This window comes from Neovison vison, chromosome 2, assembly GCF_020171115.1.
Source record: "Neovison vison isolate M4711 chromosome 2, ASM_NN_V1, whole genome shotgun sequence".
NCBI lineage: Eukaryota > Metazoa > Chordata > Mammalia > Carnivora > Mustelidae > Neogale > Neogale vison.
In genome coordinates this window covers 239,056,783-239,196,468 of record NC_058092.1, presented here as the reverse complement: position 1 = coordinate 239,196,468, position 139,686 = coordinate 239,056,783, and the positions used below count along the sequence as shown (strand labels likewise).

General features: G+C 58.6%; 3 protein-coding genes across 4 annotated transcripts; 2 read left to right on the top strand and 1 right to left on the bottom strand.

Moving 5' to 3' along the window:
- Nucleotides 1-51,163: 51,163 nt before the first annotated feature.
- BNIP3 (BCL2 interacting protein 3) lies at nucleotides 51,164-62,141 on the top strand. The gene is made up of 6 exons (XM_044240759.1): nucleotides 51,164-51,299; nucleotides 57,600-57,747; nucleotides 58,225-58,309; nucleotides 59,406-59,512; nucleotides 59,584-59,733; nucleotides 61,222-62,141. The coding sequence occupies exons 1-6, from the start codon at nucleotides 51,254-51,256 to the stop codon at nucleotides 61,265-61,267; spliced, it is 582 nt and encodes a 193-aa protein (XP_044096694.1). The 5' UTR covers nucleotides 51,164-51,253; the 3' UTR covers nucleotides 61,268-62,141.
- A 7,467-nt stretch (nucleotides 62,142-69,608) lies between these two features.
- Nucleotides 69,609-115,903, bottom strand: PPP2R2D (protein phosphatase 2 regulatory subunit Bdelta). Of its 2 annotated transcripts, XM_044240757.1 has the most exons (10): nucleotides 115,883-115,903; nucleotides 115,686-115,778; nucleotides 88,053-88,150; nucleotides 84,233-84,398; nucleotides 83,703-83,815; nucleotides 80,436-80,613; nucleotides 77,456-77,620; nucleotides 75,231-75,400; nucleotides 75,068-75,159; nucleotides 69,609-70,407 (listed from the first exon to the last, which is right to left on the bottom strand). In XM_044240757.1, exons 1-10 carry the CDS (start codon nucleotides 115,887-115,889, stop codon nucleotides 70,128-70,130), a joined length of 1,362 nt encoding a protein of 453 aa, XP_044096692.1. In that variant the 5' UTR covers nucleotides 115,890-115,903; the 3' UTR covers nucleotides 69,609-70,127. The 2 variants fall into 2 exon arrangements, with proteins under 2 accessions (XP_044096692.1, XP_044096693.1); XM_044240758.1 differs by lacking the exons at nucleotides 88,053-88,150; nucleotides 115,883-115,903 and having other exon boundaries at nucleotides 115,686-115,762.
- Nucleotides 115,904-116,451: 548 nt separating this feature from the next.
- Nucleotides 116,452-118,677, top strand: LOC122899306. The gene is made up of 2 exons (XM_044236854.1): nucleotides 116,452-117,193; nucleotides 117,594-118,677. The coding sequence occupies exons 1-2, from the start codon at nucleotides 116,452-116,454 to the stop codon at nucleotides 117,797-117,799; spliced, it is 948 nt and encodes a 315-aa protein (XP_044092789.1). The 3' UTR covers nucleotides 117,800-118,677.
- Nucleotides 118,678-139,686: the final 21,009 nt, after the last annotated feature.

Here is a 139,686-nt window from a genome sequence, read left to right as displayed (position 1 = left end):
AAACCAGTAACATCCAGTCTGACCATGAGAACGTGGGCATTGTAGGTTTGCACTTGCTCTTGCACTGGTCCTCCCTGCATGACTGTGAGCCGCAGCCACGGCCAAGTCGTCCTGGCGAGTGCTGGCACGTGCCTCCCACAACAGTGAGAACACTCGCCGGCCTCTCCTGAGCTCTTCCAGCCACTGACCCGTTCCAGTCACCACAGCCCCGCCGGCTAAGTGCCACGCCGTCTGTCCGGCACAGGAGAGGAAACCGAGGCCCGCAGAGGCTGGGTAGCCGGTCCGCGGCCACACAGCGGACAGGTGCTGGGCTGACACGGGGACCAGAGACCAGGCCCAAGCCCCACCCGTGCAGAAGGGCCCACGATGGTGCCCGAGACGATGCTAACGCTCGTGGGGCCTGTTCCAGCCCCGCCCCCGTGTCGCAGGGCGGCCGAGGCACTCTGGGCGGGGCACGGCCATGAGCTCAGCAAAGTGACGCCCAGAAAGGCGCCCAAGGAAACGGCAGAACGATGGTGTTTCCCACTGTTACACACGCGCCTGCACCGCACAGCTTCAGATGCGGCTCGCTTCGGACGAACAGCAGCTGGCAGCGTGCTTGGTTCCGCACAGAGACGGCCGGCACCACGGGCGGCCCGTGTCGCCCAGCACACCGGGCGCCGGCGGAACCCGGCTCGTCGAGACCCACCACGCAGGAGGACGTGAACAACAGACGAGGTTTTTCTAAAGGGCGGTGCGCGTGCGGGCACCTGGCTGCCCCGGCGGCGGAGTGGGAGACTCTGGATCCCGAGGTTGTAAGTTCAAGTCCCATGATGGGTGTAAGGATTACTTAAAAATAAAATCTTAATAAATAAATGAATAAGTAGTACAAAGCCAGTTTGTATAATGCGATCACATTGCTATGTCAAAAAGTAAGTGTGTGCATTAAAGAGAGAAAGCAGAGGGAGCCAGGAAGGAAATCCTTGCACATGTGGCCAAAGACTTCTCACAAGGATCCAAGACCACTCGACGGAGGAAGGCCAGTCTCTTCAACAAACGGCGCTGGGAACTGGACGTCCCGACGCAAGGGGCAACGAGAGGTGATGCCACACGTGGAAGGTAAGTGGATCCAGATCCAGGATCCGACGCGAGACCCAGGACAACAAAGCTCCGCCAAGACAACACGGGTCAAAGCGTCGTGGCTCTGGACTCGGCGACGATTTCTTGGCTACGACGCCAAAGGCACAATAAGAAACGGTGGAACTGGGCTTCGTGAAAATCTGAGGATTTGGTGCATCAAGAGACACTATCCCGGAGTAAAAGGGCAACCCACAGAGTGGGAGAAAATATTGGCAAATGTGGCATCTGATGAGGGGTCAGTCCCCAGAACGCAGAGAGCAGGCCACGACTCAGCCACGAGGAGACAGACGACCCGTCAGGAAGGAGCAAAGGGCTCGCACAGAGAAGGCGCACGGACGGCCGAGAAGCTCCTGGAAAGACGCTCCACGCGCTCATCACGAGGGAAAGGCAGATCACAGCCCCGCAACGCCCCGCACGCTCCCTGGGATGGTTGCGTCAGAAAGAACGAACGAGAGAAAACACCAAGTGTCGGCGATGCGGGAGATGGGCGGCGTCCACGGCTGGGGGGAAACGGCGCGGCTGCCGTGGGAAGCAGCGCAGGGGGTCCTGCAGCGGTGAACGCGGGGTCCCGGCAGAACCGCTGCTTCCACGCGGAACCCCATGTTCACAGCGGCGCTTGCCACAGAGCCACAGCCCGGGAGCCGCCCACGTGCCGCTGATGGGTGAGCGGACAAGCCCTCCCGGCGGTGGGACCCTGTTTGGCCTCAAAAAGGAAGGCAGCTCCGACGGGCGGCAGCGGGGCTTCCCGGGGACCATGCCGAGTGCGGTCCCGCAGACACAAATGTCCTGTGGTTCGGCTCACAGGATGCCCTCAGGTCAAGGTCACTGAGACAGAAGCTGGAAGATGGGCGCCAGGGCAGGGGAGGGCCGTGGGGGCTGGGTGTTCAATGGGGACAGAGTTCCAGGTTCCGAGAAGACGAGAGCGACGGGGTGGACGGCGGGGCCGGGGCAGGGTGCTGAGCCTGCACGCAGCACCACGGAGATGGACGGCAAGTTTTGTGTCATGCGTGTTTTAACACAACGCAAAGGTGAATGAACGTGTGTGTGTGTGTCTCACTGAAAAACTGGAACATGTACAGCAAAGTACGAAGCGGCAGTGTCCCCAGGGGATGCGATCTCCAGGTCTTGACTTCTGGCTTCTTGTCTTCCTGTGCACACACTTTTAAAAACACTGAATATGTGTTTATTCTTAGAATAAAAACAACTACTTTCATCTTCCAACTTATGCACATGCACAGACCTACCGACAGGCCTTTCACCGCTGTGACCAGCATGTCCCCCGCAGACCGTCCTCGCACAGAACCCCGCGGGAGACGGTGTCCCTTCCAAAGCCCCCAGAGGGCGGGGGAGGGGACGGGGGCGCGGAGAGCGGGGACGGGGGCGCGGAGAGCGGTGCCGACTCACAGGACTCCAGGAGCAGCTCATCCGGTAGCACCTGCTTCCTGATGACGGCGGTCGTGTGTGCGCGTGTAGGGAGTTCACAGAACGAAAGCGGGCGCGCCCAAGAGAACAGCCGCCCTCCTGGGCCCCCCGAGGAGCTGGTCTGACTCGGCCTCCGGAGCCGCCCCGTCGTCTCCCACCCCAGCTCCGAAGGTCTCAGAAACCGAGGCTGAGCATCCAGGATGGGCCACCCTGCCCACGGCGCAGAGGAGCTGTCTGGCGAGGGCTTTCTGGGGGCACCTGGGGCATCTCCACTCTCTTCTCTGTGGAAGGGTCACCGCCACACGCCATCTCACCAGGTCCCCGGAGGGCCTGGGTCTGACCTCCGCCCCCGGCCTCAGCTTCCACCCTCCTTCCCAGGCTGCTGGTCTGCGGCCCGCCGGAGAGCTTGCTGTGTCCGGCCTCCCCCATGAGCCCTCTGCTGCCCCACGTGACCATTTCCCGCAGCCGCTGCTCACGGCCAGCCCAGCCTCGGGGGCACCCGACGTGCATCTGTGCCAGTGGCTGCGGGCGTGCACCTAGCAGGGCAGGGCCAGCGGGTGGGCACGGGCATCCGGGACTGACCCTCACGAACCCCTGTCCCCCGCGGTGGGACGCTGGCCCGCGTGACGGCTGAGGGGGCCTGCTGTAGGCCTCGTTGCTTCCCCAGGTCCCCGGGAGGTGACTTGGCTTTTCTACAGCGACTGCAGTTCTCGTGTCTGTGCCCGTGATCCGCGGCCCCTCCTGTACCCTCGTCCCTGCCCTTACTTGTCCCTGCTTGCCGCGGAGGAGGCCATCCTGTAGTCTGGATAGTAACCCTTTGTCGGTAAAGTCTTGTTTGGTCTCATTCAACGTTAACCTCGCCTTCCGTCCCGCGGAAACACGGAACTCAACCGATCCAACCGTCCTGCCCTGTTTGGGACCGCTTGTTTCTTGCTCAAGAAATGCTTCCCTGACCCATGAATCGTCCTCTGAGGTTCATTTTCAGCGGATTTTCTCACGCTCGAGACCAAGTGTTTGTGTCGTCCTTCTCAAGGGTCCCGTCCCTCCCCGGGGGCTCGCCCGCCCGCTGGCTGCTATCCGGGGACTCTACCCTTGGGCTCCGACGCCTGCGCAGCATCATTCTGGGGTCTCATCGCCTCGGGACGCCCCATAGGCTCGTCTGCTCTGCCCTGGGGCTTCTCGAACCTGCTCTGTATTCTCCTGTGTTAGCTTGTCCAGACCAACGGAAACCCGGTCTGGATCCTGATGGGAATGAGGCGAACTTACAGAGGGACTGGGAGGGAGCGGACATCGCCTTGATGCTGAGTCTTGACATGAACTAGTGTAGTTCTCCATGTTTTCAAGGTTTCAATGAAGTTGGATCATTTTCTCCAAAAGGGTCTACACAATGTCTGGTCTGTCTCCTCCTGGTCCTCATCCCGTGCCCCCGGCACGCAGGTGTGTCGACGGGTGCGTCGCAGTCGCTGCCCCTTCCTCACCGTCATGGGCAGAAACTGGCTGCGCAGGAACATGACTGAGTTTAAGATTTTATTTTATTTTATTTGTAAAGATTTTATGTATTTATTTGACAGGCAGAGATCACAAGCAGGCAGAGAGGCAGCAGAGAGAGAGAGAGGAGGAAGCAGGCTCCCTGCTGAGCAGAGAGCCCGATGCGGGACTCGATCCCAGGACCCTGAGATCATGACCTGAGCCGAAGGCAGAGGCTTAACCCACTCAGCCCCCCAGGTGCCCCTCAGATTTTATTTTTAAGTGATCTCTGCACCCAGCGTGAGACTTGAACTCACGACTCTGAGACCCAGAGTCACCGACGGAGCCGTCAGGCGCCTCGTTACCGATGTTCTATGTTGACCTGCTGCGGGCAACGTCCAGAAACCTCTTCCGAGCTCTGAGCGTCGGCTTCTTCCACCTCCAGACACGGGAAGTCCTCCTCCCCAATCTCTAAGCTTTCAAAGTCTGTCCCGCGCCCCCGCAGGGCAGGACTCCAGGGCAGGGGCGAGGCCATGGTAACCAGCATCTCCCCGTTCGCTCTGTCTTGAAGGGAAACGGCCCACAGCCTGCCACGAAGCATCTCGCGTGCTGCGGACTCCGACGGCTTGTTTCTCAGATTAAAACCCACCCAGGGTCGCCAGCCTAGGTCCATCTCACCGTTGCTCCTGGCGGGGGGGTCCGGTCTGTAAGAATGTCCCCCGGGGCGTCTTCAAGGCCACCTTGCCGGCAATTCCGTTTGCTTCGGAAACTGCAGCTCCATCTGCCCTGACACAAACAGCTTTGGACAAAATGTCAACGTCTCAGCTCCCCTCTGGTTCTCCCGGGGATCTGCCGCCCCGTGGTGAGCCTGGCCGGAGGACGGGCCCCAGGGATCCCGGCTCCCACTCTCTGCTCCACGCTCGCTCCTCTCCGAGGGGGCAGGCGGCTGTGCTGCGCGGGCTGAGGTCAGACACCGGAGGGACTGTCCTCCAGGCCCCAGGACAGGGCCCTGCAGAGCCCCGGGCAGGGACAGACACAGCAGAGCTGCGGCCGCCGTGGACACCAGGACAGCCTGGCCTTCGAACGTGGCTACAGGCACCGCCTGAGACACTGTCCTGTCTTTCCTCGAGAACGCATGAGCCTTGGAGAGGTTGGGTCCCTCCCGACCCGGACAAGGAAAGAGTCCCACCTTCGTCCTCAGGGTGGCGGCCCGGCTCCGGGCAGAGTCTGGCAATCCCTGCTTCCCCAGAGGCAGACGGACCCTTCAGTGCTGGAGACAAACGTCTCCTGGCGGGTGCAGCTCGGATGCCATCCAAGGGACCATGCCGCATGTGCTTTCCTGGGAACCTGGAGACTGTCCCCGCACCACATAGCCTTCCAGAGGAAAGCCCCTGCCACCTGCCGCCGAATCGCGGGGCGGGAAACCAGATCCCTAGGTCGCCGGCGCGCACAGCCAGTCAGAAGCAGGCAGGAGAGGGCTGCCCTCCAGAAGCAAGGAGAGCGGGCCGTTCCCACCCCCTGCACCCGCCAGGGAACCTCTCCTGCCCACCAGTGCGTGGGGAGCCTGGGGACACGCACCGGAGAACGGAACATGGAGGGCCACGCGTGCCCGAGCCCCTGCACCTCTGGGCTGGGAGGATGCGATGAGACCCAAAGCCAAACCTTTCCTGAGATCAGCTGCGATGTTCCGGCGAGCCCGGGGGCCCCACTCACACGCCCGCGTCGGAGCGCATGCGGCCGGAGCACAGGACGGGACGCACGCAGAGCGCATCCTGTCCCCAGGCGCCCAGGAAGGGGTGCGCGCACAGCGCCGGCCGGCCTCCTGCCCCGACCCCACCTGTGCCCACACACCTGTGCGCGCTCTGCAGGGACGTGACCCGCCTGCTGCCTCCTTCTAGAGCCCGTAAGCCCCAGCCGCAGATGCCAGCTGCTTGCCCCGGCTGTTGTCCCCTTGGGAGCCACGCAGAGCCTTCTCCCACGGGAGGCAGCCCTGCCCCTGTCCTGACGCCCTGCCCGCAGGGATCAGGGGTCTCCAGGGACGGGCCGCCCTGAGTCACCCGCGTCCGGCCCTCCATCAGTGGTGGGCCCGTGCGGCACACGGCCCCGGGGGCAGGTGAGCGACTCTCCCGCTTCGCAGGGAGCGCCCACCCCCCACTCCGCGCTCCTCTGGGTGGGTTGTCCTGAGCCCTCCCCCCGCTGTCGCCCGGTGTGCAGCGTGAACACGGGCCCATTGTGCTCAGGGCTAATGAGCGTGTTTAATCCAAAGCCCCAGCGAAGAATACCATCATTCATGCCGCGGGGCGTCGCGCGCCCTCGTCCCTGGGACTGTGGACAACGCCCCGTTCACGAGTCATCAACACAGGACACAGCTGCCCTTGTTCAGCTGCCAGGGCCCAGCCTGAGGCCCAGCAGGCCGGCTGAGGAAGAGGAGGAGGTGACCAGCCGTCAGGCAGAGGATCTGGGCAGTACCCCGTGCATGTCTCAGTTGGGACGGCTGACCGCCAGCTCACGGAGCCCGAGCACCTCTCTGAGCACCTGTGTCCTTGTCTCATCAGCCCCGACGCGAGCCAGCGAGGCGGTGCCCGGTGCCCGCTGTCCTGCCGCACGTCCCGCTGTCCATTCCTGCTCCGGCACGGCTCCGATGACCCTCTGGGCCTGGTGGAGCCGAGCCCACCCCGTGCCCGCACCGCCGGGGAGACTAAACACCGAGCCGAGCGGCTGGGCCCAGAACCAGCCGTCCAGGCGGGGTGTGCGGCGGGAAGCGGGCACCGAGGGCCATGTCCACGTCACAGTTCTCAGCCTCAGGCCGTGTGGCGCTGGCGAAGCCCCCAGGAGCCACACGCCCATCCTGCATGCGTGCACACATGCAGCCGGGACTCCGAAGCCGGATTTCGAATTTCGTTTGGGTCTTGATCCGTGGCTTTCAAAAGGGGAGCTCCCGTGACCCCAGCCGCTCCCAGGAACCACGGACTCCAAAGGGGCCTTCCACAGTGTGAGGTCTGGTTCTGGGGGCCCTTCGGGAGGTGGCGAGGACACTAGGCCTTTGAGTTTCCCACGGTTCCTCTGTAAGGAGTGGCGAGGAGGAAGTGTCCAGTGTGGCGGAGGGGCTGGACGTGCACGAGGTGGGCGGGGCGTGGGATGAGAGCCTCCCGCAGGTGCCGCGCCCTGGGCTCCCTCGGCCTCACCCTCCTCCTTGGAGAAGCCCAGGCTCAGACGGACGATGGGAGTCCCGCCGCCCCAGGAGCGAGGAGGCCAGACTGGACCCAGATTTCCGGCTCTCCAGCCAGACTTTGGAAGACCGGCCGCGGCGGACCACCAGCAGGCCGGCCGCGACCCGGGGGACAAGGCCGGCAGCCGAGAGAACACACGGCCGCACCGTGCGCCCGTGCCGTGCAGGGAGCGGCCCCACAGACCGGCGGGAGACTGTCCCAGCGGGCCTGCAGGGGAGGGGTGAGCGGACTGCGAGCCCCAAGGGGAGAGGCCCAGTGACCGGGTCCCTGCAGCCCCGGGGTTGGTCTGACCGCGCGGTGGGCCGTCCACCCCGATGGAGAATGAGGCCACAGCTCGTTAGCGTCCCGCTGACCAGGCTCCACGGTCAGACAGAACTGAAGACGGAAAAGTAGGGCAGTGAAGGGAGAGGGAGCGTTAATTAAAACCACAGCGTGGCTCCGAGAAGCCTGCGTGGCGCCCCCGGCTCAGACCCCACGAGCCCCTTCACGGGCACCCGCGCCTCGGGCTCCCCTCCGTCATCCCTCTGGCCTGGCTGTCATCGTGGCCTCCAGGTTTTTGGCAAAACCTGCTTTGCTTTAATTTCCTCCCAAATGCTGGCAAAAGAAAGAGGCTGAATTTTAATCGATTCATGCCATTTCCCAAGCCAGTGTCTCCGAGGAAACACCTGTGTCCGCCGCGCTCGACTCTCGCCGTCGGTGAGCCGCCCCCACTGAGGAAGGAATTTGCTGTCGGCTCCCGGTCGGGAGTCCGGCCTCCAGAACAGCGGCTCTGGTTCCTGCAGAAGTAAAACCGGCAACACGGACCCCCGCAGTCCTGGAGGATCCACCCCAAGGAGCGCCCAGAACACCCTCGGTCCACCCCCGGGGGCCAGCCTGCCCTCCTCGCGCCAGCGCAGCGGTCAGAACCTTCCGCGGCCCGCGCCCTCCGCAGCAGGAGAAAGGCCTCAGGACCAGGCCCTCCGCTTCCAGGGGCAGCTGCCCCGTCCACGGGAACGGTCTTTTGGGTGCCCTCTGTGGGGCTGCCCCTTAGTTCTGTTCTGACTTCAGCTCACCGAAGTCAGCGCCTCAGGCTGGGACCTGGATCCCGGGGACCCCGTGGTCCCTGAGACCATGGATGACACCGGCCTCACGCGCTGGGATTAGCAACTATTCCGTGGCGTGGATTCCTCACTCCACATCCTCTTCCAAGTTCACAGAGTGAAGCGTCCTGGGGCACCCTTGGTCATTCCAAAAGCGGACTTGGAACCACAACAATGTGGCCTCAGGCTTTGAGTCTTGCCTGTGGCCAGATCTGCCTGCACAGAAGCCAACAGCTCCAGACCTTCTCCAGTTCTCCACGGGGACAAGGAGGAATTTCAGAACTTAACCGGACAGTGGTTGGTGAGGTCAGTCAGAACTGACTCACCCTCCACTCGAAACAGCAAAATGGCGAGATGAGGAATCCCAGGGCCTCCCACACTGAGACAGAAGGGGTTACCGAAGAACCGAAGCAGTGTCCTAAGACGGTGGCCGCCGGCTGCACTTGAACTCTGCTCCTCTGGGGGTGAGGGAGGCAGGACAGAAGCCGGTGCTCGCGGCCGCGCGGGGTCTGCTGGTCACCCACCCATGCCTGAGCCCTCAGGGCACCCACAATGCACCCCCACCCCCAGAGGCTGTAGAGGCGGCTGCCTTGATCAGAGCGGGGAGCCCCTGTCCCGGGGAGTGGTGACCACAGACGGGTCCTTGCACAGCAGATGACCCAAGCGTCACCAAGGACGGCCGGCCGAGCTGGTTCTGGGGCGGCTCCCAGCAGGTGCCCCCCGCTGCCTGGCAGGTGCAGACACGACCTTCTCTGGAAAGACCCCGCAGAATCCCCAGAAGCACGTGCTCAAGGACCGCGGTAAACATCCACTGCCGAGCCAGGAAAGCAGGAAGCAAGGCCCGGGAGCGCGAGCGGAGTGAGGTAGGAGCCCCTCAGCCTCCGGCCCTCGGCATCGACAACACGGGTTACAGGAGAGCGAGTCTTTCTGTTTTCTACACAGACTGCGTTTTCAGAGCAGTTTCAGGTTCACAGCAAAACAGCAGGAAGCAGCAGCCCGCGCACCCCTGCACGGTCTCCTCCCATTTTATTGAAGGAAATGGGCCAAGAGCTTGACGGCAGCTTCAGGGAGTAGGAAACTGAGAGACGAGATGCCCAACCTGAGCAAAAACAGAGAATTTTGTAAAAACAGATACAATGGCTGCGGTCCGACAGCCGAGGGGCACGTCCGGTGGCAGAGCCGGCGGGACAGAGACGCGGCAGACGGGAAGACAACGCCGAAGAAACCACCCAGAACTGAGCACAGAGAGACAAAAAAGAGCACAGAGGGGGTAAGAAAAATGAGCGAGAACGAGATGCTGTCGCAGAGGAACAATGAAGGCGAACAGACCTTCAGCAGCAGCATCTGAGGATGCGATGACCGCGACTCACCCGCAACCGATGAGAGACCGCTACGCCAAGACCAGGCCGGCCGAAGCTACACCCAAACGGCAACACTTGAGGACAAAAGCGGCCAAGATCAGAGAAAGTGGAATCGGCCCCAAGAACAGGCAGGAGAGGCACGTCGACGTCTCTGCGGGGCGCGGGGGGCCCGAGGACCGTGGACTAACGCACGAAACACGCTTTTAAAATCCTGCCAAGTAAGAATTCCACACGTTCACCCTCATTCCTGAAAACAGTAAGTGTCCAGACATAGAAACGGGGACGCGGAGAGTAGGAGGCGAGCTCTGGCCAAGCTCTCCGGGGTGTGCCTGAGGCGGAGGGTGTCCCGAAGGCCAGGACGGACGGACAACGCAGACGTGCTCGGCCCGTGGGGAGCTAAAACGTCCGCGCCGAACGCAGCTTCTAGCGGCTTTATGAAGTAAACAGGGTAGAAACAGAAGCCAACAGCCAGACATGAAATTCGGAGCCGGGATAAGCTGTTCCTTTTTCTGAACCGAGGGGAGGACCTGGACAGGGGTTCGCCTCCAAGGACTTTACTTTTTCCTGCGACTTTTATAATAATCATGAAATGATAGAAAACATAATGCATGACATTTAGATAGAAGAGGGGAAACCCCTTAATCCAGGCAAAAGGAGCCAAGAAAGGAGAAAAACGGGTGCAACGAACAGAATAAACCCCAAATAAGAGATTCCAACCCACACGAATACTCAGTGAAACCCGTGAGCAGAAACGGAGAAGTGCATTGCTCCGGTGGAAGCAAAACGGCCTCGATGATGACCTTTGAGCCTCCCCAGAGTCCCTCAACACAAAGTGCAGCTGCCAGCACAGCCACCGAGAACCAACTAAACACGCCGACACAGCGCGCCCTCCTGTCCGCGGACTGCGGTGTGAACCAACGGCCCGGCACGTCGGGGCTTAGAACAGGGGTTCATTTTGTTCAAGGCCGGGTGGACCGGGAATTTGGTGCAGGCTCCGCTGAGAGGGTCCCCGCTGACCCCGAGGTGCCGGGCGCTGCCGCGGAGCTGGGGCTCCCCCTCAGGACGGCTGGCGCAGCCACGTCTACACAGGCGCTCGGGCGTCCTCTGGCCACACGGCCGGTGGTTGTGTCCCCAGAGGGCATCCCCGGCAGCCCGCTCTCTGAGACGCCTCCAGGAGGCTACGGGGCCTCCCAACAGCCAGCCAGGCGCCTCCAGCACCAGCCTGAGAAGAGGAGGGAGGTGGGCTCCGCCTCGCCGTGGGGGAGAGCGGGGGACTGCGGACGCCGCCCCCGATGCCCTCGTGGAGTGAGAAACCTCGCACAGTCAGCGAGGGGCTTGGATCGGCCCCACCACACTGAGAGCCCAGAGCTCCCCCAGCTTCTCCCTTGGCAAGAGGGTCCCCACGGAGGGGGAGGCTTGGCCAGACAGCTTGATCTTCTCAGAGGATAAGCGCTCATGCGATTTTTTGTGGAGAACGTAGAGAAAACGAAAGGAACTCTACCACACGCCAAGCTAAATGATGAGTAACAAAACGGGGGAAACATATGGAACTTATGTCACAGGTAAAGGACGAATATCCCCAAAGTGCAGGAAACTTCCAAAACTGAGGCATCTGGGGGCTCCGTCGGTGAAGCGTCTGCCTTCGGCTCAGGTCATGACCTCAGGGTCCTGGAATCGAGTCCCGTATCAGGCTCCCAGCTTAGCGGACGGAGAGCTTGCTTCTCCCTCTCCCTCTGCCGCTCCCTCCCTTGTGCATTCACGAGCGAGCTCTCTCTCTCAAATAAATAAATAAAATCTTTAAAAAAAAAAAAAAGGAACTTTCAAAAGCTAAGAAGAAAGCCAAGCAACCCGAGTGAAATGGAAAAAAATGGGCAAACTGTATAAACTACTCACATAAAAAGAAATGCAAATATCCTTTGAATCCATGAAAAGACACTCGACTTCCCCATGTTAAGAAAATCCAAATTAAAACTGCACCGAAATTGCCATCTCTCCCCTTTCTGGCAGCCCCTCCAGCGGGTGGGGGGAAGCGTGGCGCGCCCGGGCTGCGGGCAGAGGCACGCAGGGCCGCCCCGCTGCAGGGGGGCCTGGCGGTCTCCGGCGCGTCACAGAGTCGCGGTTCCTTCTCGTCGGGGACTCCCGCTGCTAATAACGGAGCCAACGGCGTGCGGAGACACACGAGACGAGGCGTGCGCGAGGCTGTTTCAGAGTAAAACGGCTTCCGACAGCGAGACTGGAAACGACTCCCATGTCCGTGCACAGAGGACGAGCTGCCGAGGGCGAGGTCCACCACGTGCGGCCGCCGACGGGGACGGCCCCGGCAGCCAGGAGGGAGCGCGGCGCTGAAGGAGGAAAGTGGGGCGGGTCGCGGGAGGCTGCGTTTTGCCCAAGATGGGAGACGGCATATGGAAAGACGCGTGCATTTGCTTGAATTATGTTTAAACGGAAACATGAACTAAAAAAAGACGTAGAAAATATTGCCACCAGCGGAGAGAGAAGAGGGTTTAAACACAAGGATGAAGCTGTTCTTCCCGGAACACACTGAGTTACGTACGCTCCTGGATGTTCTAACCCAGAACCGCAACGGGAAGTCCGAGGGAAACAGAGCCAACCCTAAGGAGAGAGTCATAAAAAGCAGCCCTAGTCCGTTAGATCTTAAAGACAAGAGAGATGCAAAGGAACTGTGCCCTCTGTTTCACTGACCGCGTTGGCGTCATTATCTTGAAACCACCATGTCTGCCGTAGACGAAAGCGAGAAACGTAACACCAGTGTCACCAGGGGCCGCGAATTTCCATCCAGGAGAAAAGAGAAACGTAAAACCAGAGACACCCCCCCCGACACTCAGCTTGGTGGGGCATTCCCGCTGAAAAGACCTGGGGCCCCTGAGGGACGGGGCAGATTCCAGGCCTGCTCAGGCCCTGGGCAAGGCGGGCATCTCAAACCAGAACACGAAGCAGCGACCCCAGACCACCGGGCTCCGGTCAAGGAGATATGAGGGGAGACCCAGGTCCACAGGGCCAGCAGGGGTCTTGACAAGACCGGGAACAGTAACCCAAACGAAAACACAGATGCATTAGACTTCATCAAAATGCAAAACTTCCATCAAAAAGTGCAGTTTGGGGACGGAGTAGGCCAGCAGGGCGCGGGGTACACAGAGCTGGTCCGTACGGCTCCGCCGGAGGAGAGGGACGGGAACGCACGCTTGACGGCGGAGGACGTGCTGACACCCAGCGACCGCGCAGACGAGCGTCGAGGGAGACAGAAGCCCGAGCCACGGGAGACGCGCCGCACGCGCCCGGCCGGCCACGGTCCGGACGGTCAGATGGAGGGACGGCCGGGGTCCCCGGAGTTTCGCACCCCTGTGCGGCCCTTTGGGGAAAAGTGTGTCCGTGTCTTGTGGACAACACCACAGCTACCCCGTGAGGCCCCACACCGCTCCCAGGAATTTCCTCACAAGACAAGACACGTCTGCAAAAAGGGTCGTAAAAAACCGCCCGTGGTGGGAAACCGCGTAGGCTGTGCTACAGGAAGCATTTCCCCCAAACGCCCTTGCGCCGAGCTACGCAAATGATTTCCCGACACCCAGGAGTCTGCGCAAAGCCACACGCTGTGGTCGATGGACACAGACCGCAGAGTCACTAGCACTGAAAAGAGGGATGCGGCAGGTCCCAGCGCCACCTCGCGCACCTGCCTGCCCGCCCAGCCCGCTGCGGGGCAAGGACGCGGGGCTCGCGGGGCCCAGACGGGGAAGGGGGCAGCCGCCCTCCGCGCACGCGCACCCGGTGTCCGGCCGGCTGCAAGGAGGGGCTCGCGGGCCTGCACAGCGCCCCGACCCTGAGCCCAAGCCGGGGGGCCCGGGCGACTAAGAGAAAGCCAGGGGCGCTCTGAAGTGACCAACTCACTAACAGAGGCCAGCGCGTCACGAAGGCCCCATGGGGTCCGAGAGGGCGTCAGCCTTCCAAACACAGAGCTTCGGGGAGGAAAAGAGGTCAAAAGAGAAGCTCTTTGTCAAGCAGAGAAGGAGAAACAGAGAGAAAAGCAGAAACGTGGGGTCTTCCAAAGAGCCCCTCCTGAAGACAAACAGCTGGAACGTCCGGCAGGGAGAAGGGGGCTCACCGGGCCCCACTGGGACGCACCCAGCACGACTCCCGGATTTCTAAACTGAAGATAAAGTCCTCAAGGCCTGGGCCTGGGGGGCTCCGTCAGGGAAGCGTCTGCCTTCAGCCCAGGTCATGGTCCGGGGTCCTGGGGTCGAGCCCCGGGTCCTGCTCCCTGCTCAGTGGGGAGCCTGCTTCTCCCGCTGCCCGCCAGCCGCTCCCTCCTGCTTGTCCGCTCTCGATCGCTCTCTCACAAAAAAATAAAACCTTAGATTAAAAAACGCTCAAGGCCTGCGGACAAAACGATGAGTTACCTTCCAGAGTCCAAAGAACCAGGCTAGTCAAGACTTCTAAAACCCACGCCAGAGCAAGGAAACAATGGAGAAACATCAAATACATATACATCATGTGAACACATATATATATTTATACAGTTATTGATATATGTGTCCGTGAGAGAAACCATGAACTGAAGATTCAGAAACAACCAAGTCTGGCACATCCACGGATCCAGGAATAAGTGTTTAATAATAATGAGTCAAACCACGGTGTGACGCCACCTCCCACCCAGACGCGCAGTGAGGAGGGGCCGCCGAGGCCTGCGCGGGGCTTCCCGGGAGAAGCACACACAGTTACCGCCGGCCCCGCGGTCCCGCTTCTCGGTGCGCGCCAGGGAGAACCGCACGCGGCGTCTCAAAGAAATGTCCGAACGCTCGGGTCCCGGCAGCATCGCTCACACCACGCGCGGCAGGGAGGCGACCCAGGCGTCCGCGGCCGGGTGCGCGGAGAAGCCCAGGAGGGAAGTCCCGACACCGGCAACCGTGTAGACGGACCAGGAAGACGTCACGCGGACTCAAGTAAGACAGTCACAGAGGGACAAATCCCGTCTGACCCACTCACGAGCGGTCCCTGGAGGAGTCACACCCATGGGCAGAACAGGCGCATCAGGGCCGGGGGCGGGGACAGAGCTCAGGGTCGCAAGGGGACAGAGCTCTCGAGCCGGGCGGTGGAGAGTTCTAAGTGAGGGCTATGCGCTTACCACCCCGAATGCACTTAAATGCCGTTAAAACGGTCCCTTTTACGACCCACGACCTGATCTCCATCTCCCGCACACGCTGATGGGTCCCTCGGCTCTGAGGACCAAGCCGCTTTAGCAGCCCAGCCTTGGAGCGAGCGTCCACAGCCGCAGCAGACGGTCCAGCCTGCTCCCAGACCCCAGGCCCCCAAGGCCCCTCGCTGACTTCCTCCAGGCCCCCGGGGCTGGCCTGCTCCTCCCCTTGGACAGCTGTCTTCTGGGCAGCCTCCCCAGACCCCCAGCCAGGGGAGACACCAGGTCGGGGGCTCTTGAAGAACTGGGAGGCATCTTGGTGGCGCTGGTCACAGCAGGAACTGCACACGCGCTTTCACACTGGCCCCAGGCCTGTCTTTCTGAGCACTGACCACTCCTGGAGGGCAAGACCGTGTCCGTTGTTGCTCACTGCCCACCCCGAGTGAGGGCCACAGTGCCTGGCCCAGAAGAGGCAACTCATAAACGCTGGACAGGAAGGAAAGTCTGATGGCCTCAAGCCACTGGTTGGGGCCAGGAGGGGACCGCGCTGACCGATACAGAGGGTCCAAGTGGTCCCCAGGCCCAGCATCGAGGCTGCAGCTCCCTCCCACGAGCACCTTCCTGTGGCCCCAACCAGACCTCTGCTGTCCCGCCCTCTCCCAAGAGGTGCCCCATCATGAGGACAGGGAAGGTGGGCAGATGGGGCAAGGGGAAGGCTTGGCTCTCACCACTCGAAGGGAAAGAAATTCAGCTTGACTTTACCTCCTGGTTTTCATACTTGCCCTATTCCATTCCTCTTCCTGGATCTTCACTCAGATGTCACGGAAAACCTGCCTGCAGAGCAAGAGCCTGGGGCAGGTGTGCGGGAGACCTCCCTGCTCGCAGGAACAGCCCTGCCCTCCTCTCTCTGGGGGGCCGGGGAGGGGGGCAATCGAGAACATCTGCCTTCCTCTGGCCCCTCCTCCCTGTCCGTGCTGAAGACCCCAGAGTCCAGAGGACCTGAGGCCTCCGGGTGCTCCCAGAAAGACGTGCGTGGGGCCAACAGAACGCAGCCCCGTTCTCCTCCCGGAACTGTCCGCATTGCCGAGGAGCCCAGCCCAGAGAAGCTGGGATCACGCATGGCAAACCAGGAAGAAAGAAAGAAAGAAAAGGAACGGCAAACCAGCAGAACCCGCATTTATAATACAAGAAAATTCAATATACCAGGCTTTGTACTAGAGCACAAACGCAAAAGAAAATTCCAGAAGCCTCCGGCACGTTGATCGTCGGAGGCACGGACGCAGGCACACTAAGAAATAAAGGACCATGAAGATTCCCAGAGAGGAAGGGTCTGGAGGACCTGCAGAGTGAGGCCGGCCGGGCCCGTCTTTGCTAATAATTTCCGATATTGTAACGATCAGTGTAAGTTACAGTGGCGGAGGAGCCGTCCGAGCAGGGGAGACAGACCGGGCGCTCCGCCAGGGCGTGAGGGGGGCGGCGAGCCCAGGGCCGGGCATCAGTGCCCCATCCTCGGCCGGGGATGCGTTTGCCCTTCGCACTCAAGGTTCCTGAGGGTCTGCGCTCACTTCCCCGGGCAGGGCGTGGGCCGAGGGGACCGAGGACACAGCCTGGCCACGCAGGGCAGGGAAGAGGGCGAGCCACACCAGGACCCCAAAACGCGGTCTGAGCCTCTGCAGGGCCGATCCGACCTGGAAAGCCCGCCCATCGGCAGCAAGCCCGTGAACCGTGCGCAGCAGGGGCAGCTGGAGCGCATCAGCCCATCTCCCCGCCCCAGCCCGCGATGGGCGCATGCTTCTCGGACGGAGCCCCTGTGCCATTGCCCCCTCTGCCTCCAGCGGGGCGGGTACAGATGCAGCGGGCGCTGCGGGGCTCCAGTTTCCCGGGAACACGTCCTCGCTGGTCTGCCTGACCCACAGACACTAAAGCCCTAAAATAACGTACATGTGTTAGGAAAGTTCATTAGGGGGGTGCCTGGGTGGCTCAGTGGGTTAAGCCTCTGCCTTCGGCTCAGGTCATGATCTCAGGGTCCTGGGACCGAGTCCTGCATTGGGCTCTCTGCTCAGCAGGGAGCCTGCTTCCCCCTCTCTCTCTGCTGCCTCTCTGCTTACCTGTGATCTCTCTCTGTCAAATAAATAAATAAATAAAAATCTTTAAAAAAAAAAAAAGGAAAGAAAGTTCATTAGGGGCTGTTCAGGAAGGCCAAGGATTAAAACCAACCCCAAACTCTAATTATAAGGAAGCAATTAAGGAGACAGCTGAATACTATGCAGACACGATAAATCATTTCTAAACTGATTTTTAAAAATACTCATGAATATGACCTATAAAATGATTATAGTGTGATCCAAATTGTGTGTGTGTGTGAGTGTGTTGGGGGGGGTGTTTTCTGTCCACGGCCCGTCAGGAGGAGTCTGGATGTCTAGACGCGGGGAGCAGAAGAGCCCCCGTCTCAGTCAGCTCGGGCCGCCCTGGTATAGGCCGCCAGCCGGGCTGCTGAGACTACGGGAATGATTCTTCATGGCTCTGGTGGCTGGAAGTCAGGGTCAGGGTGCCTGGGGGGTGGGGTTCTGGAGGGAGCTGCTTTCCAACTGTGTGCTCCCACGGCAGAGACAGAAAGAGCGAGCCTCTGCGGTCTCCTCTGGGAAGGGCACTGGTCCCACCAAGGCGACCCCACCCTCGTGACCGCATGCGACCCTCATCACCCCCCAGAGGGGTCCTCACGCCATCACACGGGGGGCAGGGCTCCAACACGTGACTATGCGGAAGAGCGAGTCCATGCGAAGGCACCTAACCCAGCGCCATGCCCGGAGGGGATCCTCCCGGCACAGGACCTCTGAGGGATGCTGGTGCTAGGAGGTGAGGCTCACGGCTGCTTCCTCAAGTGCACAGACACGGAGCTGACCCGAGAAGCCTCTCCAGGGCAGGAAAGCTGAGCGGGCTCGACCCTTCCCTGAGGCCAGCCACAGCAAGGACCGTCTAGCAGGAAGTGCTGGCACACGGCTCGGGGTGATGACTTCACACTGGGCCACGGCACAGCACTGTGACCGGTGACCGCAGTCCAGGCCGAGCCCCAGTGGGAAGGGCCTGGGTCTCAGCCTCACTGGGGACACGGCAGGTATGGAGATGGGGTGTTCGGACCCAGTGGGAGGGCAGGGCAGAGCTGAGGACGCATCCTGGTCACAGGGGAGGGCTCTTATGAGCCAGGACTAAGAGATCTTAATTTGGGACAAGACCCTTGCCCATTCTGGGTCTTGGGTTCCTCATTTCTAGACGAAGTTTTACGATATTGTCATTTCATCCTTTGTAGAGTCCTTGAGGATGTAGTCCTGGCTTGGTCCTCCCCCACCCCCGCTGATGATGGCACCTCCACCACCTGCCTCAACATGGGTCCCGGGCCTCCTGCAGCCCATCCCTCCTCTTCAAGTCATGCTCACGGCCCTGAACACAGGAAGAGAAATCAGAACTATGCCTGGCGTGAGCACGGTGAGTTTTTATCACCACTACTTCCTCTTTTTCAACATTTTTAGTGCTGTGCCCTTGGTCACAACCTCATGGATCGTGCAGCATCAGGAACTCAGAGCAAGGGGACTACAGGCCCAGGCCTGGACTTCACTGATCACGATGCCACCAACTGTTCCCAGGAAAGGCGGACCCTGTGGGCTCCCGGGGCAGCAGGCATACGGCAGCGGAGAGCTCAGGAACATGCCTGTGGCCCCGGGCACCTAACTGACCTGGAGGCCACCAGCCCTCCACCCTGCCCTCGGGACCCAGTTCTCAGCAGCCACGGTCACTACTGACAATAAAGGCCATAGTCGCACCTGTGCAAGTCTTCTCGGTACAAATGAATTTCCGCAGCAAGCGCAGGGACGCATCAGATTGCCGCAAAGCCCTACTCAGAACTGGAGTCATAAGTTCCCTCAGCCTCCAGCTGAAAGGCACCATTACAAAAGTTCCTTCTTTCCAACCATACTCCTTTTGGGAGAAGTTAGGTGTGTCCAGGGAAGGAGTAAGGTGCTGGGCTGCTTATTCCCTTCCCCATGGATGGGGAAGACCCCAACCCAATTGGGGCTGCCGGTGGTACTGTTCTTGACAGCCACAGAGCAGCCCCCCCGCCTGGGTGCGGGAGCCAGGGTGGACGGGGCTGGGCCGGGGTCCTTGATCCTGAAAGCACATATATCCATGTTGTGCTGGCCTATCCTGGAAGCACAGCTAAAGGGAACATAACACTCCTTAGTACTGAAGTGACAAGGGAGGAAACAGGTCTGTGTCATTGATGTCGGGGTAAAAAACTGCAGGCAGTTGCCAGAGTAAGTCTTAATTCCTAAGCACAAATCAGCCTTCAGAAAGGCAGTGAAGGGGCTTGCAGGGTCCCATACCCCCCTCCTTCTAATCCCAAACCCTGGCAGACAGGACGCTTGCTGCCTTCTCCCCTCCGCCCAGGCTCTCCCAGCACCCCCCGGCTCCCTGCCTGGTTTGTGGCTCCCAAGGCAGAGAGGACGCTGCTGTCCCCGCTGCTCTGCCGGCCATCGCCCGTCCTTGTATTGCAGACGACATGCCGTAGAGAACCTTTACGGCATTCCTCACGGCAGCAAGAGGACAGGCTCCTCTGACAATCCTGCTTGTCCCAAGGGACAAGGTCAAAGGGATAGACCGGAGGTGTTTTCTAGGAAAACTCTCCAGGCCCTGCCTCCCTCTGACTCCTGACCCCCATCACCCTCCATTCTGCGGCCTTGGATGCTGGGAGCCTCGGGAAGCTATGCCGACACCCCCGGAAACAGGAACAGCTGAAATTAAACACCAGACACCGAGGGGGGAGGGGGCGCAGCTCAGTCGGCGACGCGGAAACGCCCAAGTCGCTGGGACCCCTGACCGCCAGCACCTGCGCGCCCACCCAGGGCCGGCGTCCCCGTGACCACAGAGGCCCGTGCGCCTGCCGCCGCTCCCCGGAGTTCCGGGGTCGTGCGCGACGGACACAAGTGGCCGATGGCCTGCGAGGGTTGCCCGGAGAGGCAGAGAGGACCCCCCGCCGCAAGCAGGGGCGGCCTGGCCGCGGGACCCGGTCGGCGGAACGTCACTCTGCCGCGCCCGCCCCCCACCCCCGCCGCCTCCGGACTCCACCCCGGGCCACCCCCGGGCCGCGGGCGGGACGAGAGGGCGCTGCCACCCGCCACCCGCCACCCCACCGCGCAGGGCGCCCGGGCCCGGGACGCACGGTGCCAGGCGCGGGCGCAGCGCGGAGGCCCGGCTCGGCGGCGCGCGGGGACCGGGGGCGGCCGGCGGCTGCTCACCGAGGCTCCCCGCGGGCGGCGCGCTCCGGGCGGCGTCCGACGGCCCCGCTCGGCCCCTGCAGAGGCGCTGCAGCGGGCGGGGGGCGCGCGTCACCGCGGGCGGGCGCCCCGCACCCGGCCCTCCCCCGACGCTCCCCGCCGCCGGGCGCGGCCCCGCGACACCCGAACCCCACCTCTTGTCCTCCTCTGCCCACGTCTCTCCGGGCGGGAGCGGGTCGCGGTGCGCGGAAGCGGGCGGCGCTGCGGCTGAAGGTACCCGCGGCTGCTGCGCAGAGCGCGGGGCGGGGGAGGCGGCGGCTCCGGCGCTGACCGCCACCCGCCCGGCGCCGCGGGGCAGGCGCTCCCCCCACCGCGCGCGGGTGCCGGAGCCGCCGCACGTGCGTGTCCTCACCGTGGACCCCGCGGCCGAACCGGGCCTTCCGCCGCGCGGGGAGAGGGGACAGCTCCTCGGAGCGCTGCGGGGCGCGGTCCCACCCGCGCGCGGCTCCAGACCCACAATTCCACCGCGTGCCCGGCTCTGGCGCGGGGCTGCTGGCCTCGGGGCCCGGCCCGCCACTTGTGCGCGCTCCGGGGCTGGGCCCTCACTGTGAAGGGCCCCTCTTAGGGTCGCTGGAGGGGTTCACTGAGCTCATAAATGTGGCCGCCGGGTCGTTTCCTGTGAAAACGTAGGCACGGGGTTCAAGAGCCCTCAGGGAGGACATTCCTTCTCCCGCACCCAGACTCACAAACCCGCAGATCCCAAAGTTCTGTGCTTGGAGAGCGTGGAGGATTCCTGGTGCTGGGGAGAGGGGCCTGGCCTTTGATCCCTTCTTCCTGAACGCAGGCGCTGTGGCCGCAGGAAAGCCAGAACCATGCCTTGGTGGTTAGCTGAGCACACGTTTGATAGCACAGGATTCGGGGATGAAGGCTGTTCTCCCACCGGACACCCCGCAGCACCTTGAAATGATGCAGTCCAACGTGCTCCGCCCTCTGGGTGACAGAGTAAGACTTGGGGGTCCCACAAGGTCAGCGCCTTGTTGCAGGCCTTTGGTTCCTTGGTCAGAGGCAGAGGCGGTGGGGGAGAGGGGCTGGTGTGAAAGAGGAGAGAGCAGTCCGTCAGTCTCCAGACCACACCCGTGATGGAAACCTGGCGCACTGCATAGAAAACCACCCCCAGGTGAGCCTTTCCTGCAATGAGGTCCGATGGAATCAACCTGCGGCCCGAGGGCGGGGGACCCTGGGGCGTGCGGCATGGCTCTGGGTAGGTCCTAGCGGCCGACAGCCGGGGCAACAGGCCCCGCAGTGGGTTAGGGTGATGGGGGTCGTTAGGCTGGTGTGGACCCCGACATGCTGCCATCGGCACGTCTTCCACGAACTTTTGTGCAGACTAGGGGCAGCGGCTGGCTGACATCCGCGGAACATGTCTTCTCCACCCGGCTCTCAGCAGGGACACGCGCTGAGCGTGCGAGCGGAGCGTGGATCCGGTCACATGCGAGCCCACTCGGCAGGGTCATCCGTGCACCCGCTCCTTCCCAGACCTCCGTAGCCCTGAGCCTCTGCAGCTGTTCTTCCGGGGCCGGGTCTTCGGTGTCGCCCTCTTTCCGAGGAGAGCGGATAACCAAACGTGCTGCTCGCAGATGCCCACTGGTGGGCTTCCCTCCCCGCCCCCTCCCCCCGCCCCTGTTGGGGCGGTCCTCCTCGTCCAGCCGGGCGGTCATGGCAGGACCACGTGCGCACCAGGCTCTGTCCTCGGTCGTCGGCCGGCAGCTTTTAGGGCGCTTCCCGTAACACTAATGATGCCGGTGAGGGAAGGGGCCTTCCGAGGCCCGGCTCTCTGCTCAGGCAACTTATTCTCATGTTTCAGATGTGCTGAGACGACGCTCGTCTCGGGCCGCTGAGGCCGCCGTAACAAAGCCCTGCCGACCGGGGGGCTGGGACAGCGGACGCTTATTCTCAGTCTGGACGCTGGAAGTCCAAGATCGAGGTGCTGGCAGGGCTGGTTTCCAGGGAGGCCTCTGTCCTGATTAGTGTTGTCCAGACCCAGGGTACGAGGGGTCCCCTAAAGGTCCGAGTGTTTGCCTTGTCCCAGCACACAGGCCGGGACGTGCGGCTGCAGGTCCCCTTCAGCCCAGGAGGAAATGCCAAGCCTCCCAGGCTAGCGCAGAATTCTTCCCCAGGGACACCCAGCCTCTCCTTGGCTGCAAGGATTTGGGGTCTGGGAACTGATTCGGGTCTGACCTCAGTGCGAAGGCTGCTGCTTCCGGGACAGTGACTCCGGTCTGGTTCTGCTCACTAAGTGTAGTTTGTCATTTCAGTCAAACGGGACAACGGCCCGGGGGGCGTCCCAAATCTGAAGGCTGAGGGAGACAGACGAGTCAGTGGGGACTTCTCATGCGCACCCCAGCCACTCGCCTGGCTGCTTCCCCCGGAATGGCCCGAAGGCTCGCCCCTCCCCGGGGCACTAAGGCAGGCATGGGCGGGACAGGTGTCTGAGCCTGGGGAAGCGTCGTGCTGGCTCCTTCCTGTGCGGCCGCGGCGAAGGGACCGCCAGGAAGTGAGCAGTCTTGGATGAGGGAACAGCATGGGCGAAGTCACTACGATTACAGCTTCTCTGTACATTTGAATGTTTCTCAAAACCAAAGTTCGAAATGTACATGAAGGTTATATAAAGCCTAACAACGCTCTGACGTAACATTGTACCAGTTCGGTGTCTGTTGCAGGAAATGAAAAACAAAACAAAACAGAAGAACACTGCAAACATAGGTGCAGAGCTACCAGGCCAAAAACCTAAGTAAAAGCGGAAACTCTGCTAAGGTTGGAAAAACCTTCGCCAACAGAGATCTCGGGTTCTGGGTGAAGTGGAGTAAGCCATCCCCTCCCACCGCGCCCCCCACCCCGCCCCGGGCCATTTCTGTTCAAACGCAGCTGTGAGGCCTGAACCCAAAGCACGCAGTGGCTATTTAAGGGTTCAGGAAGGTGAATGGTAGCGGGGAGATTGGGGGAAAGAACTAGAATTTAGAGCATCACCAAACTGGTGGTGAGTTTCTCTTATTTCCCAGCATGGATTAAATCCATCCCCAAACATGGACCTGGGCATGGGTGCGAAGAGAGATTATTCCAGGAGACGCCTTCTGGTCTCCACTCAAGGAGTAGGAAAGGGCTCCCCGAAGCCCAGTGAGGAGGGGCACGTCCTCCTTCTCACTTTTTCCTTTCTTTCTTCTCATGCCTTGGCCCCACGTAACCCAGTGGTGGCGACAGCAGCAACAGAGACTACAGAAGCCTAGCGCTATAGGAGGGAACGTCTCCTGCTCTCACTCAGGGACTCTGCTCCCCCAAAAGCTGAGCAAATCATTGTTGCTTCGTGTCCTCGTCCGCCTCCCATGTGGCCTAGGGTACAGGTGCAGTCATCAGGAGTATGGAACACGGCCCCTGAGGGGCTGTGCTGGTTGAGCGTCTGCCTTCGGCTCTGGTCCTGTTCCCAGGGTCCTGGGATCAAGCCCCGCATCGGGCTTCCTGCTCAGCAGGGAGTCTGCTTCTCCTTCCCCCTCTGGGTGCGTGCGCACACTTTCTCTCTCTCTCTCAAATAAATAAGTCAAAATCTTAAAAAAATAAAAAAGGAGGAACGTAAAAAAGCTTTCTGGGAAAATGCTCAAAAAGAGAAGCTCCAGGAAGCTGGAAAGTATCGGCGAGACTGCAGAAAGGGGGTAACTAAGAAAAGTGACTTGAGAAAGTTGTGTGTGATCTCTGGCATCACCCGTGGGCTGCGTCTGGCCCTCATCAGCCGCCACCGACTGTAGGAGAGCACAGTGGCCACTGCCCCAGTCCCAGGGGGTGGAGCACCCGGGGGACAGACTCGAAGAGCGCCTTGCAGGTCGGACGGAGGTCAGCACGAACTCCAGTGAGTCACACGCCCAATACAATGACGTAGATCAACATTCTCCTTAACTTAGAAAGTCCCAGGGTCAGGGCGCCTGGGTGGATCAGTCGGTTAAGCCCCTGCCTTCAGCTCAGGTCCTGATCCGGGGCTCCTGGGATTGAGCCCCACATCGGGCTCCTTGCTTGGCGGGGAGCCTGCTTCTCTCTCCGCCTCTGCCTGCCTCTCTGCCTGCTTGTGTGCTCTCGTTCTCGCTGACAGATAAATAAATAAATAAAATCTTAAAAAAAACCCAAAAAGGTCCCCGGGTCTCGGAACATAGTGTTCCCTGTGTGCAGGATACAATCCAAACTCACCCAGCAAAGAAAGGACCACGACGGCCTCAGCTGGCATGTGCAGAGGAAACAGTCAGCAGTGCGGAAACAACAGGCACTGGGTCCTCTGACACGACCAGCTGTTACAGAGAGGCTTCCACCAGTAAGCGCAAACACTCCTGAGAAAATGGAAAGCCAAGAAATATAAAATGTGGGGGCATCTGGGGGTCTCCGTCAGTTAAGCGTCTGCCTCACGACCGCTGGGGTCACGGCATCCAGCCGAGTCCGGGCCCTGTGCTCAGAGCGCGTCGGCTAGAGGTCCCCCTCCCTCTCCCTTCCCTTTCTGTCCCTCTCCACCCCCGTCTACAATAAATAAATAAAATCTTAAAAAAAAATAGAAAGTATAAAGAAAAGTCAAATGGAGTTACTGCAAATAAAAAAAGACAACAACGAAAATAAAAACCTCATGCGAGCGACTCAACAGTGGAGTGAAGACGCCGGAGGAAGGCGGCCGCGAACCTGGGTCAGGTCACGGGAAATGACTCATCCTGCGTTACAGAGAGGAAAAGAAGATAGGAAAACGGAGAGAGACTCGGGGGCCTGGGCCGCGATAAAAAGGCTCACATTCGTATTACCACACTGGAAAAAGAAGAAAGTGTGGTTAAGAAAAAAATATTTGAGGGGCACCTGGGTGGTTTAGACAGTTAAGCAGCTGCTGTCGGCTCAGGTCATGACCCCAGCGTCCTGGGATCGGGCCCCGCATCGGGCTCCCTGCTCAGTGGGAACCTGCTTCTCCCTCTCCCGCTCCCCCTGCTTGTGTTCCGCACCTCGCTGTTTCTCTCTCTGTCAAATAAATAAACAAAATCTTCTTTAAAAAAGATGAAAATATAAATAAATAAAAATAAAAGAAATATAAAGAGAAATAGAAAAACACATAACCATAGTGGAAGGGAATAAAATTAATGTCTCAATAATTATTAGAATAAATAGAAATTTAAGCCATAAGTATATAAAAACTTTGAACAACCTCATTAACAAACTTGATCTAACAGAGATATACATAAGACTGTGTTCAAAAACACACTATATATATATACATTTTTTTAAAAGATTTTATTTATTTATTTGACAGACAGAGATCACAAGTTGGCAGAGAGGCAGGCAAAGGGGGAAGCAGTTTCCTTGCTGAGCAGAGAGCCTGATGTGGGGCTCGATCTCAGGACCCTGAGATCATGACCTGAGCCCCGCAGGTGCCCCAAACACACAATATTTTTAAGCCCAAGTAGTTCTGGGCAAGTCTCAAAAATTTTCAAGAATTAAAGTCATACAGAGCATATTCTCTGACCATGCCATTAAGTGGAAAATAACAAAGATAACTGGAAAATAGCCACGTGTTTGGAAATTAATAAACACACTTCTGAATAACTCATTTTGGCCAAAGGATAAGCCACGGTAAAAAAATCAGAAAATTATTTTAGATAAGCAAAGGTGAGATGCTAAATATAAAATTTGTGCGACTCAAGAATACGCAGTGTTCTCCTGCCTGGGCGGGTACCGTAGCGGGAGACGGCAGGGAGGAAGGAGCCAAGCATATACCACCAGAATCTAGAAAAATGACAAACCCAAACCAAATGAATAAAAAGAGAAACTAATAAATAGAGAGCAGAGCATGACAGCATGGGGAGACAAATGACAAAGAGGAAAAATTAAGCCAAAACGGGTTCTCTGAAAATAGCCATAAAATTCACAAGCATCTGACAAATTTATGAAAATCCTTCGGATACTAAAATAATAAGAATATGTAAATAAATTCTGTGCCAATAAATTTGAAGTTTGAAATGAAATGTACAACCTCCTAGAAATGTAGCAATATTAACTCAGAAAAATGTGATTTAAAAAAATTCCCCCAAATACAACTCGAAGTGCAGATGGCTTCATTGGCAGTTTTAACCAAATGTGAAAGGATCAAAAGATAAAATCTGACACAAATCCCTTTAGATGATAGAAAAATGGGTGAAAATCCCCAGCTTCATGAAAATAGTAAAACTCCTTAAGAACAGTATGAGAAAAAAGGAGTCGTTGGTCAATCTTACATTAGTAATCGCGCAATAAATAAATGTGAGGGGAAAATGAATGCAGGGAAAACAAGCAGAAAAAATCTGACACTGATTCATACTGTTTTAAAGAAATCTAAGCATATTTGGAGTTGAGAGGTACTTCTCAAATCCAGTAACAGGTATCTGTAAAAAAAGGAAAACAAAACTACAACAAAGATCATCTTGGGATAGGTCGTCACGATTGACAGCAATGTCCGGAAGAACCAGAAATAAGACACACATGCCCACAGTCATGTTTTCTAGGCTACATTGTACTTGGGGTCCTTGTTGTAATGCAACAACACAACCAAAACGAATATAGATTAAAAAAGGAAAAAAAAAAAGGATAAGAAAGAAAAAGCTATTATTATTTGCAGATGGTGTCATTGAACACGTAAGAAATCTAAAAGTCTTCACAGATAAGAATTAAATTAAATTAAATTGGCTAAATTAAAATCTATCCACAAAAATCATTTAGAAGGTAAAATTTTACAAGTGAAGAAGGAACTATTTACACTGGCATAAAAATTGCAAGATCTTTATGGATACGATTATGAAAAATGTATTGAGAGCCTTTAAAGAAAACGTAAATAATGTAGAGTTATTCTATGTTCTTTGCCTGGAAAATGGAACTGGAGCAAGGAAGTCAGTTCTCCTCAAAGTGAGCGAAAAGTGTAATACAGTCCTAATAAGAATCCCAGCGGTGTGTGTACTCATTATTTATCACTACATGATAAATGACCCCAAAACTTAGAGGAGAACAATACACCTTTATTTATCTCACAATATTTGTGTTCAGGAACCTGGGCACGGACTTCGGCCCTCCTTTGCGGGTTTTCTCAGCGGGGTCACGATCGCGGTGTTGGATGGCTGCTGGCTGTGCTTTTGTCTCGGGCTGCTAGAACCACAGCCTCATCTCCCACGTCCTTGCCAAAAAGTCTCCAGCAGACGGCCCAGTACAGCGGTCGGCTTCACCAGGGCCAGCTCACGAGACGAGTGCGCGAGACAGAGGTCACGGTCTCGTGTGGCCTCACCTCCGGAGCAGCACCCCCAGCGTCTGTTCACAAGACACAAGCCACCAGGTCCCTCCAGCCCACGTTTCCACAGGCACGCCCACGAACCTCTGCATTAGATGGAAATGTGAGAAATGCTAGAAATGAAAAATACATCAAGGATTAACTATTTTGTGAGATTGTCAACAGACTGAAGAAGAAAAGACGGATACAGTTGAAGACGTACCAGCAGAGATCATCTGCGCTGCGACACAAAGAAAATCATTAAAGGGAAAGTCGTACCCAGAAATCTGAGGAAAATACCGAACTGCAACGCGTGCAATGTGTACAGCTGGTGGCCCAGAAGGGGAAGAGAAGGCGAACGGGGCAGAATAAGTGTTTGAGGAGGTAATGGCGGAGGGTTGCCCCTCAGCTGCCCTCAACAGACGTTAACGACCGATCCAGGAAGCCCGGAGAACTCCGAGGAGGATAAATACAGAATAGCACGCCTAGGCACGTCCTGATCAAACTAAAAATCAAAGATAAAGAACAGCTCCCGAAAGCAACCCAGAGGGAAGTAGAGACACCATATACAATAGAACAAAACAAGAACAACGCCTAAATTTCATCAGAAGCAATGCAAGACCGAAAAAATGGAGCAACGGCTTTAAAATGCTGGGGGACGATCCTGTTACCTTAGAATTCCATATGCAACAAAAATAGCCTTCCCCGAGTTGATGGAAGAGGCATTTTCAGACAGAAGAGGGCTGCAGGAATGTGTCCCCTGCAGACCCACCCCACGCACACGCTAAGAGAGGTTCTGTAGGAAGGAGACATGATGACATCAGACAGAATCTTCATTCGTAGGAAGGAGTAACACCAGAGACGGCAAAGAGTTTAAGTATATAAAGGATCTTTAGACACTGAACATGCACCATACAGTATGACCTCTTCTTAAAGACCACTGACTGTTTCAAACAAGAAGGTCCTAGAAGGTTTATGTCACTTACACGAGTAAAACATGGGACATGGTAGCATGCACATGAGGGCCTAGAAATGAACGGACAGAATTCTAAGCTTCTTGCCGTTTCCCTTGTTAAATGACACGCTGTTTTTGATCATTTAAAGGGGTGTCCTGGTGTCTAGATCAGCTTCTGATGTCTGCTCCTACCTCCAGAGCAGGTAGGAAAGAAAAGAAGAGGAACAAAGAACCACGGGCGAGTGAGATCAGTGAAACCCAGTGCAGAGATGGCTGGGCCCAAACACAGCAGTAGTCAAATAAACGTAAGGGCACGAATACGCCAACTGGAGGAGAGTGTTAGAGACAGGCACGGAGTGAGATCACGTGACACGCTATTTACGAGAAGAAGACAGGTCAGGAGTAAAAGGAGAAACTGCCTGTCTGGAGTCTGGCATGTCTACGCTCACGTCAGACAGAGCCGACTTCAAGATAAAGAGCGTTGCCAGAGATTAAAAATGGGTACTTTGGAATGATAAAAAGGCCAATTAATCACGAAGACATCACAGTCCTAAATGTATATACGTCTAAGGGCACATCTACCAACTACGTGAAGCAAACGTCACAGCTGACAGACACACTTTTTCTCCTGTTTCTGACTTAACCTAAAGTTACTTTCTCAAGGACCTTCGGAAGGACGGATGGACGGATGGACGGATGGACGGATGGACGGATGGAGGAGGGATGGGCGGGGAGATGAGTAAATGAAGCTACACTCAATTGCATATTCAGTTTCTTACAAACGCATCCAATGTTTCCGGATTAGGTTTCTTGAAAAGATGCACACGTTCTGGAAGTCAGGTAACCAGAAGCATCCACAGAGCTAACAACTTACAACCAACCACCTGAGCGGGCTCAGGAGCCCAGACCTGCGGTCGTGACCTTGCCCCCACCAGCATCCTCTCCGAGGGCACTACTGAGGGACACATTCCCCAGGTCCTGATCGGCAATTGCGGCCCAGGTGGCTTGACGGGTCCGGCCATCAGCTCAGGAGCCTGTGGCCGAGGTCGCAAGCCCAGCTCTGCTGTTTCCTCCCGGCCACCAGGACACTCACCCCGTGGTGCCCGGATTCCTCATCCGTGAACCGGAGGCCGACCGTCTACCCACAAGGACAGGTGCGCCCACACCCGCCTGCTGTCCTGTTGTCACCGTCAATACTGATCCTCTTTGGCATAAAAACCAACACTTGATTAAACGGACGCCAACCCCCCTTCTAGCTTCTGTTATGGAAGGAAAGCGCGTGCTGCCCCATCCTCACTGGGGTGGGGTCTTTGGGAGGTCGCTGGGGTGGATGCGGTCCGTGACGGGATCAGTGGCCCACAGGCTTCCCCAGAGAGCCACTCCCTGTCTCTCTCCCCCTCCGAGAGACTCGGTGGGAAGTTAGGCCTCTGCAGAGGAAAGGGGGCCCCCAGGACCTGACTCCCAGCCTCCAGGCCGTGGGATCAGTTGTTGAGGCCGCCGGGTCTGTGGTGATTTGTTACAGGGGACTGAGCTGAGGGAGATCCCACTCTTTCCTGGTTGTGCCCGGGCGTGGGCCTTCGCTCCGTTCCGTCAGCAAACACTGCGGCGTGGCCCCATGTGTGCACACGTCTGCCCAGGAGACACGCCCCGGCCCCGAGCCTCCAGTCCCCTCGCTCACCCCACAGACCCTGCTCACGCCCCTACAGCTCCACGGGGTCTGGACTGCCCCCAGGCCCGCCCTGTGGCACTTTGCACACGCCTGTACACGGGGCACGCACGTCACACGTCACACGCTACGGCGACCGTGGCCTGCTCTTCCCTCTCCGCGACGCCCTCGAGACCCACCCTGAGACCATAGCTGTCACCCGGGACTGGGGTCCCCCTGGGGGGTGTCGAGCGGAGAGACGCCACCAAGCCAGAGAACAGGAAAAGGAAGGGTTTTCCCCGCAACAAGGAAGGAGAGCACCGGGGCGCCCTCCCGAGGCGACAACCACACCGCGGGGGCGGGGGTGTGAGCCGAGGGGCAGCGAGTCCCCAGGGCCTTGCGCGGACGGCACTCAGCGTGGAAGCGGGCAGAAGGCGTCCGAAGGTGACCGAGCGCAGGGCCGCGTCACAAGGCCCGCCCGGGATGGGGCCGGTGGTCTGGCTCCGGCGGGTCCCGGACCTGAGGGCTCACAGGGTCTGGATGCTGCACGGCTGGTCCAGGATCCGTCTTCCCTTCGGAACCAGCCCTGGGGGTCGTGCCCGAGCCACTGTCCCTCGTGTGACGAGGTTCTCTCCTGCCTCACGTGGCTGCTTGTCCTTCTCTGCTCCTGCGGGACGGCCGGGGGCCTGAAATGAGTTTTCTTATGTCCCGAAAGCTACATCTGTCTGTCTGTCCCCGGGAACCCTCGTCTGTCTGCATACACAGCCCCCCAGGGCTTGTTTTCCTCTCCAGCCTTCGTCCTCCGGACCCACACGTCGGCTGCCAGGTGCCTCAGAAGGACTGGAAACCAGCAGGGCAGGTGAAGGGACAGGCAGGCCACAAACACGCACACCCATGTCCCCCAGACAAAGGGCAGAGTCTGTCAGGGAGTGTCCCTAGGGTCAGCTGGGGACCCCACGGCAGCACGGGCACGGCAGGCTCCTTCTGCCCCGAGCCGACCTGCGCCCGCGCCCGCGCCATCCCGGGAAAGACGCTGCTCGTTCTGCGCGCTCCGTGGCGGGACGCATGTCCTGAGGTCCCTTGACAGAGAGACACCCACCTCTCTTGCCCTTTACAGTTTTTAAGGAAAGTCTGTGTTTTCCTTCCCCAATATTTTATTATGAAAGTCCCCAACATCTAGGGAAGTTGAAGAGTCGTGTGTGGCCACGCTTCCATCCGCGTCCGGCTTCTGCGACCCGCTCGTCGCGGGGTTGGGTTTACCATGGGCCCCCGCGCCCGGCCGTCACCCACCTTCCTCTGTGAGGCGTTTCCGAGGAAGCCGCAGACGCACGACCCGCCCCGTGAACACCGCAACGCGCTCCTCCCTCCCGCGTTCCGGTCGGTCTCCAGCTCCCTCCTGGGGGAGAGCGATAAAGAGGAGATCCGGTGTCCGGGGGGGTGAGTTTGGTCAGTGGGGTCCATCTGTGTGATGCAGACCCTGCCCCCAGCCCCAGGACACAGACCGTGACCCTCCCCGAGTGTTCCTAGCGCCCTTCCCAGCCCGCCTGGCCGCACGTCCCGGAGCAGCCATCTGACCTCTCAGCCTGACGCTGGTGTCAGCGGGCGCGGCGTGCTGCGCTGTGGAAGCCCCTCGCGTGCCCCCACCTCCCGCCGATGTCGCGTTGCACGCACGTCCCTCTAGCCGCCCGCTGGGGCCACCCAGGATCTTTCCCTTCCGGTGTCTTGAGAATAAAGCTGGCGCCGGCGTCCAGGCCACGGCTCCCCCTCCCGAGCGGTCACGGATCCGCGTCCTGGGCAGCAGGGGGCGGCCGTGAGCCGGCGGAGGGAAGTACCGGGTGCTCGGGAGGGAGGGAAACACCCTCCCCCTTCTTTATGGAGAAGCCTCTTTCTTCCACTACGCATCCCGGACGGTCAGAGGCTGGCTGCACGCGTGGAGGAGGGCCGGGTGAGGGTAGGAGGTGGACGGCTGCCCCGGCCTCACGCTCGTTGCCAGGACCTTTCTGGGGCATCTTCCAGCGGGACATCACATGGATGCAAGGGACACGGCAAGTGGGTCCCTGTCACGACGCGCACAGCAGCACATGAGAGTCACAACAGGGACAGCGCCCCAGACGCCTTGGCTTCCCTCCCACGACTGAGCTCAGACGTTTGAAACACAGAAGAGGCTGCCCCAGATCTCCCGGGGACCTGACGCCTTACCGGACGCGGAGCCCCACAGCATGCAGGGAGGTGGGTCAGGAGCCCTGGAACTGAGGAGGCCACGCAGGGAAGGTCAGCCACTCACCTTTCTAAAAAGCCAGGACTCAGAATCTGTTGTGAGGGACGGGCCTGCCCTCGGGCTGCTGAACGACTCAGAACAGCATCCCCTCAGGCCCACCGCACTGCCGTCCCCCGTGTCCCCCTCGGGCCCTCCATGCTGCCGTCCCCTGTGTTCCCAGCATGGGACCCTGCAGTCTCTGAGGGAGGGCTTATGATTGCCATGACTTGAAGATGGCTGATGGGAACAATGTGGGGGTGAGGGGACTCGGAATCTCTCAGTGTTTCCTTCTCAGTGTTTCCCCTTTATCAGGGCCTCCGGCAGAAGTCCCGTTCTCGGAGCTGTCCTATGGGCAGGACAACAGGGCCTCTTAGGGCAGCCCTCCAGCCAGCTTCTGCCTGGGGACAGCCAGAGAGGGGCCGGAGCCCAAGGCCAGACGGAGCACACGGGCAGGTGAGCTGCCCAGCAGCCTGCTTGGTCCACTCTACTTCCTACGAGGCACAAGGAGAGTGTCCAAGGGAACTGATGGTCCCCTGGGTCGGGAGAGACAGAGGACATCTTTCAGCCAGCTTTGTGGACCAGTGGCCAGTCCCTCCCCAAGGACGAGCACAGACACCAGGAGGCTCTGGAAGAGATCCCGTGCCGCGCACGAGAGTGGCGTACCGGACAGGATGGCGGCGGTGGGGAAATGCGGAGGCTGGTCCAGGGAGGTCCAGAGGAGGCAGGCCATCAGGAAGAAAGGATGCAAACTCTGCACAGCTTTCTTATGTAGGATGGGAAGCCCCACGCCTCTCTGCTCTTTCCCTGGAGGGACAAAGTTAAGGAGTAAAGATGGCTGTGGACGTGGAGGGAAGACATTGGGGCACCCTGACTCCGTCTTGGTGCAGGGAGGGGTGGTGAGGAGGGTGCCAGCAAGGAGGCCGTGGACAGTGTGTCCACGGATGGGACAGTGTGGACAGTGTGCCCAGGGGCTGTGTGGCTGTGGACGATGTGGCCATGGACAGGACGGTGTGGACAGTATGGCATGGGCGGTGTGGCCGTGGACGGGACAATGTGGTCGGTGTGGCCATGGATAGGACGGTGTGGCTGTGGACTGTGTGCTGTGGATTGTTGTCACACAGCCTCGCTTTAATCCCTGGACGCTGGGAGCTGCCGTAGAAAAACGCCTCTGCGGTGGGTTCAAGGTGGTCGAGGACGTGAAGGAGAAACGAGACTCTTGGCCGGGGAGGTGCCTGTGGAGTGGGGACATGTGTGTGTCCGTTCCCAGCCAGTCACTTTCAGAGCCGGGAGAGTGGGAGAGAAGGACCCCCAGGGGAGTTTGCCCTTCCCGGGCTGGGGGCCCCTGGGCGCCCACGGTGATGTGGAGCCGAGGGCTGGCTCGGGAGAGCGCTGCTGCTGCCCAAGCCCCGCGCTCATTCTCAGCGGCAAGTGACACCACGTCCGGGCTCCTGGACAGGGGGTCCTTAGCCTCCATGGCCACGCAGGGTGTTTCCAGCCAGATCCACTGTCCCCCAGTCCTGAGATGCAAACCACTGGCGGCTGGTTATTGTCCTTCCAAGGGGGGTGCTGGCTTCCAGCTCAAGGGCACGACCTCGCGGGAATCCTGGGCGCAGGCCGTGGGCAACCCAGCTCTGCCCCAGGCATCCAGGCTCCTGTCCTCACACCCCTCCCGGCCCTGTTTCCAGCCCCGGCCTCGGGCCCCGCATGCGCCCTCTGGGGAAACCTGCCCTGTCAGTCCTCGGCCCCCAGTCCAGGAGGAGCCACTGTGGTTCCCAAGCGTGTATCCGGCTACACCGGGGAGTCATTCCACGGCTGCCCCCAGCGCCAGGAGCGCCCGAGAGCCTCCTCCCTCCCCGGCCGCCACTCAGCGGGCTCCTTCCCCGCGGCCCACACTTGGCAAAGAGAGTGATCCCCTCGTCTCTAGCCACCCAAGCCACCCGGGCGACGTTGGCGGGTCCCTTTTCTTCCGTTGGGCGTGTCATGGCCTCCCCTGCGGAATGCCACCGCGGCCCCTCCAGGCTGTCCCAGAAAGAGCCCCTCCGTTCTGGACGTGGGAACATAGCTCGGCTAAGCAGGGCCGAAGCTCTGGGGCCGACATCTCAGTGCTTAGGGGTCAGAACTCAGCCACCCAGGCGGTGGCCAAGGGTCTTCCACGAAGTGGCAAAGCCCCAGACGCCCCCTCAGCACGGCACTACCCACAGCCCCCCAGGCCCGTCTCTGCGCCCGTCTGAGCGGCCCGAGTTCGCCGAGAGCCGGCTCTTCCCTGCATGTCTGGGTCCTCCTCGCAGAATGGGGGCTCTGCCTGCCCCCTTGCCCATGGGTGTGACTCCCTGTGGCCCTGCCCAGCCCCCGACAGGATGATGCACGGCCTCTCCGCATGGCGGCCTGACCCTGGGGGTCTCTCACCCCCCGGTGCAGATAGACCACTCAGAAGCTGCAGACTTTAGCCCAGGGCGGTCTGGGGCCCGTTCAGGTCGTCCAGGAGCAGCCCCGTCCCTCCCAGGACACACCGGCTCCGCAGCCGGTTTTGCAAGGGTCCCTGTGGCCAGCACAGCGGCTGAGCTCCTGGAGCTGAAGCCACCGCCTGCGCCTGGGAGTGAGCCTGTGGCCGCGTGTGTCCTTCTGTGGCCGTCCTCCGTGGCCGCCGCAGGACAGGGTTTGCTCTGCATGCGGGTCCCATGTCGCCGTGTGTGTCGGCACGTACGGAGCTGGCCGCAGTCTCTTCTCGGAGGAGCAGCTGACCTGTTGGCGTCACCGTCCCGAGGCACAGAAACGGCCCAGCCCCTGGAGGCCTGCCCTGGGGACCGCGTGGAGCCTCGCCAGGAACGTCGCTCGCTCGAGGAACGCCTTCCTGTCGTGGACACTTCCAGGCGGGGCGGCCGGGCTCTCGTCACACAACACCCTGTCCTTCGGAAACGCCCAGCTCCTCAACTGCCCGGGACACGGAGTGACGGCTGCTTGTTTACAAGCGAGCGGTTTCGTCACCCCGATGTCCAAAAATAGCCGGGCACAGTGCCGCCCTCCCCGGGAGCTCGCGGAACAGGCTGTGTTCTCCGGGAAGAGGAAGGGGGCAGAACGGCTCAGCCCGCGAAGCAGCTCGTGACCCAAGACAGTGTTTTCTCGAGGGTCCAGGAAGGCGTGGGTCCGCCCCCCTCTGGGGCCGGCACGTTCCGTCCTCGGGTCAGCGGCAGGAGGGGCGGGGCGGGGGGATCTGGGCTGCCCCGGTCTCTAGGGAAACACACGGGAAGCCTGTGGCTTGTATTCCTCCCGGCAGATCGTGGCTGAGGCTTTCCTGGCCCCTTCCAGAGCTTACAGAACACCCGCGGGGCCTCCAGAACATCATGCCCGGTGTCGCCCTGAGAACCGGGTCCGCCGTGTGGGCGGGGGGTGCTGCAGCCCCACAGTGGGGGGACCAGACCTGCCGGTCCTCGGGAGGCGACTACGGGGTCTCTGGAGGCTCCGGGAATGCCAAGCCTCTGCTCCCTGAGGTCCCCCGTGAGGCCCTGCCACGCAGGGGCTTTGCCTCCAGCCCCCCACCTGCTGTCCGTGGTGACCCCACTAGGCCGCCACGCCCTGGAGCCGCAGGGGCCTGGCAATGGGTGCACGTCCCTCTCTGACACCGCACACTTCACGTGGGGCGAGGCCAGTGGCAGGGTCCAGCTCCGGGTGCGTTGACTGCCACGGGGGCCCTGGGTGCGTGTGGCTGTGTGGGAACCGCACTCCTGGGCCCCAGGGCCCACCGGCCGCCACACGGACACCAGAGCTAAAAATGAAAGCAGACACCGTGGGGTCCCCTCTGACGCGCTCCTGGCCACGTGAAGGCAGTCAGCTGGGATCCCGCAGGGAGAGGCGGCTGCTGCGGGGAGTGATGGGGACAATCACCTGGGGGCCGTGGGGGGCTGCCGGAACGGGGGGCAGGGAGGGGCGTCCATCACATCACGCGGATTCCATGGCAACCCCTCCTATGTCCGGGGGTTTGTGGTGAGGGGCCGGCGTGGGCCACTGACCCCTGGCACCCGTTACCTGTTCTGTGCTTCTGTGCTTTTTTTTTTTTTTTAAAGATTTTATTTATTTATTTAACAGAGAGAAATTACAAGTAGATGGAGAGGCAGAGAGACAGAGAGAGAGGAGGAAGCAGGCTCCCCGCTGAGCAGAGAGCCCGATGCGGGACTCGATCCCAGGACCCTGAGATCATGACCTGAGCCGAAGGCCGCGGCTTCACCCCCTGAGCCCCCCAGGCGCCCCCCGTTACCTGTTCTGAATGCTGGTCCTTCGCCTCCCCCGCGGAACCCACGTGTCTTCCTCCTGTCTCAGTCACTTCCTGTCCACAGATTTGCTCTATTTCAGTAAAACAGACCCTCGTAAAACAAAAACCAAAACAGAGCGGCTGTGCGGTGTGCGCGGGCGCCGTGAGGCTCAGGCGGGGTCTCGGATCCCTCGGGATCCAGGTGAGGCCACGGGCTCTCCGCCAGCCCCGAGCTCCCGCCTGTCTTGTCTTTGCAGTCGCCAACGCCGTCTTCCCCCACCTTCCTGCAAAACCCAAACATGTCCCCAGCTCGAACGATAAGCTGTACTTACCCCTGGGTGTTTTGTTCCTGTGCTCTCATGAGTGGGACGTTTTCCACCTTCACGCTGGTTACTGCTAGTATGTGAGCAAGAGCCTGATTTTCATAAGCCTTAGCACACATTTCACTGAATTTTTATTTGTTCAGGTTTTCTCCACTTATTGTCTTCAATTTTATTATTCTTGCTCCGTCCGTTGATTTCATCGGCAAACGTGACTGCACACCTACCCAACGTCGGGCCGGGCCCAACATACACCGTGAGCCGAGAGGACTAAACCCCTGCCCCTGGGGCGCCTGGGACTCAGCTGGTGACGCATCTGCCCTCGGCTCAGCTCATGACTCCGGGGTCCTGGGACCGAGCCCCGTGTCGGGCTCCCTGCTCGGCGGGGAGTCTGCTTCTCCCTCTCCCACAGTCCCTCCCCCTGCTTGTGCTCTCTCCCTCTCTCTCTGTCTCAAATAAACAGATAAAAATCTTAAAAAAAATTTTTTTTAAAGTGTCATTTGTCCTTCCCGTGGGGTTGCATTGCCCTCCCCCGGGGGTGGCACTACTGGCAGGCTTGCCGGCAACACAGGGGGACGCGCTAGTATGTCACAGTTTCGAGTGATGTGTCCCGTGGCTTTCCAGTGCACACCTGTTATCGGGAAGGCTTCCTCGTTGCAGGAGCCAAGAGCAGCCCCGGTGGACGCAGGCGGAAACAGAAGGTGTGGAAGGAAGATCGGAGGGCGCGCGGGACCGCTGGAGAGGCTGTTCTAGCCTTGAAACCAGGCGGGAGCTGCGGGCAGCCCCCCGGCCGGACGACACAAGGGCTTCGGGAAGGAAGCCTGGCACCAAGCCCGGCAGGACACGGAAACCCCTGGGCCATTGGTCCGGCCGGGCGGCAGGCTGGGCCCCTGCGTTTCTGCGGATGAAGGGCTGGGGACGGGGGCTCTGCGCGGGGCTCCCTGAGCCGAGCCGCTGGTGACGGTCCTTGGGCTCCGTTTCCCCCTCCTGCCATCCTGGCTCGTGTGTGGTGCCTGCGCGTCTGACGTCACATATGCTTTACTGAATCATCCCTGCTCCTAAAATGAGGGTTATTCCTGCTCTCTGGTCCGTCCGGTACTCCTGAAGATGAGCAGGGATGTCCTCCCTCGGCTTTCAGTGGGTGCGATGCGTCGTCGACCGACCTCGCGCTCCCGGGACAGCCCCGGCTTGGTCGCGAGGCGGGAAAATCTACTGCAGAGTTTGCTTCGCTGTCGTTTGATGCAGCATTTTGCACGTGCGTTCCTGGGGAGGGTGGCCGCTGTGTTTTCTCACTGTGGCCTCAGGACCTGACCTCGGCTTCAGGCTTCCGCCAGTGTCACAGGAGAACTGGGGCCACGCTTGTGGGGCCGCAGCCTCGGAGCACAGGGACCCCAGACGGCGAAGCTCCCACGGAACTCACCGGACGCTGTCCGCGTCGCATATCTCTGGCTACAGTGACTTTTAACCTTCCTATTTTTTCTGCCTCTCCAGAGTTCCTACGGTAGGGGCTGGGGGGCGGCCCCGGACGGGCCACTTGGGCAGGAAGCCCACCGCAGCCTCGGGACCCGCTCTTCACCTCCCCCTCCACGACGAGGACCTGCTCCGGGAGCGGCCGGCCGGCCGGGGCGCCCGCACCGTGACGGGAGCCAGGTCCGTGGACAGGCGGGAGCGGGCAGAGCCTGTCGGATCCCCGTCCTCCGCGTCCCCCCGCGCCCCCGCGGCCGCAGACGTTGGTGAACCAAACACCGACTTTCTCACCCTCCCGGGCGTCACGCTCCTTCCCTCTGACGTCCCAGACCCCAGCCCCTTCTCCTGAGCTCACGGAGACACGGGGACCTCACGGTGCCCGGGGGTCTCTGGAACCTGCACGTGTGTGGGCTCCCCGCACGCACACCCTTCCCTTTGATTTCCTGCCCGGAATCGGTCTGTGTCCGTGCGACTCGCAGTCCGGCCAGCAGGACCCAGACGGGGACGGCGGTTCCTGCTCCCCGACAGATGGGGTGGTCGGCCAGATCCTTGAACTTGCTGGACCCCGTCCCATGAGAGATGTCGGGACATGTGGAAAGCAGCAGCAGAAGGTGAGATTTCCCTTCACGGGAGCCTCCCAGAATCTCTACCTGCGGCGTCGGGTGGAGAGAGCGCCGCTGGTGATTCCCCCCAATGCAGGCCCCCAGGAGGAGGCCCCGTGGCGCTACATCCTCGGGCCGAGGGCTCCTGGCTAACTTGGTCGAGTCCCCTGGTTTCTGTTCTGCTTCCTCCCGGCGCTGGCCTTTGTTTTCCCCTGTGTGTGTCCTGTATGTAGTTTGTACAGGAAGGGATTCCCACAGGGCAGAAGGTGGGCACGGGCCCCAGAGGCTGGTGAGGCCCCGGTTCCCACCAGCCGCCGTCTTCAGGACGGACGCTGCTGTGGGTTCAAGGCTGTTGCTGAGGGACGTTGTGGAATTGAAAGCCACAGACATGGTGGCCCAGCCGCCAGCGGGCCTGGCTCCTCAAGAAGACCCCTGGGCCAGGGTAAGTCAGTCGGGGGTTAGGCTGACGGTAGGACGTCAAGAACACGTCCGTGCAGGGAGGTCCACGTAGAACAGCACGCGGTCCCCGACCCCGAGGCACATCGGTCCTCGGTCTCAGTGTGGCCCTGAGAGACCCGAGGCACGAGTGGGGGTGCGGCGTCTGGGCTCCCCGATCGGGAGGGCGTGTGCACCCGGTGCACCTGCGTGGCCGGGGAGTGGACCGGGGACCGCAGCCCGCTCCTTGCCCGGTCCGTCTCGGGCTGTTTGCCGTGAGAGGTTCCAGCCCATAAGGACGTTTGTCGTCTCAGACTCTGTGGCGGGTCAGTGCTGAGAGTCCCCTTCCAGGAACGCCTGCCCCGTGTTCCAGACGAGCTGTTCTCTCCGCAGGGCCCTTACCGCCAGTGCCACGCAGCGTTTGCTTGCTTAGACTAATTTCGGGAGCGAACTTTCGGATCACGGGGGCCGCACCTCTGGGCCCAGTCTGGACAGCCCTTGTGTCCCTGGCGAAGCCGGTCGAGGGGTCTGGTTTGAGTTCCTGTTAATAGATCTACTCGTCGATGGCCGGACAGTGGATCCTTCAAATTGGCTACATTTATAAAGCAAAACTTGGTTTTCAGAGAGCTCTCGAGGCATCTCGTCAGTGGAATGGCTGGTCCCAGGGACGGCCATCGACAGGGTGGAAGAACAGAACGGAGACTTCGAAAATAAATCGTATCTGGTGTAAATTCCTGTTCTTAAAACTCAGCCTCCAGGGCCCGTCTCAACCTACCTCCCTTTCCCTGCACGGTTCACAGACAGCCCTCGGCATGACCTCTGGGTTCAACGTGTCCACATTGCTTGAAGAGATGGTGAAAACTGGGAGACGAATTTCACAGGAGGAGGGAGACTGGCTTTGGCCCCGCCGTCCAGGCTGTGGGCTCGGGCTCCCGGACCCCCCACCGCCAGAGAGTCCCTGCCGCCCCACGACCCTGCAACCCCGACTGCAACCCAAATTTTAAATGATAAAGCCCCTTTGCCTCTGCTTTCAAATAATTAAAAAGGCTGAAGACTGCTCCCTCCTCCCGTCACAGAGAAAGCGCAGCACGGCTCCCCAGCCCTCGGACGGCGGATCCTCCACAGGCCAGAAGTTAGCAGAAGGCACGGCTCAGCCATGTGCCGAAGAGAAAACTGATACTAAATGCTTCACGCACACCTTAAAGGATGCAGCCTGGGCACCTGCCTGCCTCGGGCGGAGGAGCGTGTGACTCTTGAGGTCCGGGTTGTGGGCTCGAGCCCGACACTGGGTGAAGAGATTAGTTTAAAAAAATAAAATTTTATAAAACACACACACATAAAGATATAATTGATTCTCATTTTAGCTAAAAATCTCCCTGATGGAAAACAAAAATTAGTTAAAAAGAGGGGCCAGTCTCTTGATACTCAGGCTGTGATCCAGAGCTTGGGGAATTCGACGCAGCTGCCTCCGTCCTCCAAACCTCTGTGGAACCAGGAATGAGCCGCTGAGGCCACGTGCGGAGCCACAGGCCTGTCCCCCCCCCACCCCCCCCGCACCTCACGGGCTCCTCCAGGGCGTCGCGGGTTTTATGAAAGACCAGGCTGTTGGAACAAGATGGTCCCGTACTTAAGAAAAAGGAGGATACATTTTAAATAGCAGTGACTCTGAAACTCTGGAGAAAAAAGGTGTTTTTAATCCTTTCTCTGTCCCTTAAAACTACAGATGTTTCAAACGTAAACACGGCTCAGAATCACCCGAGACTGAAAGAAAAGGAGGAGGAAGAGGCCTTTTGGAGCCGTCTCTGCCGCAAGGGCCCAGACTCCAGCATCTCTCCGAGCCGGCGGAGGGGCCGTCTCCCCCGGGGGGAACGTCAGATGCCCTCTCTGTGGCTGTGGATTTTCTACCTCTCTCCCCTCCTGCCCCTCCGGGACCCCAGAGAGCCTTTCTTTGAAAGCAAACTTCTAGGAAGCGTGTTCCTCCGGAGGAAGAAGAATGGAAGTCGTTGAAAGTCGGACCTGCAGTCCGTGTCCTGTAACAAGCCCTAGGGTCTGCGCGGTCTTGTCTAGCTGTGCGGGGCCTGCCCTCTGCCCTCCGTGGGAGGCGCGTTCCCGGGCGCGGCGGGGACTGGGGGATCCGGCGGAGCGCGCCAGCCTGCCGGCCCGAAGGCAGGTGCGCGTGAACGCGGGCACTCCGAAACTCCCAGACTAGGCGGGGTGGTCAAGTTCAAGGGATCCGGGACGAGTGGCTCCTAAAGCAAGTTCAGGGCTGTCCGTTCCACCGAAACAGGCGCGTCTCTGTAATTATCTGCATGAAATGGGCTTTCCTTCTGCTTGTGTCGGCCAGAGCTCAAATAAATTCATAATTTATTATGAAATTTGTCAGGGGAATAAAAAGCAGGAATGTATTTTTTTTGTTTCGGGAGAAGAAGGTGGTCTTGTCCTTAGTGGGGCTGGTTGTTTGGAGAACGAACTCGGTGAGGAGGGAGAAGAAGGCCACCGGGGACGGCGCCCAGGCCGGCACCCCACAAGCCCGGCCCAGTGCCCCCCCGGCCGGGGGCCTTGTTTCTCAGGCGCCACTGCCGACCCCAGGCTCCGGGAAGGAAACACGGCTCCCGCCGAGCGCTTGCAGTCCTGCGAGAGAGGGGTCTCCGTTCAGGGTTGCAGGTTGAGCCAAGAGGGACGCGTCTCTGGAGGAGTCAGCGTTCAAGACTCGACACTCCTGTTCCGCTGAGGCTGGGGGGGTCAAAGAGGCTCCTGTCGCCTCTGCTGCGATCTGTCTGCAAAATGATGACTTAAAACACTCGGTCACGTCTGTGTCTAGTTTTCGGGGGCGACCGTCAGGGCGGCTTCGCTGACGAAGTCTTCGCCGACCTGAGACGCCGAGCGCTGCTCCGACGATGATGGATCGAAGTCACTGGGCAGCGGGTCTTCAGCAGCCCGAAGGCCGGAAGCCTGGAGAGCGGGACGCCGGGCTGTGCTTCCGACATCTCGTTGCAGAGAAACGGAAGATATTTGGGTCAGGTTTTGTGCTTCACCAATTCATAAACCTGCCACCTAAAGAGTTTTGGGGAAACGGTTCACAATGGGTCACTGCGTAGGTTTCACTGGAGACGAAGGTTTCTGAGAAGCAAAATTCTGCCGAATGTAATTAAGACCGAGGGGAATAAGGGAAGCAACTCCGTGTGTAGAAAAGCAAGATTTTTGTAAGAAAGATATAAGGAATGGGAACACATTTTTTATTGAAGGTTAAAAAAAAAGGTGATTTTGTCCTAAATGAGACTGTTGTTCAGAAAGAAATGGCCTGGGACAAAATCTGGACGCAAAGGAAAGTCATAGGTTTGTGAAGGGAAGACTTTGGAAAGAAATTTTAGGTGTGGCCGGGACAGACTAAGACCAGAAAGAATGGGTTTTAAAGGACACAAGACTGAGACCCTGCCCTGTCCAAATGACAGCATTCTCTTGGGTTGCTGTTCTGCTCTGTTTTTTCTCTTTTGTCTGCCCAGAAAACCAGTCTGTATGTTTTGTTGTTATCAGGTCTTTGGTCACTTGGTTAAAAACTTCTCAGTTTGGGGGATCCTGGGCGTCTCAGTCGGTTAGGCTCGGGCCCTGACCCAGGCCAGGGTCCTGTGATGGAGCTCTGCGTCGGGCTCCCTGCTTGGCGGGGGCCTGCTTCTCCCTCTGTCGCTCACCGCAGCAGTGCTCTGTCACTCTCTCAAACACATAAATAAATCTTAAAAAACAAACAAACAACTTCTCAATATTAAAGGGGCTAAGTTTTGCTAACAACCGTATAACCTTGCCTATTTGTCTTTGCAATATCTTATGTCGCATTGGTTAAATAAATTCTGAGTTTTGTAATGATCTACAATCCTATTCAGGCATGTGCTGTAACTGTCTAACTTTCTTTTCTTTTTTTAAAAAAATATTTTATTTATTTACTGGCCACTGAGAGAGCAAGCACAAGGGGAAAGCAGGTGGACTGAGAAGCAGGTTCCCCACTGAGCAAGGAGCCCAGCACGGGGCTGGACCCTGGGGTCCTGACCTGAGTGGAAGGCAGAATGCTTGAGGACTGAGCCACCCAGGCATCCCCTGAGTTTTTGTTTTTTGTTTTAAACAAACTTCCCAAGATTTAAATTGTAAATGAAATCTCTTTCACTCATTAGGGCTCTTCCTGTGGTCCCTTGGGTTGGCCAGAAGCTCTGCTAAGCAAATAGTGAGCCTTTGGTTGTGTCTGTGTCGCTCAGGAAAGGCTCCAAGTGTTCTAGAGACGATGCACGATCTCAAGGCTTTACCATGTCCTGGGGCAAGCTCCGCACCGGGCAATTTGATTATTAAAGCGTTGTGTGTCACCAAAATAACCTGACTTCTTTGCCAGCTGTGTTGTAACCTCTCATTGGATTTGTAACCTCGTCCTTTCTGAGTTTTTGTCCTTTATAATTCTTCTTACTCTCTTGCAAAATGAGTTTCATCTTCAAGGACATTCATATAAAGGACTTAGGACAGACACAGGTCTTTGACAGCCATAAAATCCTAAAACTGAACTGGGTAAGAACTTCCTAAACTAACTAAAGCTGCATTCAAAATGAACCGGAATTAGAACACGGGACTAGATGACCTAAAACGATGATTACAGCTTTGTGACTCTTGCTCGAAACATCGCCGGTTCTCTGACGTTTGCTCTTCCAGATGAGGGAGACCCGCTCTCAAGATACCCATGACTTACAGAAACGTGATAAAGTATTCATTTTTGAACCAACCGAAGCATTGAACTTTTCCCTCCACCCGAACCCTCTCATTCAGAAAGGTCTCAGTAAGTTCTCTCTCTTTCATGGCAATCCTAGTCATTCGCGTAAGCTCGTAACAATCTGTTCTCCTGGAACGGGACACCACTGGAAACGTGGGTCATTTTACCAAGGCTTCGACTGGAATGTCACATCTGAGAGAGACGTGCATGGACTCAGACAGGACCAGACAGCTTTAAGGAACTGAGGTTGACTTTATGAAACTAGGAGCCAGAAAGGCCCTTGGAACTGTCCGGCTGGTGCCTGCTTACAGAGGTCCCAGCAGCCTCACCAAGGGAGGAAAGAGAATCACCTCGTGGCAGGTGCAGGACCCTCAGGAGGCTTTAGGGACCCCGTGGAGAGGAATCCGCCCAGCCTACAGGTACGGCAGGCCGGTCTGACGGCAAGTATCTGGCTCGGTTTCTGGTCTGGGGAGGCTGCTAAAAGTTCAGCCTAGAGAGACCTTATAAAGTTCCAGCACAGCCGATTCTGAAAGCTCTGTAGGCTCACTCACTGTTCCGCTGAGCTTACGTAAATGATTAGGCCATGACTGTTAAAACTGGACTTGTTTTATAAACCAAGTAGTCCTATCTTGGCTATCTTTGATTAAAAATGAGGGTTTTTATAGAGAGAGGATGTTTCAATAACACGTCTTTGTAAATATTAAATTTCAATACTGTTATAAACTAGGCTAGATCCTGAATTCATCTGTTTCCTCAAATATCTGGCTATGACTCTCCAATAAGGTTTCCAATCTTTTTCCATTCTCTTGACTTAAAAAACTTTCATTAAAAAACTAAAACTGGCCTTTTTCCTAAAGCCCTAAAAACTGACCCTGGACAACTTGAAGCAAACTTCCGAGAAACAGCTTTTCTATTTCTACACAGTAGCTCAGGCATAGATAATCTTCACCCTTTTTGTTCTGTCCGGATCACAACAGGGCCCTGGGGCGTATGCTTATTTAGAATGAATTCCCCCGTGATCATATAACTCAGCTGGCACCCTGACCAGTTCTGTGCGGCTGGAATGGTTAAAATTTCCTTAAAAGCCAGAGCGTGCCCCACTCCATGGGGTCAGCTATGGGCTTGTGGAGACCCTGGGTGACCCCACTTGCTTCGTGACTGGATCAGATGAGGCACTCGGGGATGCGTCTGTCTCTTGAGACACTCGCCGGTGACTCCTCGTGCTTCGGACATTGTCGAGGCTGACCTCAACAGAAAGGGCTCCTGACGGTTGCATCCCTCACGGTCGTGTTTATCCTAGAAGCCACCCCTGTAGACGGATAGCCGCAGAAAGGTTTTAGCCAAGCGTACAGTAGCCCTCCTGGTAAAGCTCACTGTGGGACAGTCCCCGACCGTCGTGACTTCACATCAGGTCCTGAGTGTCTTAGACACGAAAGGCCACCAATGCATGTCCGCACAGAACCAGGAGGCTGACTTATGAAACACCGGGCCGTGCTCACAGACATGCCTGAAATAATACTTAAAACCTGTCGAGGGGCGCCTGGGTGGCTCAGTGGGTTAAGCCTCTGCCTTCGGCTCGGGTAGTGATCTCAGGGTCCTGGGATTGAGCCCCACATTGGGCTCTTTGCTCAGCAGGGAGCCTGCTTCCCCCCTCTCTCTGTCTGCCTCTCTGCCTACTTGTGATCTCTGTCAAACAAATAAATAAAATATTAAAACAAAAAACAAAAAACCTGTCAAACTCTAAACCCAGCGACCCTGTTCCGGGACCTGACCATGGCACGTCTGTAGAGCGTACCTGTTCGGACATCATTAGTCTTGCTTATCCTCACGGACCAGCTGTCAAAGCCGCAGATGACAGCCGTCCTACCCGCGGCGGTAGTTTCATGGAGAAGGGAGTGAGAAAAGCCGGGTGTGCCTGCTGAGGCCCCCGCTCTGTCACAAACACGTCTGCCCCCAGAGCAGAGTCAGTAGCGCCCACCTGTCTTTGCCATCCGCCAAGTCTTAACCATCAGCATCTGTACTGACTCCAGATACGCCTTCCTCATCCCATAGGCCCGTAGCCATCCGAAGAGAGGCGGATTATTATCAAGCCAGGACTCCCCCATCAAATGTGGGCCTGGAATGATCACACAAACTCAAAGGATGGTCCTCCCAGACCGAGTAGCCCGTGAAATCCTGCCTGCACTTCGAGGAGACCCAGGAGGAGACGGCTGTCTCCTGGCTGGGACCCCGCGGCTCCGCGACTCTAACCTGCGGCCCTGGCGTCTCCCAGGCCGCCAGGCCCCTGTTGCCCGTGTTTCGCCTGGACTCACGGACGGACGATGATTGAAACCGGTACCCGCCCAGCCCACTTCCACACGTAAAGTGACGGCGGACACGTTTGTGCCGCGTTCGTATGGCCACCGAGCGTCCGTCTTTGTGCTTCGGGGCGGGGGGATGCCGTTCGGCACGTGGAAGCTCTACTAAGTGCAAGGCCAAGGCCCCAAGCGACACTGAAAGCGGCAGTTCTCTGTTCAACACCGGAGGGGCGCGGAGGCGGGAGCCGTCCTGGAAAACAGAAACAGAACCGGCGTCGGCTGTCCCAGCTGCTGCGGGAGGCGGACGTGCGCCGGCAGGGAAACCGCTGTGGTTAGGTTCCAGAATGCGGGTTCCTGATGGCTGTGAATACTCAAACTGGTGCTTTGAACATTCCCTCTCTTTCCTTTAATGGTTAAAACTCCTGGACTGGAGCAAAATTATGGTCAACTCTCAACGGGCGATTTTCATCGGGCTTCTTTTTTCTCCTCATTAGGCACATTTTGTTGTTTTTTTCCAGTGTGTCCCTGCCTAGTGCCAGACTTCCTCTGCTTCCGTAACTTCAGCCAACAGACGACCCTTTCTGCTCAAGGATGCGCGTGCACCTGTCCGTGTGGGATTCCGCTGCCTCCCCCTTTCCTAACTCCCCCGTACATTTCCGGACTGACCAAACCGGACCCACAGGTAGGGAGCCTACGAAGCTTCTTCAGAAAACGTCTTCCTCTCCTCACCCCCAAGTCCTGAGTGTATAATCCACCGCCCCTCACAACCGCGGGCGGCGGACCTTTCTGCCCACGGGTCCTGTCCTGTCCCCAAGCTTTAATAAAATCACTATTTTGCACCAAAGACATCTCAAGAATTTTCTCTCGGCCATCGGCTCTGGACCTCACCCCACCACACCACCTACATTCCAAAACCATATCATTAGGACAATAATTAGATGTCAACAGGAAAGTTTGAAAGGCTTATGGAAAAGGAATCTTTGGGAGGGCATGCCTGGTGGTCCCTACTGGCTAAAATGAAGATCAATTTAAGTAAGTCAAGGAGTTTCAGTGTCGAAAGCACACAGGGGGGTACATTTTCTCCGTTAAAAGAACAAAGTTTTCCTGAACTATTGGTCTGCCGTTAATGAAAAATTACAAACGGAAGTTTTTCTTTTCCTGAAAATTATCCCCCCTTCCCCCATACAAAGGATTCTATGTTTTGGCAACATAATTTCCTCTGTTTCCCACGTCTGTGATGACTTATGCACCGTGAGTGTCAGTACTAGAAGAGCCGCCATGTGCTCCCAGCTGTAGAGAAGCTCTTGGGTTTGCCTTCGACAACTTTATTGTCCCTGTGGTGAAATGAACACCTGATACAGGTTCATACTGACTTGTAACCCTAATAAAATGTTCAAACCTGTCAATGTTTTGTTTGCAAAGACTTCCTAAAGTCAAGTCCTAAAAACAAGTCTTTCAGGGGACACCCGGCTGACTCAGAAGAGCATGTGACTTTAGATCTCGGGGTTGTGAATTCAAGCTCTGCATGGGGGGGCCTTACTTAAAATGAATAAATAAATAGGGGCTCCTGGGTGGCTCAGTCGGTGAAGCCCCTGCCTTCGGCTCAGGTCATGATCTCGGGGTTCTGGGATCGAGCCCCGCAGCAGGCTCCTCCTGCTCAGTGGGGAAACTGCTCCTCCCTCACTGTCTGCCTGCTTGGGCGTGTGCTGTCGCAAATAAGTACATGAAATCTTTTTTTTTTTTTTTTAGATTTTATTTGTTTATTTGACAGAGAGAGAGCTAGAGAAGGGACACAAGCAAGGGCAGTGGGAGAGGGAGAGGGAGAAGCAGGGAGACCCATGTGGGGCTCGATCCCAGGACCCTGAGCCGAAGGCAGATGCTTACCCACTGAGCCACCGAGGTGCCCCTAAAATCTTTAAAAAACATAAATAAGTGAATAAAGTTACACCCCAATATCGTTTTAAAAAGTATGGAATAAAGTGTTTTTATCACGATCTAACTGAAGTCTTCCAGAGAGCTTGTGGAACATTTCAAAGATTTTTTTTTTTTGAGAAATTAAGCCAGTCGGGCATCTTCGGTGTGTGAGGTAAGTGGAAGCGCCCTCCGACAGGTGGTATTCGGCCCTCGAGAGTGCACTGCATACACGTGTGGTTAAAACGAGTGTTTTCAGAGTCGTACAAAACTCCCGGAAGCCCCAGGTCCCAGGGTGTTGGTATCTTGGAGTCCTCCGCGTTACGAAGTCACCGAATTCCTCCGTCGCGCTGTCCTGAGCTCTCACCAGATCTGCGACCAAGGGCATGTGTCGGCCCTTCTGTCATTCACAGACTGTCCTACTTCCACTCAGACGCCTCGAGGCAGCCGCCTTCCGCCCTCCGCCTTCTGTGGGCGCAGGTTGCTAATCACGGGGATCATAAAGCTGAGCTGGGTAAAAATTTCCAGAAGTGGCGGAAACGCTGTATCCAAGCAGAACGAGAACCAGTGACTCAGGGCTGACTGAACCGAGCAGGACTGCTCTAATTTTTAGGACTTTCTGCTGACTTTTAATAAGTGTTTTGTTTTTCCAGATTTAAGATGACTTTTTATCTTCAGCCGACTGACAGCAAGTTGACAACTTTTCCTTTGTGAGCACATAAAACACTTCCCTCTGCGCCGCACCTGCTCCCTCCAGTTCAGCTTCCCTGGGAGCCTGAGGTCACCAAGAACCTGTCCCTTGGCAACAGGACGAGGCTGGGAAACTGGTGACGGGTCACTCCCGTTGCCGCGCTTCGGTCAGTGATCAGGCCAGGTGTCCTCCAACGAGGCTTGTTTTGTCAACAAACTGATGTTAACTGGACTATCGCTGGTGACGGGGAGGGTGATTGTAGACGGTAGAAATCTGCTTCTGCCGCTGTTCGTCGTGAGCTGGGCCGGACCGACCCCTCCGGCACCCGCTGCCGCCTGGCTATGGGTCGTTTTCTCGCCGTAATGACGTAGACTCATTTCAGGATAAAACCTGCCCTCTTTCCGGAAGCCAACGGAACACGGGCCACCGCAATTAACACGGTAATGACCAGGGGACCAGGGCGCGCGGGAACTCTGGCCCCTGCAACCGCTCGCATTTGTGATGCAGAAGGTAGACGTCTATGTTAAGCGTGGAAGGTAACTTTTTCACAGTTTTTTCGGGGGATGTGGGAGCAGAGAAGTTTGATGACCGTGGCTTTGGAAGTGGCCCTGTTTCTGGGGAGGGAAGGCGAGAGCAGAGTCAGCTGCGCAGTCGGCACATCACCCACCGAGGCCCCTTCCGCTTCCCACTGCACTTTCCTTGCACCTTTGACTCCGCCTAGGGGCTTCCAGGAGTAGCCAACCCCACCTCATCTGTGACCATCACGGGCTGGTTTACGGATAGGCCTCTGGCCGCTCTCACGTGGGGTCCTGCGAGTGAGGGCACCTGCTACAAGGTCCCTTGTGGACAGGGAAAACCAGGTTGCAGGGAGAAACACGTTTCCTTAAACATTCAGAAGCTTATTAAAAAAAAAGTGTAAGTTTTGGCGAGATTGAAGGATGTGCCAAGACACAAAAATTGTCCTATTTCTATACTAGCAGCAACAAGTGAAATTTCATAGCAAGTGCCGTCCCATAGCACAGGACCATTCCGGGATATAGCTGACCAAAGAAGGGCAAGCCTTGCTTGCTGAAAACTACGGAACTCTTCCAAGAGAAAAAACAACATCTAAATAAAGGTGCACGGGCTGCCTTTGTGGGTCAGAAGCCCGGATGGGCAGCTCGTTCTGGGGGTTCCCAGGAAGGGGGCCTGAGGAGCTGTGGGGCGCTCGGGGAGGACAGGTGTGGCGTGGGAACCTGGCCCGGGGCTTTGCAATCACGGTCTCCGGGGAAGCAGCGCCGCTTGCTCCCTTGTTCCCTACAGGGGCGGCGTGAGGTCAGCACTGGCTGAGTAAACGAGGAGGAGAGGCCAGCAGCTCTGCGTCCGGAAGGAAAGCCGGAGAGAGAACGTGTCTCTCCAGAGCGGACAGAGCGGGGTCCCAGGGCGCTCCCAGGGGCAGGGAGGGGAGTGCCAGATGTCACGTGGGAAGGGGGCTCGGGGGTCCTGATGGAGGCTGGGGCGGGGGACAGAGCAGGGGTCCTCAGGACTGGCGAAGGAGCGCTTGGGTTTCTCCTGGGTCCTGAGCCGGAGGCAGGCACAGGAAGCGGGAAGCCCTCGGTGACCGAGCAGGGGCTGGCCCTTTGGGGTCATTGATGGGGGTGACGTGCGGCTTCCTGGACCGGTCGCTCCAGATACTGGGCTGGAGCCAGATACTGGGCTGAGTTCCTGGGAGTCTGACTCGTAGCAGACGGGCTTTGGGACTGGCCACTCCGGCGAGGGGCGGGTGGGCGGTCGCTGCAGGTGAGGGGCGGGTACTCAGCGCATCCGCAGACCCGAAGCGCCCCCGTCGGTCAGTCCTGCAATCCGCTACCAGGGTTCCGCAGACCACGCCCCGCCTGCGGCCCCCGCCCGCGCAGGGCGACCACCGCACCACCTCAGTCCCCGCCCCCCACCGCGCCTGCGCACACGCACCCTGTTCCTCAGATCTTGCCCTGCGCACGCGCGCCCCGCTCGGCGGCCCCTGTCCCGCGCACGCGCGCTGCGGTCCTTGGGCGAGGCTTCCACCGCCTTGCGCACGCGTTGCACGCGCCGCACGCGCCCCGCGCGCCCCGCGTTCCCGCGCACGCCCAGGCCCCGCCCCGCGACCAGGAGGCGGCGCCGCGGCTTCTCCGCCGTTTATCCGTCGTGCGTCCGGCGGCGCGTCAGTCGGTCCGGCTGGTCGGCCGAGCGCCCCCGCGTCCTCGGGCCCCGCGTGGGAGCTGCGAACCCGCCCGCCCGCCTCCCGCCGCCCCCGAGCCGCCGCCGCCCGGCGCCATGTCGCAGAGCGGGACCCCCGGACTGCAGGAGGAGAACCTGCAGGGTGAGGCGGCGGGGCCGGCGGGGGCCGCGAGGCCGGGGGGGCTCGGGGGGGGGCGGGCCGGACGCTGGGGGGCCCCGGGCGAGCCGGACCTCCGCCCCGGCTGCGGGCAGGCCTCGCGGAGCGCCGCGGCCCGGAGCCGCGCGGGGTCGGGTGTCAGCCCGGGTGCGGGTGTCGGCGGCCGCGGGAGGGACCGGCGCTCGCTCCGCCCGGTGGGGGCTCGGGTCCCGCCGCCGCGCTCGGCCGGAGCAGGTCCGCGTGAGGACGCGGCGAGGAGCGGCTCCGCGTGCGGCGGGTCCGGCTCGGCCGGCGCTGCGAACCCGCGGCCGGGGCACGTTGTCCCAGGCTCGCGGGCGTGTGCGACCCCTGGTCCGCAGACCCTCCTGCTCCCCGGTGGCTCCCGGGCCTTCGCCCTGCGGCCCCGCGCGGGGTCCGCCCTTAGCAGCGCGCTGGCCCCGGCCTTCGTGTCCCGGAGCGCACGGCCGGCGCGCGCGAGCTTGGGGAAGGGCCGTGCGGGGCTTCGGCGGAGTCCGCGGCGCCGCGGGCTGCTGGCCCCGGCGGAGGGTCCCGGCGCGCCCCGACGGCCCCGGGTCCGGAGCGGGGTCTCCCGGGGCCGGACGGAGGCTCGCGGCGCGGCCCGTCCCCGAAGGGTGCAGACGGCGCCCGTGCGCTCCGGGACCGGCGGGCGGACCAGGGTTTCCCTCCGCCGCCGGGTGCGACCCGCCGAGCGCCGGCCTCTTCCCAGGGGCCAGGCCGCCCCGTCCGCGGCGCTGCGGTCCGCCCGAGGGCTCTGTCCCCTCCGCGCCGGACCCCCGTGCTGAGTCATGGGCCGGGCTGCACCGCCAGCTTCTCGGCCGAAAGCGTGTCTGTGTTTTGCGTTTTCTAGACGAAGGTGGTTACCGGGGCCTGGAGACTCGGGTGAGGCTTCTCTGGGCCCCGGTCTGGGGCGTACGTGCTGCGGGGCACTGGCCGCCCGGCCGCGGAGGGTGGAGTCACTCGCCCCGCGTCACGCGGGCCGCGCAGCTGCCCCGAGAAATGTGAATCCGGGCCTGGTTCCTGGCCGAGGCGGGGCTTGTCCCCTGCCCGTCCTGGCGGTGTGACCTCTTGTTTCCGTGGGCAGCGTGGGCAGCGGCAGACCTCGGCCCGGGGAGGTGCCCGCAGAACTGTGCCTGCTGCCCACGATCGTTGTGCTGGGAGCCGTTGTCCAGCCCACCGGTCAGTGCCTGCCCCAGGCCCGGCGGGGGAGGCGCTCGCAGTGCTGATGCTGACGGCGTCATGGGCAGGGGGTTGCCTCACTGGCTTCCCACGGGACCCCTGGACTCGGAGCTGAGCTGCTCATGGGCCGGGGGCTTCAGGGAGGTGTAGCCCCCCACCCCCGCGCGCTGTGGTCTGCAGCCCCCTGGCCGGAGGGGTCTGTAGAGGAAAAGCTGATTTCTTTTGAAGGGAAATTGTAGTATTGTGAAGTTCAACAGCGAAGGGGTTTCGGCCCCTAGATCCTGGCCCCTCCCCTGCATCTCCCGCATGGTCACCGTGAGAGGCCCCGAGGCCGACTGGAAAAGAGGGCAGGCGACCCCAAGTAGAGGGCGGGGGGGCTGCAGGGAAGGGCCGTGGGGTGCTGGGAGCTGGAATGACAACAGCCGGGCCAGCAGGGAGCGGGCGCCCTACCTGGGGAGGAGACGGGGCTTATCCCGAGTGCCCCAGCCCGAGGCCGCTCTTCAGGTCAGAGCCGACGCGTCCGGCAGGGCTCATCCCGTGTCACCTAACGTGAGAAGTTGTGTCTTCCTTGTCTCCGGAAGCACAGTTTATTACCGCACAGAGCGGTCGTGTTTACAGAGAGCTTCGAGAACCTGCCGTTCCCGAAATACAACGCGCCTCTCCAGGGACGAAGCCCGCTCTGCCGCGCCGTCTCCAGCATCCCCGTGTGAGGGCTGCGTCCCAGCGTCCCGAGGGGGACCGCGGTGCCTGCCGCTCCCCTCGTCCGTGCTCCCCCGCCCCGGCTGCCCAGCGGCTCCATTACAACTTGAGCAGAACGTGCGTGTGCTGGGCTCTGCCTCCGCGTTCCAGACCAGCTTCCAGAGTGCCGGGCGAGGCTGCTAAGGCTCGGGGCTTCCCGCAGCCGCCGGGGCCACGCTGCGGGGTGGCCTTCCTTGTGGCCACCATGGTGGCCGGAAACACTTGCCCTGGGTCATGGAGTGGGCAGTGGGGCCAGGGGTGTCTCCTGGGTCACAGGAGAGGCAGGAGCTGCGCTGGGCACCCGGTCTCTAGCTTCTGGGGAGATGGGACGTGGACTCGCTGTGTGGCCGGCGTCCCGTTAGCCACGTGTGTGCTGGGGAGACCGCAAGGAGGGGGGCGTGCGGGTGGAAGGCCGGCCTGCCTTGGGCCAGGAACACCACGGTCTGGTTTTTGTTTTTTTGATTACCCCGAGTTACTCGATACGTTGTGATTCTGAGGCCTGAAGCTGCTTAGGCCCCCGTTTCTTGCTCAGAAAGGTGAGGGAGCTTAACACCTGGCTGACGTCGGTGGCGGGGTAGCCCGCTCCCGTCCCTGGCCCCGCGCTGTGCTTCCTGCCCAGTTGTTCAGGTTAATAATAAAACTCGCGTCCTGGTAAATCATTCTTGGGATACAGCTTTTGGACTCCAAGGCATGGACGGTCCAGCATGGGCTTTTTTGCTTTCTCGCGGTGCTTAGGGCTTTCTGGGACATGATTGTAAAAACAGGAGTCCGTCTCGTTGGGGTCTTCAGTTGGCCCTTGTGGTGTAACAAAAAACAAAAAACCCCTGCATCTAGTGGTGTTACGTGTCCGTTACGTATGTGTATGTTTTGGAAGACTAGGTTTGGAAGTAGCGTCTGTGCCAGCATGCGGTGTGGCCCGCAGCCCCGGGAGCAGGAGCTGTGCTCCTCCGGCTGCCTGCTCGGCGTTCAGGTGTGTCTGCTGGGAAATGTTCGTCTGTGACCTTTCTCCCTGCTTTGTGGCATTGAGCCCCCCAAACCCTTGGAATTTGAGTGATACTAGAGGCTTATTGATAACGGGCCCCTACCGTGAGGTGCTCCCTTGGAACACAGAGTGTGGTAGTGCGGTGCCTTGGGGGTCGTGGCCGCCACACGGGGCTGGGATAAGAGGGTGGACACCCTCCTCCAGGGATGGCGGGGGCTGCAGGTGGGTTAGACGTCACGCAGCAAGGTTCAGAGACGCTTGGTTGGACGAGCGGACGTGCGGGGAGCGTGGCCCCCCTTCCTCGCGCCCAGCGCACGGGTCTTTCCAGCGGGCGCACCTGTGCTCTGTCCTTCCCAACAACGGGGTAGAGGGACGTGAAGGGGCTTCCTGAGCTCTGTGAGCTGTTCAGGGAGTGACCGCCCTGGGCCGGGCGCCGGAGCCCCGAGCTTGCAGTCGGCAGCAGGTGCGTGAGGAGCCGGACGAGCCCGTGTCGGCTGCTCAGCCCGAGAATCCGTCTCTGGTTTGTGTGTGGGGGGGACGGACAGCCCCCACGCCCTCCCCAGCCCGGTCATGTCAGAAGTGATGTCACCCCTCAGACTCGGTTGACCTCACGCAGCACAGGCCCCCTGGAGCGCCCCTTCGCCTGCAGAGTGAGCCCAGCCAGGCCTGGCGTCTGCGTGATGGGGAAGGAGCCTCGGAGAACGGGACTGGGCCCGGGCTGGTCTGCCGGCCCGCCGAGGGGCTCGGGGGCGGACTCCCACTCTGGCTCTCTTCATGACGCGTCAGGGTCGGGGGCACGGAGCTCGGTCCGACGCGTGGTCGCCGGGTAGCCGGGGTGTGGAATGGCCTGGTGTCATGCTGGCTGCGGGCCGCTCTGCCTCCTCGTGCCTTAGGGACGTGCTGGCGTGGGCCGGGCCGGCGCGAAGCAGTTGAGCGTGAAAGACACAAGTTCGCGTGTCACTGGAGAGCGTGTGTGATCGCTGTTAGCGAGCTGGGTGCGGGGTCTTTGCGTTCTTCTGATGGAGGGGACCTGTTCAACTGCTCCGGGCAGGTTAGCCGTGTGTTGGGCTCACTGGGCAGCTGGAGGCCTGCTGGTGCCTCGGTCCACGCGGCAGAGGGGAGCAGGTGAGGCCAGGCGAGCGCACGGTGTGCGGGGCTGTGCCGTCGTGGGTCATGGTGCCGGCACTGAAGTCCCTGCGAACCTGGCTCATGGCATGTGTCTGGTCCCTGCGTTTCTGTCTTCTGCCCATACTGCCCCGTCCTCCGTAGGCCACCAGAGTGGCCTCTAACAGATGGTGCTGGAGACACACAGACCTGTGACACAGAACAGAGACACTAACCGTCTTGGGCTCAGAAACGGGCCCGTGCGTGTGGCCAGCTTGATTTCTCGCAGAGGAAGTAGCGTGGCCGGGGGCCGCGAGGGCGGTCTGCTCAGCGAGTGGTGCGGGCAGCTCTTCGTCCGCGGGGAGAAGCTCACCGTTCGGGACCGTGCACAGACGGCCGCCAGGCCTCAAGCCTCAAGCCTAGAAGGAGATTGAAACTTTGAGTTAAAAGCAAAGACTGAACGTTGGAAAGAACGGACACGAAACCCGAAAGGGCAAGACGCAGGGGACGTTCTTGTGCGTGTTTGGTGGAGAAAGGCTTGTATCTTACGTGTGAAACGTGCACAGGAGGAGGAAGAGGTTTTTGAACCACTGATTGATTTCTTTTTTTTTTTTCAGAGAGAGCGCGCGTGCCTGGAGGGGCGAGGGGCAGGGGAGGGGGAGAATCTCAGGCCGACCCTGCAGAGCGCGGAGCCTGACGCAGGGCTCGACCTAAGGACCCCAAGATCATGACCTGAGCCCAAACCAGGGGTCAGACGCTCAACCAACTGAGCCACCCAGGTGCCCGTGAACAGCTAATTTAAAAAGGTGCCGTCCAAGTGGCCAGTAAGCATGGAGAAGACGGCCAGTTCCGTTCGAAATCAGAGAAACGGCAAAGGAGCCGCACAGGACGCCGTCCCAGAACGGCCGAACGTAAAGACTGGTCTGCTGGGAGGACCGCACCCCCGTTCGGCTGTGTCGGACGCCTAGGACCGCTGAATGGGCGTGTGCTGCTGCTGGCCGTGGGCCTGCCCCGGGGTCCGCGTGGACAGAAGCGAGAGTATGGCTGCCACGAAACGGGAGCAGTCGTCGGGGGACTGACTCTTGGCTTCCGCTCAGGTCACGATCAGGTCACGATCAGGTCACGATCAGGTCACGATCTGGGTCCCTCCGGGTGCACTCGCTCCCTCTTGCGGACAAGTCAGATCTGAAGCACGCAGTTCCGGCAGGCCTCGGGGTGCTGCCGCAGGCCTCGCGGGTGGACGGTCTGTGGTGGGGCAGTAGGGGCTTGTGAACCACAGCAGCGCGGGGTGCTCAGCCACACGCACGCGTCCATGCACGCTCGGCCCCCACGTCCAGCCCCCCAGGCATTGCTGTGGGGTCCCAGCCCCCCTCCCCGGCGGGGCTGAGCCTGCTGCTTGCCGTGCTTCCAGGATGTGTGTGGGGGGCTCGCGGCCACCCTCCCCGGGCTGGGGCTGCTGAGGGACTGTGCCAGCTGTGGGTTTCCCCAGACACGGGCTGCAGCTGCGCAGCCTGTCCTCGCCGCCCGGACGGCGGTGCTGACGTGTCGGTCCCTCTGTGCGGCCTGGTGTGCCGGAGACGGTGCTGAGGTCGGACAGAACTTGCACGGAAGTGCAGCCGCTGGGGCGCCCAAAGCCCAGCCTCGCCGAAGACCGTGGCTCGTGTCGGGCGTGGGGGTGGGCCGGGGTGGCAGGTTCTCGGTCCAGTTTGGGCTAGCGGCCGATCGGCGCCCAGACAGCTCTCTGTGCCTGCAGAACCCGGAGCATGGCCCGCGGTCGTTTCTAGTCGGAGAAGGCCGACTTCTTCCTGCAAAGACGTGGCTGACGCAGCACGTTGGGGACGGCTTGCCCTGCTCAGTCTCGTTCAGGGGGAACCTGCCTTTGTTCTAAGCGGAGTATGTCCTCTGGCTTGAGGGACGTGAACACAGACCAGCAGTCCGGGGTTCGGGGGGCGTCAGGATCCGAGTGCGACGCTGCCGTGGAAACAAGTGGCGCGGAGATCGTACAGCCCCCCCGGGAACTTGAATCTCTAAAGCTCTTGTCGAGCCCTCTCTCTTCTGAAAGTCGAGTGGAAAGAACGCGTCACGGTCTGTTGGCCTCCGCTGGCCCAGTGGGTTGCCAGGCACCTGCCCTGCGTCCGGGGGTGGCAGGAGACCGGCCGGTGCGTGTCCTGGGGCGCTGGGTGCACCTGCGGGAGGTGGGCGCCAGGCGTGTGCGCTCCGCAGTGGGCAGCAGATCCCACTGGGCCCTTCTGTGTCTCCGCCAGGCTCCTGGGTGGAACTGCACTTCAGCAACGGGAACGGGAGCGGCGTCCCGGCCTCCGTGTCGGTCTATAACGGCGACCTGGAGAAAATACTGCTGGACGCCCAGCACGAGTCCGGACGGAGTAGCTCCAAGAGCTCCCACTGCGACAGGTGGGTGGGAGGGGGCCGTCTGCGCGTGCGGTTTACCCCGGCACAGGCCGAGTCCCAGAGTGGCCTCCCCGCCCCTGCCTGTATTGCCGGAGCCTTGTCCTCCGCTGGGAAGCATGGGGTCTGGCCGGTGGAGGGACAGCAGTGAAGCCGGGGGCCTGGGGGCGGCCGGCACGCACGCAGTGCCCCCGGCATGTCCTGGCTCCGGCTGCCGGGTGTTAGCACGGCTGAGTCAGAAAGCGAAGGTCAGGGGCCCTCGGGCTGAGCCGCGGAGCACAGACCCGGAGAGAAGGCCGCAGGCGGGCTGCACTGGGGGTCGTGTGGTCCCCGGCTCCCTGCCGCCTGCCGAGCTCGGCCGAAGGGGACCGGGGACGGTGGGAGGGGAGACCTGGGGGCCGGGCCTGCGGGGGGCTTGGCTTCTCGTAGCAGAAACCATGCTCACATCCCGGTTTCTCCGTCCTCCTCCCTGCGCCCCCCAAGCCCGCCTCGCTCACAGACCCCGCAGGACACCACCCGAGCTTCGGAACTCGACACGCACAGCATCGGCGAGAAGAACAGCTCTCAGGTGGGCGGCGCGGGCAGTGGGGCGGAGCAGAGAACGCTGTTCTCGGGGGTGGGGGGGCTCTTGCCTTGCTTACAGCTGCGGTGGGGGCTGCCCCCCACTCGGCCTCCCGCTGAGCTGACCCGAGCAGGTGTCAAGGTTGTGGGGCCTCCACTGCCCTCAGCTGCCACCCGAGGACGCACGAGAAGCGCGGGCGGCTTCCCTCAGGCCTGGAGCCTGGCTGGAGCCATGGGGCTGGCAGGGAGGGCCTCTGGGGGCCACTTAGCGGTGGCGCTGTGTCGCGGCTGGCAGTCGCGCCGAGCCGTGCTGGTGTTCCGGGTCAGGAGCAGGCGGGCCAGTTCGTGAGGCCCCTGCGCACACGCGTGCGGGTGCTCTGGGTCTGACGTGCCGGGCAGGGCTGCCTCCTGCTGTCGGGGAGACTGGTCTCGGGAACGCGGGCCCTGGCACGCGGTGGGATGTAGGGCAAGCGTCCTCTGGGTGTCCCAGTGGTGGTCACGGAGCAGTGGACTTCCCTGTGCTGATTCCAGAATCGCTTAGGAAGCGGGTCTTGTGATCCGTACCGCCGGGACCCTTGATCCCAGGGGGGTCCCCCGCTGGGCCGCCTCCCACCCAGGCTCCGTCCCTCCCGGGTCCCCCAGGTGGCGATCTCGGGGCAGCTGGCTGGGTGTACCCTGCGTTCCAGAGCGCTTCCAGGATGGGGAGCGGTGGTCTTGCCGACTTTCAGAGAGAATCACAGACTCAGGTTCAGAGTTTTTAAAAGCAAAACACCAGAAAGTCTCCTGTCGTTAGGGTTTGGCCGTATGTATCGCAGGTGTGTGGGTTTTTGGTTCTTTCCCTCCCACTGGACGAAACTGCCCTTTGAAAGACCGTGGCGCGCGGCCCTGGGTCGCCCCAGCCGTGTGGGCCTGCGGAGCCCTTGGATTTTCTCCTCGGAAAACCTGCCCCGCCGTCGGCGTGTGGACTTCATCGTCCTCCCGCGCCCTGCTTCCTCGGGAGACCGCGTCTGCGGCCCCGTGTCTGTCTGCAACAGAGGGGCGCGCAGTGCGGCACGGCGGGGCCGGGCGGAGCTAAGTGGCGGCGCACGTTGATTCTGTCGTAGTCGGAGGAAGATTATATAGAGAGAAGGAAAGAAGTCGAGAGCATCTTGAAGAAGAACTCGGACTGGATCTGGGATTGGTCAAGTCGGCCAGAAAACATCCCCCCCAAGTGAGTGTGTGCGACGGCGTGGGGGCGTCCGGGGCGCGGGGCGGGTGGCTCACCGCGTGTCCCCTCCCCAGGGAGCTGCTGTTCAAGCACCCGAAGCGCACGGCCACGCTCAGCATGAGGAACACGAGCGTCATGAAGAAGGGGGGCATCTTCTCGGCGGAGTTCCTCAAGGTCTTCCTCCCGTCCCTGCTGCTGTCTCACCTGCTGGCCATTGGACTGGGGTGAGTGAGGCCGCGCGGGGCCGCCTCTGCGTGGTCCCGAGTGCAGGGGTCTGGAAACCCGGCCTCCGGGTGTCGGTCGTCTGTCCGCTTCCGTAACGTGAGGCCCGGATCGTGGGCCCCAGACCCAGGAAGGGCCCCAGCCCTCTCGCTCCTGACCCTGCTGTGGGGGTGGCCCCGACGGAGCCCTGAGCGCGAGTCTGCCTGGTGCCTCCTTGACCGTCCCGTGTCCCTGTGGACTCGGCCACACTTGTTCCGTTCTCGCACCATGTGGACGGACGCTGCACGGACACGCTGAGCTGAGCTGTCCCTCGCTGCAGCGGGCTGGGCTCGGGAGCCGCCCCACTTCCACAGCGCAGCCGTGCTCTGGCGGCAGGGAAGCGAGCCCCACTTGGCTCTGGGGTCCCGCGCCACGGGCTGGGCTCCCCTCCAGCCTCTGTCTTGAGGTGCCGCGGTGTTCAGTGCATGCAGCTGGCTGGACAGACCGGACGGTCACCGTGAGCGTCTGACGGAGGCTGGCCTCCCGGGCCCCAGGGAAATGGGACGAGACAGCCCTTGAAGCGCTGTCCCCGCATTTTCCCAGATCCTGGGGATGGGGCGCAAGAGACCTGGGGTGTTGGAAGTCTTAGGGCAGGTGGGTGCCTCCTGGTCTTGGGAAGTTCTGTGTCGCCCACCAGCTCTGTGGGAAGTAAGCAAGCACAGGGCTGCCTTCCCCGCACTCCCTGCAGAGCCCCATACCCTCGTTCCGGGAACTGTGCCTGGGACGTGGCTTCCCAGTGGGCCACAGGCTCCTGGACGTCCGTGTCCGACGTGAAGCCCTCCCCGGTCCTGGGCCAGACTGTGCCCCCTTCCGGCTCGGAGCTCTGGCTCTCAGCACGGCCCCGCTGGCTTCCTCCTGGCCCGTGTGTCTCAGCCGGGCTCGGGTTTTCTCCAGGGCTAGCAGGTTAGGCTCTGTGGGAGCAGGGCCCGGGGCACGTTCAGTCCCTGGCTTGGGCCTTCGTTTCAGGGTAAGTCCCTGCAGCCCGCTCCTGCGCTCTGTCCCTGCCCTTCCCCGCTCTTGCGAGGCTCGTGGAGCTTCTGGTGCCCGAAGTCCAGCCCTCCCGTTCCTCTGAGGCGGCTCCCGGCAGGACCTGGGGCCTCTCTCCTGCCTGCGGGTGCGGCGGGTGGGGACTCCCCAGCAGTGTGTCACCGCGCGAACTTCCAGACAGACGATGGCCTTTCTGCAGCTGGCCAGTGGCCGCCTCTGTACGGGGACCGAGCACATCCGTGCAAGAGCACAGCTGGCCCTTTTCCGAGGTAGATGTAAAAACGGGACGCTGAACCCTGACACGCTCACCCGGGAAGAGACCTTTACGGAGAGCTTCGATACCAGGTTCTCGGTAGCCAGTGGAGGGCAGCCGTCCTCGCCCGCAGAAGCTCTAGGCCGCGCGCCCAGTCTCTGCCAGGAGAGCCACGGGCCCCGTGCTAACAGCTGTTGCTTTTCCTGTGCAGGATCTACATCGGGAGGCGCCTGACCACCTCCACCAGCACCTTCTGATGAAGACTCGGAAGCTGGCCTTAGTCCCGTAGCGGGGGTCGGCGCTGTGGGCCGAAGAGCCGCCTGGGGCCGAGCGGAGCGCGTCTCTCGATCCGGCCGGCTGTTCGGAGAACCGTGCGCTCCTCGTCCGCTAGAATGACAGACAGGACAGAAAACCCCAACACGCTAAGCTGTAATCAAACCTACGGGATCAATTACTGCGCATGTGCTGCTGAGGAACATCTGTAGTAGTCGGGTAGTGAGTTTTGTTCGGGTACCATAAGTAGCAAAGTGTAAGTAATTTCAACACACTAGATACGACGTGTAGTATTTTAACAAAAATTATCTGTATCCAGTTACTCAGTTAAAATACTTTATATTTGAAAAGAATGAATAATGTTTATTAAAATAAGAATGAATGTTTATTAAAATGACTACATACGGGGTTTGTCCCAAGTGAATACTGTGGCCTTACACTCACACTGGTCTAGGAAGCGCTGGGTGTGAGTGGGCAGGTTGTCTTGCTGCAGGCTCGGCCGACCGCCCCTGCCGGTCACACAGCGGGGTCCGGGGAGCAGATGCCGCCGCCTGCGTCCGCCTCCGACACGAAGCCGCGGGCCCTGCAGCCGCCCCGGACGGTCGCCGCCTGTCCTGGGCACCTGCTCACGTCTTCCCTCTCTTAGCGCCTGGATTGCTGACTCGAGTCCTTCTCTTTGTGTTCGTTTCTCCTAGAATCAGCTTCATTCTAAGCAAACCTCTGTCTGCAAGAGACTGGAAATAGAAAAAATAAATCTCCGCTAAATCCTTCAGAGATGACTGTGGTCATGTATGGTTTAAATGAGATGTTAAAAAACAGTAAAAAAAAAAATAAAGGTCAGAAAGCTTTCTGAGTAAACCAGGCGTCTGCTCCACTGTCCCGTTACCTTCCCGAGGCGCGACCTCCGCAAGGCTGCCTCTTGGGCCCCGCGTGTCCCCGCGTGTATCTGTCCTACATGTCCACCCTCAGCTCAGTTGTGATAAATAGCATTTTAGTTTTTAACATTTCTCATTACATTTAAATGATGACCCTGGACCCAGCTGTGGACCGCTGCCTCACTGGGAGAAGAATTGCTCGTGTAACTTCTCCAGAAAAGGTGAGGCTCCCAGTGACGCGGACGTGCTCCGGCCCAGCCAGTCCCTTGGGACTCAGCAGGTGGATTTGCCTTTCGCTGGGAACGGGGGCTCGTTCTTCCTGCTGCTGGGGTCTGGAGCGCCCGCCTGTGAGGGCCGCAGCCAGCAGGGCCGCGCAAGGGCACCCCCCCGCCCCCGGTCTTCAGTGTTGGGCACTGCCCCGTGGCTTTCCCGAGCATCGCCTGGGCGACTGGGGGCCCTCTGCAAGGCAGCCGTTCGTCCCCGCCTCGGTGGCACTGAGCAGTGAGCAGAACTGGGCAGAAGGCCTCCAGGGCTGTTGGGAAAGTGCTTTTCAGAATGACATCGGGATTGAGGCTTAGGCCTTCTCGAGGCCTCTCCCACTCAGCGTGAAGGTGGACATTGGACTCCTCGAAGCGCTGTATTTGCGTGGAGTGTGTGTGTGTGTGTGTGTGTGTGTCCTCGCATTTGGGAGGGATAATAGCGCTGCAGGCCTTGGGGTCTTGCAGATGGCCCTTTGTACTTGCCGCTGAATTCGCTGAGGAGCAAGTGCACGTGCTCGGATTATGTTAAGGAATCTGGCCACGGAGCTGGTCATCCTGAACGCGGCTTATGGTCCAGACACCTGCAGGCTCCAGTGGGGCCTGGGGTGCTGGGGCGCTGGCAGTACAGGAGGCTACAGCTCTGGAAAGAAACCAGGCACCTGGAAAGCCACCTGCTCGTTCCTTCTGACCGGGGACCCGCTCGTAGGAATCTGTCCTGAAGACGAACCTCTGGAGGCCTGACAACCTACAGGAGCGTGTCCAGTAACACAGGCTCCGCGGTGGCGCAGTGCGTGTGCGCAGCTGGTCGGGTGCACGTGCCACGGGGCTCCCGTGCTGCAGCCCCGAGGCTTCTCAAAAGGACCAAGAGGTGTCGACAAACGGGGATTTCTGGGTGTGCTGGTGCTCCAAGAAACGGGCACCACAGTTGGTGGCCAGCAGCTGGAGCATGGCCGCCACGTTTCGATGGGTCAGCGTCCCTGAGCTCCCTTCCGGGGACCGGCCTGCTCGGGTAGCGGGAGGCGGGGGGCGTGTTCTGGGCCAGCAGCGCTCCCAGGGACTCCCGAGCGCCTCGGGGAGAGGCTGCCTGGGGAGGGCGGCCCAGCTCGGACACGGGCCTTCTGGCATCAGACGCTGCCCAGTGGCTACTAACCACGGAGAAGAGGAGCAGAACCCGAGCCGCAGCCGGTGAACCAGACGTATCTGAAGAACTACATCTGGTGTGCTGCTCTTTGTGCAGAACCGCGCGGGAGGGAACAGAACTCACTCGGGAAAAAGGACGGACAGATCTCGAAGTGCGGGAGACCGGCTGCTGCCGGGGGCAGGGGTGCTGGCGGGTAGGGAGGGGAGTGGGACTACAAGGCTTAATGCTTTTTCCGCGACTCAGAACCCAGCGATGCTTCACAGCCAGAATCCATCGCTGAAACCAACGTTCTCCCTGGGATTCAACGTGGAACGCCAAGAGGGACACTTGACTCCTAAAGGAGGCTACCCTCGTGGGGCACGGGAGGTGGACCCGCACACGGCACAGAGCGGCCAGGAAGGGGCGGGTCCTAGCCGGTGGGGGATGCGGACGGGGCACCTGGAGCCGCTCACGGTCCTGAGTCGCGGCCCTCCACGCGCGTGTGCCGGCAAACACGATCTGGCTTTGTGCAAAGGGCCTGATGCCCATCAGCGGTGGTGGGCCGGCCGCTTCCCGGCCTGGGAGTCAGGAAGGGCTCAAAGCCAGCACAGAGAAAGGACAGAAGCCAAAGAGGAGGAACCCAGCAGTGGGACAACCAGGGCACAAGCTTCAACAGGAACGGACGATGGCCTGAGACTGGCGGGCGTGCCCGGGGCCACACTGGCAGCAGGCAGGAGGGAGAAAGGCTCGGCTCTCCCTCAGGACCGCAGCGACATGCAGAAGGGCCAACCGGAGGACTGACGCTGGCCGAGTGCGTGGGGGCTGGAGGGGGGGGGTAACGGTGTGCAGACCGGGGGGGGGGGGTAAAGGTGTGCAGACGGGGGGTAAAGGTGTGCAGACGGGGGGGTAAAGGTGTGAAGACCGGGGGGGTGGGTAAAGGTGTGCAGACGGCAGGGTGTCTTCCCCCGAAGAGTCATCACAGGACAGGAACTCGCGGCGTGATGGTGAGGAAGCCTCGTGCGGCCGGAATCCACCCACGCGCACGCGCTCAGCATCCTCGAGGGGCGGCCGGAGCCCAGGGCTGGGGAGTCCGGACCCCTGTGCCACTGCGCGGTGTGACGCGGGCCGCCGGCTGGCTCTGCGGTGCAGAGAGTTCAAGCCCCCGCGGGGCACAGAGATGACGCTCACGTCTTGGGGCGCCAGGGGGGCTCCGTCGGTGACGCCTCCAGCTCTTGATTTCGGCTCAGGTCACGTCAGGGTCGTGAGGTGGAGCCCCGCGTGGGGCTCTGCACTCAGTGGGGAGTCTGCTGGAGACTCTCCCTCTCCCACTGCCCCTGCCTGCACGCCCTTTAAAGTATTTTTTCTAAAAGATTTTATTTATTTGAGAGAGCACAAGTGAGGGAAGGGGCAGTGGAAGAGGGAGAAGCAGGTTCCCCAGGGAGCAGGGAGCCGGACACGAGGCTTCATCCCACCCAGGACCTGAGCCGCAGACAGACGCTTAACCCACCCAGCCACCCCTGCGCCCCTGATTAAACTACGATAAAATCTTTAGAAAAACTGTTAAAAACACCCAACAATGAATTTAAGACCATGGGCAGCGACCTCCCTGACCCTGATCTTGGGGATGGATTTTTGGATTTGAGACAAATGCAAAAGCAACAAAAGCAAAAATAAAACAGTGGGACTAGAACAAACGGACAAGCCGGTGCTCGCCCCGAGGCCGCGGCCTGACGGAGCAGGAACCCGCGGAGCAGGACAGAACGTCTGCGAAGATGTGTGTGCGAGGGAGCCGACCTTCAGAACAAGCCCCACGACCTCCTCTAACAAGTCGGTCGGGTTAAAAAAGGGCTGAAGACACAAGCAGACCTTTCTCCGAGCGGACGTGCGGGCGGCCAGCAGACACGGGAAGCTGCGCACGCGGCCCCCAGGCGGACGCACAGGCGAACCATGGTGAAGCGCGGCCTCGCGCCGGTCACAGTGGCCAACATCAGAACAGCCGGTCACCGCTGGCCAGGGTGTGGGGACAGGGAGCCCTCGGGCCGGCCGGCGCAGTGCAAGCTGCCGCGGCCGCTGCGCTCCGCGGAGGCTCCTCCGGCCGGTGAAGACCGATGTGTCGCGGCCCAGGCCCCTGCTCGTGCGCAGGAGCAAGCCCAGCTCTGATCGGACGCTACGCCCCACCCCGGTTCGCAGCGGTGCGTCCAACAGCCCAAATTGGGAAATAGCCCAAGTGTTCACCTTAAACGGATTAAATGTGCGCTCCCTGTCTCGCACGCACTCAGAAATACGATGTAGCCGCAAAACAGCAGGAAATCTTGCCATTTCCTTCATTTCCGGCATGGACGGAGCTCGATGCCATGACGCCGAGTGAACGAAGTCCGGTACCGCCCGAACTCACTACACGTGGATCTTCTGTTTCTTCTCTAAGACGTTATCTGAGAGGCAGAGAGCACGAGCAGGGGAGGGGCAGGGGGAGAAGCGGACGCCCTGCTGAGCGGAGAGCCCGCCGCGGGGCGCCCTCCCAAGGCCCTGAGATCAGGACCTGAGCCGAAGCGGACGCTTCCCGGACGGAGCCCCCCGGGCGCCCCACCACGTGGGATCTAAGAACAAACCAACCATCAGGCTCATGGACGCAGGCGGGGGCTGGTGGCCGCCACAGCGGAGTCGGGCTGGCAGAAACGGGCGGAAGGACTGAGAAGGCCCCGCTGTCCAGCTGTGCACCAAAGCTGCGGGGGCGGAAGTCGGGGCGAGGGGACTACAGCACCTGGAAGCGGCCACGGGAGCAGCTCTGAGCGGTTCTCGGCACAGGAACCGGCGTTCCGTGAGCGTCGGGACGGACGCCGACCGGAGGCGCTGCGGTGCTCGCTGCCCAGCGTGAGCAGACCGCGGTCACGTCCCCCTGAAACTGCTCTCTGTTCACTGTACCTTGATGGAAAAAAAAAAAGGAAATCACCATTTCCAACAAGAACCCTAGAATCACACCGCATTAAAATACTTCGATTTCAGAGAATGTACTTTTCCTCTGAAAGTTCTTGGAATGACAACAAATTCCTGCTCCTCACCCCCACGGAACACACATTTTCAAAGATGTCTCGAGATCTGCAGAGACCCTGACCAAGACCTCGGGGGCAGACAAGCAGACTGTCTCAGGAACTCTCAGAGGCGCACCCGACAGCCTGGGGGGGTGTGAGGCTGCAGGGAGCACCCCACGGGGGGCAGCGCTGTCCCCACACCTCCGGGCCCTGTGCGCTCCAGCGGCCGCCCGCTAGCCACAGACCCCGGCCGGGAGCAGGCTGTCGGCGGTGCCCCCAGGGTGCCGGCGACGCGCCCTGGAGTGTGTGGCCTGGAGGGATCCCCACAGAAGGCGTGTGCAGATCCGCGCGGGTACGGGGCCCTGTCGGGGACTTACCGGGTACGGGGCCATCAGAGAAACCGCGGTGTCACCGGCTCTTGCCATCCTCGACGGCAGGGGGCCGAGAATGAACGCGGCCTGTGTTCGGGGGAGGAGCACCCCCTGAGGCAGGACAGGAAGGATGGGCCGGCTGGTCCCACGGGGCAGCAGCCCAGACTCCCAGCCAAGGGGGCAGCTGCCTGCCCTGGACCCCCAGTGCTGGGACGCAACTGGCACTCACGCTCTGAGGACAGGGACGTGCTGCCGGACGAGGTGCAGATGGGGCCGGCGGATGCCAGGCCCAGGGGACCCCCCCCACATTCTTCTGCTCGTCGCCCCGGGGCCTCAGCTCCACTGTGTGCACGCGCTCCGCATCCCGTACGCACCCGCCCCTCGCCAGCTCCAGGGGGCTGCAGTGTGGGGCCCAGAGGCCCAGTGAGCAGGCCAGAGCCTGCCACCGTGACCATGTGCCACCGGGTATCCACCTGGACCCCCAGCAGACTGGTGTGGGGGGGAACCACCGGCCGAGGGGAAGGGGTGCGCACCCTCGGGATCTGCGCCCAGGCCGGTGACACCCCATGGCTGCCTGTGACGGCCCCATGTCGGGGGGAGGGCTGCCTTTTACCCACGCGTCGTCCTGACCCCAGACCAGGCAGAGACTCCTGGGGTGCTCCCTGCCCTGGGCACAAAGGAGCCCCTTTGCACCGAGGGCGGGACCCATGGCAAGCAGGGTGGAGGCCGGCCGGGCAGGTGTGAGCGGAGCACGCGGTCGGTCCGGCCCAGCGAGCGGAGGACTCGGGCTCAGCAGGCAGGAGCCTGGACGCTGCCGTCTGGGGCCCCGGGGGCCACCTTCTCTGCCTGGGAAGGCCAAGGACCGGGTCTTGGTTGGTTTTCACACCAGCTCGCACGAGACTTTTCTGGACTTGCTACACTAGGCGGCCGGAGCGCCCGAGCCAGGCCGTAAGGGGAAGGATGGTTCCGTCGCCGCCTCACACGCCCGGCAGCTTCCTCGGGCAGCCCCCACCTCAGACCGGGGCTCTGCGCGAGGACCGACATCCTCCGGACGGCAGGGACCTGCTGCTCCTTCCCCTCCGGAGCCGAGTCGTCGCCGTCACCCAGGCCGACCGGGTCAGGGCTCCGGCTCCTCCGTGCACAGGGCCCGGGTCTGAGAGAGAAGTCCAAGTGCGAATTCGGACCCTCTTCTCAACCCCCTTCAGCAAAGACTTGCAGACGAGTCCTCCTGAGCACACCGCGGACCAGCAGAGCCCCCGGCTCAGCCCGGCTGCCAGGGACGCCCGCGGGGGCTGCCTGGGGCGCGGGGCACACGGCCTCCGACGGCGGACTCGGGGCCGCTCAGCTCCTCTGAGAACGGGCAGCGCCGTGGCCTTTGCTGTTGTCCCACTGCAAGTGCCGGTGATTTGCGGACAGCTGACCACCAGGCTCCTCAGTCTCACACTAGCTTATTAGAAGCTCGATAAAGAAACAAAACAAAAAAAGCGTGTGTAAATCCACACATGAATAAAGCGTATCCACCCGGACGCCGGCCCCCAGCCTGGAGAACGCGAAAGCTTCGAGGAAAAGAGCAGCACAGAATTCTAAGAAGGAAACCGTTCACACAGCTCACTTCCAGGAACAGGGACGGTGTCTGTGTAACCGTGACCGAGAGAACGGGGAGCGCCGTGGCGGCCGCAGGGGCAGCACTGCCTTCCGCGGGGGCCCCTGGGTGACGGTGGGCCCCAACACGCAGCCGAATCCGGTTCAACACTGACAGCTCGTTATGCCTTTCCGACAGCTGACGCGGAGGCACCATCCCACAGAACTTTTCCGAAGGACCAGGGTGGGCGAGTCTGCAGAGCTGCGCTCCGCACCTCGGCTCGGTCACTGTGCCAGCAAGGGACACACCGTGAGAATTATGGGGAAGTTTCTAACTCAGCGTGTATTAAAGTGGCATTCTGTGCACGTTAACTCCGGGTGCGAGCGCACGCTCACCACGAAGGTCTCTGTTCTTACAGGCGGCGTTCACAATCAAGATCCGCCTCGAAATTTCAAGACCAGCGCATGTGGCCGGGCGCTCCCGTCCCCTGGAGGACACTGACTAGGGCCGTGTGTGGAATCCCAGTAAGGTCCAGTCACTTGGCCCTGGTACGTGTCTGTATTGTCTTGGGAAATGCTCATTTCTGGTATCAAAGATCCTGCTTAAAAAACCCACCCCCAAGGCAGTGATGGCGTCACACACAAGCTTGGGAAGCAGCGAGAAGGCCAGCGTGCGCGGGATCCCGACAGATCATAGGAAGAACGTCCCTCCCACAAGTCCTCTTTGAAAAGGCTTAGAAACAAAGCACGTCCGCATCCCTGCTGTGAATGGAGGCGCTGTGGGACCCAGACATGTCCCCTGAGGGCAGTGACGGCGCTGCCAGCGGCTCTCTCTCCGGGGGCCGGGGCCGGGGTGGGGCTGGGGCTGGGGCCGGGGCCGGGGCCGGGCTTCACGCAGACCTTACCGGGCGCGTGACCTGCACCATTTCCACAGAAATAAAACAGACTTCGAGTTTGGGACGGACGGGCTCCCAGCCCAAGGGCCGCCATCTGCCAGCGAGGGACAGACGCTGTGCCCATTGCTCTAAAGCGTGATTCTGCAGAATTTCATGACGTGCAACGAGAGCAAATAAAAGGCCGATACTTATCTTGGATTTAAAACCACTTTTATAGTGTGTTGTTTTATTCAGTGGTCACACCCGAGGCTGTGATGGCAGGTACAGGTGTGGGGGTAAAAAGCTGCGGGACCGGCTCGGGGAACCACGCCCTCGGCAGGGCCACCCGGGCTCGGAGGACGGGGCGGGGGCACGGCACGCGCGTGTGAAGGCCCGAGTGTGACGGGGGGAGCCGGTGGGGGAAGAGTTTCAGAAAAAGAGATGTTCCGTCAGACAACTTTCCTCCTGGGCGCTAACCTTTCGGCCTGCGACCGGAAAGGAAGGCTCAGACTGAATAAATACACGGATCTGGAGGAACGGCCGTTACTGAGCACTGTCCACCCGCTGCGCGCTGAGCGGGGCTCCGCGGAGCAGCGGCCGCGCCCGGCTGGCTGCAGGCAGGAGGCCGCCCCTCCAGTCTGCGAAGGGGAGCGGGCAGCACCGCGTGCTCCTCACGGGGAGGACAGCGCCCCTCCTCGGAGAAGACGGCCGGGCTCAGTCCCCGCTGGCTTCCTTAGTTGACCTTGTCCTGGAAGATGTACAGGTTGTTGGTGGCGGCCACGGCGATAATGTTCTCCGCCGGGTGCCAGGCCGTGTGCAGGATCTTCTTGTTGAAGTCCAGACTGTCCACGCTGATCTCGTCCTTCTTTCTCTTGCCGCCTGTACACACTTTCCGAGGCTTTAAGCTGGCTCGAGGCTTACTGTTCTCCCGGGAAGCTTCCAGCGTGACGTCCCTCCGCGTGCTCCGATCGAACATCCTGAAGAAGTTGTTGTAGGACCCCGTCATGATCGCGCTGCTCGAGACAAGAAGAGAGAGCGGCGCCCGTCAAGGAGGAAGCACTCAGCACCCCGGCCGCGCGCGGGCCCCTTCCCTCACCCCTCCTCCACCGGCCAAGACCCTTCTAGAGAAAGCGGCACTCCGGATGGTCCGCAGGGACACGCAGGGAAACTTCCTGCGCAACGGTGAGCGCACAATCACGTCAGCAGAACAAGTACAGAAGAGAAAAGGAAAAAAAGAACAGTCACGCTTTTAATTCCACCTTTTTGTTTTTTTAGTGACCTCCACACCCAACGTGGGGCTCCAACTCACACCCCGGAGACAGGATCCCACGCTCTCCCGACGCAGCCAGCCAGGTGCCGCACGCGAATGCGTTTTTAAAAGAGTAAAAAGACACAGTCACAGCGTATTTGTTTTCAGGTCTGGAACGTCTGCGACTCTGCCGACGACCGAAGCTGCGCGCAGGGGACGCCAGTCAGACTTGTCCCGGCACAACACACGGCTGCTTGAACAGCACTTGATTCATTTTGATGTCGACAAGTTATTTCACGGGAAGCAACAGGGACACAAAGAGGAGAAGTCCTAGACCTCAATGTGGGTCTCAGACGCTGCCGTGCTGCCCACGGTCTTCTCCAGCATTAACGTAACGGCTTCCACCGTTTCTATAGTCAAAACATTGGTTCCACAGGTAGAAACTTCTGGTCTTTTTCTATAAAACGGAGAGGAAAAAGGCCCACAGCCCGTGTTGCCATGATTTGGCCCACGGCTTTAGGACGAGCCCCACTGCGGACCCTGCAGCCTGCCGCCTGATCGAGGCACGGCCAGCAGCGGACTCTGACTGTGGGTGAACCCCCCGGGGTCTGACTAAGCCGCACGCAGGGAACAGGCTCAACTCCGAGACCACTCTGCTCTCGAGCCGCAGGAGCGCCCAGCCGGGGACGCTCGCAGCTCAGCCTCGGGCCGGATGCCGGCAGGGAAGGCTGAGTGGGGTGTGCCCACGGGGAGCTGCCGTGCGTGCTCGGGAAGCTGCACTTCCTGGGAACACAGAGGGCGGGAGACTCCCTCAGGGCCCGCTGTCTTGTGCCTGGCAGAACCCACAGCGGACCGACCGCCGCAGACCCCGGGCCCCGGCTGCTCGGACCACCGTGCCCGCACGGGAGCTGGAAAGGCGGCGTCCCCAGCCGCACTGGTCCAGTGGCCCGAACCACACAGACGACCACCCTCCCGAGCAGTTGGCCAGGTGTCACCCTGTTCGCCGGGACAAAGCAGACTCGGGAACAAGTGGTATGTCCATTTCTGCTGCTGGACAACCTGAGCACAGCCAGGCGGTGCCAGGGACAGCACAGCCCCGGGCGGAGGGCAGGTCTCTTCGTGCCTCACCATCCCTCCGCAGGGGCCTCCTGGCCAGAAGGCAGGGGAGGGTTTGCAGGAATGAAAGAACAGGCAGATGTTCCTGGAAAGCTCTCCGACGTTCCTGGGGACGGGAGACTTAAGGGAACGTTTCAGTATTTCGGATGTACCACGAGGCATAAAGAAAAAACACACTGACTGTCCACCTACCCGTAGGCCACCGCCCGCTTGGTCCAGAAAGACAGGTTCCCCACCCGGGGCCCCTAGCAGGACGGTCAGTCCTCAGAGCAGGACAGGATCATTCCGGGACAGGTTTACACATCAAACAGTTACACATTCTTGAAAACACATCCATCTCGTACGTTCTACGAGACACAGAAGCCATCGGGTCGTCACAGCTTTGTCCGGTCTTTATCCTTGTGAGATCACCTACGGCTCTTCCTGTCGCAGGTTACAAGAAGACCCGTTCCCTGTCCCTCACCCGACACGGGCATGGGGGCTCCTTCAGACGCTCTCTAGTTCCTGTCTCAACAGCTCTCCCTGCCTGTGCGTGCGCTTTACGGACCCACGCGGGCCCTGCCAGTCTCCAGAGGACCACGGTCATCGGCCTCTGCCCCCCAGCCTGCCCGACATCGCTGTCGTCGTGAGAGCGCTGGGGTGGCATCCCGGTCACTCTGACCTGCTGACTCCTAATGAAAATGAGCATTTTTATCCATTTTCTTCCCATTTCTACTAATTCCCATTCCTGAGCTGTCGCTGTCCTACCGACCGGGACTCCTCTGCAGAGTCTGGACGCTTCTCTCTTGAGCAGCTGTAGTTCTCTGCTCGTGCGGGTTTCGTCTTCACCGCCGTACCCAGCGTGTGTCCACCGGCCCGGTAGACGCCGCTGACGCTCCAACACCGCGTCCACCTGGACCCGGGCTCACGGTGCGCGGCGCTGCCACGGCTCTGGCCCCGTCCCTGCAACACTCAGCTTGCTCCCTCCGGCTGAGGGAGAGCCGTAACTGTCCCCCCAACACGGACGACCGAGACAAGGGACTCATTCAGCGTCCACGTCCCTCAGCTTTGCTCACAGGGCTGGGGCCGGAGCGGCTGCTTTCGATGGCGTCCCTTCCGGGCGGCGCACCCCCGTCTCGGGAGCTCCCCGTCAGGGTGAACTGCTCTCCACCCGAAGGCAGCTTGTCGCGCACGCGTTCTGAGCGATCCCCGTCTCGACACATGCCCCGCGTGCTGGAGCGAGGGCCGCGGCACGCCGTCCACCTGCGCATGGAGCGGGCCGCTCTCAGCCGGACCGTCTGTCTCCAAAGTAGCGTGTCAGGCTGTCCACGGCTGTTTTCAAGGTCTCTCTGCACCTGGTACCTGTGGTTTCGTTCTGACACGGGGGTGGGGGCGGTTTCTGCGCCTCCTGAATCCATGCGTTCACTCTCCCATCAGCTACCGAAAATCCCGGATCTGGCTGCGCCACAGGCACTGCTGGGCACGCCATCTGCAGTTGCCTGGTCCCCCTCCACCCCCCAACCCCGTGCCGCGGGTGCTCCTGACCTTCCACGGGTCCCACCGGTCACACTCCAGAGGCACGTTGGGGCCCCTCTGATGTGGTTCAGTTCGAAAACCCAAGGTCTCTCTTGCTACTCTGGGTCTCCTACCAAGTCCACAACCATTTCCAACCATCGCGCTTTTCTTTTCTTCAAGTCCTGCTTGATTCCTTTTCGAATTTCCTACGTCCTATTTAGGGCTCTTAGGATTCCTTCCGATGACCTGAAAACATTTCCAGCGTTCGTCTCTCACGCCCCGCAACTTACACTCCGGGATCGGACTCCTCCGAGGGGAGGCTCTGTTGCTGTTTCGGACTTGCTCACAGCAGCTCCATGTGTACTTGGTGCTTCTCACCTCCACGCTCGCATCGAATGGATCTTCATCTGGGAAAATCCCGAGTCCGGGGGTGCTGGGCGAGGCACACCGCCAGGTCATCGGTGCGTTTGCGGACAGCGTGACGCCAGAGTGCTCTCTCCCAGGCTGGGCGCAGGGCCCCGCAGCGTCCGAGCGCAGGCGTGCGGCCTCTCTCTGTCCGAGCTGAGCGCGTGCTGGTCGGGACCCCAACCCCACTGCTTGTGCGGCCCTGCCCAGGGCCCTGGTGTTGCTGCTAGGGCCTTGGGAGACGGATGCCCGCACGAGGCGTGGGCTGCTGGCCGGGGCGGGTGGAGCCCGGTGCTCTGCCTCTGCCCCCGGAGGCTCGCGGCTGCCGCAGCGCCCACGCGACACGGAGAGGTGGCGGTCGGCGTGACAAGAAGGCAGGACCTTAAGTGGTTGCCCTTCCCGAAGCCCAGAGCCTTGCCCGCTCTGTAGGGCTGGACTCCTCAGTTAGCTTTTCCAGGTCCCGCGGCCGGTCCGGACACAAATGCCACATCCTGGGAGGGAGGGCCGGCCGACGGTTCCCCATCTCTGGGCACTTCCGTGCTGCTCCCACCCGCCAGGGTCTCAGGCACAGTCCCTCAGGACTCCCATCTGCACGAAGACGGATGATGCCGTTTCCATAATCCCTGAGGGTCTCACTGCCAGCGCGCACTGTGCGGACCCAAGGCTTCTCGAAGCCCACCAGCCCTCCACTGTGAAAACCGAGCCAGCGGGGTCCTGGGATCAGATGTCCCCAGGCCAGCCTGGCACCCCGGGTCCCCGGACCTTCTGCTTCCCGTCTCCTCTTCATCTGGCCATCGCACACTCTCCCTCGCTTACGTGCGCTCCATGACCCACGTGCAGAGATCTGTGGCGGCTCGGCGGGCAGCACAGGCCGCACCTGCCGCAGTGTACTACTAGGGACGGTGACAGTCTCCTTCCAGCACCAGAAACGCACCGCGCTGTCTGAGACTGAAGACACAGCCCTCAACAGGACTGCCGTTACTGCCCTCCTCAAGGGACGTGCACGAGATGAACTACGAGACAGCAGGGCCACTGGCTCGTCAAGGCCACTGGGACTTCACGCCAGCCACCCCGCCAGTGAACTTGGAGGGCATTTCCCTTCTTCCCTCCAGAAGAAAAGGCAAACTGGAACGTGGCCATCGCACACGCTCAGTGCTAAGTCCTTCTCACTCATCTTGGAAATAATACAATAAAAATTATTTTGAAATATTTAAAAAGTATTTTAAGCATTTTAAAAACGGCCAAAAGGAACTGTAATACTCCGTGCACCGAGTAAGGACGGGGTCGTGAGTGAGGGGACAGCTGTTCAGATGCCCTGTCTCTGCCTTGAACCCGCCGCTCAGCAGGCAGGTGGCCCGGACGGCACAGCCCGGCAGCCCCCCAGGCCGCTCCTCCACGGCGCGCCCCACCTGTCCGAACCGTTCCAGCAGCCCTCGAACTTGTCGAAGATGCAGTCGTTTTCGTACAGAGAACAAAGCTTGCTTCGCAGATACTCGTGCACCTGGAGGAAACCACAGCAACGTCAGGAAGCGCCGTGCGCAGCTGCGCCGCCCTCCCTGCGCGCGGCCTCACCTGGTGGGTCTCCACGGGCCGGCTCTCCATGTTGAGGTCCCACACCTTCACCGACAGGTAGTCCCGGGTCATCATGTACCGCCCGCTGTGGCTGAATTTTACGTCGGAGATGGAGGAGATGATTTCTGAGAAGAAGGACCTACTGCTGGGGTCTTCAGGCTCTTCAAAAACTGAAAAACAAAGTGTTCAGCTTCTGTTTAAAAACCAGGGAACGCGGAAACGCCTGGGTGGCAGAGCTGGTTAAGTGACTTCAGCTCTGGGTCGTGGGATCAAGCCCCACGTGGGGCTCTGCGCTCAGCGGAGTCTGCTTGGGACCCTCTCCCCATCTCCCTCTGCCCCTGGCCCTGCTCACTCGTGCTCTAAAAATAAACAACAAAACCAAACCGATACCCCCACCGCCTGCCCCCCAAAACAACAAACCCAGAGAACAAACCCCGTTTCAAGTCCCTAGGCCCTCCGCAGGGAGCCCAGGGAGCTGCAGACTGCACAGCGCTCACGCTCCTCGTCTTTCTGGTACGTCAACTTCCGAGCTTAAGAGACCTAGATGCCACGTCCCAGTGCCAGTTACTGCTAAGGGACAGCACCAGACACACGGGCCCTCGGCTGTGGCCTGGAAAAGCCCCTCAGGACAGTCCGACGGGCCTTTTGGTCAAGACCCTGTGCTGACCACGGCGCCAGCGTGTCCGAGCAGCGCAGGCCCTGGCGAGCCTCGTGCAGATCTGTCCCGTCCACACCACGGGAAGACAAAAGCAGTGTCACCTGGGAACCCTGGGCCCGGACAGTGACCTCCAGAACGAGTCCCATACACCAAAGCCCGTCAGGAAAGGGATCCGTCTCTGCTGTTCCGGAGTCAAGCTCCGTGTAACCGAACCGAACTACTACTTTCCGGGAGACGCCAGGCGCCTCCTTAGCAGACCTTCCTTCCTCCCCCCAGTTTCGCTTTCTCAGAGGAAGCTCAGCGGCCCTCCTCCTGCGCCGTGGTCGGGAGCCCAGAGGCGACACCGGAGCCCTGACCGCACCGTCACGCCTGCGGCTCCAGAGACTCCGCGTGCGTGCGTCGCCTCCGAAGCTGCATTCGCTTTAGTTTCTTTAAAACGCAGGAACCCGGAAATGGCTCCGCATCTCAAGTGAACTTTAAGGCAGCCAGTGCAACACAAACATTCGCTCAGGTCCGTCACTTCGCTGACAAGAACGACTCTGGTATCTAGAACGGTTTACTCAAGAGAATTAAGGGGCGCCCGGCTGGCTCGTTCGGTGGCGCGTGCGACCCGTCATGGTGGGGCTGGGAGTCCCAGCCGCCACGGGGCGGACGTCACTAACGACAACAACAGAACGTCCTCTTCAGACACAGGCCGACACGGCGCGAGGCTCATCGGCGGCCGCGGGAGTCCCAGACGAGGCTCTCTGAAACAGTCGGCCGTGGACACCGCGCGGGCAGAGCGGCAGCTGAGCAGCGGTGCGAGCGACACACGGACGCCAGGCCTGCGGGTGCCGCCACGCGTCCTGTGGGACCACTCTGGACGCCACGACCGCGAACGGATTTCAGCAGCGGAGCAAGCGTCGTGGGCGACGAAGACAAAGGCGCGTCCTCGGACAGGCTGCCGGGACCGGTCAGCGGACCGTGAGGACGCGTGAGCAGAGTCCCCGGTCACAGCCTAGTCCCCACCACGGGACCCAAAGCGCGACACGCACACTTGCGGTTTCCTGTAAGGCTGGGCCTGCTCTTTACGGCTAAACGTGAAAACGAGACTGTCCTCACCTAGAAGACACTTCAAGGCTCAGAGGATTACAGCTAGAGCTTCGCCTGCGGGAACGGGCTTCGAGTGCAGCAAAGCTCACCGCGAACAGAGCCCGTCCCGACAGCTGAGAACCGTCGCGAGTGAGGTGCGTCCCGGCAGCCCCTGCCGAGGTCCCAATGCACAGAGGTAGAGGCAACAGATGGTTCTCGGCTGGGCGTCCCCGGACAAAGCCCAGAGACTCTGGGCAGGAGGAACACTACAGCTGCCTCCCGGGGGACAGCGAACGGCAAGTCCGCGGGAGCACGGCCTCATGGTCCACGGGTGCCGGCAAGGGCCCACCAGAGGCCACCCGGGGACTCAGGATCAAAAGCTGGTCCTATGCCTGTGCGGGCACAAGGAGCCCAGAAGAGACACTGTCTCTGGAGATGGTCTCGCGCCCGGGAAACGGCATCGACACGAGACATACAGAGCCTTTCGGGCACTTACACTTGGAGTGTCTGTCACACAGGGCCGAGGAGCGCATGTCGCACAGCCGGATGGTCCCTTTGCTGCTGCTGTACACGAACACGTTGCACTGCAGCGGGTGGAACTCGGCCGCGGTGATCACCTCCGTCAGCTCCTCCATGTTCACGGGCTTGATGTCCACGATGTCTGCGGGCGCACAGTTAAGGCAGAGCGCTCGGCGGGCTTCGGTCCACGTTCAAGCGAACGTTGGTGCGCGTCACCCCACCGCGAGGGCCGATGCAGACGCGCACGGCACGCGAGCCCAGGGAGAGAAGCTGGGTCCCTGCGCGGCTTGCATCACCGCCCCGCGCCTCGTCGGGCCCGGACCCACGCACGCACACGCGGAGCCGGCATCCTGCCCTCCAGCATCCCGTGGGAGGCCGTTCCCAGCAAGACGGGACATGTCTGATAAAGCAAACAACGAAAGGAAGCAGCCACTTGTGCAAAAATCCCACACTTCCATCCATAAATCACACACAGGAAAGAAGGGTCCGACTGCAAAAGTCTGCTTTTTCAAGAATCTTTTCTTGATCTGCCATGAAGAGCCCATTCCAAGCGGTCAGAACACTGCTAACCCTGTAGTCTGCCATCTTTAGACATCATTCAACAACAACAACAACAAAAAGCAGAATCTGGCTCTGGTTTTGGGTCAGGATGGAGCAATAGGGTCCAGATGGACCCTTCCACTGAAACATGTAAGAACCGGGAACCGGGCCACCACAGCTGGACACGAGACAGCACAGGTTGTGGCCCTGGAGGGGCCGGAGCCCTGCGGCCGGCCCGGGGACGCTCACGGGCCTGTCTGTGCCAGAGCAGAGGTCCTGGCAGGGTCAGGGAGGAGCAGCGAGCAGCAGCCCATGAGGACACCGCCGGGCCAGCGCCTCGACAGACCGAGCAGGGCCCCCGCTCAGGCCAGTGCACGGCCTGCAGCCCGAGGTGCGCTGAGGGGACAGCGGTGAGCGCGCAGACCGGTGCAGTGGCACGGGGACAGGGGCAGGGGCCCGAGCCTCGGGGAGCAGCGTGACTCGCAGCCAGAGCGCTCACGGGAGCGGAGCGAAAGGCACTCGGAGGGTCACGGGGCTAACAGAAGCGCGTAGGAAAGCGCCATGTGTTCCATGACCCACGTCGCCACAAGGAAGGGCAACTGAAACATGAACATGGGACAGAATCTTACAAAGACAACGAGAAACATGACTGCACACATGAATCACTTAGGAGTCAGACTTCTCACAAAACACAAAGAAAAAAGATGAGATTCCAAAAGGAGCAAGTCCACAAAGGGGGGTAAAAAAAAAAAGTTCACACTAACGAATAGTAAATTAACAGAATATACTTCAACTCACCTATAATCAAATAAATTAAAGATGGTCTTATTTTGGTTTTACTGATGTGAAGTTATTTTAAGAAGGTCCAGGGTTCTGCTAAAATAGACTCTCAGAGGCAGTGGGAACGCCCGTCTCCAAGCCTGCCCAGAGGCGGCCCCCATGCAGCCCTCTCTGCGGCTCACGACCCAGGGACCGAGGCCCACAGGCGCGTGCGCGGCTCCGGGTGTACACCCAGCCCTGCGGCTGCAAACCCGCACTCTGATTCCGGGGGACAGATGGCTAAGACGGGCCAGGAAATCAAGGAGGCCAGTGGAAGGAACTCTGGAGCTTTTGGATGTACCCCGGGCCCTGGGCACCAGCTCTGCACCCACGGGCTCTCGGGTCCCACAGGACCACAGGCAGCACCCCAGGAGTGCGGGTCTGCAGAGGGAGAGGAAGGCCTGGGCGACGGAGGGACTCCAGCTCAGGAAGGTCGTTGAGCCGCACTGGGCCTCGGCTCCCCTGAGCGCCTGCGACTTCACTGCACCGTGCGGAGGAGCCCGTCGTGCTTGGACACGGACTTACTCCCGCAGACGCCGACAACGTCCGCCGCCTACCACGGTTACCGGTGCGGGGCGGGGCTGGGGGGAAGAACTTCCTCTGAATTATCTGAATTTTGTTCAACGTGGTGACATATTGACAGAAGAAAGGATTTAAAATATGAGTTTAAGGAGGGAAAGCAGGGAGCGTGGGCATGAGCCCTGTAAGACGGGAGGCTGTGCCCGGCCGCAGGAAGAGGAGACCCCGCGGGGAGGCGGCGGAGCGCCTCGGTGGCCAGCAGCACCTCGGGGCGGACAGAGCCGCCGCGCTCTCTCTTCACAGACAGGGTCAACAGCCACACCAAGCACAGGGACAACAGGCCATAGAAATCCGGTGTGAAACGCTCGAGTTTAAAACACCACATGCACTTCATCTCGCGGCTCTTCCTGAGTACAAGGGAGCACCCACACGTGCCAAACTGCGTCTAGAAGGCGGCCCAGGTGACCTGTGGACATCTGTCCCACTGTGGCCGGCCCGACATGGCTCCCAAACGGGGGAAGCCCTGACCAGTGCCCCTCGATGTGCACACAGGACAGGGCTCTCACTTCTGCACAAATCGACGACTTCTAACACGCGCCTGAGCAGCCCCACGCGGACGGTCACCCTACCAGAAACAGCAGCCCGGCAGCGTTCTGAAGCCACGGAAGAGGCCTTCAACAGCTGTCTTCTCACACAGAGCTCCGCTGCGATCAGTCCCTCCTAGCCACCCCTCTGACCGAAGCCAGGGTCTTCTATTCTAGTATCTGCGAGAAGGTTTGGGGTGGAGAGCAGGGGACCAGGCAGCACTGAGCCTCCAGACACACACACACTATTTAAAACTGTGTCTCAGGAACCCAGGAAGGCAGGGCATGCTCATTTCGCGGAGAACTCTCCCCAGAGGCAGAAAGCAGTTTCCAGCTTTAAGGACAGGTTAAATCAGAGATCGCACACCACAGGCTACCACGCAGCAAGCCGTGCTCCGAGGTGCTGACTCAGATGCAGGAGCGGACGTGCATCCAGAACTTTCCTGAAGAACAAACCTATGAACAATGCCAAGACAGCCAACCGATGAAGGATACTAAAGCTTCTGTCTGTGATTTCTAAATGCCATAGATTAATTCTCAGGTCATCTGCAGAAAGATATGTTTCATGATCACTATTTACTGAAATGGAATTTATATGATACGTGTGAGCATTTGCAAAAATTCGTCGTGGACTTGCTTCTACCATAAGATCCATGGGCTTCAATATTGGAACCTAAAAATGGAAGGAAATAGGAATTCAAAACAAAGATCACCACAGCATAAAAGTACAACACTTACAGTAGAAAACAAAAGGGAGCAAATCTGTATTCCCAGCGAGCTAAGACTTCTGTACAGGCACTACCCACAGAACGAGAGCAGAGCTGTGAAAACGGGCCGCGGACGGGGTCCTGCCCCTCCCCGCAGCCGTCCCTGCGGCAGATCATCCCGGCACGGAAACACACTGCCGCCAGGGCGGATGCCCCCGAGGACGGGGCTTCTGCCTGCCTGCCCTGCAGCCACCGCGCACTCCTGCGAGACGCCGTCAAGGATCCCCCTCCCTCTCTTGCCGCCGCTGCTCTGCAGGGTGACAGTGTGAACCTCTTCACTGCCCGGGGGGTCTGCTGCTCCGTGCACGTGCTGGGCGCCAGGGAGGGGTGTGGGGAGGGGAGAGCGCACAGGAGGGCCCCAGAGAGCTGATGTGGGGCCACGCTCCCATCAGATCCTGGCCACGTGGGCTGGTCTGCCTGTCCGTGCTCCTCAGCAGCTCACCGAATCCAGCCGAGACAGTTTCTGGAACGTGTAATGGACTTCAATGAAAGGGTTTTTAAAAGGAGCACAAAATCCCCATCTCTGTGCTGGGCACTGTGGTCAGGGAACAGGACAGCTACACCGTTGTGGAAACAGTGGAGTCGCCTGGCAACAGACAGAGGAGAGCAAGGGGCCGCCTGCGTGTACCAAGGCCCCCGCGAGAGGCAGGGGTGCCATCATGGGTGATCGTGTCCACATGTGAACAAGGAGGAGGAAGTCCCAACACCACTGACATCTAGTGAGAAAGAAGGCAGGAGTTTAAAAGCACAATAAAAATTAATAGTAGTAACTCTGTTACTTTTCTAATTAAAAGCCCAAGGGAGCACCTGGAAAGGAGAGGAGGAGAGCTCTCCTTGTCTCTGCCCAAAAGTCTGCAAAAATGAGCTTGGGGGACAGGCATAAATGCCGCCCTCGCTCTCCAGCAGCCAGGGGGCTGACCCCACCCCGGTGCTCTCTGCGGCAGGAGGCATCTGTCCTGCACGGCGCATGGCAGGCGGCCACAGCCCTCCGACGGGTCACTCAGTGATCCGAGCACATGGCGACTCTCATGTTAGGACAGAAAGGCTCCTCCTCCTAGGTCAGTCCCTTTCCTGGCACTAAAAATCTAAGAGGAAAACAAAATTTAGAAAGAGGAGTATTTGACTCCTACTCAGCCAAATTTGGGCAAATAGTCCTTTTTTAGCTTTTAGAGAGGCAATTAAGAAATCAAAAAGAGGCCTGAAGTCACAGAGGTCAGTCAGTTTCCTGCCTGGGACTCTAAATCAGCTCACACAGCTGTTTCTGATGAAAGGACACTTCGGTCCAGTCACACCACGTGCCTCTGGCAAACGTGCAGCAGAGCCGCTGAGTACAACCGACACGGAGCCCGACGAGACTGTGGTTTTCCAACGGGCACGCGAGCGTCTGGTGTGGCGGGGCAGGCTGAGAGCCGGGACAGTGTGCTCGGCGGGAGGCCGTCAAGGCGTGGGGCACACGCAGGGGACACCAGGGCGGGAGGCAGGACCGCGTCGCAGGGCACCGAAAGCCTCCTGCGTTCGGTCACACTCAGAGTTGCACGTGATGGGAGCTGGAACTCGAGAGCCACGGTCACCCCCGTGGCTCATCACCACTGCGTGGTCGTGGAAGCAAGGGCACGGCGGGGGAGAAACTCCAGTGTTTACATCAAAACATCCTGGTTCAGGGGCGCCTGGGTGGCTCAGTGGGTTAAGCCGCTGCCTTCGGCTCAGGTCATGATCCCAGGGTCCTGGGATGGAGCCCCGCATCGGGCTCTGCTCAGCAGGGAGCCTGCTTCCCTTCCACTCTCTGTGCCTGCGTCTCTGCCTGCCTGTGATCTCTGTCTGTCAAATAAATACATAAAATTTAAAAAAAAACACAAAAAAACAAAAACAACCAAAACATCCTGGTTCAAATCAGGGTTTTAGAAACTCTCCCTGAGTCAATCACGTGCTTCTCCGCGTCAACCCCCTGGATACGTGGTGACACCTCGGTCCCACATGCGCTCCTCCTTGACAATGCTGTGTCCCGCACCCTGGGGAGCACCGGCCCCGCGGCTGGGCTGTGGCTGTCCTGTGCGCCCACCATCCCAGCACCCGTGTGCGCCCAGCACTGCGAGCTTGGGGAACGGAGCAGAGACAGCCCCCGCGCGCTCTGTACCCAGTGTCACTACGGTCTCTCAGCGGGGTGCCCTTCCCTGGAGCACCTTAATAACCCGCGACGTGGTCACTGATAAGGTCTTCATTTGATAAACAATATTCAGCAAAACTTCAAACCTCGTTAAAAAACAAACCAGCCAACCAGCAATTTTCACGTGCACTGGCCAGTGCTGGTCTTCCCGCCGCTGCCCCACGCACGCGGCACATCCTGGCACCCCACCCCCTTCCCATCTCCTTCCGCACATACTCCAGGGTGGGCACTCCTGGGCAACGACCTGACCCAACTTGACAGCCGTTCCAGTGTGAACCCATCTAGGGGTCAGAACCGATGAAGACGGTCGTGTCACAGGGTGCCCAGGGACACCAAAAAGGGAGTGAGGTATCACGGACCGACAGGCAGAGAACCCTGAAGCTCCGAGGGTGCCTCAGCTAACTGCGGAGATGCCACGAGAGCCCCAGCGTTGTGTGGTTCATCTCGCACCCGTGGCCCGTGCGGCTTCATCCGGGGCACCGCTCTGAGTCCCACGGGGACCTCACCACCAATGTACGCCTTAAAACCTTCGCAGTGAACGCTGATACACTGAGAGAGATTTCTGTTGCAGGGTCGGACTCTAGTTTAGACTTTCTTTAGTATCCTCAGATTTTTCTGAACGTACTGTGCGGCTTCCTGCTTACGTGAAATACAGGGAACCCCACGTAACACACACGCACACTACGGCTGTGATCACAGACAGCCTCCACGGGTCGGGAAGGCAGACGTCACCGCAGTCCTGCTCAGGGGTCTTCTCTACACAGCTGACTACACACTGCCCCTGATTAACCAGGAAGGGAACTGGGTAGTTTGAGAAAAAGCAGCGTGTACCCGCAGCGCGGTAATTCGAAATGGGTCTCGAAGCCGTCCGTCTTCATCTTTCAGGTTATAACCTTCTGCTCTTTTGTCCCGTTCGCTTATTTTCCATAATTTAATAGTTTTATCTGAAAATAAAAATCTCAGTGTCCATGTTAAAAGAAAAACTGAATCGCGCGCCACCGTTCGTCGAGGGTCACATCAGAGAACCGTATGGCTCTATGCTGACTGAGAAGCTACGAGACTCTGAAGGTTACTTTCCGGTAGGGACAGAGCGGACGCTCCGTCTGCAGGGTGAGGAGAGACGGGACGCGCTGGAGGGCAGGGCGCACGGGAACGTGCCGGCTCGCTCGCTTGTGTGTGCTTTACGTTGTCAGCCCACTGCCTGTTCCCTAGCTAGTCATTTACCCTGTCCCCGAAGTTTAAAGCAGAAACCACCCGTAGAGTGGGTTAAAGTAACAAGTAAAGTAAAAATCTGCTACACCCAGCAAATTAAAAATAAAATCCTAAATCAAATAATCCCTTAAAAATAAAAAGGCTCTTACCATTTGTAGAGAGTAGAAAGTGAGCAGCGTTCTGTTGTGGTAGCCACCTAATTTTATTAATTTTTTCCTCAATTTCTAGACTTTTCAAATAGTCAAACTCTGGTTCGTGACTTTGAAAGGTACTGTAAACGTTATATTCTCCCCTGGAGTGAGGGCGACTTTTGTTCTGCAAGGAAACACGAGCTGGGTTAATGAACAAAGCACAGGACCGAGAAAACTTCAGTATTACCAATTTGAATATAAAATGACTACACACATTTTTAAAAATTAAAGAAAACCCTGGGTCAAAAATTATCAAGGAGAGGACACTCTGAAATAACTTATTTGGAAAAAACAAGTATCCGATAATTTCGCAGACCTTCTACCCCACCCCGGGGCACACGCGCTAGAGCGGGTCTTCGGAGCGTGTCTGCCGCCTGCACGGGAGCCAGGGGCCCCTTGACACAAGGAGGCTCCTCCACGGACGCACGTTTCCCGGAGAGGCTGGCGGGCCCACGATGGGGGCAGCACGGTGCAGTGTGACCCCGTGCGGTCCACAGCGAGCCCCAGAAAGGCCCGCCAAGACCACACCCCCCGCGCGCCACCCCCAGGAAGAGGAGGACCGGGCAGCACTCAGGCCATGACCAGCACCAGCAGAGGACCCCCCGCGATGGAATTTTCAACACACGTACAACAGTTCCATACAGGACAGTAAAAGCAGAAAAACGTGTTTGGGAAGATGCATATTGTCTTCAAAACAATAACCAACTCCGGGAAAGCAGAGTGAGGAGGCGGCAGATCTGGGAACCAAGCGGGAAGACAAAGCAGGGGGAGCGCAACTGGGGCCACCAATACCTGCCAAGGGCTTTTCTTTTAGGAAAGAGGAAAACCTTGGTGGTGGGTTCATAAATGTATTTACATTAATCTCTGAAATCTTCTGTAACCAAAGTGACATTTTCTATGAAACAGTAAAAATATCGCATAACTGCAAACCAAGGACAGCAAGATTTTAATTCTGGCTCTGTCATCGGCACCTGAACGCTTACGTTTACACTCGAGGCTGTGTGTCAAGGACATCGAATGAGCAGAGAAACCTTTATGTCTGGGCTTGTGTATTACTGAATTAAGATCACATGTTATGAGAAAACACCCCCAGCTCCCTCAATCGCTCCACTGCCTGGCTCTCTGTGCCGCCCACCCCTGGAAATCACGTGCAGACCCCAGGGTCTAGGACCCGGTTGCCACGCGTGGCTCCGAGAAAACAGTAGGATACGAACAACTGGGTGAGGCACCCACACCCGGGGCCACCGGTCCTTCCTGGCCACGGTCTCCGAAAAGACGCGCTGCAGACGTCTTCCTGTCAGAACCGTGCCGCCCCCTGCCAGCCCTAAAACCTCTGTCCTACAGGCTGAGACCCTGCGTCAGCCTCCGAGGACCCCCAGGCAGGGAGCAGTCTCCATGTGTCCGGGAAGAGGTAAGAACAGAAAAGCCAGAGGAAAGGCCTCGAGGAAGACCTGCTTGCCCACGGCAGCTGGGTCCCTAGGAGAGAACAGAGCCAGAGTCACCAAGGCTGCCCGCCTGAGGTCCTGGGCACAGGCTGGCGAGGAGGACAGGAAGATGGTGGCAGGTGCATTCTGGTTCCGACAGGCTGCGTGCTGGTGTCAGAACTGCTTACACCCGACAGCTGGCCCCGGGAACTGCAGAGCCGAGCCAAGTCCCTCAAACCTGCTGGCCTGAGACGGACACACTGGGCTGCCGGGAACGGAGGGCTCTGCCGCTAAGAAGGAAAACAGCTTGAACATCGCGCTGCGAACTCTGCTCCCTGCCTCGCGTCTCGGGCACACCCTGAACTTTCCGACGGCCCCCTCTCGCCCCGAACCCCTGGCCGGACACCCGTGCCCCCTTCCACACTGCAGCACAGCCCTGTGCCCGGGGTCCCCACGGGGAGGGCGGTGGCGGCTGGACTGACAGCACTGGGAGAAGCCGCGTCCGCAGGGAGCGTTCCGTGCGGCGAGCGCCAAGATCCAAGAGGAGGGAACATGAAGGCTTGCCATGTCAACCAAACTATGAAGAAAAAGACAGGAGAAAAGCTGCCCAGGGTTTCTTAAGTTGCAGACAGCCGGGTATCAAATGTAAACAATGTCAACAACCCGATTCTGCGTGAACCCGTGGCTTCACATGACTAACCACGACGACACACCTTACCGAAACACTAACCGCGGGTTCTCACGGAGGAGGCGCCCAGCACAGTGCGCAACAGACGCTCGAGTAGGGCGATGATCTGTCTCCCGTGGGAAGCCAGTACTTTTTAGGTTTAAATGAGGACTCGCAAAAGGAGAAAAATTTCATCGTCTACAAGGATACATTTAGATGGCAAGCGTGAAGGAGCTAAGAGCGAACCGGCCGACGGCTCCGACTCGGCCCGCTGCCGTCCGGCCCCTCCTGCAAGTCGGACGCGCGGCCGCTCCCTCACGGCAGACCGGCCAGCGAGCGAGGTCTGGGGGGGATGCAAAGTCATGAACTCACCGGACCGTCTGTGAAGACCTAGACAGACTAACGACAATATATACACGACCTACACAAGAATTCTTGCCACCCCAAATCAGAAAAAATAGGATTAAATCTACTGAACTAAAAAACTGTCTTTTTAAACTAAAAAATAGTTTTTAAATCTATGTGGACATAACCAAAATCAGAGCTACAACAAGCACACTTTAATGACGAGACGCTGACCCTCCACAGCGCCCTTCCCACGGACCAGCGCCGTCCTCCGCTTCGGCTGGGGGAGCCCCGGGCCCGCCCTCCCACAGACGCCCCCGAGCGAGCCTCGCTGGTGGCAGGGCCGGCCGCCGCCCGCACGCACGTCTGCCGGAAGGAACAAGGGCCCACGAGGTGCTCTGGCGAAGCTCCATCACGAAAGTGTAGAGCCCAGATTCCGAGGACGAGAAAGTACGTCCCCGTGACCTGCCCCGAAACAGACCAGGGCCCTGCGTGTGAAGCTGGCGGCAAAGACGGAGGCCGGGCCGCACGGTGGCTCCCGCCTACAGGATGTGCGCCCGGTCCGGCAGAGCGCCTGGCCACCACGCCTCCTTCCTCAGCGCGCCCCACCAGCTCTGCTGAGGCTCCGGGGCAAGGCCCGCTTCTACCTCCCATTCTCTCCTTATGCATTACTGAAAGAGACGGGTTTCTCTGCCCTCTCCCCCAAAGAGAGGGACCTACAAACTGGCTCCTGAGTGCGAGTCCTCTGGGGGGCCCTCCAGGCCCCGTTCTGAGGACTCCTTCCTCTTATCATGGGCAGTGGGATCCTCGGGGGGCATGGCAGAGGCAGGCAGCTCCCCTCTGACTGAGGAGGAAGAGAGAATTCATGGCCCCCAACACACAGTCTTCCCCGGAGCTGGCGCCGCCGCAGCCGTCCAGTGCGCACTGCCTGCGCACTGCCCGCTGGGCCACGGGGCTGGCAGCCGGCGCCGCCAGGGGCTGCGGGAGTGATGCTCACCCACGGCCCCCGGCAGAAGGACAGGACGAGAGCAAAGGTATGTGGAACTCCAGCACCCCACACCCTTCCCTCGGTCCTCACGACAGCCTGTGGGCAGCGCAAGGACTCTCCTCTCCCGAAGACAAGGGCACAGGGGACTCCATCGGAGCTCCGTGGCTGGACGTCGGGGAGCGGAAGCACGGGTCTTCTTGCTCACCCGGGACAAACGGCTTCTGCACAGGTAGTGTGCTGCGAATGACTATAAGTGAAGTCACAGACTGAAAAATGCCCGTGTTTCTCTCCCTCCTTCCAAGTGACACGAGAAAGGCTGGCTTTCATTTGGCTTGTGGACTGCGAATCACTGACCTCTTGTTCCCGCTGAAAAATAACAACTCTGCCGCCCTTGTCTCCCGTCGCAAGAAGATCTCCAGAGTAATTGAATTCGACAGTTGAGATGATGTCAGCTGCCAATAAAATACAGAAGCAATTTACCAGATTATGATTTGGAAAGGAGTTATAATCAATAGCAAAGGTCAATAAAAAAAGGTCCAAGAGACAAACACACACATATACAACTCTGTCAGTGGGTAAAGCAACATTTTCACAGGAAACGCATCATTACCAAGCAGCTGATTCCGCTGCTGGCACCCAGAGCCCAAGAGCACATACGAGCTCATGGGCTCCGCTCCATGGACTGAATGCTCGGTCCCCGGGGCACCAGGGTTTATTTAGGCTGCATTATCCTGATATAAGGATATGGAATAAAATCTTAGAAAATTAATTTTGAAAAGAAAACAAAAACACTGGTCCTAGAAGACTGCTTCTGATTCATGACACACGCCTGAAATTAACTCATAAAATAAATCTCGTTCTCACAGGACATTAACGGATGTTTTAATGTTCTTTGCAATACCTTTTGCTGGCTTTTGTACAAATAACAGCATACACAGCCCAAACTGTTTCTCTGACTGGATGCAACCATCACCACCAATAATGAGAGCATCGTTACCCAGGGAGGCGCGACTGCTGGACACCTGAGATCGCGGACACTGACACACAAAGACCTTGGCCATCGGCTCACTACAGGTGAAGGGCACAGGGCACGCGCAATATAGCGAGGCCGGTGTCCCGAGGCCGAGGCCTGGAGGGAACGGATCTGGATTCATGAATGGACCCCTGGACTAAGAAAAACAGAAAAGACCGTTTTCTCCCGCTGGGGCACGCTGCATGCGGGCCGAATCAAGACAAGGCCATGGGTTGGTCCCGCAGGAGCCGCTGTCCCCCTGCTCCGTCCAGCACAGGGACTCCGCGCCCGCGTCAGCTGCCCCAGACAATCTCCGCTCTGGCCGCCCTGAGGACGAGCCGGGCTGGACTGGTACAGCCCGCCCGGCTGCTGGGGCACGGACGCCGACGGCCCGTCCCGCTGGAGGACAGACTGTGCGCTCTGCACACGAGGACCCCACGGCCACGGCGGGGTGTTTAAGGACAGGACTGCTGCGCAGCTCCTCGTCCAACACCAGGAAACAGACAACGTCCGAAAGTACTTGGAGAACCCGGCCCATAACGGGGCTCTCCGAGGTGTGCGCAAACCCGCACGTCACACAGTTGACACGGGGCTGCCGTACGAGCTCTCACCTCCTGCACTGTGCTCCGCATTCTGTTTTTAATTTTTAAAGAGATTTTATTTATTTTAGAGAGAGAAAGAGCGAGAGAGAGAGCAGGAGAAGGGGGAGGGTGGTGGGAGAAGCAGACTCCCTGCCCAGCAGGAGCCTCAAGACCCACACCAGGATCAGGACCTGAGCCCAAGACAGCCACTTAATACACAATGAGCCACCCGGGCACCCCCTGGGCACGACTTTTAAACACACAGAATTCTCCTGCCTGGGATGTCCTGCCTTCCTTTATTTTTTTTAAAGAAACAAAAACACCCCTTCAGTTACAGCTGGGAAAAGGACTAGGCTTTTTGTTAGAAGTGTCACTTTTTAAATTAAATTACTCAAAATAACCCAATTTGCTTAAATGAAATTAAAATATCCTGTACTGGACTAAATGGGACTAAATCTCTGTCGTTCACACCCGGGGGGGGGGGTCTATGATATTATATAATTAATGGCATTCTAGCTCTGTCAGTGATTTTTAAACTTAATTAAAATGGACCGAATCTTTTAAAAGAGAAACTCCCATGACTGCCACTGGTGAGAAATTATTTTCATTACGCTGCGCAAATATTTATGAATCTAAAGTGAGAAAATGCTGTCCACAGAGTTTAATAGAGCTCGGAAGTCAAAATAAATATACAGACTAAATACCTACAAAATTACAAAACCAATGAAATTTAAATTACCAACATGAATTTAACACGATGGCCGTTACTCTACAGAACCAGTGTGATGCTAAAAGCAAAAACACGGTACTGAGGGCACCCCAGGGGCCTTCGCAGCGGCCACGCACGGCACGAGGACCGGGAGGCACTGCTGGGTGTGAGCAGCCGGACGGGCCCCTGCGCCGGGCCCACGCGCACACGGGCCCTGCTGGCCACAGGGTGGCGCTGCGTCCTGCAGAGTGCAGCATGGCCCGGCGCTGGTGCACACAGCCCACAGCGCGGCCCTCTGGTAGGACGGGTCATCCGGCTGGTGCAGAGCTTACTCAGTCTATGTTTTAAGTCATACTCAGAAACCACGACGCACGCCTGGCAGTGCCCAGGGACCCAGCTCTGACTTTCTGTCCAGCGTGGCCCACTGCTGGGAGAGGCCTTTCCCTCCCACCACCACCACCACGATGCCGGAGAGGACTGGAAAAGCGTCTGGCCACTAAGCAACAATGGTGGGCAGGCTCTGACGTGCCGGTGACAGCAAAGGGACAGGAGGCGTGGCAGGTGACGATCTAAGTACGCACAGGGGGCAAAGTCTCAACCTGCCCGGGGCCTCGGCCACGCTGCACATCAGGTGCGGGGCATGGAGCTAGAAGGTCATTTCCTGAACTGCGAGGTCCCCCAGCTTGTCCCCATCCTGTCAGGGGGGTGCATACGGTTACTCCCCCTTCCTGCTTCCCAAACGCCGGCTGCCGCAAGTGAAAGACTCCTCCCCAAGAGGAAAAATCTCGGAAGAAAAGGTTCAAGATTCTAACACATGGGGTCCTTAAGAAGTGACCGACCTCAGGGAAGCCCTGCAGCTGGAGGCCCACCTGCCCACGGACCTGCTCACGGACCCGCGGCTCCAGATGGTTGCGTCTTAGACACACGCCCATCGCCCCGATCTGCCGACGGCTGAGTGAAAACGCCGAAACAAGGCAGCTGGAGCAAAGAGGGACAGCGCATCGCCAAATGTCGAAGAAATGACAAGTAATGTCCTCAAGGGAGCTAATGCCTGCCAACTGGAATGACATCACCAATGCTGGCTGGGCGCCTGCCAGGGGCCAGGGGCTCTTCTAACCGACGGGGCAGACGAGCGCTGAGGGGCCCACCGTGCGTGGGACGGCCTGGGGACGTGGTGGCAGAAGCGGGCGCCCCTCCAACAGCCCGGAAGCAGGGCTCCCGCCATCCCTGAAGCAGGCCCTGGGCACGGTGCCCGGCGCACCCGCGCGGCACCCCAGCCAGGCAGTGGGGCGCAGGGCGGGGTCCCTGGAGGATGGCGACAGAGAAAGAAAGAGAAAGAAAAACAAGGAAATGCACTTTGGAATTCAACAGTGATAATTTCAAAACTCAACACCTCTTCCAAAGGGTAGAGCCAGAAGACAGAGATGGACAAGAGGAGAGAAAAGGTCACTAGAGGACCGGGGTAGGTGGCCCATCACCAGGTAACAAGCTCCAGAAAGGAGAAGAGGAAGCGACACAAACACCAAAGGACTAAGAGGAGCGTGTTCCATAGCAGGAGCCCAGGAGCCTCCAGGCTGACGAGCGAGGTCCACGGGGGGCTGAGCCAGACCCAGGAGCAGACCCGCGCCCACGGTGCCTCACTGTGGAAACCACACCCCTGGGGACAAAGGGGGATTCTAAAATTCTCTCGAGAAAACAAACAGGTCACACAGCAAAGGAATCAGAGGGCAGCAGACAGGACGCAGGAAGACGGTGGCTGGAACGCCAACTGTCCTCACAATTCCGAGAAAAACCAGTTTTTGACCCATAATTCTACACCTGGCCAAATTTTCCACTGCATTTAAAAGGGCAGAGTAAAGATATTTCAAACATGAAGGGAAAAAAAGCAAAGACCACAACAAAAGCCCCTTTCTCAGCAAATACTGGATGATGCAATTTGGCAAGATGAGAACAAAGCCGGGGAAGGCCGACGGGGAGCGCGGACATCCCCGCGCCGGCGAAGACAGGCCAGGAGGCCATGGGCTGGGGGCAGCGGTCCCAGCGGGGCAGACGAGCGCCGAGGGGCCCGCCGTGCCTGGGACGGCCTGGGGACGTGGTGGCAGAGCTGCCGCAGCCCGTTCCCACCGCAACAGACACAGAGGACCGGGCGTGCGGAGCCGCAGGGCAGTCGTCAGCTCCGCGGAAGATGACGTTTGTAGGAGAGCGAGCGCAGGGACCGCGGCGTGGGACCGAACCGCGTCTGCAGCCGGCACAGCGTGGAGGGACGGAGACCCCCACGGAGTCCTCTCCACTCTCCTTCCTTTCCCGTTTCTTCCCTTTTCCAGGGAGGCGGGTGCATGTGGGTGGAAGGTGATGTCTGCAAAAAAGCTAACTCATCAGTCACCAGGGCAGGAAGTCAGTACTTAACCGTTCCAAACACAGTCCGGAAAGTGGAAGTTAGCGGTCGAGACGCTCGACCGTGGGGGTGCGTCGCGGCCGGAGGGGGCAGGCGGTGAGAGGCGCTGGACGTAAGAGGACGGGCCGCGTGGACATAAGGAAGCGGGAACAGGACGTGTGGAGGGGCAGGGGGCCCGAGGGGAAACGTCGTCAACAAGGCGTTAGAAGACGGAGAACACGAAGTCACGCTCATGTGCCCATGGCCTGGCGCAGCCGCAGGGGCTGAGGACACACGAGAGCTGGGTTAGCAGTGACAGGCAGGGACAGGGGCACCCGCACTGGGGGGGGGTGCGGGGGTCAGGGAGTGCACGGCACAGGAGAGACAGGAGCAGACCTGGGCAGACACGCAGTGTCCCGAGGCGGCAGCTCTTTCTTCTAGGAGGCAGGACAGAAGAGTCACCTGCTTGGAGCACAGGTCGCGTGGGGGTGAGTGAGGGGAGTGTTCTCAGGGCAGGAGCCGACCGCAGCAGAGAATGCAGGGTTGGGTCAATGCCCCCGTGAGATCTGAGGGCTGCAGCTTATTTTCTAAAATTCAGCAAACACGCGAGTAGCTACTATAAGCCAGGCAGTGCCCTGGGCGCTGGGGACACAGCACAGACCGAGTCCCTGCCGCCATCTCCATGAACGAAGGAACTTTGAACGACCCCTTCACTGCAGCTTACAGAGTTGCTCGCGCGGGCAACAGGGGACCAGACCAGGTCTGGGCTTCTGCCCACGGTGTGAGGACAGGGGCTGAGACAGACAAGGAGGGTCAGAGAGAGGAGGGGGGACTTGGAGTCAGGCCCGGGGTCCCACCCAGGTGGCAGGGGGGAGCCGACTCCAAGGGCAGCTCCCCGTTCTGCGTACACAGACGCCACGGTCTCTACCTCCCCAGACGCTGAGCTTTTCAAAACCAAACATGCGAGCAGGCATCAAGCTTCCTCTACTTCGTGCCCTACGTGCGACCTGACCGTCACCTGCGGCAAAATCCTGGGACCCCTTCAGAGTGGCGGCAGCGGCCGTCCTGTCACCGCTGCGGCTCCCTGGGCCAGGAGGGACCCGCGAGTCGGAACTTCGCACCCAAACTGCCAAGTCACGTCAACACAGAATGAAGCCACGACGACCACGACCACGACGCCGTTTCCGTCCACGTAGTCTCTCTCTCTCTGTCCCCGGGCGCTGGGGATGCTGGAACCGCCCCTCCTCGCCGGGCCCCCTGTTCCCGGGGAGGGCGCCCGTGCCTGCACTGGTGGGATGTGGGGGAGACCCAGGCTTGTGTGCCACCTCCTGACCCCACTGTCCCCTTCCAGACCCCTCCGCTCACGGTCTCACCAGGACGCCCCAGCCCCGCCCCAGTGGGCAGGAAAAGTGGGGCGGGAAGCGGCCCCACCCCGAAGGCCGTGTCCCCCGCGGTGGCAGCCAAGACCGCCACGTGTCTGCCCAACAACGGCGTGGTCTCCCCAGAAGACACCGAAAGCACCTGCCAAGGGACCCCAACCATGCTGAGCCCCAGAGCAGGCGCACGCCCCCAGACCCGGGAGTCCTCCGTGGGTCACCCCCGCCGGCCCCCGCACTTGCGTCCCCATGGGGCCCTGAGGCTCCCCGTGGCTGGTGCCCCGGCATTGCGGACACCGCTCCTCTGCGCACCCCGCGCTCTGCCCACCCCACCTCGCCCGTGCACTCGGAGCCTCGAGCTCCCAGGACAGTCAGCCCCACGGCCACCCACGCTCCCGAGGCTGGCGCTCCAAAAGCAACCCTCCCGCCCTCTGCGGTCCAGCTACCTCCTCCCTCCAACAGAGGGGCCCGACTTCACGCAGAAACACTGTCCCCCTCATCCTCGAAAGTTGGCGGACCTGCCCCTCAGGCTCCCACAGCAAAGCGGAGGGCGCTCTGCCCCCACCTCTGCCAAGCCGACCTGCTTGCGCCCGGCCAGCTCCTCATCCCGTCCCCGAACTGGGACACACTGACCCAGCATCCCCAGACCGCCTGGACACACACCGCCCTGGCCACATGCCTCCCCGCGTGCTCCGCAGCACCCGCCAGAGGGCGGGCATACACTGCAGGCGCCCCCACGGTGACAAGACGCTTCGGGAAAGGGTGGCTGGAGTGGGGGCCGTCAGTCCTTCAGCGTCCGCCTTCTGTCAGGTCATGATCCCGGGGTCCTGGGACAGAGCCACGCACGGCGCGCCCTGCTGAGCGGGGAGCCTGCGTCTCCCTCTGCTGCTGCCCTCCCCGCCCCTTGTGCGCCCCCCTTCTCTCACTGTGTCAAATAAATAAATAAATAAATAGATAGATAGAATCTTTAAAAAAGTCCAATGAGAATGTACGATAAGTCAGAGCATTTCTACTCACTGAGGTGAATACAAGCGTAGAACACGCAGAAACAGCACACGTTACCATTAAAAAGGGGACAGTTTTCTACTAACAGGCACAAGGACATGCGATGCGTGTGTCTGTAGCATCTCTCACTGTCTCCGTAAAGCAGATCACCCACGGCGGCCCAAGTTCTCCTTCAGAAAGCAGCCACGACCGGGTAGGCGTGAATTATAAGCCTGCACCAGACAGAAAACGTGCAAAACCACCTGTGCGAGCGACAGTGAGGTTCCAGACTAGAGACACTATCATCTTAGAAGCGCTCAAAACGGAGTTTCTCCAAATTATGAGGACTGAGTAACATGTGACAAAGGAGAAAAATCTGAATATTGCTTTCTAGTCGGTCACTACCCGTCCCCCCAAAAAACCCCCCAAAACCCAGTTTGTGGCAAATTAAATGAACTGGAAAAGTCAGAAGGGAGAAATGAAAGTCATTTTCTCTGCTACTAGAATACATAGGATTTTAATGAAAGGAAGCGTGAACTGTATTTTAGGACCACAAGGACAGTTTCAAGATCTGGAAGTGAACCAACACACTGATACACACGGTAACAGAACGAGCAGACACACCCACACGGTTCTGTCCAGACGCAGCACCGACAAAACGCAGCACTGGGCACCGTGAGCGCACCCAGCGCACGAAGGAGCAGCGGCCGTCCTCCACGGGGCAGCGAGGACCCACGGAACAATCCAGAGCTCACGCCAGTTTCACTGCATGGTCAGAATGCGGATGCTTTCCCCGGACCATTTCTGGGAAGTTTTCCTCTGAAGGGCCCAGCCAGGGCGATCAGACAAGGAAAACGAAAGGCGTCCGGATGGGAAGGACTAAGCAAAACTCTCTGCGCAGACGGCATTACCTTGTATGCAGAAAATCCTAAGAAATCCACGAACCACTCCCTACCGATGCTGATAAACACGTGTAGTGAGGACTCAGGACCCAAGAGCAAACAAAGACCGACTGTTCCTACACACCAGCAGTGAACAATCCAAAATGAAATTAAGAAACAATTCCATTTATGGTATCATCAGAATAAGGTATTTACGAATAAATTTAACGAAAGAGTGCAAGATTTATAAACTAAAAATTATAAAACATCGTTGAAAGAAATTAAAGAAACCCTCAAGAAATGGGAAGATTTCATGTGAAGATGGAAGTATTCTCCAAATTGATGTACAGAGAGAACAGGCAACACCCCTTTAAGGCCCAGCAGTCTCCCCGACACCCTGCCCCGGTAGAGTGACCAGCTGAATCTAGAAATGCATGTGCGACTGCAAGGGACCCAGAAGAGTCCAAACAATTTCTAAAAATACCGAAGTTGGAGGACACACACTTCTTGATCTCAAAATTCACGGCAAAGCTACATAATCAAGACAGAGTGGCACCAGCATGAAGACGGACACACAGACCAAGGGGAGAGAATCCAGAGTCCACACACGTACCCTGACATCTGCGGCCAATTCCTTTTTAACAGAGTGGTCAAGACAGCCAAGGGGGAGCAACCAGTACGTTCAGCAGCTGGCGTCTGGGACAACTAAGCACCCACGCGCAAAAGAGAGACGTTGGATCCTTACCTAATGCCACACACCAAATTAAGTCAAAATGAGACCAAGACCTAAATAGAAGAGCTAACCCCATAAAACTCTCAGAAGAACGCAGGAGCACATCTTTGGGGTCTTAGACAAGACGCCAAGAGCACCGCAGACAAGCGAGCAGAACACAGAAGCCGGACGTGTTGTGCTCCGAGGACACGGGCAGAGCCGGGAGAGCGTGCACAGAGTGAGGGGGACCCTCGCAACCCGTGCATCAGGTCAGAGTCGGGCACCCCGAATATACACAGAACTCAGTAATTTAGAAAGAAAGCCAACTAAAACAAACGGGCAAAGGACTCGAGGGGACGTTTTCTCCCAAGAAGCACACGCCGATGTCGAAGACGCGCGGGAAGAGACGCTCCGCTTCGCTCGTCTCCGGGAAAATGCGAATCAGAAAGCACATAGGGGCGCACTGCACGGCTCCGCGACCACGGCTGAACGAACCCCCCCACGCCCCACAACTGCCGAGCGGGGGGCAGAGACACGGGGACCCGCCCACACTGCTGCTCGCCGGAGAACAGCTTGATCTCCTCAGAAAGGCCCAGAGCTGAGCCGGCGGCCGCGCAGTCCCGCCCCGGGAAGCCGACAGCCCGGCCCCCGCAGCGCCACCCGGACGGCCGCACGCTGGGATCAGCCCCAGCGCTCGCCACGGACTGAGAAACGGAACGGGTCCGTCGTCACCCGGCGGGACGCCTTCCCGCCGGACGGGGCACGGGCAGGGACGGGTGCGGGCCACGGTGAGCCTCGAAGACCCTCTGCTGAGTGGAAAAGCCAGACACAGAGTCGCCTACCACACGGCTTCCCTCCTTTCTGCGGAACGTCCACAACAGGCAGATCCACAGCGACAGGAGGGGAGGAGGGAGTGAGGGCGGACTGCCGCCGAGGCGTCTTCTGGGGCATGAACTCGTTCTAGAACGAGAGCGGGTAAGAGCGGCTCCCGCCGGCGAGCACCGCAACCCGCGCCGCCAACTCCGCGAGCGAGGCTCACGCCGAGGGCGCCGCAGCTCAGCAGGGCGCTCGCTTCTACACGCACCCGACAGCGAGGACAGGGCCGGGCCCCGGGACGGCCCTCACACCCCGGCCCCGTGTCCCCGATCCCACTCGCAGCCTGAAAGGGGCCCGGGCCGCGTCCGGGCGCCGGGGGGGTCAGGAGCACGGCCGCGTCGCCCCAGCCCCCACCGTGCAGGGCCGCTGGGCGTCCGAGCCCGGACAGCCCGTCTCTGCCCTCCCGGCCCGTCGCAGGTCTCGCCGCTCTCCCGGCAAACCTGCCACAGCGCGCGCCCTCTCCTCCGCCCCGGCCTCGGAAAGGAGTTCTCAGCCCCGGAGGCGTCCGGCGGAGCGCGCGGGCACCGCACCGGCGCGACCACGAGGGGACCGCGACCAGGAGGGGACCGCGACCACTCACAGCCACGCCTCCGGGAAACGGCCTGCGCGGCCGGCCCGAGTCTGACCCGAGGCAAGTCAAAGCGCTCCGGAAGGGCCAAAGGCATGGCAGCACCTCTGCGACACAATCACCGAAGCCCTAACTGGGAGACTGAAAATACACTCTTCAACGGAAACTCTCGCCCCCAACACGATGCCAGCCCGGCCCCACTCACTGCAGCCAGAGTCACTTCCAGTCTTTTTTTTTTTAAGATTTTATTGATTTATTGGACAGACAGAGACCACACGCAGGCAGAGAGGCAGCAGAGAGAGGAGGAACCTGGCTCCCCGCGGAGCAGAGAGCCCGATGCGGGACTCGATCCCAGGAGCCTGGGACCATGACCCGAGCTGAAGGCAGCGGCTGAACCCACTGAGCCACGCAGGCGCCCTCACTTCTAGTTTTGAGACACAAACGTGGTCATGGGATTCTCCTACTTCACACGCACCCAGTGAAGTCGCAACTGCCCTCAGGATGAACATCAAAACCCTCATTCTATTCTTCCCTTCGCTCTCTTGCGGTCTGGTCATCCAGGCCTTAGTCTCTTTTTTCTTTTTTAAAAGATTTTATGTATTTATTTCAGAGAGGAGACAGAGACAGCGGGAGTGAACACGGGTGTGCAGAGGAAGGGAGACGCAGGCTCCCCACTGCGCACAGAGCCCGATGTGGGGCTCCATCGCAGGGCCCTGAGCCACCAACCACCCTCTGGAGCCACCATCGCAGCTGTCACGTGGGCGGTCCTGCGTCTCGGGACCGCGTGTGCCGCAGCGGTGCTTGCGCACGGGGCAGGAGCAGCAGGGACGCGCCGGCAGAAAGATGCACCAAGAGGCAAAAGAATGAGGAGCTCAGAGAGTTCATTTGTGAGCCCATTTGTGGGCCCTGGTCACTCACGGTGGGCCCTGGTCCTGCACGGTGAGCCAGCAGACTCCCCTCCCGCTGCGCACCTGGACAGGGAACTACCCCACTACTCCCTGGTACTTCAGACTCAAACCAGCAAGAAGACAGTACTGGCACTTTCGTCAGAGATGTAAAAAAGGCCACTAATTTGAGAAATTGGTACCAAAAGGGGAAGGATCCCTCTTTAAATCTGGGAAATGATCTTTAAACCCAGTCTGTCATTAGCAAAACAAGGCTGCTGTCATTTCTCTCCTTATATGCTACCTTCTTCTTTTTTTTTTAAGTAAGCTCTGTGCCCCACATGGGGCTTGGACTTGCAATTCTGAGATGGAGTCACACGCTCCACCTGCAGCCACCAGATGCCCACTCAAGTGCCACCTTTTATTAGTGTGGTAGGCACAGGCACAGCCCTGAGTCTTCCTTATGTTAAATAAACCCAATTCAGTATATTTAAACACATGTGGAAGAACTTACACACACTTCCAAGTTAAAGAAATCCTGAAATAAAGAAATAATCAAATAAGAGATATATTCACCAGCTAAATGGTAAAAGAAGTCCAAGTTTTTTTTTTTTTTTTTAAAACATTTTATTTATTTATTTGACAGACAGAGATCACAAGTAGGCAGAGAGGCAGGCAGAGAGAGAGAGGAGGAAGCAGGCTCCCTGCTGAGCAGAGAGCCCGACGCGGGACTCGATCCCAGGACCCTGGGATCATGACCTGAGCCGAAGGCAGCTGCTTAACCCACTGAGCCACCCAGGCGCCCAAAGAAGTCCAAGTTTTATCAGATTTTAAGCAAATAATGATTACTATACCCAGTTTGTGATTTTATTTTTAAACATATTTTATTTGTCAGAGACAGAGCGCGCGAGCGAGCGAGTGTGTGCACGGGGGACCACTAGCAGGGGGAGCAGCAGCAGAGGGAGGAACAGACTCCCCGCTGAGCAGGGAGCCCAACGTGGGGCTTGACGTCAGGACCTGAAATTATGACCTGAGCCGAAGAAAGACACTTAACGGACTGAGCCACCCAGGCATTCCCCCCAGTTTGTGATTTTAGAATAATTGTAGCAAGTTATTTTTGACCAGTAAGTTTGCATATAAATAATTCAATTTCCAAACAGCTTTTGAGGAATATATTCTTTAAGAATAAATTTTTAAAAATTTTCAAGGACTAAAAATAAAGTAAAAAAAAAAATAGAGATGTTCAAAAAATCCATTTAACTCTGCCATAAAATGGAATGAAATTCTGGTCCGTTCCAGAGAATGAGAAGATAAGTCACATTTGCAAGAGATACAGCTGATAAAGTACTGTTACCCAAAACAGATGAAGAAGTCTTAAAATCAACAATAAGAAAACAGCCCAATTACAAAATGGGCAAAAACCTTAACAGACATTTCAGCAGAAAAGCGCTAGGGAAGGCAGATAAGTGTATGAAAAGAAGCGCACATCCCCTCAGGTAAATACAAATGTAAACAAGGTACCACCACACACCTATTAGAACGCCAACACCCCAAGCCCCGAACGCCGGCAAAGATGCGGAGCAGCAGGAACTCCCTCTCACTGCGCATCGGAACACAAACCGTGCAGGTGCTTTGCAACGAAGTTTGGTTGTTTCTTACAAAATTAAACATTCTCTTCCCATAGGATTCAGCAATTGTGCTCCTTGGCATTTACCCAAAGGAGCTGGAAATTTACATCTACACAAAAACCTGCACACAGCTGTTCACAGCAACTGTATTCAATATATTAAAACATGGAAGCAACCAAGATGTTCTTTGTTCTTCCGTAGGTGAGCTGTGGTCCAACCAGACACGGGGGTGTTATTACTCAGAACTAAAAAGAAATGAGCCATCAAGTCCTGAAAATAACGCATACAACGAAGTGAGAAAAGCCAGAATGAAAAGGCTGCGTACTGCGTGGCCCCAAAGACAAGGCACTTGGGAAGAGGTCAGACTTCGGAGACAGTGAAGAGATCAGGGGTTGCAGGGGTGAATGGAGGAGAGGAGCGGGCAGGCAGAGGGTGTTCAGGGCCGAGAAGCAGCCCTACGTGATACCGCCGGGACAGCCACGAGGAGGACACATGTGCCCCACCCCCAGAGTATCTCGCACCCGGAGGGAACTCTCATGTACGCACGCGGACGAGGGGACTCTGGCCAGCAAGGATGTGCCGCTGGTTCCTTCCTGGAACAAATCCACTATCTGGTGCAGGTTGTCGACAGTGGAGGAAGCGGTGTGTGGGGTACGGCGGGGAACAGGGAGTGCACGGAAAATCTTTGTAGCTTCCCTTTAATTTTACACTGAACCTAAAACTGCTCTAAAAAAAAAAAAAGTCTTAACAAAATTTGATACGTGCTACAACGCAGAGAGACCTTAAAAACATTATGCATGGTGAGATAAGCCAGATGCAGGTGGACAACGCTGTGTGATCGCATGTCGGTGCGGTCCCTACAGTAGGCCTGTGATTTTCATAAAACGGAAGCCAGAATAAAGATTACTGGGATAAGGGGAAAAGTCTTTTTTGCTTTTTTATTATTTAATGGGGACAGAGTTCTTGTTTGGCAGGATGAAAAAGGTTTAGGTATAGATAGTGCTGATGGTCACACAACATTGTGAATCTAATTAATGTCACTGAATTATATGCTTATGAATGGTTAAAATGATCAATATTAAACTCTGTATAGTTTACCATAATTAAAAAAGAAAATTCCCAGACCGCACAAGAACATCCACTCTCGCCACTTTTATTTAGCAGAGCACGGAGCTCATAGCCATGGCAATTAGACAGACAACATAAAGAAATAAAAAGCACCTAAACTGCTAAGTAAAACTCCATTTGCAGATGACATGATACTATATACAGAAAATCCTAAAGAATCCACCAAAAAACGGCCAGACCTGATAAATGAATTCAGTAAAGTCATAGGATACAAAAATCAACGTACAGAAATCTGTTGCATTCCTGTAATACTGATAATGAAGTGGCAGAACGGGAGAGTAAGAAAAGAATCCCATTTACAACTGCACCAAAACCAATCAAGTATCAGGAATACACTTACCAAAGAGGTGAATAACCCGTACTCTGAAAACTGAAACACTGACCCAACAATTTCGAGACGGTGAAAAGAACTGGAAAGACATTCCATGCTCGTGGGTTGGAAGCTTACTGATAAAATGTGTACACTACACAAAGCAATGTACACATTTAATGCGATCCCTATCAAAATATCACCAGCATTTTTCACAGAGCTAGCAAAAATAGTCCTAAAATTTATATGGAACTACAGATGACCTTGAAGAGCCAGAGCAATCTTGAAAAGCAAAACCGGAGGTATCACAATCCCAGACTTCAAGTCAAATCACAAAGAGGTAGTCATCAAAACAAAATGGTACTGGTGTAAGAACAGACACAGAGATCCGTGCAACAGCAAGAAAACCCAGAATTAAACCTACAACTATACGGTCAATTCATCTTCAACAAAGGAGGAAGGAACATCCAATGGGAAAAAGTCTCTTCAACAAACGGTGTTGGGAAAACAGGTCACATGCGTAAGAATGAAACCGGACCACTTTCTCACACCACACAAAAATTAATTCAAAATGGATTAATAGCCTAAATGTGAGACCTGAAACCATAAAAATCCTGAAGAGACCACAGGCAGTCATCTCTCTGACACCTGCTACAGCAACTTTCTAGTCATGTCTCCTGAGGCACAGGAAACAAACGGAAAAATAAGCTACTGAGACTACATCAAAGTAAAAAGCTTCTGCCCGGCAGAGGAAACAACCAACAGAACTAAAAGGCAGCCTGCGGAATGGAAGAAGGTATCTGCAAGTGTCTTATCAGATGAAGGACTAGTATCCAAAATACATAAAGAACTTCACTCAACACCCTAAAACACCAAACAATCCAAATTAAAAAATGGGCGTAAGATTTGAGCAGACATTTCTCCAAAGACATCCAGACGACCAGCAGACACAGGAAAAGATGCTCAACATCACTGCCACCAGACAAATGCACATCAAAACCACAATGAGACGTCACCTCACACCTGTCACAATGGGTAAAATCAACAACTTTAAAGATACAACAACAAGAAGGACAGGGAGAAAAGGGAAACGTCGTGCCCTGCAGGTGGGAAAGCCAGCCGGTGCAGTCGCTGTGGACAGCAGTGTGGAGGCTCCTCAAACAGTGAACGACAGAGCCACCCCACCACCCAGGAATCGCACTACGGGGCACTTACCCCCCAAATGCAGAAACACGAGTTTAAAGAGTATGCACGCACCCCAATGTTTACAGCAGCATTACCTACAACGGCCAAAGCGTCCATCCACAGATGAATGGATAAAGGAGATGTGACGGATGTGCAATGGGGTATTACTCAGCCACCAAAAAGAATGAAATCTTGCTCCTTACAACGACGTGGACGGAGCCAGAGAGTATCATGCTGAGCAAAATAAGTCCGAGAAAGGCACGTACCACGTGATCGCACTCATCCGTGGAATGGAAGAGACAAAGCAAACCAGCAAAGGAAAAGCAGGGCGAGGCAAACTGAAGAAACACTCTGAGAGAACCGGTGGCTACCAACAGGCGGTGTTGCGGGGGCAAGTGGAAACGGTGACGGGGACTCAAAGAAATGAACTTGGGAGCGCCTGGGAGGCTCCGCTGGTTAAGCATCTGACTCCTGATTTTGCCTCAGGTCAAGATCTCAGGGTGGATGAGATCAAGGCCCGTGTCAGGCTCTGCACTGGGCATGGAGCCTATTTAAGATTCCCTTTTCCTCTCTCTACAGAAATATTAAATGGAAAAAGAAATTAGAATATAACATAGGAATCTAATACAGATGTCAATTAAAAAAAAAAAATCACCACCTCGGGTGCCTGGGTGGCTCAGTCGGTTAAGTGTCTGCCTTCTGCTCAGGTCGTGATCCCGGAGTCCTGCATCAGGCTCCCTGCTGGGCTGTGAGTCTGCTTCTTCGTCTCCCTCTGCTACTCCTCACCCCTTCCATGCTCTCTCTCAAATAAATCAAATCTAAAAAAATCCCAAAAAACAAAAGAGCCACCACCACCATGACAAAAACCAAACACAAAAAACACAGTCCTCCAAAAATAAGGTCCAAATCAGTGACAGCCGGAGTGTTCTGTATTTCTCTTTGGATCAGATCACATGAAAAGATGCAGCCCCAGGAGCAAGTTCTCAAGACACAGATAGGCTCTCTGCAAGCCAGCCGGCCCCTCCACCAGGACCCCACAGGCCCTCGTGGACAGCAACCCCAAAGGGAACAGTGGATGGATTTCTAAATCACCAATTTATATGATTACTACTTTACCTACTGACACACTTCATCCTGAGCAGTAAAAAAAAAAAAAAAACAAAAAACCACAGAAAGTCCCAAGTGGTTAATTTCATAATTCAAGTCAATTCTTCCTTTTACTACTGAATTCCACTGTTCCTCTGTGAACAGTAAGTAAGCTGAGAATGGTTAAACTTTCTCATTCTCTCAAATTTCCAGTTGCAATCAGGATTACTACCTGAACTTAACTGGGCTCTGTGGCAAAAAGAGTATTTTTGGTAGGGGCGCCTGGGCGGCTCAGTTGGTTAAGGATTTGCCTTCAGCTCAGGTCAGGATCCTGAGGTCCTGGAGGGGGACTCAGCCCCCCATCCAGCTGCTCAGCAGGAAGCCTGCTTCTCCTTCTCCCTCTGCCCTCTCCGTGGTACTCATGCTCTCGCAGGAGGGTTTTTGGTAACTGCTGCTCCTACCCAGACTGTGTCTGACACTTCCGAGGACTTCAACAAGTGACAGACACATCCTTTCTGAGACCACAGAGCTGAAACCTAAGAAACGTGATCTCCAACACTCAATCCGATCGCTGCGGTCTGGCGAGCGCGCTGGGGAAACCAGCAGCAGGGGCAGGGCTGAGGCGGCTACAGTGATCTTCGCTCGGTGAGAAGCCGCAGAAGGGGAGCCGCGCATCTGATTTGGCACAAATTCGTAAGTGGGGACAGCCTAGATGCCAACTTCATGGCAGAAGCTGCCGCTGGTGAGGGAAGGGAATGAGGCAGGTAGTTAGGTTCTAATGGGGTATCTGGAGGTCAGGAATGGGCAAGGTCAGAGGCCTGTCCTGGAAGACCGTGCCAGAAGCTAGATCAAATCAGACAGGCCCAAGACGGTGGGGGCAAGCACAGGACCTCTGCCCAAACAAGGAAGAAAAGGTGCAAACCCCCTTCCAAGAAATCCCTACCCCAAGTGATGGATACTCCTCCCCCTAGTTAACCTGTCCTTAAGACAGAAAGCTGAGACCCCCAAGTCGCAGAGCCCCCTCCCTAGAGCTCCTGGCTCTCCCATCTCCAGAGTGGGTGTTCCCTTGAACAGACTTCCCTGCTTGGGCGGCTCTCCTCCCCGTCCGCTGCACTGCATCTGCCTGTGAATTCCTTCTCAGGACAAGACCAAGAACCTTCGGCAACTCCTTTGGGACAGGCTGGGATGCGGCACCATGCCCGGGCTCTCCGCAGTCTACTGGGCAACAGACAGGGACTAGCAATGTGACTGGGGTTAACGAAAAGGACTTCAATTTGAACTGTGACTTTTTTTTTCAAGATTTTATTTGGCAGAGAGCGAGCACAAGCAGGGGAAGCAGCAGGCAAAGGGAGAGGGAGAAGCTGACACCCCACTCAGCAGAGAGCACAACATGGGACCCTGGGATCATAACCCACGCTGAAGGCAGATGCTTAACTGAGCCACCCAGGCGCCCCTGTAACTTTCATTTCTTAAAAAAATCTGAAACAAATTAAGACCAGATATTGAAAGCATGACTATGTATTATTATTATATCATGCTAACGACATGTACGCATGTTATTTTGTTTAAAGCTGACTTGCAGGGTCTATGAAAACGTGAGGTATTCTCCTACATGCAAGGTGTGTCCTGGAAACAATGACGTCATAACGTTTCTCCAGAGCACGCAGGTGGACGGCCGACTGCCAGCCGTGAAACAAAGCCGGAGGTAACCCCGCTGCTTTACGAAGTTCGGTGTGCTTACCGACGCACTGATACGGAAAAGGCACAGAAGCCCCCCCAGTCTTCAGTAATTATTAGCTGGGTTATTGGCTGGCTTTGTTTTATAGTGAGTTAACAATACTAGTGCTTTTTAACGGGTGTGCTTTTATGAGTATCTATTTTGCCATTCGAGATGCTCGAAGCAGAACCGTGCAAAGTCAGCAGCAGGGTCTGGGGTCCGCACAACAGTGAGGGCTGCTCATCACAAGCAGCAGCAAGGGGCCCTCTCCCGGGTTCCGTTCTTAGGGCTGGTCTTTTCCTTTCCTTAATGGCCCTTTTCTCCTTATCGTTACAAATCACAATGCGTCCTTGGTGCAGAGCATCTAACAATACAGACGCATCCAGCATAAAAGCAGACGTCTTTGTAAATGCGAGCCCCCTCTCCACAGACCCCACGGTGAACCGCTGGGCAGGTCGTCTCCACGCCTACGTATTTACACTCCGTTTTACAGCCCAGTGCTATTCTGTGAGCCGCTAGTCTTTTTTTTTTTTTTAATTTTTTATATTATATACACACACATATTTTATTTTCTTATTTGAGAAAGACAGCATGCGTGTGTGCGTGCGCATGCACACACACACACACACACACACATCCCCCATGAGAGGTGGGCGGACCTGAGGGAGGAGCAGGCTGCCTGCTGAGCAGGGAGCCCGATGCAGGACTCCATCCTGGGACTCCAGGATCATGACCGGAGTTGAAGGCAGTCGCTTCACCAACTGAGCCCCCCAGGCGCCCCACGCTCCTGTTTTTAACCTCGTGTCCCAGACTGCTCTCTAACAGGCACGGTCCCCGTTAATGCACAACACGGCGCACCAGAATGCTTTCAATCACTTCACCACTTTTGGGCATCCCAGTCTTTCCGGATGTCTGCTTGCTGCACAGCGCGCGACTCTGTAAACGCGCGGTCCCGCAGAGCTGCGAGGTCCGGCACGCGGAATCACCGGGCTGCAGCCTGGCTTTGAGTGTAACGGACCCAAACGCTAAACTGCCCTCCAGAAAACGAGCGTATAGATACTCTCCAGAGATGTCAAACAAAAGTAAAGTCTCACCACTCCTTTAAATTTTTTTTTGCTCAATACCATTTCTTGGATGATTTATATTAACTCTTTCACTTGCCCCTTTAAAAAAATGAATTACATGCTAACAGGGCTAAAGGTGAAGACCTCTCATCTGCTCTTTTCACCCCAAATTTCCCAATTATCATCTGGGAACTTGCTACCTTTGGGGCAAGAATAAGGACTCACTGAGAACTCACAATTCATTAAGACGTGTCCCGTACGCCCACACTGTGCTCAGCACTGCACAAAACATAGGAAAAGATAAATGCATTTACATCCCCGCATCCCCATTTTAGTTGTGGTTTTCTGATGGATGGAGATCGAACAGGCCACAGTGTGTTCCATGCTTTGAGCCTGAAGTCCTGTCCAGGGTTACTGTTTCCAGGGCTGGTCCCTGCCTCCGAGCTCCCAACTCCAGCTTCTATTTACGTTCAGCCAATGAGCCGCCCTCCCTGTCCCACTCACCGTTCCCCGTGTACGCCATGACTGACCCACAGACAGATCTGACTTTTTCCTTGATTTCCAACAGCAGCAATAGCAACAACAAAAAAAATCCCTTTGCAAAGGATACATGTTTAGCAGATTTAACCGAACTCTGGGCAGGAGAGCATATGAACTATGGGGCAGAAGAATTAAAACTCAAGGTTCATAATAAAAAAATACTTAGAGGTTAATATTCATATTGTATAAAAAGCTTTTAAAAAATTTTTAAAGGGGTGCCTGGGTGGCTCAGTGGGTTAAAGCCTCTGCCTTCGGCTCAGGTCATGATCTCAGGGTCCTGGGATCGAGTCCCGCATCAGGCTCTCTGCTCAGCAGGAAGCCTGCTTCCTCCTCTCTCTGCTGCCTCTCTGCCTACTTGTGGTCTCTAACAAGTAAATAAATAAAATCTTAAAAAAAATTAAGTTTTAAAAAGCTCAGGAGAAAACTGGAGTAATGATGTGCTCTAACAGGTCACAGAAGAAACAAATGGTCAATAAAAAGTGCTGGCTGGTGAGGAAGCACGAATTACAGCACCAGATCTGCTGCAAAGACTGCTAACTGGAAAAGCCTGAAGTCCTCAGCCAGTGGGTGGGGTAAGGGAACTTCCACGGAAGGTGTAGGTTGTTAGGGCCTTTGGGAGGGCAGTTTGGCAGCACCGAGAGGTAAATGACCGGCTTTGCCAGTGTGTCCACTCCTAGGAATCCAGCCACGTAAATGCCTGCATGGGCGGGTGGGTGACCAGACTATTTACCGTGGCATCTTTACTAACAGCAAAAACTGGAAACCACCAGTGAGACTAGTTAAATCGAGGAGATAATCTGTAGAATGTGACAGCCATCCAGAAGGACCACGCGGAGCTGCGCAACAGGACAGCACGGTTCAACTATTTCAGCCGGGCCCCTGGACTCACAACACCTGACCGGATGGATCCCGAGGCCAGCGCCCACGAGCTCTGTGCCCTTGGGCGAAGTGATTTCACCTTCCTGAGGGTCCATTTTCTCTTTATCCAACAAAAGCAGCTTCTGTCTCAAGGGTGGCTCCAACCGGCAAGAGGTCACGTACACACGGCTGAGCAGAAAGCCTGGGTCACCGTAAAAGCGCACGTTACAGACCAGGGCTGCGAGAAAGCGGTGAAACCGAACTTACAGCAGGATGCACACTGTGTGAGACAAACATAAAACTGCTTACATACAGGAAGCTTTCAAATAAAAACGAATAAATAAATGTGTCAGAAATGGTCTGAAAACACACCGTTAAGAACAGTTACCTCTGCGGAGGACTCCTGGAGAGCGGGAGGAGGACATTTCACTCTCACTTTTACGTCCGCATCATTTGACTTTCTCTCGCGGCTCAGGTCGTGGGAGGCTCAGGTCGTGGGATCGAGCCCCGCGTCGGGCGCTCTGCTCAGCGGGGACCCTGCTTCCCTTCCCCCTCTGCCTGCCTCTCGCCTGCGTGTGGCCTTTGTCCGTCGGATTAAAGAATAGGACGCGGACCCGCACCCGCACGCCCAGCTCTCCGCTCTCACCGGAGACAGGACGAAGGACGTCGGTCCTGAAATCTGCCCTCTCGTCCCTGCTGCTCGGCGGACCCCGGGGCCCTGAGAACCTTCCAGAGGTCCCCGAGGTCCAAATGATCTTCCTAGTGACGCGCCGCCCTCCGCACGCACGAACAAGGGCTCGGCGGGGGAAAGTGCGGCCTTTTGCTCCCCGCACGGCAGCGGCACCCGCAGGCACCCGCAGGCACGCGCACGCACACAGGCGCGCCACTCTCACCCAGGACCGTGCGGATGCACCGTCGGGCGCATCAGCTTCGCGGGGCGCGCGTGTCCCGACCATCGCTGCGGGGAAACGGCCGCCGCTCCGCCTGCCAGCGCCGAGCCGGGCGCAAGGAGAAGCGCGTGCTGGGTTCGGGCCCGGCGCTGCCCGAGCGGAGCGCGCGTTTCCCCCGCAGAACAACGGCGGCGGCTCCGACGGGCCTTGCAGACGCTCCCCGCCCGCGCGGGCTGCCGACCTTCATGTGCCCGCCTGCAGGAGGACCTGGACTGCAGGGCGCTTGCGTCTGCTCCGCCACCCCGACGGCTCCAGAGCGAGCACTGTCCGACGAAGCCCGTGTAACGGGAACGCGCGACCCGCTCCGACCTTCTGCGGCGGAGACGCGAACAGCCCGGCGCGCGGGTGCTGGGAGCCCGTGGGCGAGAACCGGCTCAGCACGGGACGGAGATGCGGCCTCCGGCGCGCGCGGCTCGAGCCGACGACAGCGGCGGTCCCCGAGCACCACCGATCCCGGGGCGCCGTCGTGCGCCCGGCTGGGCCGCGCTGCTACGGACCCGGACTCCGCGGAACGGCTGGTCACTCCTCCCTCCTCCTGCCGACATGGAGCGTGGGGCCAGATCTCCCCCGCAGACCTCAGCGAGGCAGCTGCGAGAGACTGTGCTCCCCGCCGTCTGCCGACCCCACCTGAGGGTCCAGAGTGTGAAACAAGAGGCCCGTCTTCTCTCTAGGACTTTTGCTTGTTTGAGAAAGTTGCTTTTCATGGAAGATGTCTTGTTTCCACGCATCAGACTCGTTACTACTTTAAAGTGAAATAATAAATACCTTAAGTTCCTCCGTTTTAATTCAAATACAGGAAACAGCGACAGATAAAACCCACACAAACAAAAGTGCTCTGATCCTCCCGGAGCCAAAGGCTCAAGAAGCAGAGTTTGCGCACCGGGGCGGGCCAAGGGCACCCGGCCTCTGCTGTCCACACAGTGCTGCGGGCCGGCCTCCATGGGGTCCACCGGACACCCTGGCAGAGCTGAGCTCACTAGCAGCAAGAGACTGCCTGGCCTGCAAAATCTAAAATACTGACTACTTGGTCGTTCACAAAAACACCCCTGGAGACCTCTGACTTCGAGTAAGCCCCATTTCCAGCTTTTATTCCTGCAATAACTTCCTACTGGCCTCCATTCTTCCCCCTTCACCAACCATTCTCCCAGAGCCAGAGTGACCTCCCTAAAAAGAGGTAAAACTGGTTATCACCTCTTCTGCTTGGAATCTTAAAGGCCTGCGCTCAGGATCACTTACTTGCAGGTACAATCAGAAGTCCTCAGCATGGTGATCAAAGGCTGTTACTGGACAGTCTTTGGCCACTCAGCCCCTCAACAGGGCCAGTACCCTCTCTGCTGAAAGACCTGCCAAGCATTCTGTTCCCCAGAATGCACCATGCTCTCCCCAATCTCCTCTCCAAGCCTCCTCCATCTGGAACATTCTTCACCTCTTCCCTTTCCACACCCTGCCACACCCTGATTTCCTCACCTCACTTCCCACCCAAGTCTGCGTGCGTGCGAGGTACTTCAAGCACGTTCCCTCTACTCCCTCTGCTCTCAGGAGGGCGTCTGTCTCACCAGAGGGTTTCTCGAGGCAGGAACAGAGTTCCTCTAATCCACCATCCACACCAGCTGCCCTTGAGGACATGGTCGTGAACTTTCAGATGAGCTAAGCTGAAAGCGGCGCCCGGAACACCCTCCTTTCTTCAGTTGGCTCCTGGGAGCAACACAGAGTAAGCTCTTCCATGCAAGAGCATCTCTTAGGACAACGTTCCCACAGTTACCAGTTACCGCATTCGCCTGTTTGCCAGAGCTTTCCCTGCATTTGTGTGGAATCTTCCTAACAACCTGTCACCGCCATAGGGAACAGTACCCGGGCTGTACAGACGAAAAACCACACAGCAAGTAACCTGTCAAGTTAACACAAAGCTAGTAAGACCGTCGAAATGGGATTTGCCTTTCCATATCCTGAGTAACAAGTTGAAGAGGTAAGACTAACCCATGCACTAAAACTGGGGAGAGAAAGCAGACGGTGGAAGGACTGGTAGGGTGTGGAAGGTAGGCAGGAAACACGAAGAACATTCGTGGCTGGGAAAGAAACAAGAGCAAGGGTCACGAGTATGAGAAAAGAAGTACAAACGAGAAAGGATCCCTGCATAATAATACAAGAGCCAAGTGGTTAGGCCCAACTGAAGGGATTGAGGAAGAATGAAGAGACTGGGGGGAAATCAGGAAAAAAAAAATCAAGAAACTGTGATTTTTAGGTCTAAGAACAGCAACAACCAAACCCGAACACCCTAAAATACATGAGAATTAATTAACAGTCGTACCTAGCACTCAAACTTTACAGGAAACAAAAGCACTACAGACTGTTTCATCTTTTCATAATTTTTTCATAATTTTTTTTAAAATTAAAAATTTTATGTCTTTATTTGAGAGAGAGAACTCGCATGGGAGGCAGAGGGAGAAGCAGACTCCATGCTGAGCAGGAAGCTGGACTCAACCAGGGCTCCATCCCCGGACTCTGGGACCACGACCTGAGCTGAAGGCAGATGCCCAACCAGCTGAGCCACCAGGGGATCCCTGACAAAAATCTGTTGATATCTATTCTAGATAAGTGAGCTGAGGTTCAGAACCCGCCTTCACACCCGATAAATGGCAGACATGAACTAAACCCAGAATTTCCCAACAAACCCCCCCGCCTAAGATTTTATTTATTTGAGAGAGAGAACAAGCAGGGAGAGCAGCAGGCAGAGAGAGAGGGAGGGAGAAGTAGCCTCCCCACCGAGCAGGGAGCCCTATGTGGGGCTCAATCCAGGACTCGGGGATCATGACCTTAGTCAAAGGCAGACGCTTAACCAACTGAGCCACCCACGCATCCCAAAACAAGACTTTTAAAATCAAGGAATTAAAAAAAAAAAATGAGGAGTATGATTTAATATTACCATAAATCTCATACTTACATCTGATTATATAACTACAGTTAGCCCAGGTTCTTGAACATACAGCCTGATTTCAGGAGCATTACAATGTAACTGTGCTCCTAAGTATGTGAAATGCCTTAATTTTAAGAAAAACACAAGTATCTGATTTCCTAATGGCACAATCTCCCCATGAAACTCTTCTAAATTAAACAGCAAGAATGTTAGTAGATCGTTTTCTTGTTTGATGGCTTCCCCCCACAAGATGCTTTCCTGGAGAACTTTTACTATAGCATAAATACAAATACTAAGTAAATGAGAACCCTACAATAGAATGTAGACAATGTATCAGATTAGGAATACTTCAAATAGCCAGACACAAGTCCCATCACAATTAAAAAAAAAAAAAAATCAATGATAAATACTAATACTCAGTGTTCACTTCCTATATACAGAAAAAAAAAGAAAGAAAAGAAACCCACAACACTAAAAATAATATGATCGAAAAGTTTTGCATTCACAAATACTGTTTTTCACTGATTGTAGGGAGCACAGGATCCTATATGTTAACATTTCTGATATCAGATGTAGCTCAAATTTATGAAACAGTATCTTCTTAATATTGATACCCAATGCCCTTAGTTTTTGTTTCTTTCTCCAACTTCAAGGTTTTCCTTTAATAATATATCTACAGAAACCCCTTTAGAAAGGCCGGACCACATCACTGAGCTACCCATAGGATTTATACAACTCCCCAGACTTAAGCTGGAGTTACAGATTAACATTTAGTATTATCTTTTCAGAAAAAGATTAATGTCAAATTCAAGACCACAAACCAGATCATGGATTAAGAAACAGATTAAAACAAAACAATCAAGTAAAAAGTCAAGACATGTAAAATTACTGATGAACCAGCGGTCATCAGGCTACACAAAAAGCTATAAAACCAGGTCATAGTTGGTTACAGAGCCCTCCTCCAGCCCTCCCCACAGCTTCTCTGGAAAAACAATCCACGGGCAGAGGCAGCAGGACCCAAAGCTTTCCTGCAAGAAGAGAGTACAATCAGAATTACTGCCTCGTCGGCTGGGTGTGCAGGGGTTCCAGGCTCTCCCCATCAAACCATCTTTGTGACACCTGCTCTTTGATGGCCATGCTTTAACCCTTGTTCCTAACCTTCCAAGCCTGGGATAGACACTTGCTCTCAAGGCAGCTCATTTTCATTTGCTTTCCTACAAGTCTGGCCAGTGAGCGCGGTCACGCACTCTCGAAGGAGCCATCCCCAGGCTGGCAGCCACATCCCACCTCAAGGGCCGCAGCAGCACTGCCTCCGGAGCCAGCCAGGCTGGCTTCAAACCCTGGCTCTGACCTTTCAGCGGCTGCTGACCAAGTTAATGGCCCTCTGTGCCTCGGCTTCTGCATCTAGAACTGGGAAGAACAGTCCCTCCCTCCTAGGGCCCTGTGACCTGGGAACTAACAGAGCCGGGTACCGGAGCCAGGTCTGCAGCAGCGAGCACTCCCTGTCTGTTGGTAGCAGCCCTGCAGGCTGGGTCCTCTACAAGGGGTGTGTGGGGGGGCACCCAGCTTCCAGCTGGATGAGACACACTAGCAAAGGACTCCGCATCATATGGTATCTGTAAACATCATCTGTTCAGTGCAAGTCGCCCAAGGAAAGGGCGTAGGGCTTAGGGACTGGGCAGTGGTGACCGGGCACCACACACGGAGATAGCACGGACACCTACCAGCTTCCGCACAGCGCGCACTGCCTGGAGCACAAGGATTTGAAGGCACAAGCTAACAACCACTTCCCTTTTCACTTCCTTTTGGAAGCCTCGCCCTGGTTTTTCCTCCTGATTCTTGCTTTCCTGGGCAGAGAAGCGCACCTTGTGCACCTGCAGAGGGTGGTGCCGACGGCCGCCAGCAGCAAGCTGCAGGGGAGGAGCAGTGACCGTCTCGCCCGCACCCCGTCTCCAGCAAGAAAACGACCAGGTTCCCTCCAAGCCCAGCTGTACTCCTACTTGCGAGAAACAAGAAATCCGACAGCGCTATGCTGACCCGGCCCACGCCTAAGCAGAGCCCCACTCCTGGAAAAGAAAAAACCGTCACATTTTCCACGGTTCCGCACGGTTATGATTCGAGTCCCCCGAACTATCAGTTTCAAAAACAAGGAAATCAGTCCACTGAGTCCCGAACTGCCCGGCGCTGCCCTCGCGCACGTGCGGACAGGCCCCCGCGGCGCCCCAGTCCTGGTCTCGGGAGGCAGAGAGACGCCCGCGGTGCGCGGGTCCAGGGACGCTCTCCCACGTAGCGCTCAGACCCGGCGAACACATCGCGGGCCGCAAATCTCCACAAAGACACGGAAGCGCACGCCAGGGCACGAGAAGCCCCTTCAGGTCACCGCACCTTCTGTCTCCGGCCAACGTTTCCCCACCATGGCCGAGCTCGGGGCGGCTTCTCCGCTCCCCTTGCCCCACACCGCCGGCTGCTGCCGCTCCGTGTCCCCTATCCACGACTTGTCCGGCAGCGGCACGGCTGCACGGGCGCGGCCGCAACCCGGCGACGGACACGACGGCCGTCCGGGCGCGCGCCCCGACTGAGCACTGCGGCCGGAGCCCACGCGGGTGACCGAGAAAGCTCGGCGCACGCAGCCGCCGAAGACGCCCGAGAAACGACCACAAAGACACCTTCCAGAAGCCGCGAACTCGCACGTCCGTGCAAAACCGCGCGGTCGCGACGGGCCCCCGCACCAAGTCCCCATTCGGCTCGACTCCGCCAAGAGGGACGTCGGCGCGGACCCCTCCGGACAGACACCGCGCACGGAGCGCCACGCCCGCCCCGGCCCGCGGCACTTCCGTCGGTCCGTCCGTGCGTCCGTGCGCCCAGGCGAGCGCGGAGAGGGGGCACCGCCGGCGGGACGGGCTCGCCCGGGGCCAGCGGACGCAGCAGCGACGCGCAGCTCGCAGGAGCGCGGGGAAACCACGTGTTTGCGCCCAAACCCCCGCCCGCACCGGCCCCTCCGGTGCTCCTGCGTGTTTCCCAACCTGCGCGCGCTCCGTCTCGGGGGCCCGGGGATCTGCGGGGTCGCCCTGCCAGCGGCGGCGGGGCCGGGGCCACAGGCCGCGAGGGCCGACGCTCGGGAGCGCGGGGACGCCGCGGAGCGCTCCAGGGACCCGGCGCGGGGGCTCGGCAGACGGGGCCTCACGGGCCGCTCCCGCCCACTCGCCGGCCCCGGGTCCCGCACGGCCGCGGTCCGGGGGAGCAGCACGCGGGGTCCGCGAGCTCGGAAGGCGTCGCGCGCCGGAGGGCAGCGCCCGCCGCGCGAGCCGAGCGGCGGCCGTCGGAGCCGCAGAGAGCGCCGCACCCGGCCCGGCCGCCCGCCCCTCCCGCCGCCCGCCCCGAGCCCCGCTTCCCGCCGCTCCGCCCGCAGCCCCGCCGAACGCAGCGGCGGCCACCCGCGCGGGGAGGAGCCGGGACGCGCCGCCAGCAGAGTCGCCGCAGGCCCGGTGACCTTGGCCCCCTTACATAACCCTCGGGCCGCCCCCGGGCCGGCGGCCGGGCCCCGCGCCCTCCCCGCGAGCGGGCGCCGCGCCGGCCCGGGCTGCGGGCTTCCCGGGGGCCGCGGCCGGGAGGAGGGAGCGCGCCGCCCCCGCCCAGGTGCGCGGCCTTACCTTCCGCCACGTCCTCGTCGACGGCCCCCTTGACCTGCGAGAAGCACCACTGCAAGTCGTTGCCGCCCGCGGGGCAGCCGCCGCCTCCGGCCCCTGCGGACACACACCGGGCGCGTCAGGGCCCCGCGCCCGCCCCGCCCGCGCCCCCCGCCCCCGCCCGCAGCCCGGCGTCCGCCTCGCCCCGCGCGGGCGCTCACCTGCCATGGCCGGCCGGCCGGCGGGCGGGCGGGCGGGCGCCGAGGCGGCGGCGCACGAAGGAGGCGGCCGCCGCGCTACTGCCGCCCGAGCACCTCAGCCCGGCCGCCGCCGCCGCCGCCGCCGCCGCCGCCACCGCGGCTGCTGGGGAGGGATTTTTTTTTCCCCTTTTCAAAATGGCGCCCAATGCCCGTCGCCCCGCTCGATGACGTCATCCCCCTCCGCCTCCTCCGCAGGCCCGGACGGGGGCGGGGCCGCCGGGAGGCTCCCCTGCGTGGGCGGGGCGGAGCGGGGCGGGGCGCGGCCGCGGGGGCTGCCGGGGGCTGCGGGACGTGCCGACCGCGCTTGCGCAAGCCGCCTCCTGCTGCGCCACGCCCCCCAGCCCGAGCCCGTCGCCGCCCCGAACCGGACCCGGGCGTCCAGAGCTGCGGGGCTATAGGGGCTCGGGGCGGGCGCATCCTTGGAGGCCAGGCTGCCGCTCACCGCCCGCCACTGTCGCAGCGTCCTGGAGGACTGGCGGCAGCCCCCGCCCCTTGCGAGCCGGGCCCGCCCCCAGTCTGATCCGCGGCCAATGGGAGCGCGGCCCGTGGGCGGAGCAGCCAATGGAGGGCGCGCTCGGAGGGCGGCGGGCGGAGCCCCGGGCCCCAGCCGCACCTGCGCGCGCCGCACCTGCGCGCGCCGCACCTGCGCGCGCCGCACCTGCGCGCGCCGCACCTGCGCGCGCCGCACCTGCGCGCGCCGCACCTGCGCGCGCCGCACCTGCGCGCGCCGCACCTGCGCGCGCCGCACCTGCGCGCGCCGCACCTGCGCGCGCCGCACTTCCGCCGTGCGCGCGTGCTCTGGTGCGCCTGCTGGCTGGACGGTGGGTGCCCCTCCAGCACGGGCCGACCCCGGCGGTTCCGGTCCCCGTTGGGCCGCAGCCCGCGCGGAGCCCACGCGGTCCGCCAGGGTGTTAGTGCCGCGGTTCTCTGCGCCCCGGGACGCCGCCTTCGGGCCTTTTTGGCGTCTCGGCTGGACGGGACCCGTTGCTCCTTCTTTCTGGGCGTCTCGCTCTGGGCGTGCGGACGGGTCGTCTGCAGCCGCACCGTCTTCCCGTGACGCGGTGAATGTGGCAGTGACCGCATCGCCACTGCAAGCCGACCGTTCCCCAGCGGGAGCATTTCCCGCCCCGCACGTCCCCACTGGCCGCTCCCGCCGCGGGCGCCGCGCTGCGCACCGTCCCCAGGACGCGGACGTCCACGGAGCCACCCGCCCTGCGCTCGCGGAGCTCCCATATCTGCGGGGGACCGACGGCGACAGAGCGAAGAACCAAGGTGTGTAGTGAGTCCGGTGGGCTGGGGAGGAAAGTGAAGCGGGGGCGAGGGGTGGGAGCATAGGCGGGGGAGAAGACCTCGGGAGCAGGGAGCGACCCGCGGGGCCACGAGCAGAAGGTGGTGCCTGGGAGGGGGATGGGCCCCACCCGAGACGGGAGGCCACGGGGCCGCGAGCAGAGGGCGGCGGCGATGACTGGACCCGAACGGGGCCAGTGTGGCTGCTCTGCCGAGGAGACACGGGGCGGCGCGCCCAGAGTCCGATCAGGGAGCCTCCTGACCAGGTCGTTGGGCCATCCGGGCAAGAGGAGGGGGGCTGGGTGGTCATGGATGTGCCGGTGGGGGTGACACCGGGTCAGATTTCAGAGATGAGCACCTGAAAAGCAGCCCCTGGGATTTACAGGTGCGGTGGACGCGGTGCGAGAGAAGGAAGGCGCTCGGGAATGGCTGCCCCGGGCGGCTGTGCACCTGCTGGAAAGGAGTTTCTGGACTCAGAGATGGGAGGGGCTGCAGAGGGGGCGGCTGAGCGGGAGCCCAGGCTGGCTGACCGCTGCCGAGCTGCGGCAAAGGCAGAGGCACACTCGGGGGACTTGCCGCCTGGAGGCGTGAATTCGGAGAAGGAGAGCATCTACCGGTGTCTCAGACCAGGAGAGACTGGCGAGTCACCCCAGAAGGGAAGGTGAGTGGGGAAGGGACCACTACAGAACTCCAGGGGAGGCCCAGGAGGAAGGACCATGAGGTGCGCTTCCAGAGAGCCAGAAGCCCACGGAGTCCCGAGCTGGGTGAAGACGGGGACAGGAGTGGCGGGTTCCCCAACGCTGCGTGATGAAGGCGGAGGATGGCCTGTGTGGTCTAACAGTTGGGATGCCATGGCTGACCTTCACAAGAGCGGTGGCTGTGCAGTGCCCTGTGCAAATCTGTTGTGAGAGGGTTTCAGAGAAAGGGGTTGGGAGCAGCACCCGCCCTTTGCTGTGAAGACGAGCAGAGACGCGGGGCTGTAATCTCTACGTGCAGAGTTAGCCAGTCCGCCTCCGAGCGGTTGGAACAGGAGCTGTCAGGCTCCCCCACACACGGGTGCTCTGGTGTGCGTTAGGGTGTCTTTTGAAGCAATAGCACCATGTTTGGCTTCAGTTTAGGCTGTATTCTTTATTAATTAGCTTTCGTTAAATTAAAATTAAAAAGCAGCAGCAGCCACACAGAGGCACCGCATCCCGGAGAGCACTGTGCTGCCTGCCCTGCGTCTCCCTGTGCGTCAGCTGGCCGGCAAGAGACTTTTAGCTGTTCTGTTTGATGACCTAAAGGGGTTCAAATATCTCTCTGAGTTACTCCGGGTTCTAATTGGTGTTGGGCAGTTTTCTTATTTTATTATTTTTGGATCTCATGGCCAAATTGTGAAATGCCTGCTGTGTATTAGGATCTAGCCTGCTGTATTGGTGCAAGAGATACGATTCTGTAATAAAAAGGAACGGGGTGCCGGTGCCAACGGGTGACCGGGTTTGTATCCACGACTCAGAAACATCATGCTGGATGAGAGGAGCCGGCGCAAATCCACACACAACGTGCGATTCCAGCTGTCTTGTCCGGGTGATGGTCTTGGGTCTGCGCGACGGGGGCGTAGCACCTGTTACTTAATTGAACGTGAACAGAGATGTGCTGTGAGAGTTCTTGGCCGATACAATGACCTCCTACAGCCGGTTGGGTCTGGTGAACGGAGAGTACCCTGGATGGCGGCGGCGGGGGGGGTCCATCCAATTCTGCCTCAAGGCTGCATGGCCAACTGCTGCCTGCGTCTCAGCCCGCCACGCAGACATCACACTTGCCAACCCCGCAGTCCTGGGAGCCAGTCCCTCAAAAGGAGTGTTAATACAGGCACAGAGATGCGGTCGGCTCTGTTTTTCTGGAGAACCCTGAAGTCTGGAAGAGGCTAAGTGGTCCCCAGGGATAGGGGTGAGCATGGCTGTGGGGCAGGGAGGGGACCGACTGGGAGAAAGCAAGGGAGCTTTCTGGGGTGATGGAGATGTTCGGTGTCTTGTTGGAGAAATGGTTACGCGGTGTATGCGGCTGTCGGGCCACCCATCAAACTCGAGTCTGAAAGTGTGTCCATCTTATTTAACGTGAGTTATGTCTCAATACACTGGTTCTTAAGTCTAACATATATCTAAATTTCCCGCAAGCCCTGTGCGGACTATATATCTTTATAGTTTGAAGGAAATCACAGAGGAAGCTACCCTGTTCATTGTTCTTCCATGAACACCTTTATTTTAAAAAATTTCTTTGATTTACTTAGATTTCAGCAACTGCCTACCGCTCAGAACACTGCATGTGGATTGCTTTCGAGTTCAGAGGCAGCAGCTACTCAGAACCATCACAGACGTGCCCTGTTGGCAGGGAGCACCGTGTTCCATCCTAAAACGCGTGGGGCTTAGAGACTTGTTCAAGGGCGGGGGGGTCCCAGTCCCCTCTGTGGGCTGCTTGGGGGCCGCCTGTTCCTCTCTCCCACTCACCCCACAAACACTCATCTTTTTACCGTCTACGTGATTTTACCTTTTGCAGAATGTTTTATAATTGACTTTTTTTTTTTTTCATTTCGTAACATGGATTTAAGGTTCTCCCTGTGTTTTCATGGCCTGATAAATAACTTCTTTTTATCATTAATAATACTCCGTAGTCTAGACCACAGTGTATTTGACCATTCACCTACCGAAAGACAACTTGGTTGTTTCCAAGTTTTGGAAATTACAGCTAAAGCTGCTATAAATATCCTCGACGCCACGTCCTGCTGCGCCCTTCCTGCTAGAGCTCCGCGAGGAATTAAACTTCATCCCACCCTTTTTCTTCACTGTTCCCTGCATTTTCCCCCAAATGACGAAGGGGAGGAAGGAACAGACAAAGGACTACATCAGGACTGCATTACGTTACAGGGCAAAAGGACTTTGCAGAAGGAATTAATGTTATAGGATGCCCATAGGAAGATTATCCGGGATTATCTGTGTGGGCCCCATTGAATCACATGAGTACTTTAAAAAGGCAGAGAGCTTTCTCCAGTGGGAGTCAGAGAGACAGAGCAGGGCAAGTCAGAGGGCTTGCGAGCCTGTGAAGGACTCGGCCGGCCCTTGCTGGCAGTGACCACATAGAAAGTGCTAGAAGGAATGCTAACAGCCTGTAGGGGAAAGACCAGTATTGGCTGCAAGCCCGCAGGCAAAGGGGACCTGAGCCCTACAACCAAAATTTGGCCAACTGTTTGAAAGGGTTTGGAAGTGCTTGCATTCCCAGGACTCTAGCCAGAGCCCAGCCCAGGCAGAGGGCCACTGACCCGCCCCCAGGGTGACATTCGGCCTCCAGAGGGAGGAGGTGCTACACAGGTGTGGTTTTCAGCCATTACATCGGTGGCCATTCATTCTGGCAGCAAAAGAAAACTGCCGCCTCACCCCCACTTCCTTCGTTACGAGGCTGAGACGTTTGGACCTGAATTTTATTTTTTTAAAGATTTTATTCATTTATTTGACAGAGATCACAAGTAGGCAGAGAGGCAGGCAGAGAGAGAGGAGGAAGCAGGCTCCCCGCTGAGCAGAGAGCCCGATGCGGGACTCGATCCCAGGACCCTGAGATCATGACCTGAGCCGAAGGCAGAGGCTTAACCCACTGAGCCACCCAGGTGCCCCCGACCCGAATTTGATGAGCTACGGAGCTGTAGACATGGGCAGCCCACAGGCTGGCTGGGTCCCTGCAAAGCCAAAGCTGAGGCGCTGAGTCCGGGTGAAAGTGTGGGGTTTCTGGAGCGGTGGCCCTCGGGAGGAGACGGTGAAAAGCAGGCTGGCTGTGGCCGTGGGACCCAGCGGCTGCCCTTCTGGAGCTGCATGGCAGACACGACCCTGAGGAGCCCTTGTGGGAGCGACAGGTTGTGCCTTGCCTGCCCACCTCCATCCCTGTGCTTCTGCTGGGAAGCTGGCTGGCCCGAGGGAGCTCCCAGCCACGGGCCTTTCCCTGGGACATCTGAGCAGCCCCGCGGGAACCCTAGGCCACCCGGCCCCACCTGCCCCCACCCCGCCCCCTGTGTGGCCGTGGGATGGGTCACTAACTCCCACGGCCTCGGTGCCCCTGGCGTCAGGTGGTTTTGGGACATTCCACGAGCAGAGGCTGGGAACTGGGTCAGAAATCTGCTGGGTAGGATCAGCCCAGCCTGTGCTGCCCACCGCGTCCCCCTGAGCTCCAGGGAGCCCGGGGCGGGGCGACCACACTGCGCTGGCCGCCGCTGCTCCTGCAATAGCACCTTGTTTCCGATGGGAGGGGGAGGAGGCAGAGCGGCTCAGGGCGATGGGCCTGGCACTGCCCACGGGGCCCCACATGGTCCCCTCTAGGTCTATATCTGGGCTCTGGGGTGGCAGAGGGACTTCCCACCGCGGCCCTGCGCAGGACCCGCGGGCTTCTGTACGCTTTGTGTCCTTGCGGTAGCAGAGTGAGGCTGTGGGCGGGCAGGTGACCAGCTCCCGTGTCCCCGTGTGCCCAGGAGCCCTGGGCCTCCGGGAAATCGGCACATGCCCTTGGACAAAATCTTTCCTCCCCAAACCGACAGTCCCCTGCACCTGCGTGTCTCTTGTGGTTTGGGTCACTGTCAACCATGTGGTGCTTCTTATCTTTAAAGCAGGTGTTTCAAAAGTGGGAAAACACTTGCCCAATTTGTTTTTTTCTTTTAAGAAATAATTCACAGATGGGCATGACTTCATTTCAAAAATAAAAATGTTAGCTTCACGATACTCCACAGTATGGTTTTTTCCTCCAGATTATAAAAACGAAGGCAGCTCTGAAGCAGGTGGTACCCTCATGTCAGCGAGATCAGGACGGAAGGCCCGCGGTTCAGAATAGCTGGTAATTCTCCTCACTGGGAGCGGATTTCAGTTTACATCATGCACAAAAAAGTCACATCTTACCCCATTTATCTCCACAACGTAGGGATTCCGATACTGAAAAAAGACCTTTGTGCTTCAAAGGCTCCTTGCCAGTAGGCGTGGCCCTTCTCCCCGTGGGGCTTAGATGCTCAGAACGAGCACCTTTGTTCTGCCTCTGGTTGTCAGTCAGGTCTGTTCTGCAGAACGCTCTGTGCCTGCGGTGAGCCTGCCGCAGTCACGCCGTCACCCAGACTGGTTCATTTCGGGGCACGCTGTGGACCTCACGACCCCAAAACTCGAACAGGCGGAGCTCCAGAATCGACGGAAGCACAAAATGGAAGAAAGCGCCTCTCCCCCTCCCCCAGACTGACAGACGCTCGCCTGCGGGAGGGCCTGTGTCGGGTCTGAGCCCCGTGGTCGTGAACGTGGGGATCCCACAGCTGGGGTGAGCGCGTGCCCCAGGCGATCCCCGTTTTGGGAGCTTGGTCGCCAGCGTGCTCGGCCTGAGCAGGTGCTGGGCGGGGGGCCTCGGCGGGCACTCGGGCTCTGCCACGAAGCTCCAGATCCCCCTCTGCTCTCCCAGCCCAAGGACCTCGCGTGGGCCCAGCCTGTTTCTTTCTTCTTCCCAGAACGATAGGACCCGAGGTCGCAGCTCTGCCCGCCCCCAGGGGCCACCTGGAGGTTTAAAGTTCTGGAAACTGTCATGTGCGTCAAAATATATGTGACCTGTCTTTGTCCTTGAGGTTTAGACAGGTGGGGAATTCTGTTCTGCGCCCAGCCTTGCAGATGTCAGGGGAAAACGCAGACAGATGGGCCATGCGGTCCTGGCACCGGCGGCCACTGGTGACCCAGGGCCCGGCCCTGTCCCCTGGCAGCTGCTGCCCTCTGCTGGCCAAGCTGGGGCAAGCAGGAGGGCGCTGTGGGGACCGGCTGGTGGACGTGAACAGGTTATCTGCGGTCTCTACCAGCTGCCCTGTGCCCAACCATTGCAGCAGAGCAGAAAGGGGACCCCCTTCATCATGGGTCTCCGTGGCCAGAGCTTGCAGCTGGCCTGTCGGGAGGCATGGCATGTCCTCCAGTCCCCAGTTTCGAAGTGTGGCTCTTGAAACACCACCTCTGCTGACAGGCCCCATGGGCAATGTCTTGCAAAGTGCTTGTGAGTGTGAGGTTGTTTCGTTAAGATTACTTATTTGAGGGACAGTGAGGGAGAGGGAGAAGCAGGCTCCCCGCTGAGCAGGGAGCCCGATGTGGGACTCGATCCAGGACCCTGAGATCTTGACCTGGGCCAGGAGCAGACGCTTAGCCCCCTGAGCCCCAGGTGCCCTGTGAGTTTGATGTTTTGATGAGTGTGATACACATCCTGGGAGGAGAGGTAGTCTTTAACTTATTCTTATTTAAATTTTAAAAATCAAGCCCAGACTCCAGAAGGAGGAGGTATGAGCTGTGCTGTCCTGGTTAAAGCTTGGGACTTTGGCTGAGAAGGTCGGACATCATCAGGCCAGTTCCAGGCAGGCAGCATGGTCTGCCGGGAGACCTGCGCTGGCCCAGGTCACCAGGGTGAAACCACGGGCTGGGCGCATCTTCCTGGACGGCCCCTGGGGGATGGTTCTGCCCACAGCTACCAGAAGCCAGTAATGCCGGCCATTCCCTTGCCCGGAAGGCTGGGACGCCAGCCCTGTCGCTGGTCAGCCCTGCAGGAAGTACAGCCGGAACCCAGAGCCTTCTCGGGGGACGGAGCGAATGAGCCACTCAGGGATGTTGATAGCAACGAGGGTTTTTGACACGAGACACACAAATACAAACCAAAGACGTTGAATGGAGACCTGTTGGCCAAGTTACGTCAGTGTGCCCTGGCCTTACACACTCGCTCACACACGCTTCCCAGCTCTGACCTCAGCACGACCCAGAAGCAGTGACACTTGAATGGCATGGGCATCTCTGCCTGAATTTTGGTTCCTAAATAGCAGTTTTGGGACACCTGGGTTGGCTCAGTGGGTTAAGCCTCTGCCTTTAGCTCAGGCCATGATCTCAGGGTCCTGGGATGGAGTCCTGCTTCGGCCTCTCTGCTCAACGGGGAGCCTGCTTCCTCCTCTCTCTCTCTCCACCTGCCTCTCTGTCTACTTGTGATCTCTGCCTGCCAAATAAATAAATAAAATCTTAAAAAAAAGAATAACAGTCTCCCCTGAAAGGAAGCAGATCTGTCTTCCAGATCTGAGGCAGAGAGAGCACCAGGGTGCCCACAAAGCAGTGAAGATGGAGGTTGGTGCCCTGAGAACCCACATCCCGCCAGGGACAGAGGCTGCTGCCAGCCCACCACCTCCGTGCCTGCTGGCCTCCCCAGGTCCCTGGAAGGAAGCGGGTTGGGGGAGTCTGGGGAAGGGGTGTCCTGAGGGCCCCTTAGAGTTGTTGCTGGGGCCACTGGGAGCCCCACCTTCTATTGCCTTGAGACCCCAGTGGGCATGGGGCTCCCCTGGGGCAGCGGTGTCCCTGGGTCCTGGCCAGACACAGCTCCTTAGCACTCGAAGCTGCCCCACAAAGAGCTCTGCCTCCCATGTAGAATTTATTTTAAAAATGTAACTTAGAAAGGCAGATTTTCCTTTTAAAAAAAGGTGGTTTGAATAAATCCAACTTGCTTCATCAGTGGCCTGGTGACTTTCCCAGATTAAAGGAAAGGCTCATGAGGCAGAGGGGAGGAGAGGGAGGGCGGGGGAGGGCGGGGGAGGAGAGGGCGGCGAGGGAGGGGGGCGGCGAGGGAGGGGGGCGGCGAGGGAGGGGGGAGCAGGGAGGGTGAGGGGTGTTGTGGAGAAACAGGTGAGAGCCTGTGTTGATGGAAGGGCTGGGGAGGGCCCTATGGGCCAGAGTTGGCGGGTCTGCCTGGAGTGAGGCGTTTGGAGACGAGAGGTCAGAGCAGGGGCATCTTCAGGGCAGCAGCTGGGAGAGATGCTTCCTGAAAATTGCCTCCACCACTAATTCTGGAAAATAACTTTTAAATTGATTTACAAGACGGGAACTTTTCATATTAAGTATGAGTGAATGTTTAGTAAGTGGAAGTTCCCCTCTTGTTAAAGGACACCCACAGTGCACAGTCATATCACACTCCACTGTGAGAACCTGGGTGCTTTCCCAGCGTCGGGAACTAGAAGGACGTCCCCTCTGACCACCACTTCAGCATCACGCTGGGAGTCCTGGTGGAAGCCGTAAGCCAAGAAAAGGAGACAAAGGCATACAGATTGGGAAGGAAGAAACAGAATTGTCTTTGGTCACAGATGGCAAGGTTGTCCAAAAAATTGACACAGAAACTCCCGAGCTGGTACGTAGTGTTGGCAACATTTCAGGCTACAAGGGGAATGCGCAAGAGTCATTCTTGCTGTCCTATCCGGGAACAAACAGGATTCAAGATTAAAGATAAAACACTATTTACATTAGTGCCAAAAAAGGAAAGAAAAAAGGAGAAATACTTAGGTAGAAATCTAACAAAATATGTCAGGATCCATCTGAGAAAAATAAATCTCTGATGCCAAAATCAAAGAGCCAAGTGAGTGGAGAGGAATCCCATGTTCATGGATGGGGAGACCCGAGATTCCGCACCGTCCCAGGCAGGATCCCAGCAAGCTGTGCCGGGGGGGTCGACGCCCGATGCTGACGTTCGGATGGAGAGGACACACGGGCTCAATCTCACGGACCCTGAAGGGGAGGCCCAAGCTCGGAGACGGGCGTTGCCCGGCCTCAAGGCTCCCTGCGAAGTGCGGTAATGAGGACGGTGTGGCGTGGGTGAAGAAGTAGACAGACGGGCCAGTGGATCAGAGAAACAGACCCAGGGAGGACAGTGACGGACGCTGGACGGAGCGACGGCGGCGTCTTCAGCAGATGGTGCTGGGACACGTGCGAGATGGGGAGTCGAGAGCCAGACCGCGCACCTTCACGGAAGCTGACCCAGCGCGCATCACAGGCCGAAATGTAAGACGTGAAACGGCAACACTGGGAAGAACAACAGGAGAAAGGGCAGGTGACCTCGGGCCGGCAGGGAGCTTAAAAGTCTCTCCACCTAGTGTGTGCCAAGACTGGAACTCAGGATCCTGAGACAGAGTGCTGCCCCCCCCCCCCGCCGTGGAGCCGGCCAGGAGCCCCGCAGGTGAGATTTTAGAGGTGTCACTGAAGGCACAATCCGTGAAAGAAAAACATGTAAGTTGGACTTCATCACAATCAAGAAACGTGTGCTCTGTGAAGCATGCTCTTAAGAGCATAGAAAGACTAGCCACAGGCGGCTAGAAAGTATGTGCCAAGGAAACGTTGGATAAAGGGTGTGCGTTCAGTGTCCCTGGGGGAGCTCCGGCCACTGGCTGGCCTGCAGGGTGTACCAGACACAGGTGTGCCCCGGCCGGGATCCTCTGGGGCAGAGTCTCCACCAGCGGCCCGAGAAGGAGCTGCCGGGCTCATATGGCCCAAGTGCGGAGGGCAGGGACGGCCAGGCCCTGGGTTGCTGACCCCGGGGGCTGAGCTGGGCTCCCGGGAGGACTGGGGACACCCTTGCCTGCGGTGCATCTGTGAGATTTCAGGCCCTCTTTCTGGCCTCCGCAGGTGGACCCTGCGCCGGTGGGAGAGTGTGGACGCTGGGGAGCAGCGCGGCCTCCCTCCGCGGCAGCGGGGAGCTGAGGACCACGGCTTTCCCTGGCAGTTTTCTCAGCAGAGCGCTGGCCCCTCGCAGCTACCCCTCTGTCCCTCAGGCTGCTCATATCCCCGTGCACGCCTCTACCGGCCAGCCATTGTCCATCCTGGCTCCTACTCGCCCCAGAGGAGGCCGCTGTGTGGAACGGAGGTGGGTCCCTCTCCGGGGTTCTGTGTTCACCTTCGGAACCCACGACGGCAGGACTTTGGGTGACGGTCGAGTTTCTGACGCGCTCGGTGCTTGGGCACTCGGGGCCCAGCTCGGCGCTGGAGACCACCGCCCCGGGATGAGCCTTCCACTCTCTAGAGTCCACGGAGCAGTGGGGACGGGACTCGGGGGTACAGTCCCGGGACACCCCGGGGAGGCATTTTGTGGTGCTGAGAAGCCGACAGACTCTCTTAGTGGAAATCACGCCCCTGACCTGGCAGCCTGGGAGCTCAGGGCTGCCGGGCCCGGCCGGGGGTTGCATCGCACAGCCTGGCTGCTTACGGAGAACGTGCGGCTCCAGAAACAATATCCCGTCTCACGTGACCTTAAACGGCCATGTGTCATGGCAGAAACGAAACATTCCTAGTCTAGATCATTCTCAAGTTCTAGAAACATCTGAGGCCACAATGGACCTCATTTCCTTTCGAGCAAACTTTTTTTACAGGGACTCCTAAGATCCCCTCACAGGCCAAGAGTCGGCACAGAGGGAAGACATGCCTCCCAAGGTCACAGGGCAGTGGGGTCTGAGTCTGAGGCCTCCAGCCCTCCCCTCCCCTCCAGGCTGAACCCACCCCCTTCGGGTCCTCTGGGGAGGGTGTGGGTCAGTGGGGAGAGAGGGTGGGGGTCTGGTCTGCAGGCTTCTCCTTCTCCCAGCCCTAGAGGCAGGGGACCCACTTCTAAGCTCTCTCAGCTCCACGCGTGGGCCTGGGACCCAGGTTCCCAGCCCAGAATTAGCTACCCTGGGACCCTGACTCTCACCCAGAAGTAACCACAAGGGGGTCGGCCCAGCACCCCTGCTCCTGGGGAGTCAGGAGGGGGATGTGCTTCCCAGCCAGGCCCTCTCTGAAGGCTTTGCCCCCCACTTTCTTGGGTCCTCAAGGCCACCAGGGGAGGGAGTCCCTCATCGCTGACCCTGGGGTTGGTGGGGGGGGGACAGTGTCATGGACCAAGGCCCCAGCTCTAGCCACACACGCCTCTGCTGAAGGCTTCGAGCTGACACCCACCCCTGCAGGATGAAGGAGCTGCTGGGTGCTGGGGTGAGCAGGTAGGTCTGGAGGACTGGGATTGGGGTCAGGCCCACAGCCCGTGGGCGATCAAGCCTCGCAGCTGTCACTGGGCCTGGGGCTGCCCCCAAAGAGAGACCACATGCAAAACCAGGCGAGCTGCCTTTTCTCCCCACAAGGCAGTGGCCGCTGAAGGTGTGAGACGGGCACCCTCTCTGGCTCAGTGTCCCTAAGACCTCGTGCGAGGGCGTGGGTCTGACCAGCTGTGGCCCACCACCGTGACCTCCTGGGGGAGAGAGGAGCAGGGCTGGCCGGCTGCCCGGGGTGACCAGATCATGATAGAGGCTCGGCCCCAGCCTCTTCCAAGGCGAAGGCTTCCCTCACCGGGGAGCCCCCACTGTCAGGAGTGACGGTCCCCGGGTTGGGGTGGGTGCGTTCCTTCGGCGCAGAAAGGGGGAGCCCTGACGGCCTGCGCCACCCCCTGCCTTGCACTCTCCCAGCTGGATGTGGGGGACGGGGGTGCGGCTGGTGGGTGAGGGCCTCCCAGGCCCTCAAATGAACCAGAGAGCAGATGCGAGGGGCCCTGAGTCCAAGCAGGACATTCGCAGTGAGCGTGAGCACGGCTGCCCCGGAGAGGGACGAGCCACAGGGTCCCCCACCGGGTGGTGCTCCCGTCCCTTGTCTGTGGGCTCCGCCCGGCCAAGGCAACCGGGATTTGCCCGCCTTCCGCTGGGGTGAGAAGCCCCAGAGAGCGGGGGAAGGAGACAGGTTTGTTGGCGTCCGTCCTGGCCCTCGGCTCCGTTTTCCAGGGCCTCCCCGTTCCCCTGCTGGCGTTATCTCCATCCGGAGCCCGTGGGCCCTGCCTGTCATCCCTGGGAAGGAGAACAAGGACGGCACCCATGTCTCCCGAGTCTTCCCGCCAGGGTGGTCCTGGGGCACCCTCTCGGACACCCCTCGGCTGCCTCACTTTACCCAAGGAGCCCCGAGGTCACAGCGCCTCAGAGGTCTGTGACTGCAGGGTTAGGACTTCTCCCGTTTCGGTGTCACGGAAGCAGCCCCAGGAAACGGCGAGAGGCGAGTCTGACAAATTGGGATGCTGGCACCTCCCTCCAGGCTGTCGTGGGTCCCCGTGTTTGTAGCTGCGGGGCCGGGCCACCCCTGCGAACAAGGAGCCCTGGGGACGGTCTGGGGACCGTGCAGTGTGACCAGCCACTGAACCATCATTTTTTAGGAAAAATTGCACTTGGTTTGTGTTTTAGTTAGATCTCCAGCACCTGAGAGGAAAAAATCTGCTTTCTAGGACGGAGGAGACCCGTCAAAGAATGCAGGGTAACCGGGTAACGTGTTTCCTTCTGGGGAGGCAGGTGCGTGCGGAGTTAGGGTCCCACGCTCCTCTGCTTTCACCTGGGGGAGGGCGTCAAGGGGGAGGGGTGATGGTCGGGGCAAAGGGCAGGTGGTCAGCGGTTAGTGGGTGATGGCCAGTGGACAGGAAGGGAGGTGGTCGGGGTGGGTTGGGATGGGTGAGCCAGACCCTCTGGGTCCCCCGCAGTGCTGTCAGGGGCTTGGGCCTGAGGGCATCGTTGGAACTATAGAAGCCAAGCCCCCCTTTCCGAGGCCTGTTTCTAGGATTGTTCTGTCTCCGTGTCAGAGGACCCTGCCGCCACGTGTGGGTTGTCCTTTGCTCAGGATAAAGGTCCCCAGCACGGACGGCCCACCTGCCAGTCTCCTGGGACGGGACCTGCTCCATCCATCCTCTGTGTTAGCCGGCAGGCATCCTGCCAGGAGCTGCCCAGGGTGGGGGGGGGCTTGCTCACGCCCTTCCTGGTGCATGACAGTAGGTGTCACACTCGGGGAAGGGTTCCCCGGACCTGCCCTCCTCACCACAAACGGAGCGAGGTGGGGGTGGGAGGAGCGCCCTGCATCCCTGAGTCCCTGGTCCTACGGCAGCGAGTCACCTGTGTGCGAAGGCTGGGAGCCCTTCCCTCCCGAAGAGGAGCACTGGGGGACCTTGCCGGTTCCATTCACATCACCGGCAGGAAGGACTGAAGGCAGCTGACGAAAGGGGAACCTGGTGTCTGGCAGGGGGACAGCGATGACACTGGGTTGCTGATGGTCAGTGGGCCAGGAGAGCTGGGGCCGGGGCCCCCATGAACCTATAGGGCCCTGGGCTTCTGGTTTCCAGGGCCACAGGAGACTGCACAGATGGCTAGAGTGGGCCTCCGAGACTTCTCTCCACAGGACACCAGCTGCGGTGGCCACCAGGGCACATGGCCTCTGAGTTTCCCCAGCGGTCAGCGGGAGGGTGGGCATCAGTGGAGATGCCGGGCTTCGGGGAGAACCTCTGGACAACTGAAGCATGTATCGTGTTTCCTGCCAGACCGTGAGCAAGCGGAGGGCCAGGGTGGGTCTTCACTTCCCCCGTTCCACGGCAGTGAATGTGGGCGAACCCCAAAGTAAGCCCCTGCCTATGAACCCTGGGGCCCCGGTCTCCCCTGCCGGGTGCACAGCAGGTGCCAGAACACGTGGCAGGACAGGAGCCGTCCCCATGCACACTGCGGCCTGCTCACCCACCGCCCCCCTGCTGCCCTGTCTGCAAGCGGCGGGTGAGGGGCTTTGACCCGGCAGCGGAAGGAGCGAGCTGCTGGTGCCCGAGAGGTCACCTGGGTTCCTAGGAAGAAGACAGTTCAAGGGACCGGGAGGTGACTCGCTCAGTTTCGCCATCTTTCTCTAACATCTCCCAATTGTCTGATATCCCAAATACACAGCTTTCAGATCGGTTTCCAGAAACTTCTACTGCTAGGCCTGAAGATTCATTTCTTTTTAATTTGGAGCTCATTGCATGCTCAACACTTCAACACTTGTCCTTTTAGACCAATATATCAGAGTCGTGGAGGAAAGAATTGAAAATGGAAAAAAATGAGTCTCCATAAAATCTGTAAGTAACAATGCACGAGCCATTTGGGTGGCTTTGCAGAGTAGCGAGCCCTGAGACCCTGGCTCGGACCGGTGCCCCTGGTGTTAGCTGGATACACAGGGCAAGGCTGAGGCCGGGCACGTCCGCCACGTGCCCAGCAGCCCATGGGACCGCAGTGGCCTCTGCTTCCAGACCCGGTAGGCCCGAGCGAGCAAGAGGGCCGGGTCCTCAGCCCAGAGGCGTGCGCGGAAGAAAGGCTGTGTCTTCGGCTGAGCGTCGTCCTGCACGCGTGGACTTCGGTCTCCCCTGCTCCTGCAGACGGCTTCCCGGCCTTGCAGGGGTCTCGGAAGCATAGGGCGCACCTGGGGGTCAGAAGCGTGCGCCGTCTGACCCTGTGGCAGCTAATCAAGCATTGTGTTCTTCGGTAAAACGAACGGGTGTCCTACAGACAGAGTGACGTGTGGGAATTTAAAGAAAAATACTGAACAGAACTTGTGGGATCTCTCCTGTGTTGGCAGCTCCAGACCCACCCCAGATCCCTGTGGGGCGAGGTGACCTGTCCCTGCCTTTGGAGAAAGCTCCGCAGGCCTGGGGGGGTGTCGCGCTGCGGGGCGGGGTCTAGGGGCCTGTCATCCAGGGCGGATAGCTCGCCTTCCAGAGCCTCAGCCTCCCTGGCTGCTTCCTGGCTCTGACCCCGCAGGCGGACGGCTGTGACACCTGTGCCTGCCCTGCCCACCTCCGTCGCTGCCCCCGGACCAGACGGCCTCCCCGGCTGGAGCCACTCAGGCCTGCCATCTAAGCCGACTTGTGCTTATTCACGATGTGAGAGTCTGAGTGCATTAGAACGTGATGCCGGGGAATGGATTTAGATTTCAGGCTTAAGGCTCAGTTTTACCTTTTAAAGATGCTCTCCACGTCCCGTCTGGGGCAGAGAGAAGCGGTACCGCGGACACTGAGCAAAGCTGTGGAAAGTGCCTGGCACCCTGTGTCCTAGAGACCCTCAGGCCCCACCGAAGTGTGTGCGGACCCCCGCCACCCTGGCTTCCCTCCACGTCTCCCCCGCATGGCCGCACGGGGACCTGCATTCGTGAGAGGGGCCGCGTTTTCAGTGCTGCTGTCAGGCGACTCCGTGAACATGCACTCGGGGAAGCATGTGCCCCTCGGTGCTCCTCCGGTTCACGCTCCCACACCCTCCAAGCCCTCCCCGGGTCTCGCGGCGGCCCACCCACTTCCCTTCCTTACCACCCCCAGCAGGGGACTTTGCAGGTAGTGAGCTCACGTGTTTGTTGCCATAAATTAAATATGCTCATTTTGGACCGTATTTAAGTGTTTGTCGGTTCTGACTTTTATTTTATTTTTTTAAGGATTTTATTTGTCAGAGAGAGAGCGAGAGCAAGCACAGGCAGAGGCTGAGGGAGAAGCAGGCTCCCTGCCAAGCAAGCAGCCCGATGTGGGACTCGATCTTAGGCTGCTGGGATCATGACCTGAGCTGAAGGCAGCCGCTCAACCCGCTGAGCCACCCAGGCGTTCCTATCGGTTCTGACTTTTTAAATAGTTGAATTAACAGAAGTTCAATTTCTTCCGTTGAACAGAGTCAGACCCAGTGTTGATTAACTTAGTTTGCTCAACATAATGGCAAGGTTGGGTCTTAAATATAGCCTTTTAGCACTTTTAATAGAATGCGAAAGGAAAACTTCCTGGCACAACAGTAAAAGCAGTTAGGAGGGCTTCAGGAGCGTAAATTGAACCCCATGGCTCTGACGGGTGATACTAGATCTTTCGTCAGTAAACGTGGATTTGTGGCTCTGAGCTTGACTCCCGGCAGGCACGAGCAACACCACTCTCTTGAGCCAGCTGCCCTCCATTTTCCCAGGACACCAACATGACACTGAGGTCATCGGCTGCTTCCGCACTGGTGGACGTTCTGGAAACATCCCCAAGCACGTGGCAGGGAGGGAGCCCACCCGAGTTTCCCTTGCTTCTGGAGCTGCACACTGTTTGGGGCCACTGTATAGGTGGGGAGCGATCTGTCCTCGGTGTGACCTCCCTACCCAGACTGGGGGGCTGAGGTCAGAATCATGGTTTCACCCCTAAGAGAACTCTGTGAGCAGAACTGCCTGCCAAGATGGAAAGTTAGGTTTGCACTGTCCAGTCTGGGTGGCCACTGGCTACACGGCACTATGGAACCTTTGAAATGTGGCTAAAGAGCTGAATTTTAAGTTTGACCTGTTGTGAACGAATTTGAATCTAGATGTGAGAGTTACGGGAGGCTATGGTATTGTGTGACACACCGTAGCGGGGCACTTAGCCCTCATCCCTCTTTACAGAAGCCTCTGGCAGTCGGCCTGCAATTCTGCCTCTGGGGAGAGTCCAGCCACCGCTGTGCATGCTGGGAGAATCCCAGGGTGGGGGGGGCGACCACTGCTGTGCATGCTGGGAGAATCCCAGGGTGGGGGGGGGCGACCACCGCTATGCATGCTGGGAGAATCCCAGGATGAGGAGGGCAACCACCACTGTGCATGCTGGGAGAACTGGGCCACCTGGAAGGGCCAGCCAGAGATCAGATGGCCACAGGAGGAGCACCGCCTCCCCGTTGGCAAGTTCATCCTTTCTGCAGTGTTCTTCCCTAATCCCCTTAAATCATTTTTATTTCCGTGAATGTAGGATTAGGGCAAAGTTGGCTGTGGTTATTATCATCCCCATTTGTCCTCAAGAAACCTCGAGTCGTCTTGTCCCCCAGCCCCCCGTGGCAGCGACTCTGCTTTGCGGGCAGGCACTGGGAAGTCAGTCCCTCTGCCCGGACTTGAAATGCAAAGGCCTGTAGGGAAGGCTGTTTGCTGTCTCCGTCTGTTCTTTCCGTTACTTCAAGAGTCCAAACGGGGGTCCCCCTCAGTTCTGGCTGGTGCAGAACCTATTCACCACGCTTAGGCGGAGACCTTTTCAGAAGAGGACTGTGAAGCGGGTGCTTTCTTCTGTCTGAAAGGGCAGAGCGGCCTGGACTGGGGCTGCCAGGCTCGGCTCTGCTCTGTGGCGTTAAGGGACAGAGCACCGGCTGAGCCCGAAGGAAGCCGTCCGTGTATTCGGCTATGACCTCGAAACGTGGTGCCGTCCCCAACGTGGGACTCGATCCCAGGATCACAAGATCACAACCCAAGGCAAAGGCAGTCGCCTGACCGGCCGAGCCACCCAGGCTCCCTTCTTCAACCATTTGTAAAGACTTATTTATCTGAGAGAGAGAGAGAGGGAGCCCGCGTGTGGAAGCACGAGTAATCTCGAGCAGACTCCGTGCTGAGCACAGAGCCTAATGCAGGGCTCGAACTCGTGACCCTGAGATCACAACCTGAGCTGAAACCTGGAGTTGGACGCTTAACCTGCTGAGCCACCCAGGAGCCCCGATGTTAGCCATGTCACATGAACAGCTCCGCGGGGACCAGCATGTCCCGAGTCCCGCAGCCAGCCCCAGCCTCCATCCCAGGCCTCTCTCACCCCCCCGGACGAAGCTCTGCCCCCGTGCCTGTGTCCGCCCCTGGCGCCCGCCGGCTCCTCTCTGTCTCGGGACTGTGACGGCTCCCGGCACTCACGACGGTGGCGGCACGTGCTCCTGGGCCTTCGGTGCTGGCTTCTCTCAGTCGGCGTTAGGCCTTGGGGCCGCTCCGTGCGGTGGCAGGTGGCAGCCTGTCCCTCCTCTCAAGGCTACAGGACACTCGTCCCTTCATCCCCTCATCTGTGCTGGGCGCTCGGGTCCTGTCCCATGCCCTGAGCCACGCTGCTGTGAACACGGTGCAGACACGTGTTGGAGTCCCTGCCCTTGGGTCTTGGGGGTGCGCGCCCACAGGTGGGATTAGGGGTGTGTATATGGCTCTGCTTCTAGTGTTTTGGGGACCACGACACTCCTGCTGCTGCACCGTTTGACATCCCCGCGTCTGCGTCCGCAGGCTTCGGGATCTCCACGTCCTCACCAGCCCTCGTTTTCTGGCTGTTGCTGCCGTTTTGGTAACAGCCAACCTGATGGATGTGAGGCGACATCTCACTGTGGTTTGGGTTTGTATTTCCTGACGATCGGAGACATGGGGCATCTTCTTATGCGCTTCTGGGCCATTTGTCTGCCTCTTGGAGCAATGTCTCTCCAAGTCCTGCTCGTGGTTGACATGGCTTTTGTGTTTGCCCTTGACCTGCCTCGAACTCAAACCCACTTACAAACCCTGCACGGCAGCATTTGGCCTGTCCGGCACCCAGTCGGGCGTTCGAGGACAAGTCAGCAAATCAGCGTGTGGGGGCGGATGCTTGAGTTCGAGGCTCGTTTGGGTGTTTGCCCACAGGCTAACGAGGTGGCCTCCACCCAGGACAAAAGAAACCACCTGGAGGAGAGCCTCCCGCCGGCTGTCAGAAAGTCACTCCTCGTCCCCTCAACCTTCAAGATAGGAATCTGGCTGGTGGGATGGGAGTCTTAGTGTTCTCTGTTCTTCGCTGCCGGGAAGATCAAATCCCAACCCAATTATTGGTGAAAGTGAATTCTTCCCCCCTGAAAACTGCAAGCTTTCAATAATCGGTGTGAGAAGCACACTCCGTGCACACGTACGGGGACGGTTTCGTGAAGCTTGCCTCGTCCGTCAGCACCAGCGGCCAACACAGATTGACCAAAGTGGGGGTGCCTCGGGCTGCTGGGGGAATGAAAATGGGAAACACCGACGTGAGTGACCCTGGGTCGTTATCTAAGCAGGGGAGAGGCGGGGGAGCTAATAACAGCTCCAGGAATAGGACTTAACGAGGAGAGAAAAGGCAAGAATTAATGCCGAGGTCAGCAGGATGATGTAGTGTTGCCGGGCCTTTCTGATGAGCCCTGGAGTCCCGTCTGCTCCGCTCAGAAGCACTTTGCAGTTACGGAATATGGGTGGTTAATCTGTGAAGTAATCATAATAATAACGCCAGCATTTGTTTAATTCTTGGGAATTTACAGAGTCCTTGTGAATGCACCCCGTGGGTCCTCAGAGTCCTTCACCTGGGGGCGGGCACCCAGGACTGCGTCCTGGGGCAGAGGTCTGACCTCAGCCCCTTCTTCTCAGTCCCTCTCTGGTGCACCGGTCCCCAGGCCTTGCTGGACCCAGTGCCAAGTGCAGGGGATGGGGTCTACTGCAGCCAGTCCAGAGTGAGGGGCAGAGTTGTGGGCTCTACTCAAGTCCCCCCGGCAGCCACGTCTCTGGGCCATTGGCCACTGACTGGTCACCTGGCCACGCTTCCATGTCCGTTTCAGCCCAGGGCTGGCTGTGGGTCCCCCACTTGGGACCTGGGGACAGCAATGTGGTCCCCCATCAGAGCCCCCAGGCTGAGCTGAAAGCCTGGTAGGCAGGCCCGCAGTCTGTCTCTGCTCCCAGCTACAAGGGCAGCCCCTGGCCAGGCATCAGCATCACCCCAGACAGGGAGCGTCTGTCGACACAAGCTTTCCACAAAGGAGGTCCACGGTCCTGGCTGGGGGCAGACACCAGCCTGGAAGATCCCAGAACGGCCCAGAGCAGCCCGGGGCTCGGGCAGAAGGAGGTAACTCCTGCTCCGCCGGCCTGGGTCCAGGGGTTCTGACGCTGGGCCTGCTGTGGGGCTCCTGCTCCCTGCCTAGAACAAACCCAGCTGGGACGGGGCATTGAGGGCCTTGATGTGGCCCTTGCGTCCACTCTCGTGACAGCCCCACATTGCCTAAGAAGGGCTGGACCGAGCCCTCCATTTTCCTCTTTGACTCACCTGCAGGCTTTCATCTCTCTGCACTGGGGGACCGTTAGACGTCTAGTCGCAAAGCTGACCTTAGGTGGGCGTTCCTGGAGACCCTCTGGGACCTCTGGAGACCCTTGGCAATACCGGGAGACGGAAGCAGCAGAGCCGCTGGACGAGCGGCCTCGCGGAGACGGCGTGCTGCCAGACGCCTGCAGTGGGCCCCAGGCCCGGGAACCGACAGAGATTTCGGAAAGTCTCCCGCGTAACTCCACGCGCTCGTGCAGAAGGACACACACTTCCCGAGGCTGACCCCACGTCGAAGGCAGCTCTCACGCCAGGAGGTAAGGCCGTGCAGGGGCGCTGGGTGAGGGCGGCAGGGGGAGGCCGAGTGGGGCTCACGTACCGAACCCCGAGAACGACTCTGGGCTTTGAGCCTTGACCAGTAAACTGCACGGGTTTGCTGCAAACCAGAGCCCGGTTCACAGCAGGGGAGAGGGACGGGGCTGGGGGCGGGGGAAGCCACTGTCCACCTCTGGGCCAGCAAAGGTCAGAGGCCCCGTGACACACTCAGAAGACTCCTGGGCTTGGGGCACCTGGGTGGCTCCGTCGGTTGAGAGCCCGACTTTTGGTTTCAGCTCAGGTCATGATCTTGGGGTCGTGAGATCGAGCCCCGTATCAGGCTCTGCCCTCCGTGGGGCATCTGCTTCTCTTCCTTTCCCTCTCTCTCTGCCCCTCTCCCTGCTCATGTTCTCTCTCAAAAAGATACCCGGGCTTGGAAGGCTCCAGACGGGGCCCAACGGTTCTTTCTGAGCTACGCTCACGGGGCGGTGGGACACAGGCTCCCATGGGAGCAGCTCGGCCGCAAACAGACTCTCCACGGGGACAGGGCTCCAGAGGGCCTCAGCTCTGTCCTGGGGCCTTCCTCTCTCGTCACTGCTCCGGGGGCGCCCCAGGTGTGGCTGTGCTGAGGAAACCTGGTACCGCGTCTGGAGGGGCTCCTTCTGTTTGCAGGGACAGCTGTTTTGTCCCCTGCCCAGGCTCGGACACCATCCACGGGACTCCCTCCAGGCGCGGCGTCACTGTGGGGAGGGTCGCTCTGGGGCTCTGCCCGGGGCCGTTTCAGATTTGCAGGAAAGGAGACCCATTGGAGATGGTCCCTTGGTGGTATTCAGGATGAAGCAGGGTGACCCTTGGTGGCAAGAATGACTTGAAATTACATTTTCACTGCAAGTTCGCTTATTTGAAAATGCCTTAATTGGACATTAAGCAAATAGAATATTATGAGTGGTTTTCGGTTTGGCGACAGAAGGACTTAAATCAGAGAAGACAATGTCTTGGAGACTCAAGCATGCGAGGGCACGTGTGGTTTGTGGGAGCTGTGCCCCCACATTCCAGCCGGATCCGAGGGGGGGCTCCCCAGAGCATCACTGGCGGACAGCTGTGTCCTGTGCCCAGAACTGCCTGCGAGCGGCTGGGGGCAGGCTCACCTACGGAGGCCTCGGGCCGACCTTGCTCAGGAGCCGGGGGTGGGGGACCCCCCAATTCCGTCTTCAAGAATCGCTCTGTTCAAAGGCAGTGTTTGTCTTCCCCTCTGCGACTGCAGGAAATTTCACTCTTCAGAGAAGTCATGCGTGTGTTATTAGTGCAATGTCATTTACCAACAGTACGGCGACGGCACCTGCTCGAGCATTAGCCGGGGGCAGCTTTGTTTCGGAGGAGGACCAGGAGCGCTTGCTGCTCTGAGCTTCTTGGCGTCTTGGAAAGGAGGAGGAATTAGCTAACGGGAAGGACGGGCTGTGGCAGATCATCCACAGAAGATGATCATCATCATCTTCTGACAGAGATGTGCAGAAGTTGGCTCCATCCTCTGGTTTAGCTTTAAAAAAAAAATCCCCCTGTGTTGGGAGAGTGCCAGGTTCCTGGGATGGAACTTGCTGTCAGAAGCGTTTTCACCTTGGCTGGCTGACAGGACCGTGTGGAGAGCGGCTGGGGACGGCCCCGCTGACACCGGCTCACGGGGCACCTGACGGTCTGGAGTTACGGCCCACATGTCCCTGCCCAGATGGAGCCTCAGGACCTTTCTCTTCTTTCTTGATGGGACGGTCTTGGAAATGGGTTCCAGAAACACCCCCCTTTCCTGGGCCGGGGACCCTCTCAGTGAACACCTTAGGGACCCAGACATTGTTCCTTGGGTCACCAGACGGTCCCCTGACGTGGGTAGAGCCCGAGGATGGCGACAGTCCCTGTCTCGTGTACGGTGGTGGGACAGCCCAGTGGGGCTGCTGGATCCGTTTCGTCTGGGGTCCCTGACTCTGACTATCGGCTCTTCTCTGCTCAGCAACCCCCGCCCCCCAAAACGCCCAGTCACCTGGGCTGGCCGGATGTCAGCCTCCAGGCTCTGGGCACCGCCTGCCTGCTGGGTGGGAGGGCCTCTCCTTATCTTGTCACCGGCGGCCCACGTCTCCTCGAGGGATGCTCTTCATGCTGTTGCTGGACGTTTCCGTCAGTGTGGGAACCCTTCCATGGAAGGGACAGTCACTGTGGCGGAGAAGAAAAGTCTTGTAGCCCACGGGACAGCCCTAATTCCTTTGTGGCTCCTGGACACCTTCCTTCTGGGGGACGGTCTGTCCCCTCCCAGGGGTAGACTGGTTTCTGACCTTTCAGTATTTCCACACTTTACATCTTCATCCCGTTTTTATGTGCGGTGGGACTCGGGGTCTGGATTTCCTTTTCCATGGCCAAACCCGCCAGCACCTCCCGCTGACTGTCCCTGCTGTCCCCAGTCTGCCTGCATGGCCGTAACCACATGGCCAGCCCCAGGTGCCCCGCCGGTCAGGATCCCACTGGCCGGTCGGGATGTTCGCGTCGGATCGGCGCGCTTCCCATCTCACTGTTAAGAAAACATTCTTGGCTGTTCACAGACATTAGTAATTCTCCGTGTGAATTCAAACACCACACTGCTTATTCCAGGAAAGAAAACAGATGAGATGTCTCTGGGATTCTGGCTCGAGGGGCATCGCGCTCACACATTCCTAGGGAAGGTGTTGATGTGCTTCGCAACATGAGCTGAGTCCCCAAGGGTCACGGCGCCTCCCTCCGCCGCCCGGGTCCTGCTC

Coding starts and splice junctions, on each gene's coding strand:
- BNIP3 (XM_044240759.1), top strand. CDS start 51,254: ATGTCGCAGAGCGGGACCCCCGGACTGCAGGAGGAGAACCTGCAGG. Junction 57,748..58,224: donor AAGAGCTCCCACTGCGACAG/GTGGGTGGGAGG, acceptor GCGCCCCCCAAG/CCCGCCTCGCTCACAGACCC. Junction 59,734..61,221: donor CTGCTGGCCATTGGACTGGG/GTGAGTGAGGCC, acceptor TTTCCTGTGCAG/GATCTACATCGGGAGGCGCC.
- PPP2R2D (XM_044240757.1), bottom strand. Junction 77,621..80,435: donor AATCACAGACAGAAGCTTTA/GTATCCTTCATC, acceptor GTGCGCCCGCAG/ACATCGTGGACATCAAGCCC. Junction 70,408..75,067: donor TGCTGGAACGGTTCGGACAG/GTGGGGCGCGCC, acceptor TGTCTCGAGCAG/CGCGATCATGACGGGGTCCT.
- LOC122899306 (XM_044236854.1), top strand. CDS start 116,452: ATGGGAGCGCGGCCCGTGGGCGGAGCAGCCAATGGAGGGCGCGCTCGG. Junction 117,194..117,593: donor CGACAGAGCGAAGAACCAAG/GTGTGTAGTGAG, acceptor TGGGATTTACAG/GTGCGGTGGACGCGGTGCGA.